The following is a 105,036-nucleotide window of genomic DNA, read 5'->3' as shown; positions in this document are numbered from 1 at the left end:
TAATGGATTATGATATATGTATGAGTACACACACACACACACACACACATATATATATATATATATATATATATATATATATATATATATATATATATATATATATATATATATATATATATTCCAAACGGACCCATGTATCTCGTACATGGTCTGTTCCAGGTGTGTTGTACAAGACCAGATTTATACCGGTATATTCACTTATGGTAAATCATATCTATGCATACATAAGGCTTTTATGCATCTACGTGTGTTGTGAACATAGGCCAGAACAGAATGTGTGTTTCAAAATAACAAAAATGTGCACAGAAATTTTGTTCTCTATCTACATGCATAAAAGGTCAACATGTTTATCTTTTAAACTTAAGACTAATGAAGGCACAATTCCCATCTTACACACGTTTTTCCCTAAATCAACAGATTCAATGTACTATACCCATAAACCACCATAAATCTATTGATTCCTCATAGGTCAAGCATAAAAGAAATTCAGATTTTTATGGATTCCTTAAAAACAATACCTAAATCGTATTTAGGTTTTTTTTTCCCATTCGAGCCAAAAGAAAAACCCGTACCTTGTTGAAGATTTCTCCGACGGTCTTTCCGGCAAATCGAAGGCTGCCGTGGCGGAAACAACGAGCTAGCTGGAGTCGCCCCTTCCCTGCTACCGTGACAGGGAGTGTGGCTATTTATTGCCGCGGCCCTCGGTGGTTGTGGGTGGCCAAAGCTCGCCGGCGACCTCCACCACTCCAATGCACGCCCCCACGAGAGAGAGAGACGAGGGAAGGGAGAAACGAGAAAGATGAGGGAAGAGGGTGAGACCCCCTCTTCCACCTCCCTTTATATTGCCGAAACCCCCCTCTTCCGAGAGGCGCGGGGTTCGGTTACGCCAGCCGAGCCCCCCCTTCCTTTCTGGAAATGGCAGGAATCGTGCCCTAGGCACGATTCTTGCTCCTTCCTCCTTTTAAAACAAGAGCAGCCCGATGTAGGGTTTTAAAAAACCCTATCGGGTTATGGATCCGGGTCGGGTTCGACCCAGGTCCAAGAGCTTCTTACCTTTTAAACTTAAATTCTTTTTTTTTCTTTAACGAGAGGGCCGGGTCCGGGTCTGCGACCTGCGGCTCGGGATCCAAACCTGACCGGACCCTTGCCTTCCACTAGGTCATCCATGGATTGGATCCAATCGTGGATCCCCTAAAAATTCTCATATAATATATATTTTTATATATTTTTAATCAGGTATACGAATATATAGGGTATTTTACCTATATCCAAATGGATCCTATCTGGGTATTGGATCCGAAATGTGGATCCCACGCCCATACATACATTATATACGTAGTTATCTCTTAAATAATTCGCCAAATTGAAAATTTTTGCACTTATGTAATTACATATATGTTTTATGAGATAAATACATATATAAAGACCCCTTTATGGACCCCGGATCTGCGACTTGGATCCCGGGCCCAAATCACATTGTTAAGAAATATATATCATAATATATTTAAATAAAAACCTAAAAATTAAGGTTATTACAACTCATGTATCAATCAAATGCTTCAAGAGTTTGTCCTATAAAGTCAAGCCTGTAGATCACATCTATACGGTCAAAATCTAAAAAAAAAATAGCCCAAACTCATTTAGCATGTTTTAGTTATCATATTTCATTTAGCAAAAAAAAATTGTACTAATGAATGTATGAAACTATTGAGCAGAAAATCTTTGGAATAAGCTGTATCATCTTAATCGGACCACATATTTGTGTTTAATATAGTTTGTTTCCTATGGATGGGAACTTGAATGGTGTTTTTTAATATATATAAATATCAGTTTTTGAGTTATGAAATTTTAGTACATTGTGGGTGGTTGATTTTTGAAGCTCTTAAAATCTCTGCTTACATGCCCCCAATCACATGATTCAAAATCCATTTCCTATCAAACAAACTTGAAGATCACATCTATAGAGTCAGATTTACAAAAAAAAAATCTAAAAAAATATGAAAATAAGGTGATTTCTACTCAACAGTTTCATGCCTTGATTAGTCAATCATTTACCTCCCCCCACCCTATATATATATATATATATATATATATATATATATATATATATATATATATATATATATATATATATATATATATATAGAGAGAGAGAGAGAGAGAGAGAGAGAGAGAGATGTGCAAGTTCCAAACCATTTATCTCCTAGATTATCCCAGTCCCAAACTCTTAAAAAACGTCCTGCATGTGTATAATGTTTTAATTCAAACCTGTAGATGCATTTATCATTGCTTATTCACTAAGAACCATGCTATGGATCGAACCAATTCAACAATAATTCTTGATTTTTAGTTAATCAAGTTTTTTGTATAATATGAATCATCGATTTTTTTTATCAGCTAAAATACATCTAAAGATGAAAATGTTTAAACTAATATATGTTTTCTACTAAAATAAAGCATAGAGACATCTAGGTATTTAGATAAAGTAAAAAAACACGTGTAAATATGTTTTCTAAAGGGATCTAAGACGGTATGAAAAATAAATCGTCTGAAACTTTTATATATATATATATATATGGTCTTGGTGACGGATTCACAGGAAGAGTTCGTCAAACATAAATGCATGTACAAGATTCATTTGTGACTTTACTTTAAGCTGTATCCACACTTCTCTTTCAATGCATCATACGCTTCTCTTACATGTTTAGGAATGAGATCTTCCACTTCAAGCGTCACAAATTCCTTACTTGGAAGCAGAAGGGCACGACTATGCTTTTCATCATCAAAGTCTGACAGCCACAAAGTTCTCTTGTAACTCTCTATTGCTCTCTTCGGATGACACCTTGCCACGCAAACCTGTAAACATCAAGAAAATATTCAATTTGCAATCGACCAAAAAAATCATCCTGGTGGATGTGTTTCAGAAAATAAAGAATTCAATGAGGTTTCTATCAATGCAATGGACTGACCCAATTTTCCTTCCCTAGCTCTGATAGCCAAAAGTGCCAATCATTTGAATCTTCGCCATCTACTTGGACAAGTATATCACGCCAATTTGTGTGATGAAACTCCAATCTGCCAAAGCCATATCCCAGCCCCATACCTATGGCTTTGGTGTATGCTTCCTTTAGACACCAATACCTAAAGAAACATGTTTTAGATTTCAATAACTGGGTCACAGACTCATGGCCAACAAAAACAATCCTGGAGTTTTTACTCTGCTTTTGCCAAGATAACAAGGCATTGTTTCTACTGAAATAATATAGAACCCTTTAACAAAACACTATAGAACTATTGAAGACAATGTCATGGCAAACACAAGCACGAAAATGGGAAAGATGAACAGCCATATCCAAGTGTTCAATTAGTTAATGAGTATTGGTTTCCATCTCATGTTTACATCGCATAATGTCACACGTTACATTCCTTGAAGGATGCAAATAAGATGATCAAATAAATCTATCTTTACCATCTTAATACTTATAGTCATCCGTGACTATGATGTAGTTGAAACTGCAAGGTGTTACATCTTTCCAGAAACAGTAAACCAACCACATTAGTCATCTTTTCAGAAACAGTTGCAAAAACTGTGATGACAATAGCACTTTCTTCACATGTATGAGGTTCACATGTAAGTGGTTGCAGGAGCTCCAGTTCTGGATTGGCTATCATTATAATCAGATATTAATTCCAATAGCTGAACGCCCTTTAGAGAGATCTGGAGAATGCCTGAGCAATAAAAATGACTTATTATAGAGCAAGACAACAAAGTCAAGCTCATTAATGCTTTGTTTGGGAGCTCACAGTTGGAGGTAGCTAGGAAGGCAACCAGCAAATCCACAGAATTTGACATTTCTATGTAACCTGTTTGGAAGCACCTCTAAAAATTCCAATCAAGGAATTAAAATAAATATCATCAGCATTTTGGGTTGAAATATGGATTTTGCAATTACTTCCTTAGATATTGGTTCCCAAACGAATGTTTTCATCACAGCATTTGTGAATACGGGCTTTGGATTATGTTTTGTTCAAAGAATATGGATTTTGACAGAGGGGATATAATTTGAAGACCACGATATAGGGAGAACACAAATAATATTGTGAAAAATAAAATAAAATTACAAATAAAAGAGAAAATGAAGGACTGTAGAACAAGAAAGAATAACAGATTTAAACTCAATTTGCATTCATAAGCATTTGTTCAAACACTTGCAAGGCGAGCAAAATGAAAAACTAAAAACCATAGGTATATAGTCACGTTTGGGCTTATACCCACACTGTAGATGGAGTTCCTAGGATGCAGTTAGGATTTTCTTAGCAAGGTACCCAAAAACACAACCTAAAATAGGGCTTTACAGCAAAACACTTCAAAACAGAGAATAAAACAAGAAAAATGTAATGGAGGCACCAGTTTTGCATTGGAATGTACCAGCAAATAGGCAGTCTTTTTCAAATATACATAAGAGGGAGACGGACCAGCTTTCTAACTTGATGTTGAAAAATGACTCACACTCTTTACAAAAACCACAACAGACGATGGCTCAAAAAGAAAAAATGTTTCTCATAGCTATCCAACACAGGGTGGTTGAATCTTGAGACTATGCTTATTGAAAGGGGGGCCATAGAGTTAAGGGGAATAGGAGAGAGAAAGAGAAAGGGCTAGGGTGTTGAAGAAAGAGAAATAGAAAGTCAGTTCCATAAAGTTGGCAAATTGGTAGGTGGAAGCACGGTCGGAGGGTCGTCGGAAGTGGGCATCGGCATAGCATTTGTAAATTACCACCTCCCTATGGTGGTAGTCAGTTTGTGGAATCGGTGCCGTCAAATGCACTCTAAACTCCATCAAATGACGTTTTTGCACTCTCCCAAACGTGTGCTTCGACGACCTCCAGCTATCAGCTCCCAAACAGAGCCTAAAAGACAATGGGTGGAAAAGAAAGAGAATCCATCAAGAGAGAAAGTATCCAGATCATTTACCACAGATGTAAATGCAACCTGATATCTTGTTTGCTATGAATCTTTTATACTAATATTTGTTTCACACAATTCAATGTGGACTTTCTTCTTCAAAAACAAAAAGCTTTTTAAAGTAACATGAGCAAGCATCAATGCATTAAGATTCAAATATATCTATCATTTTTTATTTAAATCTAAAATTGGCTTCCAACGCACACATCAATAATGAAATTTGATAAAAGAGTAATAAGCATGACCGGTGCTATTCTTATACATCAGTACCTATGGAACTCAGCCAAGATGTTGTTTGTAGTGCCAGCACTCATTATATGATTCCATTCCAAAGTTGTAAAGCATGAAGAAAAGTTCTTGATAAATTCTACAGCATTTTCCTTCTTAGGAACTTCTAGGGAGACTATATCTATACCCACAAGGCACTGTGGATCAGAAGCAATGGCAACATAGTCCCCATGATGAGAGGTATTGAAGTTAAAGTTTGGAAAATCAAACTTTGCTCCATTAGTTTCCTGCAATAAAAACAGATGATGTGCAAACTCTCATATATGTAGGGTGGAAATAGAGTATAGGCAATGAGTAATTCGTTAAAGGGAGCTTGTATGCAAGGATAAGATGGTTGCAATATGCTCCCACAACTGAGATACAGGCAGCACCTCGTTCTTGGTGAGATTGCAATCACGCCCAATATGACAAAAAACTGCCGCCCGCTTGTGGAGTGGCAAGTCACAAACTCTTATCAATAACTGTGAGTGTGTGTGTGTGTGTGTGCACATGTGCACCTATGCATGCCTGAATGCATGTGCAAGTACTTCAACATGTTTGAGTATACAAATGCTGGCATGTGTGTGTATGTACATGTTAAAGGTGGTCTTCTAAGATTGCAATCACGCCCAATATGACAAAAAACGGTCGCCCTCTTGTGGAGTGGCAAGTCACAAACTCTTATCAACAACTGTGTGTGTGTGTGCACATGTGCAACTATGCATGACTGAATGCATGTGCAAGTACTTCAACATGTTTGAGTATACAAATGCTGGCATGTGTGTGTATGTACATGTTAAAGGTGGTCTTTTAAGATTGCAATCACTCTTATCAACAACTCTATGCGTGTGTGCACATGTGCAACTATGCATGTGCAAGTACTTCAACATGTTTGAGTACACAAATGCTGGCATGTGTGTGTATGTACATGTTAAAGGTAGTCTTTTATGATGAAACAAAGGATCAAAGTTAGGCTTCATGGGTCTTGTCCTCAAACTTGTAGGTTCAATCAAGACGTTAAATAATCAAAGTTGACTTTATGTTCCAATCTCTAAAGATACAAACATTGATATAGGCATCTGGCTAGAACATGTGAATCTATATTTAGAAGTATTTTACACGAAATCCAAAATAAATAACTTTATCAAGTGGAAAATTCTACAACTTCCATCGGTAAACCAATTTAATAAGCACCATGAAGCTGAATTGTCTATCAAGGTGCCTCACTTGGAGTTTTCTCAGAGAAGCAGCACATATAATTCCCCTGCCACGTATGGATTTCATTGATGGAATTCCCAGTTTTTCACATGGACGCATGTAAAAGAAAATTCAAAAAACAAGACCCATAATTAAATTCACCAAGCTAACAAAAAATAAAGCACAAAGTTGGAACTTCCACTTTGTAACTTCATAAACCCGACAAAGGCCAAGTGCAAAGAAAAATCTTCGTCCCAATTAAATGGGTGTAACTGAAGAATTTATGTGAATACATTTATATGTCAACACTTTAAATAAAGTGTAGAATGAAGCAATGAAAAACCCATTCGCTGTTATTTCAAACTGAATGATAGAGCCAAGGAATTATTTCTAAATTGATACCTATATACACCAACCCCTAAATACGCAATGATGTTAGAATACATCGCCGTGGTAGGTTCAGGTTTAAGGGCAGCACAACTCCATTTCAGCAGTCCACAATAGCCTACATGATTGTGTGAGAACAAATTTCAACAAAGAGAGGGAAAAGGATCAAATTCAAAACACAAACAACAACTCTTTTAACTCAAACAGACCACATATACATATGCACCAACAATCAAAAGCAAATGAAATATCCAGTAGGGATAGATTTTACAAACATGATAGATCAAGTATGATCCATGTTTGAGAAATTAGAGAGAAATATCAGTCTTGGGAGCAAGTTGAAGACCATTCTTTCTCATTCGAAAAGAAAAAGAAGAAAGAAAATCAACACGTACCAAATATGGTTTTCCTTCTACAGTCCTTTTGATCATTATTCCCTTGAATGGAATTCCCAGGACTTCGTGTACAAGCATGTATTGAAGCATTCGACTGACAAGTGCTCTTTTCTTGTCTTCTGCCTTCACAAACCTACGAGTTTTCAAACGAAGAGAAGAACCCAGATGTTATTAAAAGATTGTTAAGGTCATAGTACTCTCTCTCTCTCTCTCTCTCTCTCTCTCTCTCTCTCTCTCTCTCTCTCTCTCTCTCTCTCTTGCGGAGGAAATCCGTACCTGGCGATGGCGGGACTCTCGTGGGGAGGGAGGAGCGAAACGCAGAAGCGGAGCTGGGCGTCCGATGGGTCCCACCGCGAGACGTCCACAGCCCATCTCTGCAACGCGCGCTCCATGCCGTCCGATCCGGAAGAGCCCCTACAAGAAACCCTGATTCTCTCTCTTATACAAGGTCACTACTCACTAGAATATATTGTGGAAATATGTGAACCGAAGTATGAAGTGGCATTTCCGACACTTTTTCAGTAGGAAACCTGGTTCTAGGTCAAATTTAGACTGGGTCTAGGCAATTCCAGATCCCAACTAAGCCTTTTTCCAAGGTGAACCACATCCAAATCCATAACTGGCCAGGAATAGCTTGTTGAAAACTTGAAACCAAAAGTTGGCAGGTATTGGTTAGATACCAATCATACCAACCCAAATTCACGACACTACATAGCTAGATTTTGGCTTATATGGTACTCTCTCTCTCTCTCTCTCTCTCTCTCTCTCTCTCTCTCTCTCTCTCTCTCTCTGTAGACATACATATTATTAAGAAATTTACATATCTATTTAGGTTTCATACAAGTGAATGTAAGTCTTAGGATTAGATAATGCCATTTTTTAAACAAAATCGCAAATCATATTCTCGAGAAAATATCAGCCAGTAAAATCTCGTACTATTTCAAAAGATCTAGTTTTTTTCAAGAAACTCAGAAAATTATTGGTATTGTAAAAATATAAAATATATGAAAGCATAGATGAATTGGGGGCTCGGGTCAAAAGGAAAGAAATCAACCTCTAAGAGATAGTATTGATCGAACATGAAACCCGGTTGAAAAGAGCGAGCTGGGGGTGAGGGAATCCGGTCCCGGAGATATATATAATGAATCATATTTCACTCTTCTAAAATGGGTCTAAGAGACAGAAGTTGACCTGGCAAGTGCCAATAACTTTGACACCCAAATATTAAGCATGGTCAGAAATCAAGCGTGCCTGTTGAAAGGTTTTTGATGGACAACACCAATACAGAAGAAAACCGTTTATGTCATGAAAATCAAGAATGTTTCATCTGTTATAGAACCACATAAAGATTTGTGATTCACAAAATACACCAAAGCCATTTACATGGCACATACAAATCGGTAACCATAACTGCACTCTTTCTTAATGAATTCAATGAAATAATCCATGTCCAAACAATGGAATTTGTCTGCAATTTTACAGATGGAATCAATGAATGAATTGGACCAAAACCGAAAAGAAAGTTCTAAAATATTTTCTGGGTTGTATATTCATGGCAAGCCCGTGCATGTCTAAAAGACTATATAAGAGCACTTGAGCTCCAATGAATTGGATTTACATGTGTTACTATAAAACTTCAAAAAGGAAAACTTTCAGCCCTGTAGATGCTTCCATGATATTGGCAACAAATTATTGGTAACTTCAGATATTGGCCACATCGAACAGATTGATGCCAAAAGCTTCCAACTTTGACCGATCGAAAAAGAATCTCGTACCTATTGGTACAAACTCAAATCAGCCTCTTTCCAAAATTCCTCAAAACTGGACCTGTAAGAATTCAATGATCATCAAGCATTGACTTCAAATTAGCTCTCTTCTGCATAGGAAACAAAAGATGGCATAAAATTTTAATCATCAGGGTCCATCTCCTCATCCTGCTCCCAAATTCGAGCAATTTCAGGCTTGACACTTTCTTCAGGTTCATGTTGGTCTTCTGGTTCATCATCGATTACTTCTCCCTCGTCTGCTGCTTCTTCCACACCACCAGCCCCACCTGAAACTGTTGACAGATCATGCTGCATCCACGTAGGGCATTCATCTTCTCCACCATATAACAATCTGCCATCTGCATCTCTCGTTCGATTCAAATTTCCATCAAACTTAGAAGATCTGCATAAGCATTCTGGTAGAGGGTGTGCTAGGAAATTTCTTGGCTTTACCAGCAGCGATTCCCTAATCAAGCCATCTTCCCCTACGCTTTGGTTGAGATGTTCTCGCACAGAAAGAGTCCAGTTGCGCTTTGGAGTGTACAGGTGATCCCTCATGCTATCAATTAAGTTGACTATAATCTTTCTGCAGAAAGGTTTGTGAATGAAAACAAAGATAACTACTTAGTTGTGAGTTCTAAGCATTATCAACATAAAGGTGAATTTAAGCCACTTGAGAAAAAAAAAGATGGATGCTATTTGCAATGCTACTTGAGGTTTAGGAGGAAAATTAGTTGGGTTGACTCCTCAGCCAATCATAAGTATGTGTCTGGGTCGTGAAAGTTTTATTTGTCCAGCCTACTACATATTTAAAAGAGAGACTAACTTGGAACTGGGATCTCTTTATTGAGATGAGTCATACAAGTCCCAAGTCAAGGTTTCAGACCACCACAACCGGATACATGGAAATCAAGATTCTATTCCACAAAACTGTAATTAGGAAAACATGGGTGTTTTTTATTGTATTGAACCTCCCTACATGGTAGCAATCCAACTAAAGATTTGGATTCCACTGGGGACAGCTATGATCATGGTAGCTGCAGTAAAGGAGGCACACATATCAACATCTAAGCCCTACCTACCAGGCTACCATCGTGTAACTAAACAAAAATGTATGTGTCACAATTATCATCATTCAAGTTTCTAGCAGTTAAAATCAGTAACAGCCTAACAGGTAATTGTTAAAAATCACTGATTATAGCAAATTGAGAGATGAATAGTAACCTTTCTGGACGATATGTTCTAGCGGATGCCAGTTCATATAGCCGATGACCCATGACAAGGCTTGCAAAATCAGGCCATCTGCTTCCATCATTATCAAATCCAGGAAAAAATGCATCAGCTTCAACAGAGACTATATAATCAAGAGCATTCAAAAGCAACCGATGTGCTTGATTTCTTAGATCTATTGGTGATGGCTCAGGTTCTGTGTCTCTCTCAGTAATCCAACCATACCATCCTTCCAACTCATGCACATATGTCCGTCTTGCTGGAGGTGGAGATAGAGGCCTCGGCCGAGGTCCAGCTTTATTCCATTCTTCCAGCTGTTTCTCTTTGCTGATCTCAGGCACTGGGGGTGGCAAATTTAGAGGAAGAGCTGTTTCTGGACCAAACAGTTCCAACAGTTCTTTCACATTCAGAAGTGACGTCCGATCAACAAGGTTATTGAACATGGTATGAAGTGGAATCAGAACCCGTTGACCACCAAATACCTCTGCACCAGCTATATAAATTATTGTGTCTGAGGGATACCCCATAGCTCGGAGGAGAATACCAACCTGCAGAACATGAACAAATTCCTTTATCTACAAATTATACAACATCCCTTTCTGTACATAACCCCTCACCCCACAACATGAGCATATATATATATATATATATATATATATATATATATATATATATATATATATATATAGAGAGAGAGAGAGAGAGAGAGAGAGTTTTAGCACCAATCTAGTACCATCATATCAAACAAAAAGACCTCATATTTGTTTTAACCGAAGTTCCCCTTTTTTTTATTACTTAGGAGAGGAGGTTCTTTTATTGCCATTCTCTAATACCATTATCTCAAATACAAAGATCTGACACTTGTTTTTAACCAAAGTTCCCTTTTCATGTATTACTTAGCAGAAATAAAAACTGAGATCCCAGAAGTCACAATCATCTACAGTCCTATTGCTCTCCAATTATATACCAAATACCTAAAATATCGCAATAAAGAGGTATCCTACTTTTGCTAAATATGAATTGATAAATGAGTGCATACCTCTGTTTGATCACAGTTCAACCCTTATAGAATTCTGAAAATCATGCACCAAACTATTTACACCTTTTCTAAAACAATCCAGTTCTGAAGATTACAAAGAATTGCACCTTTTGCTGGTAAAATGAATTGAAATCTCGGAGAGAATACTAGAGAAATTTAGAAACAACTGACAAAAATATTGTGTGATTTCCAGCAACAAGTTCTCATGCAACCAAAATCAAGCAAAGGCAAACCACTATATACATCTTTCAGATCCAATAAAGCGCGGGATATTCATCAGAAGAACATAAAGCTGGGGAAAATAAACTCCTTGCTCTGGTAACTTGTCATACGAGTACATCAAAGAAGTTTCTCTTCCTATGGTTCAATATTGGCTAAGCAAATGGTGCACAGGGTTTTAGAGGCGTGAATAAAGGTGATGACATAAGCTAAATTGGGAATGATGGAGACATTCACTGATGGTCAGGGTCGCTAGGCTGGAATAACAATTTTAGCTATAGTGCTTCTATGGTGGTGGCACTTTAAAAATTTTAAGAGGTTATTGCTGGATTTCAATATTGCAAGTGCCCCTGGCTCTCAGCCAGTCCATGATAAGTCATTTTGCAACTGCACAATCTACCAAATGTTTGATGAGACACCCAAGTCAAAGTCCACCCACTTTACAGCAATAAGATGCTAGTGGAACACATTCACCAGTTCACCAGAACACAAAAACAGGGATTCTTTCAATAGATTGAATACACGATCACAGTGGAGAAAGAGAATATTCCATATATAGACTGAAGTCTATATCAAAACGGATCCCCCCTTCCAGGTTATTTGCCTTTTGGTACACCAATCAGAAATTATAACTATACAACCTGAACCAGTAGAATTTTCATCAACAATCTCCAACAAACACACATTCCAAACAAGGATAGTAGTGGAATAAAAGGGATAACAAACCTGGCTTTTCAGTAATATTTGTTATGTGCACGCTGTCCTTTATATGTTAGACAAATGAAATAATTAAATAAAGCACCACCCACTTTGTATTTTTTTCAGGGTTATGTTTTAATTGCATTTTACATATAACTTTTATGAAACTAATCTGAAACAATTCACAACAGGATCCAAGGAATAGACAAAGATGATGCATTAACATGCAAGGGGATCCCATTTCTTGTTGTCATAATGATGTGATAAATCACCTTAATTTAATTGACTGGCTTTCAAATGGGTTTTTGACAATATTTTTTTGCTCGACCAATTACACAAGGTTGTGGAAAGTGCCAAAAACTTTTGGAAATTTCAAGTACAAGTGAAAAACAATAGAGAGAAACAAACTCAACTGTTCATGAATTATAAGTATGTTTGAGTCGTTCTATTGTCATCCTGAAATTGAAAACATGTTCAGAATCCTCAGATTGGAGTAGGAAGCAGTTTGAGTATTCTCGCCAGAAACAAAAGGATGATATCATCAAGGAATTTTTGAACGAACAAGTATCATTTGGATAGGCAATCTTGCTTTTCCAATTGACACAGGTCATCATCTGGTAACAAAGAATCACGCACCAGAATTTAAAGCAGGTTTAAACAAATTTGTTGGACCAAAGAGGTTTCTATGCACTAAGAAAAAATCCAAAATAGGCTGCAAATTTTACCTCTGTAGTACAAATACGTGATAGAACTCACCTCTTCAGGCATGAGGGGACAAGAGCCATTTTTCCTCTGAACTTTTGAATCAACAGTTAGTTCACCAACAACGACCCTATGCTTGATCATCTGAGCCCTTCGATACTGTATGAGCTCAGTGTGGACATCCTAGATTCACACAAAGTCAGGCAAAGAAAACCAGTCAATTATCTGAAATGATGTACAGGAACTTTATAGGCAGTTCCAAAAAATGTCACGCAGCAAGGACTCAGTTAATATTGTGGCACTGACCATATAAATCAGCGTTTGCTTTATGACATGTATAAGTTACACAGAACATAGTAAAATTTGTTAAGATGTATGTATATAATGTATATATACATTATATATATTTATTTATTATTGTAATAGGTAAATACCCATTAGGGTATTATTGTCTTTTCACATATGTAATAGGCTGTGCCCATTAGGGGCACTTTAGTCCTTTTTTCTTTCTTTCTTTTAATTTACTTTTGTCTTTTTTTGGTTTGAGCTAAGGGCATTAAAATCCTTAGCTCATAGAGCCGCTGGGGGTGGTCACAAGGGCTATTGAGCTCCTCTTTGTCTATATAAAAGGGGTAATCCCCCTCTTGTATAACGATGCTTTTCCTAATGCATATTTTGTGCATTTTAGGATTAATAAAGTTATTCTTTTTAAATGTGGAGTGTTCTCTTTCTTTGGCCCTTAGTGGCTCTTGTGTTAATCATTTATGGGTCGTGGTATGCCTCTTGTATGAGGTGTATGATAGCTCTTGTGATTGAATAATCATCTTGGTGTTTAGCTTTTGGTGGTGGTTTTGAGATCCTTTGCTCGAGTATGTGCTTCATGAGGATTCTTGATCCGGTATGTAGTTTAAAACTCTATATGTGTTTAATTTTGATTATTGTTGCCTATCTCATGCATTATGTACATGAAAGTGTTTGTTCATGGATTTTTTAAGAAATTTATTGAAAAATTGGTCAGTGTTCCCTTATAACTATTTTATGATACTCTTTGATTAAATATAAGTGCATATTTGAGCATTGTTGGAATCAATGTTGTGAAAAGCATTGAGGCGTAGCGAGGCGCTCCACCAAAATCTAAGGCGAGGTGTAAGCCTCGAGGCGCTCCACCAAAATCTAAGGCGAGGCGTAAGCCTCGAGGCGTAAAGCGTAAGCCTCAAAAAAAATTGAAAACTTAAAAAAAAAACTATAAAAAATATCTAAAATTATAAATAAATAAAAAATACTTTATTGATGAAGCAACAACCAATAAGAAATAAAAAAATCTCAAATAAATACTGAAAAAATATGAGATTAACATGTAAAAGTAACATTAATGCAACAACTTGATCTACATAAGTATCTAAAAAACCAAAATTCTCTCATAGCATGAGATCTTTTTATTTATGTTGTTTTTCAAACATTAGAAACCAAAATTCTCTTCAATTAATAACCTACCACTATTGGTAAATTGACCCAAATGGGTCTGATTTCTTTGCCTGGATCTGGATACCCAATCCCAAACCAAACCCTATAGGGTCTGGGTATGGTGATAATAAGAAGACCCAATTAAGACTCGGGTATGGACCCGAAGGTCCGATTAATACATGGACCTAGGTATAGTTTGTGAAATTTTATACCAGACCCGAACCCGAGTTCTAATTAAGACCGATAATTTTTCAATGTAAAAATGATAGAAAATATGGTTTTACTGATGAATTGTGGAGCCTGATTCGGAGTTTTTGCCCTTACAGGAAGGGGGGTCCGGGGGATCCCCCTGGCACGGGTCCCGCTGCGCAGTTAGCAAGCGGGGACCGCGGGGGTCCAGGGGGGGGCCACCCCTGCGGGGGGTCCTCCCCGAAAAAAAAATTCTCTGGGGGGTCTCGGTTGTTTCTTGCTTGCGGTTTTCCTAACATTTACCTGGTTTGGTTCATGTAGTTCTTATCGGGTCTGGGTATGACTTTTCTTATGGTGGACTGATTAGACCTGGGTCTGGACCCGGTGCCATACCCAAAAAATTGGTCCAAGTCTGGTTCATCCTGGGTCCAAACCAAACCCGACCCGTTGACACCCCTAGACAAGATTAATAAGAGGGTACATGCAAAAATCCAGTATAGTAGAAGTAAATAATATTTTAATATTTTATTTTATTTGTATTAATGTTTATATTGTTAGTGCATTTTTAAATTGTATCAGATTTGGCTGTTTCTAGCTCTCTTAGGCCTTTTTAAGGATGCAGATCAGGAATTAATATGTTTAGATGATGATAGATTTGCAAGTCCCAATTGAAGTGCTTGCAGAGGGATGATCATGATAACTTTTTTTATTCTTGTCATTTTCTGAATAGTAAGCAGGTTGCTTGTTACTGTCATCAACAATGGTCCATGCAGAGGATCTGAGTCGATAAGGACCACATCCCTTCACTTAAAGTACTTAAGGCTTCTACCAACTGGAGTCACTAGACTAATGAAAAAACACATTTTGGTGTGTGCAGATTATGAGATTTCGTATGGGTGTATGTGTGGTTCAGCTTGCACAGGAAAGTAGAGAGAGAGAGAGGAGGAGATGCACAATTGGCTGGAGCGGCACACACAGGCTCGACCTCCAAACCCTAAGCTTTATAAAAAGAAATAGATATACAATGAGCCTTTTAATATCAGAGATATTACAAGAATGCCAATAATGAAACTGTATTGAGCATATATTTCATTTAACATGCGTATGGATCTGCAGATCCATACGCAAACTATATTTTAACACCCTCCCTCAAGTTGTACGTGATTTTGGAGCATGTACAACTTGCTCTTCAATAGCCAAAATTGATGTCCTATTAACCCCTTGGTAAACAGGTCTGCCACTTGATCTTCTGTTCGAACATGACGTAGTTCTATCTCCTTCATCTCGACTTTCTGCCATATAAAATGTTAATCAATCTCAATGTGCTTCATTCTGCTATGCTGGATAGGATTACATGCAATGTTTATTGCGCTTTGATTGTCACATAGAAGAAATGATCGAATAATTGTCTCCCCAAGATCACTCAATAAGTGTCTAATCCATGTAGCTTCTGTCGTGCCTGCAGCCATCGATCTGTATTCAGCCGCTGTACTCGATCGTGCCACTGCCTTTTGTTTTCTGCTGCTCCAGGACACTAAATTGTATCCAATATATACACAATATCCAGAGACAGATCATCTGGATCCCCTGCCCAATCTGCGTCTGTATAAGTGATGAGTTCATGTCCTCTATGCAGATTATCGTTCTTGCGATAAACAAGTCTGTCTCCTATAGTTCATTTTAAATAGCGTAGAATGCGCTTCACAGCTTCTATATGACCCTCTGTTGGAGCATGCATAAACTGGGATACCTGATTGACAGCATAAACTATATCAGATCTGGTAAAGGTCAAGTACTATAACATCCCCACGAGACTTCTATACGTTGTAGGGTTGACACAAAGATGACCATCTTCAGAGCTCAGCCCTTGATGTAATACACTAAGAGTGTTGACTGGTTTGCAATTCGTCATCCCGGCTCTTTCCAGAAGGTCAAGAGCGTATTTTTGTTGCATGAGTGTCAATGTGTCTTGTTGTCTGTCAACTTCCACACCAAGAAAGTACCTCAACTCCCCTAAATCTTTCATCTTGAAAGTTTTCATTAAAAACTGTTTCACGTCTTGCACATGATTATCTGAGCTCCCAGTGATCACAATGTCATCAATATATATAAGAAGAAGTATAACAATGTATGCCTTTTGGTAAATGAAGAGTGAGTGATCCAGAGAGCATCTTCTAAAACCATAACTCTGAATTTGCATAGAGAAACTTTCAAACCAAGAACGGGACGTCTGTTTCAACCCATACAGAGATTTCCTTAGTTTGCACACCCAGGCAGTAGGATCATTCTCGGCATAACCAGGAGGTTGCTCCATATACACTTCTTCCTTTAAAGTTCCATGCAAAAATGCATTTTTAACATCCATCTGGCTAAGGCTCCATCCTCGATCGACTGCTAGGGATATGATGACACAAATAGTACCCATTTTGACTACCGGACTAAAAGTTTCATCGTAGTCTTCACCATATTGTTGTGTGAATCCTCGAGCAACAAGTCGCGCCTTATATCTGTCAATACTTCCTTCAGGCTTATACTTTGTTTTATAAACCCATTTTGAGCCAACTACATTCTTTCCTTCTGGCCGAGGAACTATTTCCCAAGTCTGGCATTCATGAAGAGCTTCCATTTCTTCATTCATAGCTTCAGTCCAATGACGGGATTGAAGAGCTTGACTAAAACAAGTGGGTTCATCATGTTTTGTGAGCTGAGACATAAACAACTGGAAATCAAGGGAAAAGGTCTCATAACTCACCCATCGTTGAATAGGATGCTTAATGCGTGATGGCCTTTGAGCCGGATCATTGGCGATGCTTTCCACATTCCTCGGCTCTGTATTTTTGTCCCGTCTAGTGTATATTTGTCCAGAGAAGCGTTCTACTGGGGGTGGCTTAACTGGAAATAATTCAACATGCATCTGTGAGTCATTCAACTCCCTACTCAAGTCGAAGGAAGGACAATTTGTCTGACATGTTTCTCCTGTATTAGCAAAAAGATCTGCGCTCAACCATGGATCATATACCTCTAATTCTCGAGATGGCAACGTTGCAGAGTCATTGACCTGAAAATTTTGTTCGTCATAGCATCGATAACCTTTGTATTCATCTGCATAACCAACAAATCTACACTTGACAGCCTTGTCCTGAAACTTATTTCGCAGAGATGAATCAATATGTACATAACATACACAACAAAAAACACGCAGCTCATCGTAAGAGGGATGTTGCCCAAATAAAATATAATAGGGAGATTTCCGATCCAAAAGTGCCATAGGAAGACGATTTATGATATGAACAGATGTGTGAAAAACTTCTGTCCAGAGACTAACGGGCACATTGCTATCATGTAACATGCTCATCGCGCTCTCGGCAATATGCCTGTGTTTCCTCTCCGCAACCCCATTTTGTTGAGGAGTATGAGGGCAAGAAACTTGTTGACTTATTCCTTTTATCCCGAAGAAAGGCAATAAACTCGTTCGATGAATAATCTCCTCCACCATCACATTGTAAATGCATAATATCACAAGCAAACTTTGTTTTGACCATCGAATGGAATTCCCGAAATATTTGAAAAACTTCATGCTTGTGTTTTAAGAAATATATCCAAGTATAACGAGAATAAGAATCAATAAAGACAACATAGTAACGACTGCCAGAAAGAGAAGGAATAGGTGCGGGTCCCCAAACATCAGAACAAATAATCTCAAATGGCTTTGAAGCTCTTTTATTTATAATATGAAAAGGAAGAACATGGCTTTTGCAGAGTTCGCATGAAGAACGTTTATTATTATTATCAAAAAATGAACATAAACTAGACTCTGGAAGGAGACCATCAGATACAAGATTTTCAACGAAACCCCGACTACAATGTCCCAAACGACTATGCCAAATATCTGACTTATTACAATGAGATGAATTAAAAACTTCCAATGAAGGGAAAAACAAAGACTCTGAAGGCAAAAACACTGAAGAATGCTTGGACGACTTCAACTGAAGGACTAGGACTGAAGGCGAAGACACTGAAGGAATCTCCTTGAAGACGTACATGTTTCCTTGTCGCTCCCCCTTAACGAACGTCTCCTTCGTTCGTAGATCCTTAACATAAACAGAAGAGGGAGTAAATTCGACAGAAGAATTCATATCGTCAACAAGTTTAGCTACAGAAACAATGTTCTTTTTAATATTATGAGCAAGAAGGACATTGGACAAGTGAAGTGAGGACTTTGACATAGGGATATGTGCACTGCCAGTATGACTAATGGAGTGATAAGTTTCATCTCCCGTAACTATACTACCTTTTTCAAAATAAGGCAATAAGTGAGATAACTTACCCGCATTACCCGTAACATGTGTGGCGGCACCTGAATCAACATACCATTCGCCTTGTTCATTTTGCTTGATCGTCATTTGTGACAATGCTGATAACAAAAGTTGCACATCTGTGGATGGCACTTTCGTGTCCACAGTAGTAGCTGATTTATTCTCAATTTTGTTTATTTTTCCTCTATTTTATAGATTGAACCAACAATCAGCTTTCACATGTCCTCTTTTGTTACATAAGAAACAAGTGGGCACTCTCCTCTGATTCCATGTATTAAAAGCCCCTGAAATATTAGGTGTAGGCAAGATACCACGTCCTCCCTGCCCAAAACGTCTGCGGCCTCTGCCTCCTTGATGCCCTTCATTCCCTCGTCCAAAACCTACAGAAGTGTCCATGGCCAAAACTGAATGAGGACGAGCTGATTCATTTCCTTCTGCCCTTTGTTTCATAATCATCTCATGCTGGAGAAGTTTCGCTTGAAGGTCGTCAAAAGTGGGCAAGTGAGGAAGGCATGATAAAGTTGTGGTAAACATGTCAAAATCAGGACCCAATCCATTGAGAAGTTGTTGAACATTATCTTTATCTGCAATAGCACTTCCAATAACCGCCAATTGATCAGTAATACTCTTCAAGCGGCCTATGTATTCCATGACTGTCATGGAGTCTTTCTTCAAACTTTGAAATTCAATTTTTAAGTACATAACTCGGGCTTCTGATATCTGAGAGTATGTCTGAGACAGCTTACCCCACAGATCCGCCGCAGTGCAATCATCTGAAAGAGTAACCAACACTTCTTGAGAGAGTGTTGACGTAATATAAGCAACCAAAGACTGATCTTGCTTCCTTCAAGCTGTATACTCTGGATTCTTAATAGAAATGATAATTGTGTCACCCTTCTCTGTAATGAAAAGAGGCGGAAGCACCAATAGAGCAAAAGTCACTCCTTAAGAGTGACTACAAGAGCCAAGAACACAAACACCAAATGTGCACACACAAAACTCACAAATATAGGAAATGACTTAAAGTCATAAGTTGGATTTATTGAAGAAAGGAAGAGAAGGGTGTAAAAACCCATACATTTACAAGGGGGAACCTCCTCTTTAAATAGAGGAGGGAAGCACTAAAGAGGACCCATAAAGGGGGCTCCCTTCTAGTCGTTGGGAGCCCCAACGGTCATAAATATGACTGTTGTGGCCCCAACGACTAGATGGGTGGGGCCCCTTTATGATTCCAAAAAGCAAAAAGAAGAAATAAAAAAGAAAAAAGAAAAAAGAAAAAAGGGAAAAAGAGAAAAAAGTGAAAAATAAAAAGGTACATTTGGGAATTACCAAAATACCCCTATCGGGTTTTTGGTTTATATAAAACAGAAAAAGAAAATATAATTATGTATATATACATATATACATATATATACTTATATATATATACTAATGTATATATATATATATAAGTATATGTATATATATATTTATATATACATAATTTAACACGCCCCCTCAAACTTTACGGGGAGAAGACCGAAAGTTTGCCAAGAAGAAACATGAATCGTGGAGTTGGGAGCGCCTTGGTGAAGAAGTCAGCTAGTTGATACTCTGAAGTGACATATGGCAATGTGATGGTTCCTTTGAGATATTCGTCTCGAACATAATGACAACCCATTTTGATATGCTTGGTCCGCTCATGAAAAGTGTGATTGCTGGCAATGTATATCGCACTCTTGTTATCACAACAGAGCTTGGTGGGAGTGAAAATGTTAACGCCCATGTCACTAAGAAGACTTCTGAGCCACACAATCTCCATAGTTGTCATTGCCATAGCTCGATATTCAGCTTCAGTAGATGATAAGGAGACCTTCTGCTGCTTCTTGCATCTCCACGAGATGAGAGATTCACCTAAAAAAATGCAAAGACCCGTAATTGAGATCCGATCATTGAGATTTCCTCCCCAGTCAGCATCAGTAAAAGCAGTTAATTCAAGAGATGAGGAAGAGGATAAGAAGAGTCCCTTGGAGATGGTATTTTTGATATATCGCACAATTCTCATTACGGCCGCCATATGAACCGTAGTAGGAGCGTGCTGAAATTGGCTCGCTGCATGAACCGCATGAGCTATATCTGGACGTGTGATGGATAGATAGGTGAGGGATCCAATTAATTGGCGGTAGGGGGTTGGATCTTCAAGAGGAACACCATCTTCAAGTCTTAGTTTCGCATTGATAACTTCAGGGGTCTCCACTTTCTTTTCATCAGATATTCCTGACTTGGTACAAATTTCCGCAGCTAACTTCATTTGAGATAAGATGTACCCTCGTGCTGAATAGGCCACTTCAATTCCTAAAAAATATCTCAAATAACCAAGGTCAGACATATCAAAAGTATCTTTTAATATAGACTTAACATCATTTACTCCCTTTTTGTCATTCCCAGTGATGATCATATCATCAACATACAGTAGAAGCATAATAATGGAGTCACCTATTCTTTTGACAAAAAGAGCAGTGTCAGTATAACAAGAAGAAAAACCTAAATTGATTAATACAGTACTAAACCTGTCATACCAAGCTTTAGGAGCTTGCTTAAGTCCATATAAAGCCTTTTTTAATTTTAAAACTTTTCCATTTAAATTCATACCTGGAGGTGGTTCCATATAAACTTCTTCATTTAAATTACCATTCAAGAAAGCATTTTTAACATCAAGTTGAAAGATGGGTCATTTTTTGACAGAAGCTATAGCAATAAGGGCTCGAACACTAGTCATTCGAGCAACCGGGGCAAAAGTTTCATCATAGTCTACCCCATACTCTTGGGCATAACCTTTGGCTACCAACCTAGCCTTATATCTTTCCAATGAACCATCACTCTTAGTTTTTACTTTAAACACCCATCTACATCCAATGGGTTTCTTGCCATTGGGAGGATCAATGACTTCCCAAGTTTGTGCCTTTTTAAGGGCATTAAGTTCAAGCTCCATAGCTTCATTCCAATGATCATATTGTTTAGCATCATTGTAATGTGATGGTTCATGAAATGAGTGAAGAGCAAGAAGACATGATCGATAATTAGGGGAAAAAGAGTCATAAGAAACAAATCTATTTGGAATCTTAGGAATGCGATTTGATCTTCTTTGAGAGGTTTCTTCTATCGACTCATTTTGAGAAAATCTTTCAAGGGTACATGGAGGATTTCTTTCATTCCTTCTAGAGTAGACTTGTATTTGTCTTGAAGCATTCTCTTCTAAGTTTTGATCATTATTTGGATGTTCAACAAGATCTTCAAGAGGTTCATTAAGATCAATATGATCATCTATGATGTTTTCTTGAGGTAACAAGTCAAATAAAAAGGAATAGTCAATATTTTCATTTGGTTGATGCGAAAAACCATTTTCATCTTCGAGGAATGTGACATCTTTTGAGATATAAAGTTTATTATTAAGGATGTCAAAACATCGATATCCTTTTTGTTTTTCGCCATATCCCAAAAAAATACATTCAATAGCTCTAGGAGAAAGTTTATCATTTTTGCGAGTTAAAACAAAGCATTTACATCCAAAAATTCTTAATCTTTTATAATCGGGAGACATATTGTAAAGTTTTTCAAATGGAGAAAGATTTTTCAAAGAGGATGAAGGGATTCTATTGATGAGATATGTTGAAGTTAGAACCGCTTCGGCCCAAAAGGATTTTGGGATATTTTTTGAAATCAATAATGTTCTTGTAGTTTCTATTATGTGCCTATGCTTTCTTTCCGCAAGACCATTTTGTTGCGGAGTGTTGGGACAAGAACGTTGATGACAAATTCCATTTTCTTTTAAGTAAGTTTGAAAATCATTAGACATATATTCACCTCCCGAATCGGACCTAAGAATAGATAGATTTCCCAAAAATTGATTTTTAACCATAGCATGAAATTCTTTAAAGAACGAGAAGACTTCAGATTTGCGACTTAAGAAGTATATCCATGTAAATCTAGTGAAGTCATCAATAAATACCACATAATACGAAAAGCCTCCTTTAGATAAAATAGGGGAAGGTCCCCACACATCGGAATGAACAAGTTCAAATGGCCGAGTGGCAAAATAACTTCTTTGAGGAAACGGAATAGCTTTAGATTTCCCAAAAATGCAATCTTTACAAGTCATGTGATTGTCTTTACAAGTATTGTTCAAAAAAGGGAAAAGAGACATTTTTACAAAATTTGGATGACCAAGTCTCTCATGCCAAATTCCAATACTTTTATCTTTAACAAGATTGCAAGATGACTTAGATGAAAGCGTCAAAAAGTCCATAAAATAAAGATCACCCCTTCTATGGCCTTGCCCAATCAGCTTCCCTGACTGGAGATCCTGCACGATGCAATCTTTAGGTGAGAAAGAGACTTGGCATCCATGGTCGGTGATTTGGGAAACGGAAAAAAGATTTAAATTAATTTTTGGAACAACTCTTACTTTAGGAACAAAGAAATTTTGAGAATTTTTGAAGTCAAGTGTTCCAATACTTTCAATTTTTAAAGACGTTCCATCGGCCATTGAGACATAGGAGGACATAGGTTCGGAAAAAACATTGGAAAGGGAGTTTTTATGAGATGTCATATGGAAAGAAGCACCAGAGTCTAGTATCCACATACCTGGAGGTGATGAAGAGTAGGCGATGGCGGCTCCGGATGTTGAAGGAGAAGACTTGAGAAGGTGTTGGAGAACTTCGGAGATATGATTAAGAGTTTCTTTGATATCTCCTTCTTTGGTACTTTCTTCCTTCTTTGGAGAATTTTCTCCAACCGCGGCAAACTTTCCTTTAAGCTTAGGACAAACCGGTCTAATGTGTCCCGGTTCATTATAATAGTGGCATATGATTCCCTTTCTAGGCCCATTGATATTTTTGTTAAAGTGGGGAGGTCTATATGCTTTAACATTAGAACCGGGCCTATTAACGACCAAAACCTCATCATTCCTAATGCTCAAGCCAAGTCGAGTTTCTTCTTGACATACCTCGGCAAGAGCATCTTCAATAGGTAGGGCTTTGCTTCTATGGAGAAGAGATGCCCTCACTTGTTCAAATTTCGGGCGAAGTCCATGAAGGAATTGAAAAAAGTGCTCCTTTTCAATTTGTTCCCTTCTTAGTTCAATGTCTTGTGGAGCAACCCATTTGGGCTCAAGAAGGGCAAGCTCATCCCAAAGAGGAGTTAGAGAGCTAAAATAGTCCCGGACACTCATATCCATTTGTTTGGTAGAACGAATTTTTTCTTGGCAAAAGAATTGCGAGCAAGATCCTTTTGGGTATACATACCCTTAAGAAAAAACCAAGCCTCATTGGCTCTTCTAAACTTGGCAATATTGGCACAATTTTTAAGATCTACGTTGTTCATAAACCATGCCAAGATTTTGGCATGGTTACTTTCCCAATCCTCGTTTTTGGATTGATGTTCATTAATGGCTTTGATGCGCTCATCGCCATCTAAAGCCTTTTCAACTTCATTTTCAATTTTGGTAAGAACAAGAGAGGGTTCGGGAGTAGTCCCCATAACAAAACCCCAAAGTTTCTTACCTCTTAGATGATTTTCCATAGCGGAGGCCCACATGAGATAGTTGGACCCATTTAGCTTGAAAGAGAGCTCTACTTTAGAGTCACGTTCCATCGGCACCAAATATACTTCCTTTCTTCAAAACTTTGAGAGGCACGCTTTCCAAGATGTCAAAAGAGAAGCCCAATCACCAACCGAGCTCTGGTACCATGTAATGAAAAGAGGCGGAAGCACCAATAGAGCAAAAGTCACTCCTTAAGAGTGACTACAAGAGCCAAGAACACAAACACCAAATGTGCACACACAAAACTCACAAATATAGGAAATGACTTAAAGTCATAAGTTGGATTTATTGAAGAAAGGAAGAGAAGGGTGTAAAAACCCATACATTTACAAGGGGGAACCTCCTCTTTAAATAGAGGAGGGAAGCACTAAAGAGGACCCATAAAGGGGGCTCCCTTCTAGTCGTTGGGAGCCCCAACGGTCATAAATATGACTGTTGGGGCCCCAACGACTAGATGGGTGGGGCCCCTTTATGATTCCAAAAAGCAAAAAGAAGAAATAAAAAAGAAAAAAGAAAAAAGGGAAAAAGAGAAAAAAGTGAAAAATAAAAAGGTACATTTGGGAATTACCAAAATACCCCTATCGGGTTTTTGGTTTATACAAAACAGAAAAAGAAAATATAATTATGTATATATACATATATACGTATATATACTTATATATATATATATATATATATACTAATGTATATATATATATAAGTATATGTATATATATATTTATATATACATAATTTAACATTCTCATCCTTGGTTTCCTGCAAAATAAGTCGTGGTGGTATAGGAACTAAAACATCCAGATGTTCATCGAGATCCTGACTCCGTATAAAAGGAAGGATTTGCCTCTTCTAAGTCAAAAAATTAGAATGAGTAAGTTTTTCTGTAACGAGCTGACTCAAGAAATTTGCAGAGGGACCGGATGACGAGGAGTAATCCATATCAATGGGACAATGAATAAGCAAACAAAACGAACAGAAAGAAACAAATAGGTTTGAGATCACTTAATCAATCAGGAGAACTTCAACAAGGCATGTACCTGTGCTACCAATATCTTGAAATAATCCTTTTTCTTTTGCAGATTCAGAATCGAGATTGTAAACTGTTATAATCTGTCTATAGGCGTTGCACAGAGAACACTAAAATAGCAATAAAGGAAAGGAAAAATTTCTGGAATCAAAGAGATTGTTTGCAATTAAAGAGGAGACTACAATAAAAAAATGAATAAAAATGATGACTACAATAAAAAATGAATCAAACAGGCTGCAATCAGAGAGGAGAACACTTATAAATGATGACTGCAATGTGGCTGCAGTCGTTGATGTTGAGGAAAGAGTGACCGACGTTAAGAGTGGATGAATCAAGAAACGATGACTGACAGTCGTTGATGGTTGCAGTCGTTGATGTGGCTGACAGTCGTTGATGAACGAGAATAAAAAAAAATGAGTAGCAGACGAACCTGTTTAGTTCTGGGACAGTCGTTGATGAACGATAAGATTGGTATCACGTTAAGAATTTGGACAGATGATGAACGAGAACTAGCAGAAAAGAACAAGTTGCATAGAAGGGTTCAGAGAGGAGAATAAAAAGGGGGAAAGACGAGTTGCATAGAAGGGTTCGGAGAGGAGAATAAAAAGGGGAGAAGACGAGCCAAAACTTGTTTCTTCAGATCTCGCTGAACACGCCTCTAATAGGATTCTGCAACCCCAAGCTCTGATACCATATGAGATTTCGTATGGGTGTATGTGTGGTTCAGCTTGCACAGGAAAGTAGAGAGAGAGAGGAGGAGATGCACAATTGGCTGGGGTGGCACGCACAGGCTCGACCTCCAAACCCTAAGCTTTATAAAAAGAAATAGATATACAATGAGCCTTTTAATATCAGAGATATTACAAGAATGCCATTAATGAAACAGTATTGAGCATGTGTTTCATTTAACATGCGTATGGATCTGCATCCAGATCCATACGCAAACTATATTTTAACACAGATACCTAACAAAGAATTAGCCAGAAGAAAAAACAAACAAACTTTGCGTGTACGCTTCACCTTGAGGTGCGCCTCGCCCTGAGGCGTACGCCTCAAGGCATATGAGGCGTGCGCCTCAGGGCTTTTGCGCCTTATGCCTGCGCCTCAAGGCACAAAGCCCCTCTCCTTGAGGCGCGCTTTTAATAACACTGGTTGGAATTATCTTTATTTAAAAAATGTATTGTGTTTTTGTTGTTCTAATCTTGGTCTTAATTAAACTCGTATCAGTATTGTTTCTCAACCTTGTTAAATGTTTAAAAAAAATGATTTGAAATATTTATTTTAATTTTGTATAATGATTTTGTGAGTTGTTCACATTTGGGATCATGAGTGTTTTTGTTTTTGTTTTTTTTTTTGAAAAATTGAGTTTGTATTACATGATTTTGCCTTATTGATATATGATCTCTATGCACTTGTGATTGTCTTATATTTTACATACACATTAATGAATGATTTTGTTTATTCATGTATAAGGTTTTAAACATGTTTTTTTTGTGCATGACTTGTTTTTTTATAAGATTTATTGCACTCATCCTTGAGGAATTTATATGTTTTTGTTTCCTAAGCTCTTGAATTTTGAGTGCATGGTGATATTCTTGATTTACTTATAGGCATCTTGAATATTTATGCATCTTGGGTTTAAACTTTAAAGCATGAAATGCATTCGTATCTTGTATCCACTATGGATGCATGACATTTTTGTATTATTTGTTAACTAATATATGCATGTGTTTATACACGTATAGCATTGATCTATGAGTTTTTGAATGATAACATATTCAGGTGTGCAAATGATCTTTTTCAAGCATATGTTCTCATATAATTTTTTTTTGAAATTTGTGTGATCTATTTTGTATGAGGACATTATTGTCCTAATTTGAGGACGTGTGAATATTATATTTATTGTATTTGTGCTCATAGGCAGCCTATGCTCTTCTTGATTATGATGGTCTTATAGGTATATTATATACATGCTATACTAAATATATCATGTATGCATGTGAACATTTTGGGTGATCACTTGATGATAGCATTTTTGAAATTATGGTATTAAAGCATCTTTTTGCATATAGAACTTCATATGAAGTTGTTGTGCTTCTTGCATGGTCTCAACAATAAAATAATCTTATTTTTTATGTTCTTGAATGTGGATTTGTGAGAATTGATAAAATTAATATTGTATGGTCTTGCCTTAGTGGCATTGTGATTATTTCACTATTGGCTTTCCCTCTCTAATTACCATCTCATTGCATTCCTTATAAGGCTTTACGTCTTTTGCGCTTTTGATGCATATTATTGTGTCTTATATGTGGCCTCATGAGGTTTTTGGTGACTTGTTTGCATCTTGTCATATGATTGACATACTGGATCTTGTTTATAACCTCTTTTTGAAAAGTGTTTTTCGCAAGGTTGTTAAATGTGATGAGGCACAGCGAGGCGTTGAGCCTGCGCTTCGCCTCTGAGGCGTACGCCTCTCACAACATGAGACTATCAAGTATCCGTGGTAAACGAGCCTTGGAAAGCTGAAACCCCGATAATACGTATTCGACTGCATCAGAACGACCTTTGTTTAATGATCAGATTTGGAAAGCTGAAACCCCATCTGCAAATAATCAGATTTTTTTTTTATTTACCTTAGGCGCATCACTGCAACGCCTTAGTACCTTCAGCGTGCGCTTCGCCTCTGAAGCGTACGCTTCAGGTACTGAGGCGTACGCCTCTCACAACATTGGTTTTTCGAGGTTTATTTGTTGCCTTCTTTTGGCTATAGTTTAGTCCATCACTTTTTTTATTCGATGCATCCATTATTTTATTTGGCCTTTTCAAGGTGAGTTATGTGCACATCAGTGTTGTGGAGCCAGAGATGTTTGTTGGGTTATGTATGCACCTCTATATTTTGTCTGTTTAGATTGCCGGTTTATGAGTGCAATATTAGCGCTTGTTTTGGCTCTGGCCGACAGTTATTTGACCGTTAGTTCTATGAGTAAGTTGTATCACTCAATTGCTTATTTGGCACTTGTTGCCATATTGGTCCTTATGAATTAAATCTCATAATATTGCAAAATTTATTTGCCTTGATTTGAATATTATTTTCAAATTTTCTTGCTTATTAACATCAATTTGTTTTTATTACAATACTTTTACTTCTCATGGTTTTCTCCACTCTTTCCTCTTATTTGAGTGATTTTTTATTTTGGACAAGATTTTGTTTATCATTTTTACAACCATGGTTATGGTGAGTTATGTGCACCTATTGTAGCTGATTGTAATGATTGCAGTTTTACAATCACTTGTAAGGTGAGGGATGTACACCTCTTGTGGTTGTAGCTGATTTTTATTGTCAGTTTAGATAGCTGTTATTGTTGGTAGATGGTCACTAGTTTGGTTATTACTAACATTTGTGTATGATCTCTTGTCTGATGCGCTAATACACTTAAATTTTGAGGATGTTGAGTTGGTCAAAAAAGTGATTCCTTGTGGTGAGCAAACTATTGTTGAGGTTTGAAAATATCATTTTTTTGTTATGATTTGTTTTATGTGGGTATTTTAAAATATCTCCATGTATTTTCTAATTTTTTCCGTAGCCCATTTTCCCTAGCATGGAAAATGTTTTTTCTTTGAAATTTTTTCATGCATTATGCATTATTATGTGCATTAAATATGTTGTAATTGCATATTCGATTTATATGTTGAGGATATTTAGATTTGTTCCATGATGGTTATCTTTCATTGTTTTTGTATGAATTTAATTAAGTCTTCCTTTGTTGTGAGCTCCTTTGAGCTCTTACATTTAATATACATGGTGTTGTGTTTAGCTTACTATGATTAATGAATCGTACCTTCATTTAAAATGTTTACCTAAGCCTTTGGGACTTTATTTGTGCACAATTATTTATATCTTCTTGATATTTTATGTATAATATGTGCTTGTCTTTTGGACTTAAATGGTCAAAATTCTACTATGTTCAATATTTATGTTTTCTTGAAAAATATATTGATTTTATGGTTATGATTGTCTCAACTAGATTTCTTAAAAATTATTTTTGATATATATATATATATATATATATATTAATTTTTTAGCTTAATGATTATATATATACATATATATATATTATCTATCTACTTTAATTTGTCTTGTTCTTATTCAAAATATATTTTTTGAAACTATATACAATCTATAGCTATTCTTAACTTTTGTTGTGTTAAAACTCTTTTTCTTTTAAAACTATTTAGTTAGGATATTTTCCTTTGTGTAGTTAGAATTTTTGTTTTTTGTTCTCTCCGCAGGTTCTTAAAGATGAGGTGGGTTGAGAAAGTAATATTTTTGATGCATCATATCATGAAGATGGAGATAGCCAATGAAGGCATTTGGCGACGATCACCAATGAAGACATTCGAAAACTTGTATTTGCAAAATTTTTTTATGCGTCATAAAGATGGAGATTTCCAATGAAGACACTCGAAGACTTGAATCATCTCCTTTGTTTATCTTTTATTTACAAACTTCCGGTTACTCACCATGAGTTTGAGGGAAGTGTTAAGATGTATGTATATATATAATATATATATAATGCATATATACATTATATATTTATTTATCATTGTAATAGGTAAATACCCATTAGGTGTATTTTTGTCTTTTCACATATGTAATTTGTGCCCATTAAGGGCACTTTAGTCTTTTCTTTCTTTCTTTCTTTTAATTTATTTTTGTCTTTTTTTGGTTTGAGCTAAGGGCATTAAAGTCCTTAGCTCATAGAGACGTTGGGGGTGGTCCCAAGGGCTCGTGAGCTCCTCTTTGTCTATATAAAGGGAGTAATCCCCTTCTTGTATAATGATGCTTTTCCTAATGCATATTTTGTGCATTTTAGGATTAATAAAATTATTTTTAAGTGTGGAGTGTTCTCTTTCTTTGGACATTAGTGGCTCTTGTGTTTGAACCCTTTGTGGGTAGTGGTATGCCTCCAGTATGAGGTGTGAAAGCTCTTGTGATTGGGAGCTCTCTCATTTCCTTACAAAATTTTACCCACCAACATAGCACACCAGCTGCTCCACCCTTTTCTTCACAATCCACAGATCCCAACCACCACCACCTCCTCCCCATCCATGAGGAAGAAACATGAAAAACAACATAGGCAGACTAAACATTTAATACATGAAATCACATATATACTGGTGAACATTTCTACCACCAATGCTAATCCTAACCAACTTCCCTCTCTTCGTACTAATGTAGACATATCTGAATAAAGAACTTTAACCCATCTTATAATATAATTGTGTGCATGAGTGCATGAGTGCATGTGTCTGTGCCTATGCATGTGTATCTATGTATGTATGTATGCATAATATGAAGATCAAATTTAATTAACCTGAAAAAGCTCAGCACACCCATGATACGCAAGTGTCTCTCTAGCTAGGCCACTGTGGTAAGCTAGGTAAGGTTGACCTGAAGCTCGTAACCTGAAAAGGAAATGCAAATAACTAAGGTATGCAGCAAATAGAATCACAAAGGTACACTACAATTTTTGGAAGAATCTGCAGAAAGATGATGCCACCCCTTAAGGGATTTTCTCCGACTGTGAAAGACTAGTATTTTGCAAATAAATTTGTGACGGAAAGAATCAAGTACTTTAGCCAGGAAGCTAGGTGTTCACCAAATCCTTAGCAAATGCAAATGCGTAATCTGAAGCTTGTCATTCATAGTCACAGGTAATCCACAAACATTGTGCAGAAAGTTTACAAAATCCAAATAATTTAACTAGTCAAACAGTTTAGGATAGATTAACCTTGCCAAAATTAAATTTCAAGTCAAGACAAAAAAAAGAAAAATCATACCAGAAAATATTTGGCAATAAGTTAAAAAATGACAATTTTCTATAACAGCAAAACATGATGGGATTGTTAAAGTATATACATACATACATATATATATATATATGTATACATATATATATATGTATACATATATATACATATATATATACATATATATATATATATATATTTCTTGATGTAATAAGTAAAACCCAAAATGGGTATTTTAGTCATTTCACCTTATGTAATAGGCTGTCCCATTAGGGGCACAACAGTAAATTATTTTAGGTCTTTTAGGTATTTTCTTTTTTATATGTCCTTTACCCAACAGCTAAAGGGCATTTATGTTCTTTTTGATAGAGTTGTTGGGATCTCCCCAACGGCTCTATTTCTAGACATTGGGGAGGGTCCCAAGGCTCTCTCTTTCCTTTGTATATATAAAGGGGTAGAACCCCTCTTGTATGCTCATGTTTGTTCTCAAGCACTCTCAATAAACTCTTTATAATTTTTATGTTGTCTCTCTTGCCCATAAGTGGCATTGTGGTTGTGATTGTATCTTGACTCATAAGTGGTCTCAATTTGTGTATGTTGTACTTGCCCATAAGAGGCACTTGTTTGTGTTCATCATATTTCATTACAGGGATATGGCTACTGGTGTTACCTCTGCACCAAGCGATGCCCAAGGTCCTGAATCTCTGTCCGGAATTGAAGTGCATGGAATGCCACGCGGCATCTAAGTCTTTGATACTCTGCCATACTTTCTGGAAGCATGGGCTGCAGCAACATATAGTAAAACAGAATCAGCTGGTGAATCACATAACTTTTCCATAGTTAACCAAATAATTTATTCATCCTGTGACAAGCACAGTGATGAGGAAAAGTATCCATATGATCCATGCAACAGAGACTGAACTTTGTAAAGTTCATGCTAGAGAATTCCATATAGGACAATCAGAAGCAGAAAAGATGTAACCAAAGTGACAAACATGACCATGTGGAAGAGAAAAGTGCAGATTTCATGGAACACCCATAATGCTGTAACAAAAAGTGGAAAGAAGACATCTACAACAAGATGGACACCTGCACAGTTCAGCCCATACACTAGCTTGAACCAATAATATATTAATGTGCAGACAAGGTGAGAAAAAACTTCCTAGTGCTGAATAAATTAAGAGATACAAATCATCAGTCCTTTTAATACTTTGAATTTGACATGAGAAAGATAAACCTTCAAGCTAACAACCTGGCCATTGTTTAGTCTTACCCTACTGATATGGTGACTATTCCTTGAACATGCTCAAAATTGAACAAAAATCAACAAAATTGACAAATAAATCCTCCAAAGAAAGAACTCATTTGAAATTTTGAACACATTTTATGAGCTCTCAAATCTAGGTATGATTACTGGAGGAGTTTTATAGGTGCATTTTCAAGTACCATGCCTAGTTTTGCAGAGCAAGAATGTGTGGCAAAAGGTCTAGGATATGCAAACCAATTAAACTTATTTCCAAGGTTATGTTCTGAAACGTTAATAATCCACACAGGAAAAAGCAAAACAACACAAAAATAGCTGCTTCTTAGAGTAAAAACCTATTCATATCGCTTCATCCCTCCTAACTTGCCTACTACTGGCAGATAAAAGGTCATGTCACATTATTCAGTGGTTAATGACCCAGCAAACATTTTCTTTACCTGGAGACATCCTCCGTCGTATATCACAAGCTTGATAACATTCCATTTCTTTAATTTGAGCAAAACCTCATTCACATAGAAACTTAGAGGAGATGAACGTTTTGGTGAAATTGTGGGGAACTTGATTTTTTTCATAGCCTTCTTCAGATTGTCAGGCAAGGCTTTTACCACAATGACATCATTTTTGAGTGCTGCTATGAACTGGTCCTCGTTGTAAATATATGAAAAGCTCTTGAATTTATAACTGAAAAGTATGAAAAATTAGGGCCAACATAGAAGATACAAGAGGCCAAAATAAAGGTGTAATTGGAAAAGATGAAGAATCACATAAAAGTGAGAGAACAGACCTGATCCATTTCGATCGTGTACTTTCTTGTATCTCTGGAATGACAAGTGTAGCATTTAAAAGCCTCGTGACAGCAACAATATCACAAATCTAGAACATTAACAAATTACAAACACTCAAGCTTCAACCATCTCGTGAAAATAAGACTACAGATGGATGCCTTACTGAAGATCTTATTTTCTCAAACCCGCCATAGATTTTAACAAAAATGAAACCATTGCTTTGCTCAGGAGGACCTGCCACAAGCATTTCAAAAATAAGAAAAAAGAGAAGAGGAAAGATGGATCTCACAGAAAGAATTCTCCAGAAGCTGGGTACTACCAAAGAGCATAAACTAATAAATCAACAAGTTTTGCAGATGTCATGAAGAAACAGCCAAAGATTCCCATATTAGTGAATAAAGCTCTTTAATCAAAACATTTGTGGCTATATACAGTACACAACTGCCATAATATCTAGCAGTGACATAGAATGCAAACTCAAAAATCAGCACCAAAGAAATTGTGTTTGGCTAGTTTGGTTCTTTCAAGTATGCTACAGGCCACTAGGTCCTTTTCAGCAGTTATCTTTTGTGTGCAAATAGTACAAATGAAACATTAAATATAAGAGCAATTGCCTTCAAGATCACACAACTGTTACTGAAACTAGAAAATAATAAGCATCCAATACATAGACAGCTTTACTATTTCTAGCGAATAACAAAGCTTTTACTGAAAGATGCCCACATGCAGGATAGGTTCACAGTTGCTGTGTGTTTAGAGCATTGATAAAGGGCCCCACACAAAAAATGAAAACTTATGACCTTAAATTCAGAATGAATGTGATAACCAGATTTACGAGTTTCTCACAACCTTAGCAGTGGACACACACACACACACATCCACGTGACTCGGGTTGAGTGTGGTGGCCGGATATGTAAGAATGCTAACCTGAACAGTTGTGCCCTTCATTATCTTGGCACAGGAAACTCAAATTCAAATACCACTAAACACCATTACCGACACAACATGCCGCATGAATTCAGGAGAGCAAAACAAACACACACATACGCAAACACAGGATGAATTTGGTAGCTAGCTTTGTAAGTTTTTGACTAAAAAGTGTGTTCTGAACAGAGACACACAAAAAAAATCACAATGAATGCAATAGCCAGATTTATGAGTTTCTCGCTATATTAGCAGAGGATGCTCAAGATCTAGAAATTCCAACTATGTGCACCCCCACCCTTGCCGGAACACACACACACATGCACATACCCGTACACACATTCTCTATGAGGTCAGATCTAGAAAAAGTGGCTTGGGTTGTGGCCCTATGGCAACAGAACAGATGGAAAAGGTATTGCAAGTGAATTATTTTGCATCAAATTTTCTCAGCTGCAAAACAAAAAAATTCAACTGCTTTCAAGCCACAACAGTGAATGGACAGATAGCAAGGTGGCACTTGTCTTTGTGGACATTATCTCAATCACCTTGAGGCCATAATTACCACGTTCTTTACTTTCTGCAGTGAAACATGACCAATGACCCAACATGACATTCCAAGTGTACTCGAACTCTTTTGTACATCAAACAATTCTACCCCAGCCTACTGGGGACTGTGGACCATGGCAACCTGCAACTTGCAACCAGCAAAACCTGGTGGCCATCTTCGATATGCCTTTGGTGGAAAACTTAATCAAAATAGAAGAGAACTAAGAAAGGTAGGACTTCAACTAGTAACTCGCAATGAAGTGGCTGTAAATGGTGGGGTGGCGCCTTGAGGCGCAAAAGGCGCGCCTCGCCTTGAGGCACGGGCCCTCTGTGCCTCAAGGCGCAAAAAAAAAATCCAACAAGATTTCTAAGACATGATCAACAAGATTTTTGTAGGTTAATCTCATATATTTTTCAGTTATGCAATCAGTTTCTTAGTATATTACTATATTTTAACTTTTGTTGGTTAATCTCGTATATTTTTCAGTTATTTCAGTTATGTAATTAATTTCTTAATATATTTTAAGTTTTGTTGGTTAATCTCATATATTTTTCAGTTATGTAATCAGTTTTTTAGTTACTTTTATATGTTAATCTCATATTTTTTAGAATAATCTCATATATTTTAACTTTTGTAGGTTAATCTCATATATTTTCCAATTATTTCAGTTATGTAATCAGTTTCTTAGTATATTTTAACTTTTGTTGGTTAATCTCATATATTTTCCAGTTATGTAATCAGTTTTTTAGTTACTTTTATATGTTAATCTCATATCTTTTAGAATAATCTCATATATTTTAACTTTTGTTGGTTAATCTCATATATTTTAACTTTTGTTGGTTAATCTCATATATTTTCCAGTTATATAATTGGTTTCTTAGTATATTTTATCTTTTTTTGGTTAATCTCATATATTTTCCAGTTATGTAATCATTTTTTTAGTTACTTTTATATGTTAATCTCATATTTTTTAGAATAATCTCATATATTTTAACTTTTGTAGGTTAATCTCATATATTTTCCAGTTATTTCAGTTATGTAATCAGTTTCTTAGTATATTTTAACTTTTTTTTGTTAATCTCATATATTTTCCAGTTATGTAATCAGTTTTTAGTTGCTTTTATATGTTAATATCATATTTTTTAGTACTTATTTGAGATTTTCTATTTCTTATTGGTTGTTATTTCATCAATAAAGCATTTCTTTATTTATTTATATTTTTAGATATTTTTTTATAATTTTTTTAAAGTTTCCAAAAAAAATATTTGAGGCTTACGCTTTATGCCTCGCCTCGGTTTTTGGTGGAGCGCCTCGCTACGCCTCAACGCTTTTCACAACACTGGGTGGCACCAACCCTTTTCTCAGCAACCAAAAATTGCTGTAAAAAATATAGGTACTCGAGCTCCCTTTTCTCCAGCCATTTTCCAACCAATAAGGGTGGCTGCACGGTTGCAAATTCCAGCTACCTCCATGTGAACCCAAACTCTTTATTATTTTTTATTAACATGTCAAACTAAATTAAGTATAGATTTTCTATATATGCCCAGAACCATAGCTGCATTTTCATCAAAAACTGGCATGGCAAGTTCATGGAAATATATTAAAGATATTGAAATATGCTGATGATCTCAAAGTATCATAGTTGATGACCTTTAATGTTGTTTAACAAAAATATCAGAATATGACTGGCCTGGACACAGTAACTAGGATATCCACGTAAAGTTTCACACAAACCCAACAGGTTGAGCACAAACACAAGGCATCGTAACAGACAGGTACCACACTAGGTGTTTAAATAGGGGAACTTCTTTTTTCCATTAACTCACCGAACAGTATAAAAATTTCAGGTAGTTATCCACTCTATCCAGTCCCATCCATCATGATGAAAACAGCCAGAATGTTAAGAAGAAGAATAAATTTCAAAGACATGCGTAGGAAGAAGAATTACCTGGATAGCTAACCCTTGGAATCGCATATGGTATGAAAGACTCCAAAGATCTCGGAGTGCCCCATAGCCTTGCATACCGAGGATTCTGTAATGATAAAGATCGTTCACGATATATGCTGACATCAACTCTCTCAACTATTCAATCAGTTAAGCAGCAAGAGAATGCAAGAGGTTTACTTCAATAATACCTGTCTCCCAGTTTTGAGGGTATGATCTCCTGTGAAGAAACTTGATGTGTCACGGTAACGTGCTAGGTCACCACCAGAGAAATTAGCAAGAAGCAGGTGCACTAACAAAGAAAATATCGATAAGGAGAGCCCAAGGAGCGCTGCCCATTTGATCTTGGATCTGAAATTGAATACCATCTCAGCTGGTCAAGAACTACGGACTATTGTTGCAAGCTTTTCCAAGAACACGGCATGCGTACATATCCTCTGCACCATAAAGCAACAACACAAATCTCATTAATCAACTACCCAAATGCAGCAAGAACGATTGCCATAAAATTGAACATACGCATAGCACTCTTTGGGGAAACAAATCAAAGCCAAGAACCACAAATTTCATACAATTGTAGCGAAGAATTTACCACAAATGGAACGATAAGAATCAAAGTACCTTTAATTTGCATTTATTTTAATTTAAAAAAAAATAAAAATAAAAACTTCTCCAATTTATCCAAACGTTTTAAATCGACGTATCAGATCAACTCATAGATCACCAATCTAGACATTAAAAAGAATAAAAAAAAAAACGCCACAGCACCTCTTGTTCACTTCAAATAATTTAATTATAAATAGAAGGTTACCCTCTACATTGCTCTTTCAAAATTAATTGAGAAAATATTCAGTTGATTCAAACTCCCCATCACACTGAGTGAAACTAAGAGTAGACTCATCTCCACACAAATTAGTTACGCCATTTAAATACACCAACTAATCTAAAGAACACCACCTTACCTATATGGAAGAAGTATCAAGAAAATTCATAACCAAGTAAAGAACCAGCAAACTACAAAAATAAATAGGGAGAAAAGCCGGGGGGGAAGCACAGATGGGTAGAGTAGAAAAGCGCCTATTATTATGAAATTCACCAAAAACCCAATACCAAGAAAGAGATGGCAACAAGAAAATTTCGATAAAGAGCGCCAAGAAAAACCATACACATCTCGCGATTCCTTCGGAGAGACGACGACGGAAGCCAAGGCATCTCTACGACAATCGGCCAACAGAAGGAACCGGAGATCGATAGACCAATTTCGAGTGGCTGTCTTCCTTTTCTTTATCTCCCTTTGGTCCAGCGGATCTTTGCCTTTGTAGGTGGCGAAGGAACCCAACGCTCACGCCTTAACTAGTTCATCTGTTCGCCAAGAAACAGGAGAGAGAGAGAGAGAGAGGAGTCGGCAGAATTGGGAGAGAGGTCATCGAGTCGGAGCATGAAGCGTGGGTTATTTATTTTCTAGTACTCATAATCCTACAAATTACGGTCATTTTTAGATAAGTTTATTAAATTTTGGTCCTACCATAGTTTTAACCATGATGTGATTAAAATAAAGTAATGATTAGGTTAAACGAGATTAAAGCATAAGCATGCTTACTGCAGCCGACCTGTATAACGAGCCTCAACTTAGGCTTAGCTCGGCTCGGCTCGGCTCAGCTCAGCTCAGTTCAGCCTGTTCTTTGTTTTGTTTTTTTGGATAATCCAAAAGAAAAACCCTCCATCACCGGCCTCCGGTTGGTAAAACCTCCTACCATCTTCAATCTTGCAGCAAGGGACGCCACCCGTGGGTTTCAAACCTGTGACATCCGGTCAACTTGGTGACATTCACAAGTTGACCCCTACCAGATGAGTTGAGCCCTTGTGGGCCAACTTGTTCTTTCTTGAGAAGTAGGGATATGCATGGCCGGGCTAGCCGGGCCCAAGACTCTTTAGATCTTAGCCCATTCGGCTTTGAGCATGACTCAAACTATTCAGTAATGAGCTGGGTTTATGCCTAATTCCTAATGGGTCCGGGTTTGGAATGCAACACTTAACCCGATCCATTGGTTCAATGGGCAAAATGTTCAGCGAGTTGGTCCCTCGGACTTTTCATCCATTTTGACATTATCCGAGTGAGCTTAGAGAAGGTGACCAAGTTCAGGCTTTCGAGGTTGAAAAATGTTGGCTAAGTCATGGCTCAAGCAAGCTTAGTAAATGAGCTGAGCTCCAACTGGTCCGAGCCAGCTTTGACTTGTTTACTGTCAGTGGACTTGTGAAGAGACTTTTGACCTTTGAAGAAACAATGAAGCCTCCAAACTTAAAAGTTGTGCTCCAAGACCCATCATGTATTGCATTGACTCTTGTAAAAATAGTTGGTAAATTCAGCAACTATGGTGGGCCCCATTAAGCTTTTAGTCAGAAAGTCCATTTGTGGATTAAAATAAAAACAATTAAAAGCAAAATTATTGACAAGAATGTTAAAAAACTGAAAAATAAAATCTAAATAGAAAACAATTTTCTTGATGCTCCAATCAGAAAAGAACGACCACTGAACCAAAGAAAAGTCCAAAATCTACAACCAACGACGATAACAGAAGTTGGATTTATCTTATATGATATGAAAAAGAATCATGAAAAGTGGGACCCGATTACCACGTGAAGGTGCGTGAGATTTCCTATAAAAAAACCTCTCAACATAACTTTGAAGTTGAAAATATGGACTTGATATTTTAACCTTGACTGGATGGACTGCTTGTTTGTTTGTCAGTTTTTTTTATTTATAACCCGAAAAAACTGCATAAAACTCGGAGGCAATTTAATTTAATGTTAACTGGGTTGGATAAGAAGCTTTTGGGTCTAAACTTTTTTAACAAAATATGAGAAATCCTTTTAAGGCGCACTTGGATTTGACGTTTGTTTAAATATCGTAAGAATTACTCTCTCAACCAAATGAGAGAATGATTCTCATGGGCTTCATTCTTTCGCATCAAAACAAACATGAAGAAGTTGAGCACAAGAAAAGTCATTTTCTCATTTGCATGAGAAACAAAAACACAAGGGGCCCTTAGTGTCAAGTAGGTAATTGCAAATTCCCAAACGAGTAAAATGTGTTAGAAAAGTAACGAGAAAAATTCCAATATTTTTAAGAACCATAATTGTCACCTCTATAGATGGCAATTTGATCTATAATGATAGAGTTTATTTTTGACCTTAAAAGAGTTCTGAAGATAAGCGCTGCAACCAACAGGAGGGGGCGCATGGTTGGTAGGAGCTGTCAGTGCATGTCTCCTCTCCTTGGTCATTGCAAGTTCAATCCCAGTGGTACATTGAATAATAACTGGTGGGGTCTACCTAACCTCAGCTTTCTTCTAAAAAAAAGAAGATAAGCCCTGCAAAGATTTCCGTTATGAGAATCTCACCTCCGTTTATGGACCCAATTCGATTTCGTTCAGCATTTGGTAAGCCAATACAACATTCGATTATAATTGTTAGATCATATTTCAGATCACATCGTTTCCCAACCAACATCATGATAGATATCAGAACAAGTATCAATACGGTAATCATGATTAACAGTCGATCAAAACACAAACAAGGAGCAAACATGTTGAATTCCACAATATCAAAATCCAGACACATGCAAATGAACAGACAGATCCATAAAACATAACATAAATAACAAAAACATGTTAATATTATGTAATAGGCTAAGGCGTACGAAAGTACTTCCCTTAAAGAAGATTTGCTCCCACATATGGTGCAAATAGGGTCTGGCGTCCTTCCCCCAGGATACAGTAGCCTCGATGATCCGGATCGGTGCACTCCGACAATAGATCGTCCTTTGAAGACAACCTCTCGGAATCGTTGTTGCAAAAAGTCTTTTTCCGAAAAAACTCAAGAAAGAGAGAGAAAAAAAAAAGAAACCTTTCACGTTCTGTGAATGTCAGTATCTCTGTATAGTAACCCCCCTAACTTCACCCTTTTATAACCACTGAACGGTTACCAAAAGACGTGGAAGGGATCCATTACCCATCCTGAACGGATGTGACAATCCAACGGGTGCGACGATCCAATGGGTACGACGATCCAACGGATCGATCCGTTATCCATTCTGTTTTTTCTCTTTATTTTAATCCAAATAAAAGACAGAAAACCGGGGCAAAAAGAACATTGGACTTTGATTGGATATGGCCCTAAAGGGCCAATTACCCGAACCCAAACTCGCCTCAGCACAGCACGGCGCGGCAGGCGGCTGCGCGCGCGCGCGCGTGTGTGGTAGTCATCCACCCCCTTGTTCTTTGGAACAAGTGTTAGAGTCTTCATATAGGTTATAAAGCCCATAACTTTCTTGAAACTCTTCAATATGAGACTATTCCACATCATCAAGTCTAAACATACTCAAAAAAAGAGTGGTATACATTCTTTTCCATTATTTGAATTTCCTCTTCTCCTTTTCTTACATCCAACATTCCCTAACAAATTCAAAGAATGAAAACAGGAGGAAACCAAGATGCAAGATGGAGTAATCTGCAGCAGGACATATCATGCTTTCAGTAAAGGTATCTTCCGGTTTGAACCACTACCTTAGTTGATTAACTTTACCCCCACAGGAACGAAGTGAACTGAAGTCTTGAACTTGAACCTTTGTTTAGGAGTGTACATTAGCAACAACACGATAAATGTTCTGGTTGTAATCTTTAGGGGTAGCGCGTTAATGGTCATACGCCCGAATCTTGTTTCATGAGTGTCTTCAGGTATAACCCAATTCCTTAAATTGCGGCCACACAGTCACACTCACATAAGTGGGCTTCTCCAGAAATATACTGCTAACATCTTGCCTAAAAGGCTTTGAACCCATTTAGAGTTTTAACTCTTCCTTAACTTACAGCTACAACACCTTTCCAGAGTAATCAGGGGAACAAACACAGATACATAGTATCACATTAAGAAGGTGCTATCAAGTTCAACCTACAGCTTGTTATTACCATATTGAACCTACTTTGTAGGATCTCCACTCAGATAGGTTGGGTTGCTACTGTAGATGAACTACTGATGGGTTTCAGTCACATCCCCTCTCTGAATTTCAAGACTAATGACTTATCCAGTCATTTCGTTAATGGATCGACTGTGTTCTCTTTGGATCCAACATAGTCCATAGCAACTACTAACTGAGATACTAGTTCCCTTACAAATTTTATTTTGACTTGGATATGTCTTCTCTACTTTTAATTATATTTTGTGCTTTTGATTTTTGCAAGTGACCATATTGTCACAATGCACAAATATGGCAGGAATTGGTTTCCTCATTAAAGAAAGTTCCTCTAGAAGTCTCTTTAACCATTCAGCTTCCATTCCTATGACATCTAAAGCACAGAGTTCAGCCTCAAAAGTAGATCATGGCAAGATGGTCTGCTTTACTGATCTTCAGACGACTGCGTTGCCACCCAAGGTAAATACATACATTGTTACACCATAACTCCCAGAGTTCATGGCTATCTAGCTCACATCACCAAATCCCTCAAGAACAGCAGGGAATCTCTTGTAATGCAAACTCAAGAAAATAGTTTCTTTCAGGTATCTAAGTACATTGTTCAATGCCTTCCAATGAGTGCGATTTGGACAACTTGTGTATCTACTTAATTTTGTCACGAAGAACAAAATATCTGGTCTCGTGCAATTTGCAAGATACATCAAACTTCAAATAATCTGAGAATACCTTAATTAAGACACAGGGACACCAGTCGTATTCTTATGGAGAGAAATAGAAGGGTCATATAAAGTTGCTACAGATCTCCCTTGGTTATAACCAAATTTCTCAAGTACGTTCTCAACATAATGAGATTGAGAAATAGTTATACCATCAATTGAACGAGTTAACTTTAAGTCTAAGATCACATTTGCAACACCCATATCCTTTATGTCAAATTTACTACTAAGAAACGACTTAGTCTCATTCACAATTACCATATTGGAACCAAACAATAGAATATCATCTACATACAAATATAAAATAATACATGCATCACTTTTAACTTTGCAATAAACATATTTATCAAATTCATTAACAACAAAGCTAAATGATAAAATAACATTATCAAACTTCTCATGCCATTGTTTAGGGGCTTGTTTTAGTCCATATAATGACTTAACAAGTCTACAAACTTTATTTTCATTACCAGGAGCCACAAAACCCTCAGGTTGATCCATATAGATCTCTTCTTCAAGATCGCCATGCAAAAATGCAATCTTCATGTCCATTTGATGGACTGGGAGATCATAAATGAAAGTGAGTGCAATAAGCACCCTAATTATGGTCATTTGGGTAACTGGAGAATAGGTGTCAAAATAATTTATTCCCTCCTTTTGTTTGAACCCCTTGACAACCAGTCTCGCCTTGTACTTGTCAATTGATCCATCTGGTTTTAACTTTTTCTTAAAGATTTATTTGCACCCAATAGTGGAACTACTACGAGGGAGGTCAACCAGTTCCCAAGTATCATTAGAGGCAATGAAGTTCATTTCACTATTTATGGCTTTTTTCCAATGCCTTGCTTCTGGAGAAGCCATTGCATCTCGAAAAGTAGAATGATCATTCTCGATAAGGTAAGTGATATAATCACTTCCCAAATCCATGGTAATCTGTGGTCTCTTGCACCTTCTTGGTTCAACCACTTCCTCAAACTCAATTAGTCTAGGGTGGGAACAAGATGGCTCAACCCCCACATCTGTCATCCTTTTCACATGTTCAGGAATGAAACCAGAAGTTGAAGGTACATCTAAAGAAAAAAGATTCTGAGGTACACCAACTTTCATGGGAAATACATCATCAAAGATTGTAGCTTCTCGAAGCTCAACAATAGAGTTTACATCTATGTCAGATATCTCAAACTTAATTACTAAGAACTTATAGGCATAGATGTTCTCTACATAACCCAAAAAGACAGCATCTACGATTTTAGGACCCAGGTTCTTCCTATTGTGCTCTGGGACAAGTACCTTTGCAAGACACCCCCACATTTAAAGGTATTTTAAGCTAGATTTTATATTTTTTCAGAGTTCAAAAGGACTACTGTCCTTATGCTTTTGAGGAACTCTATTCAGAATATGACAAGCCGTATTCAGAGCATCCCCCCACATGTAGGTATATAATCCAAAACTCCCTAGTAGATCATTTATCATGTCAGTAAGGGTTCTATTCTTTCTTTCTGTAATCTTATTAGATTGAGGAGAATATGGAGCAGTAAACTCATGAATTATGCCAACAGATTTGCAATATTCATCGAGTTTGTTAGAGGTATATTCTCCCCCTCTATCAGACCTCAATCTTTTAAGTTTTCTACCAGTTTGTGTTTTTGCTTTATTCTTAAAAATAAAAAACTTATCAAAAGCTTCATCTTTTGATTTTATCAGATACACATAACAATATTTAGTGCCATCATCTATAAAAGTGATAAAATACTTTTTCTGATTTATGATTAACACTCCATTAAATTTACAGATATCTGTGTGCATCAGATCTAATATTTCAGAATCTCTAACAATCGTATGGAATAGTTTTCTACATTGTTTTGCTTGCACACAAATTTCACATTTTTTAGTTTTATCTATGGAATGCTCAGGAATTATCTTCAAGTTCATCATGTGTTTCACAGAATTGAAATTCACATGACCTAATCTATTATGCCATAAATCAGATGATTCTATATTATAAGCAACATTAGATAATGAATCAAAAGAAACATCATTCTCTAATTTATCACTGTAAACATTTTCAATATGAAGTTTAAATAAACCATCATCTAAATACCCCTTGCCAATAAAGGTTTCAGAATATAAAATAATAATTTTATTACATTTAAAATTGAATTCATAACCCTCACTAACTAGACATGAACCACTTAAAATGTTCCTTCTAACTACAGGCATATGGTGCACTTTGTGTAAAGATAGAACTCGTCCTGAAGGAAACTTCAGATCCACGCATTCAATCCCTAACACCTTTGCAGTCGTTGAATTGTTCATAGCCACGGATCTACCTGTAGCAGCCTGGTATGAGACAAAGACAAACTTATCAGCACAAACGTGTACATTAGCGTCAGTGTCAACCAGTCACTTAGTTGGCTCATAAATATGATAGATTTGCAGGTTAACAGAAACATACCCAGTACTGGTACCAACAACCTCAGTCACCATATTGACTTGAGATGTTCCATTTGTGGTCCCATGAGCCTTGGCCTTCTTAGAAGGGCATTCCTTAGCCCAGTGCCCAACTTGTCAACAGTTCCAACACGGTTTGTTCTTTGCCTTTTTCTGGATTTTGGCCTTAGGTTTAAATTGTTTTTTCATTGTAGATTTCAGTTTTTGTCCCTTGCCTTTAAAAGATTTGCTCATCATGTTCACCTTAGGTTGTTCAATCGACATCATGGCTATAGCTACCATAAGATCATCCACGGATATCTTCCCTCTACGGTGCTTGAGAGGCATACCAAAGTCTACCCAAGACTTAGGAAATTTTTCCACGATGGTCATAACTTGAAACTTCTCAAGAAGTTTCATATCAGCCTCAGCTAAACTGTGGAGCAACAACAGAAACTCGTGTGCCTGTTTAGTGACAGACTTGCCCTCTACCATCTGATATTTCAGAAACTTGGCAACCGAGTAGTTCTCAAGACCTTGGTCTTCGGTATTTTACTTTTTGTCAAGTTGATCCCATAGAGCTTTAGCAGTGGTAGACGAGGAACAGTATACATCGAACAAGGTATTGGATAGAACCAACAGAATGCAATCATGACATATATTGTCCTTCTCTTTCTACTCAATAGTCGCATTAATCGTGGCAGGATCAGGGTCAGTTTCAGAAACTGAAGGGCAGTCGAGTTCCAGAACAGATAACAGACCTATCGTCGTGAACCAGATTTTCATACGTTGTTGCCAACGCTTGAAATTCTGATCGACAAATTTTTCTGGCATACCGGATATGTCCACTGTTGATATAAAGCCGAATGCAATCGACATGCTTAGAATCTTCTCTAAGACTGTTAGATCATATTTCAGATCACATCGTTTCATAACCAACATCGTGATAGATATCAGAACAAGTATCATTACGATAATCATGATTAACAATCGATCGAAACACAAACAGGGAGAAAACATGTCGAGTTCCGCAATATACCAAAATCCAGACACATGCAAATGAACAGACAGATGCATAGAACATAACATAAACAACAGAAACATGTTAATATTATGTAACAGGCTAAGGCATACGAAAATGCTCCCCTTAGAGAAGATTCGCCCCCACATATGGTGCAAATAGGGTCTGACATCCTTCCTCTAGGATACAATAGCCTCGACGATCCGGATTGGTGCACTCCGACAGTAGATCGTCCTTTGAAAACAACCTCTCAGAACCGCTATTGCAGAAAGTCCCTTTTCGAGAAAACTCAGGAGAGAGAGAGAGAAAGAGAAACCTTTCATGTTCTGTGAATGTCAGTATCTTTGTATGGTAACCCCCCCTAACCTCGCCCTTTTATAACCACTGAACGGTTACCAAAAGACGTGGAAGGGATCCGTTACCCATCCTGAATGGATGTGATGATCTAACGGGTGTGATGATCCAACGGATCGATCCATTATCCTTTCTACTTTTTCTCTTTATTTTAATCCAAATAAAAGACAAAAAATCGGGGCAAAAAAAACATTGGACTCTGATTGGATATGGCCTTAAAGGGCTAATTACCCAAACCCAAACCCGAGCCCGAGCCCGAGCCCGAGCCCGAGCTCGGCTCGACACGGCGCGGCGGGCGGGTGCGCGCGCGCGTGTGTGTGGTAGTCATCCCAACCCCTTGTTCTTTGGAACAAGTGTTAGAGTCTCCATATATGTTATAAAGCCCATAACTTTCTTGAAACTCTTCAATATGGGACTATTCCACATTATCAAGTCCAGACATACTCTAAAAAGGAGTGGTTCTCATTGTTTTCCATTATTTAAATTCCCTCTTCTCCTTTTCTTACATCCAACAATAATTGGATGCTTAATTATATGGTTTAGATTCTTTGCTACCAAATCTGAGAAATACATGTAAATAACGAGATCTGGTATGAGCTTGTCACCATCCGTATTCGAATTCGTTTAGCTAACATCTGATTAGTCCATTATGGTATTGGCCACGTTATATCCCTAGACACAATGTATGTGAGTAAACACCCTAAAAATTATTGTGCTTGTATCTGAAAATTTGAATTTTTTTGTGAGAAAGTATTTTTCTACTAGATTGCATGCACAAACAGCTATGGAAAATATGCCCTCTCTCTCTCTAGCATAAGGACAATATGGAAGCTTCACTACTGCACCATTTGCTCTAATTGGCAATGCCACAACACCTGATACAGGGTTGGATGACTTCATCAACTTCGCAGAGTAATAAGTCTGCATGGAATGGCCTCAAAATGGTTCACAAAGAGATGGTGGCACGAGAGAGGCTCATGAAATTTCATGAATTGCAATTATGATTCAAAACTCCTACTAAGGGTGTGTTTGAATTGCGAACAACACTGAACAATTCACCTGTTAGTTCTCACATTCTAGTGACTAACTATATATAGGATAGTATTTGCTACCCTCATGGGTAAGGAACACCTTAGTTGAAACTCATAAAGGGGTTGTTTTGACCAAATTTGACTTTGCAGCATGGTCATAATAGCAGAAATCTACCCTTGGATTGTATTTTTTACATAAAAATACAAATTTTAATGGTTAAAATTTTGGTACATTGTAGGCCATTGATTTTTTAACCGCCGTAAAATATGACATACACATTGGAAAAACATGATCAAGGTCTGATTTCTGCTAAACCTAACATGTAGATCACATCCAGAAGGTCAGATGTTTAAAAAAATAAATAAATAAAAACTTGGCAAATATTGGTGACACTATAGAGTACGGTATTCCCTAGTTGAATCTCATAGATGCATGCTTTATTTGGCTAATTTGATCCTAGAATAATTTACAAAAAACACTACCTTTTGGCATATTCACAAATATATGCCAAACCTTTCTGAAATTACATTTAATTGACTCACCTTAAGTTTTGTATATCAAACAAGTGCCTAATACTAGGCTTTGTTAAATTAACCATAGTTAAAATGGAGGTTAACCACATAAAAAGTCGGTTTTACCTTGTTAAAACCATTAGTTCATTTGTTTTTTTTACTTTGTTCTTTCATTGATCCTTCAACCCAAATGAGATCTCTGGCTCAGCAAATTCTAGTGATTGATGTACACATTTCAAGCATATTTTGGTCACTCAACCCTAGGCTCTAGCTCAGCTGAATTGAAAGAGTTGTAGGATCATACGTCCATCAAAAACTAAAACAAGATCGATAACATGCTCTCACTAAATGATGAAATCATAAACAGAATAAAACCGAAAGCGGAAGCTATACCTGAATCCATAGTGCTTCGATTGATCGTTGATGGGTATGATCTTCCAGAACCTGTATATTTAGCCATTTTCATTTCTTTAAACCTGATAAGAGAGACTGAATCTCTTCTGATAATAAGGAGTCTGAATAGGGAGGACCTTAATATAAAGTTTGGGGACCATAACTTAATGTATTTAGGACTCTGTCTCAACTCAACCCATTGTAGAGTTTCAGATAGGGCAGGTCTCTCCACATAGTGTTCCATACCATTTGAGATACCACAGGGTCCATCCGGATTAGACCACATGAACCGAGCTTGAGCCTAAGACAAACTTACAATGTGTGGTTTAGCGTATATAGGCCCACATGATTTTCTAACATCTCTCACTTGGGCCACATACGTAACCTTATAATCACACATTATAACCTTATAAGCTAAAAAATATTGTCTTATCAATTGATATCTCTTCCAATCCGGTTCATTGATCATGTCAACATAAAACCAAAGCGGTCTTCATTACAAATAACGTAATTGGACCCATCAACGATCATGTATATTGACATAATCAAGTGACATGGATCAAGTATGGATGTGAAGCATAGAAATTACATTCAATGTGATCAAACATGCCTATTTCCAACTGGTCCTTCTTGAAAACTTAGTGAGATCACAACATAATGAGTACATAATGCAACTAAAACTTTAACTTTATACCAGAGTGGCAAAATAGTACTTTATTATATCATAGAATGTCTAAATACAAACTCACACTAAACTAGCTTATCATAAAATGATAAAACACCCATGTGAGAGTATGCTTGTGAAAGACCTTGGGTGACAAACCTTTAGTAAGCGGATTCACAATCATGAAGTTTGTGTCAATATATTCTATTGATATCTGACCATTATGTACTCTTTCTTTAACAACAAGAAACTTAATGCCAATATGTTTTAACTTCAATGAGCTCCTGTTGTTATTGAAATATAGTACTGCTGAATTATTGTCACAAAATAACTTTAGCGATCTTTCAACATTGTCCAAAATTTGCAGCCCTGTGACAAAATTACGTAGTCATATCTCATGGTTGGATGCCTCATAACAAGCCACGAATTCTGCTACCATGGTAGAAGAAGCAATGAGTGTCTGCTTGGAACTCCTCCAGAAAATAGCTTCACCCAACCAACAAAAAAACATAGCCTAAGGTGGATCTGTGACTGTCTTGGCATCCCACAAAATCAGAATCAAAATACCCAATGATCTCCAACTAATTTGACTTCTTGAATGTGAGCATGTAACCTTTTGTTCTTTGCAAATACCGCATAACCCGTTTGGCTGCTTTCTAATTATTCATACATAGGTTACTAAGATATCTGCCTAGCATCCCAACATTATACGCTAAATTCGAACGTGTACACACCTGAGCATACATGAGACTCCCTACAGAAGATATATAAGGAATCTATTCCATAACCTTAATTTCAGACTGGTGTTTGGAGCACTAAGCGAGACTAAACTTGTCTTCTTTAGTAACAGGAGTATCCCCTAGTTTGCAATCCTTCATGCCATGCCTTTCCAGAATCCTTTCGATATAGCTCTTTTGTGATAATCCAAGAATACTCTGAAAACTGTCTTGATGTATATGGATTCCTTATACAAAAGCGGCATCCTTAAGATCTTTCATTTCAAATTATTTTGTCAAAAATCTCTTGGTTTCGTGCAGTATGCCTATATCATTACTGGCAAACAATACGGCATCCACATACAAAATCAGGAAAATAAATTTACTCTCACTGAACTTATGGTATATGCATTTATCAACCACATTCATCTCAAAACCAAACTAGAGGACAACTTGATAAAATTTATGATACCACAGACGAGAAGCTTGCTTAAGTTCATAGATGGATTTCTTTAGTTTGCAAACCATTTTCTTGGCATCGCCTAAGACAATATTCTGATTGAACCATGTATATTGTTTAATCGATGTCCCCAGTAAGGAATGCAGTTTTAACATTCATCTGGTGCAGCTCTAAGTCATAATGAGCCACAAGTGCCATCATAATTAGGGATGGCAGTGGACCGGGGAAAAGTGGGGGCCCGCTCCACCTCGCCCCATTTGGATCGAGGATGAAGGGTATGAAACGGGGATGAAGGCGGGGACGAAGGTTAAAATCCATCCTCATTCGGGGATGGAGGCGGGGATGGACTTACACTTTTCCCTGCCATGATCCCCGCCCCGTCCCCGCCATGATTCCCTCCCCACCTCGCCCCATCCCCAATCCTTCTAAAGGATGGCAATAGACTACGGGGAAACAGGGCCCTGCCCTGTCTCATTGCCGTTTGAACCGGAGATGGAGGACATGAAACGTTGATAAAGGTGGGGGTGGAGGTTAAAATCCATTCCCGTGCGGGGATGAAGGTTCTAATCTTGAGACAGGGCGGGGGTGGAGACTCTGTCCCCCGCCCCCGCCGCGGTCTATTGCCATCCCTAATCATAATCCTAAAAGAGTCTTTCATAGAAATCAGAGAGAAAGTCTCTATATAGTCAATGCCTTTCCTTTGAGTAAACCCTTTTCCAATGAGACAGATCTTATATCTTTCCACATTACCCTTTGAATCCCTTTTGGTTTTAAATATCCACTTGCAACCAATGGGTTTCACACCTTCAAGTAATGGGATAAGATCCCACATGTCATTGTCACTCATGAATTTAATCTCCTCATGCATTGCTTCAATCCACTTTTGAGAGTTAGAACTTTATGTGGCTTGATGAAGGTTGATTGAATCATCTTTCATTAGGCCAGTATCACCCTCATGTTCCTGTAGAAAGATAATATAATTATACAAATTTGTTATTCTTTTCTCTCTAGTGGATTTCCTTAATGACACTGGTTCTTGAGGTATTTCTTGAGGTTGTTGAGTTTGAACTTCAGAAGTAAAAACTTGATTTTGAATAGGGAGATCTAAAAATTACCTCGATACGAATTTGTGGAAACAATGTCAGGAATGAGAATCTGATCATTGTCATTCACAACTGTAGGAAGAGAAAGAGGCTCTTCTTCAAAAACAATGTCTTTTACTTTATCACTCCCCCCAAACTCAACACCCTCAAAGAAACAAGTGTTTTCTGTTTCAAAAAAAGACTTATTCGTAGGGTCATAAAACTTATATCCCCTGGACCTTTCAGAATACCCCACAAAATAGCAGCTAATCATTCTGGAATCCAGTTTCCTTTCATATGGCTGGTACGGCCTAGCCTCACTTGAACATCCCCAAATATGAAAATATTTTAGACTAGGCTTTCAGCCTGTCCATAATTCATATGAGGTCTTGGTTACTGCTTTAGAGGGTACCATGTTCAAAACATAGGTTGCAGTGTTCAATGCTTCTCCCTAGAAGGACTCTGGTAATGTAGAATAGAAATCATACTCCTTACCATATCCTTAAGAGTCATGTTTCGTCTTTCAACAACATCATTCATGCTAGGGGTGCCTGACATAGTATACTGAGGGACGATCTCACATTCCTCTAGGAATTTAGCTAAAGGCCCTGAACGTTGTCCACATGATCTTTCATATTTGTCATAGTACTCACCACCACGGTCAGATCTAACAGCCTTAATTCTTTTTCCAAGTTAGTTTTCAACTTCAGCCTTATATAATTTGAACACATCCAGGAACTGAGACTTTTCATGAATTAAATATAGGTACTCATAACGAGAATAGTCATTTATGAACATAATAAAATATTGTTGACCATTCCAAGAAGTCGTAAAAAAGGTCCAAAAATATTTGTATGAATTAGTTTTAAGACGTTTGTTCTCCTTTCAGCACTTAATTTCCTTATGTTTATTCGTTTTCCTTTTATACACTCAACACAAACCTGAAGGTCACTGAAATCAAGGGAATCAAGAATTTCATTGGATACAAGCCTTTCAATTCTTTGTTTAGAAATATGGCCTAAACGCTAATACCACAACAAAGCAAAATTCTCATTTGTTAATTTTCATTTTGTACCACAAGAACTTATTTGCAAGGTTTTATTAAAGAGGCAATAGTATCAAGCATATAAAGGTTATCAATTGTAGATAAAGAATCGGTCCCAATAAGATTTGAATCAAGAGACAACTTCAATTCATTATTTCCAAATAAACAAGAATAACCGTATTTGTCCAAAATGGAAATAGAAACAAAATTTTGCATAAAAGACGACACAATAAATATTTTTTTCAAATCTAAACATTTTTCAGTCTTTAATGACAACCTAATGTCCCTATTGCCTCGACTTCAATTGTTTCTTCATCGCTCATATAGATGAATCTTTTAGCATCAATTAGCAGTCGACAACTTAAGCTACCCTATAAACACACACTTATGTGAGTGGTAGCACCAGAATCCATTCACCAAGTGTGTTCGAGCACAGAAGTCAAATTAACTTCAGAACAAACCAAAGTAAGGAGTGTATATTTCTTCTCACGCCAAGCATGATACTTGGTACAATCCTTCTTCCTTTTGCAAAAGAAACAACTAGACTTTGGGTCCTGATGTCTTTTCTGTTTCTTCTGTGATTGAGGGTCAACTAGAGCTTCCTTTGTCCTTTTCTTTTTCTTGGACATGTTCTTAGAGGTTACTACTAGATGAGCACTTTCAGTATTTTCTTGCTTTATCCTATCCTCTTCTTGCACACAGTGTGAAATGAGCTCATTAAGAGTCTATTTTTTTTTTACAGTTATAACTGACCTTAAACTGGTTGTACTGTGAAGGAAGGGATATCAAAACCAAGTGCATGAGTAAGTCCTATACACCTTATACATTTTATACTACAAGTCATTTCTTACACCCCTACGGAAAGAAGGGTCACTTTCTCTTGAAAGCTACAGAGAGAAAATGCTTCCTTATAAGGGAAAGTTTGAACCCATTTTGATGAGAAAGTTGTTTTTTTTTTTCATTTATCATGCAGATCTTATTACATATTTTTTTCATAAAGATATTTGTTTCACCTTCTTATGAGATAGGCCCCTTCTTTCCTACTAAAGGGCATGAATCAAATGACCTGTTGTGTTTCTCATATGACTTCTCGTTCTTTCATCAATACCAAGTAGGGGGGGCGGGGTGCCCTCCACCCCTGCTTCCATTGCCACATGGGCTTTGATTTAACCTCCATCATCGCTTTCATCCCCGTATGGGATTTTATTTTAACCTCCATCCCCGTTTCATGTCCTCCATCCCCACTCCAAACAAGGCGAGGTGGGTCAGGGCCCCATTTCTCCCTGGTCCACTGCCATCTCTAAAGGCATTTTAGTTATTTTACTAACGATGATCAGGGGTGGGGGAAAGCATAAGTCTATCCCCACCTCCATCCCCACATGAGTTTTGATTTTAACCTTCATCCCTGCCTTGGTCCAAACAGGGTGAGGTGGGGTTGAGCCCGTTTTCCCCATGTCCACTCCCATCCCTATTACCAAGTACCAACTTTATCTTTAGAGTCTGGATCTTGTGTTATCCTTTTGCTTGAAAAATGGCTGTTGTGTTATTTGGGTCTATTTTCTTTGACATAAAAAGCTTGATTTTTTATTGGTTGCGGAAAAAACTCAAATTTTGCATCATGGAAATTTGGTATATTATTGGTTTTTAGTTATTCAATAACCTATCTAACTATAAAATAAAATGATCTACAATTCACTTTTACTAAATAAACATTAAAGACCACATATGTAGGGCCTAATTCATAAAGCACTCGGTAGAGTTCCACCAGAGTCTTCACAAAAATTAATATGGTAAATATTGAGATAGTATCATTAGAACCAATAGAACTCTAAAAATATTTGATTTTATGAAAAATAAGACACGATGACATGTAAATTTTCAAAATGTTTAATATATAAATATACGAAAATACTTTTTTAATAATAAAATACAAAACCTTAAAAAAATATTATAGTAGTAAAAATGTTTCATGGCAAATGTTAGAAAAGTTTTAAAATATTAAATCTTGATTTTGTTTACTACCAAAAGTGTTTTGAGAAAGTTTAGTCTCATATCTAATAGAGAAAAGTTTTTCAAGAGGTTTAAATAGAGAGTTTGTTATTTATTCTTTACTTTGGTAAGCCTTGAATCTTTATGTGGATTGCGGACGTTGCTGCGCATCGTGCAACAATGGACGCGTCGTTCGCACGAACGCACGCACGCACGCGCGTGTGTGTGTGCGCAAGGGTGCTTGAGGCGCAATGTGGCGTTTTGATGGTGCACTTTGCACACTCGCAGCGGTACGAGGTGCATATGAGGCAAAAATGTCCATTTTGATTTTTTGGTTTTGAGATATCTGGCCGTTTGAAAGGTTTTAATAACATTTATATTGAGTTTATGGCGCTTTGTGACTGTTGGACGGTTTTGAAGGCCTTTGATTGACAGTCAAAGGTGGGTGACCGTTCAAGGACCTTTTCATTCTATATTTTCAAACCGTCTGGTTTATGGCCATTAATCTCATTTATCTCAAAACGTTTTGGCCTTTCTCACAAGTCTATAAATCTTCTCATTTTCTGTCTTTTGAATTATCAGAATTTCTGACACTCCAGTTTTCTCCATTCTTTCTTCCTAGTTTTGGCTTGTAGAGTTCATGTGTAGGAGAGGTCATCTGTTCTTGTGAAGCTGTGACTCTCTTGAGGTTCAAGCCTAGTTGTATTCTGGGAACTCAGTCGTAACAAAACCCTTTTTCGCATCTTCGGAATTCTCAGAGTGGGGCGATTGAAGTTCTAAAGATAGCGATCTTAAGAACGTGCCTCTAGGCTTGAGATCTCCTTTCTTAAATTCTTTTTCTTACAAGGTTGGAATAACTGGCTGCAGGGTAACAAAAACTTGTATGAAAATTTTAAGTATGTAGGGTGTACTGCTATTGGTGGCTCACAATGGCTCCATCTTTCTAGCTAAGGAAAACTCTAGTTTGTCACTTGATATTGGACCCATGAGAGATGCCCATTGCCACAAGGTCGATGTTGAGTATAGTTCGTGGTGGGGTAGGCGACCTTAAGGGTTTTGCCCAATGTTGTCAATATCAGCCTGAATCACCCGATACATATCATATTGGCAGAAAATCAATATGGAACATACCTAAATTGGCTAATTTTCAAATAAATAAAACATAGATTAAAATAGTAGTTTTGTTATTTTTTTTGTTCTTTCTGGTTTGGATTGTGATCGTTGATCACTATGGTTGAGCTCCAATGGATTTTATTGAGTTGAGCAGCCGGAAACCTATCTTTGTGATGATTTAAAAAATCCAGGTCATGGGATTTTTGTTTCATGTTATGATTACTTTGCTGGTTATGATATGTCGCTGATCTTTTTGTTATGGTCGAAAAAAAGTAATTTTATGTGCTCACTTGTTTGTTTTTATTGTTGACAAAAAGTGGCAAATGGCCATCTTTGAAGACTCTGCTACTCTTACGCTTGTGGTCCATCATCTTTCCGTGTTCTGATTATCGTCATATTGTAATGACACTTGCAGTTATATTGATGTGCGAGTACCTCATGCATTGTGCAATAGTGATAGGTCAAGATGTTGTTGTTGTTGGGTCCTTCTTGTTCTCTCTTCTGCCTAGTAATTGTTTACAGTTCATATTTTTAGATCACCCCATGCAATCTCAAGTGTCTTTAACATGGCAGTGTTGGTTTATCAAATCAGTTTCTTGGTTGTATATTATGAAAGCTGGTGTCAGACATTGTGAAGTACTTTGCTGCTTAAAGAAAGGAGTAAATACTTCACCTAGATTATAAGGAACTGTTTCTATTTCTTTGCATGTTGCATGCTGTCCGGATTTGCTTATGAACTTTGTGTCACATATTCTATCACCTTAATTGTTGTCTTAGAGAAATTTTTTTGTACCATTGTCCTTAGGAGGATGATAAAGATTTAATTTATCAAAAGTAATATTCTGAGAAATTGAATTCTCTTGAGATTATAGCAATGAAAACCTCTGTATCTATTTGAGTATCCAATTGCAACTTGCATAGATGATCAAGCATAGGAAGTTGAATTATTTATGGGATGTTTGCTTTCTGTCAAGTTTTGCTTGGTTCTTACCGAATTCTTTGTTTCTTAGATTTTCATCTGATGTCTAATAATTCTATTCAAGATCTATATTGGGGGCAAAAATTCTATTCGAGATCCATATTTAGAGCAAAAATCCATATTTGGGGCAAAATTTCCATTCAAGATCCATATTCGGGGCAAAAATTCATGATCATATATATAATTTCATAATTGAATCCATATCCAGGTAAAAAACCATAATAAACTTGTTAAAACATGTAAAATGGTGGATGGATCGGGTCATACAATCCAAAATGAAGTAATTCGACCCATTATCCATGACTGTCCAAGTTGTCTACACATCGTTATCAAACACCGGCCATTTAGAACATAGCATTTGAGTACGGTCCAAACAAACGTTGGACTTAGAACATAGCATTTTTGTTCATTTCGTCCAACCCTGGACAAGCCATCAAACATACCATAAAGGATCTGTTTGGATCCATTCTAGATTTTAGATTTTGAATCTTTGTATTTAGATGTTGGATCATTATATCTTATTCATATTGTTAGGATAAGTTTCAATTTTTTTAAAAGTTAACTAAATAAGTTTTTTTTGAAAGTTAACCAAACCAATATGACCTTCCACAAACAACTATGGATGAGGTTCCTTCATAGTGGATTCAAAATTTGTTTCCACTATCTGTTCAATATCTGTTTGACCCGTTTTACTTTGAAGGCATCTCAAGTGACTCTGGTTATTTTGAAAAGAATGTTCCTAGCTTCATTACGCATGTTGGGATAGATCATGTTTGGTTTGTTCGGCAACAACAAGATCCAAATCTATTTTGTGTGCCCATAACCCAAATGATAGAACGAAATTGAAAAAAGTGCAAGCGGGATCCAAACTTGAGGAAAAACCTTCTCCAACCCGAGATGAAGAAGTAAATGATTCATTTGGATCTTAGTGCTTAATTATTGGATCATTATATCTGATCTATATTGTTAGGATAAGTTTTATCTTTTTGAAAGTTAACAGAATAAGTTAATTAATTTGATTATAATTAAGAAACTCTCATATATAAAAAGACTAAAGATCTAGAAAGTTATTCAGAGTTTGAGATGAGATATTTTCATTTTTTTTGTTATTTTTTATTTTTTCCTATATGATATTACAGTTGGCTAGATTTTTTTTGTAAATCGGGCTTTCAAGTTTACTTCAATATATAAGCTCCCAATTTTGATGCACCAATGGGTTCCAAACCTATGCGCTGGAAATAAATTTGTTTTATTTGTTTTTATATTTTTTATCAAGTCCTCTAAAGGTGATCTACACATTTTGGTTTGATGAACCCTTTAGGTAAGGGCTTTTACATGTTTGGGTTGTGTTTTCTTAACGTATGTGTAACTTTTTTTTAAGTGTTGCATACCAAAGTTTTTTTCCCTAAAAAAAGTATGCTTTTATATTGAAAATATGATTTTCTTGTCAATCTCTACCACGGAACGCATCTATTGAAAATATGATTTTGGGAGTGGGAGATAGAGGAGAGATGATATTTGATGAGGGTTTAATTAATACCATCTACCTCACAAGTGTTTGAGAATGGTGTTGAGAGTAGAGGCGGGTGGAAATGGGTCATTTTGACAATTTCACCCACATTTTCCATGTTCTTCTGTACTCCCATCAGCCCTCTCATCTCTAGGGGTGTTAATGGGTTAGGTTTGGTTTGGACTCAAGTAGGACCAAACTCATATTTGATTTGAGATTCTGGTATAGAGTTCAAACTCGGGTCCAATCCGGCTCACCATAATAAAAACCATACTAGGATTATATAAAGGTTACATGAACCAAACTCAGACCAAACCCAATAAAATAATATTTGGACCTCCTTATTTATCACCTTTGCTCTATAAGGTTTGGTATGGGTCTAGTTTGGGTCAAATCCTACCCATCAACACCCGTACTTATCTCCTCTCCAAGTTCCAAAAGATAATCTTCGCCGATTCACATATTTATCCACACGCGCTCTCCACGTCAACAAGAGCTACCCGACGACCAAATCATCCATCTCTTTTCCACAATTCCTTATTTGCCTTAACAAATTAAGATATGACGAGATCACCCCGATGACTGTGATGTTGGGAGTTGGCTCATATTTGGCCGACTCAGTCAGCCAGTTTTTGTTTGACTTCAAAGTTGGCCAACCCACGTTCGGCTCGTAAAGCGCTCAGTCGAACTAGTGAAATAAGCTCGAGCACAAACAGCTAATATTCTGCTTTGCTCTACTTGTGTAAATTCATTATTAAATAATAAATACATGTAAACATAGAGTGAACATGATTTAAGTGTTTGGCTTACAAGCAATATGTTTAGATTTAAATCATATTACTTACAAGTTTGAAATAATTATTTATTTTGTAAATGCGAGGGTTTGAGCTTGGCTTGGTAGGTTTACAGTCTAAATTATATCATTTTTAAAATATGAAAAATATAAATTGTTTTGTTAACGAGGTTGGTCATGATCGGTTTGTTTGGCTTGGGCTTTTCATGAGCTCAAGCTCAGCTCGGGTTGGGTCGATACAAGAAACGAGATTAGACGGTGATAAAGCGTCATCATGGTGGATAGTGATAAGGCTTATCACCTGGTCCCACCCTGACCCGACCCTGAGGGCGAAGGCGCACACCCACAAAGAAATTGACACATATCATTATCTATCCATGAAAGCACAGAATCGTCATGTAGGGAAACCGGAGGACATATGCGTCATTCGTGTCTAACACTTAAACTTTTATGTAATTTCGCGTCCTCCAGAAAGGAGATTCCAACGGCGTCTCTCTCTCTATAACCGGTCTCGCAACCACCTTGCTAGCCGAAAAACCGCCTCATCACGCCGGGATTCCGATGGTCTGCGGTCTCCCGTAGAGGGATCGGGCGTGGCAGAGAGGGATGGGGAACGCGAGCTCCGACGAGGCAGGGGGCGAGAATACCGATCAGGAGCGCGGTGTGAGGACGGACGGCGCCGGAGGGATCCTCCCGGACGGTTTTCCGGTGGATATATCTCCGGATCGTGTCCGGATCGCTCGTCCGGTGTCCCTCGACTCTTTGGGGAATTCTCCGCCGCAGAGTCCCACGAGGTCGCGAGCTCCGATCCTCTTCGCTCCTCCGGTAATCCCGATCTTGGACGCTACGAGAGTTCCTCTTTTTTTTTCTTTCTCGGAGTCTTTCTTTTTCTTTTTAGGTGCTTTTCGTCTGTGGTTTCTGGGACTCCCTGGTTGCTTCTCTCGCTTATTTCCTTTTTCTTTTTCTATCCCTTTCTGTACCTTTTCATTCCTTTATTTTCCTTGATTTTCTGCTCTCTCTCTCTCTCTCTCGCCCTCTCTCGCTGAGCATTGTTTCATTGAATGCACAGCATCGGAATTTTGAAGAGTAATTGTATAATTTTTATGAGCAAGGATGTGAAAAATATCCCAGGAGACCGTTTCAGGTGGAATGAAGAGACTAGACGGTTCCGCTTCTATTCTTGGATTTCTTAGGCAAGTTGCAGTGTCCTCATCTGCAATTTAATTGAAAGGAGCAGTTTCGATTTTTAGATTTATTGGAGAAAAAGTAGTTTTGATGACGACCTACAGGCGCGGTTTCTGATCTTGAAGAACAGAAACTGCACGATAGATTTAAGGTGTCTCTGTCTTTAACTTGTTCTTGAGATTGAGCTCGGTCATGATTTGCACTCTTCATAACTGAGCCTGAAACTCTGAACTGTTGAGCGCCGAGCGCCTTTACTCTGATTAGGTGTTGTTTCGCTTTGAAATTTTAGAAGTGCCTCTAAATTCTGGCGGATACAGTGTGATTTTCACTTGGGTCCAATGTGCAGAGTCTACATTTGAGATCCAACCAGGGCCTTTCTACGCTTTCTAGCACACGAGTTTAGTCTTGTGACAAGTGGCCGTCTTATAGTTGAGATGAAAATTTGTATCGGTTGTTTGAGAATCATGTTCACCACAATGCACTACAGTATAGTTCCTTTGTTTTTTCTGTTTCAATGTGTGTGTGTGTGTGTGTGTGTGTGTGTGTGTTTGTTCGCGCGTGTGTTTTGTAGGGTGCATGTATGAGATGCCAATGCTGAATTTTGAGGTGCATATTTAACTCAGTTTCACAGTAATATGACTCTTGTGAGTTTTCCTACTTCTTGCTTAAGAAAAGAAAATATGCAAGCGGTTGCAACTGTTGTCTTGCTTGCAAATGCGAAATAAGCTTGTCTTATGATAATTTGAGGATTTACAAATATTTAAAGCCAAAGAGGTGACCATAATTACGCGGTTGACGCTCAAAACAAAGGAATTTAGGATCAAGTGGTTATATGATGCAGCTGAAGGTGAGAACATTGATCCTGGAGTGCAATAAGAACTCTGAAGCTTCTTTCTTAGAATCACTTTCCAACACTTAAGGAGAGAGCATCTAAGATAAATTTGGAAATGTGTTATCTATAAGGTTGTGATTGTGTGCAAAACATAAACAGAAAATGAAAGGGAGGATGGAAAGATGTGGTTTTGCTGGTTTCATTATGAGGAAATGTGTTTGTCCAGTAGGCAATCCAGTATCTACTAAGTTTATAACTTATTTTAGAGAAATTTGTTGATTATATCCAACATATATTTTCAAAAAATATGCAATTAGGAAGAGATTGTTTTTATCTGGCACTTGCTGTACATGTTCAGATTTTTGTGCTTTATTTTCCTTTCGGCTTTCTCCATTAACACGCTTCTCATCCATTTTGCACTTCCTATACTCCTTTGTTTCATGAGAATTTGTCACCATTATAAAAGTGGCTAGACGATCTCTCTTTTGTTTTTGTCTTGAAACTAGGTTGAGTGCTGGGAAATGTTGGTTTCCCTCCTTTGTGGGATCCATTGGTTTGATGCACATTCAGTATCCTTGCTGAATTCCAAGCACGATGCCTGATCTTCTTGAGAACGTTTTTCGTATTCGTTGGATAGTGATTTGTAGAAGTCCTCTCAGCTAAATTACGATTCAGCTGTTCAGAGTTTGAGGATCAGCGATTTGTCAATAATGATTTGGCGAAGAGTGCTTTAACCTGAATAGCGATTTACAATACTCGCTGGATAGTGATTTGTGGTATTGTTGCATAGCGATTTATAGTAGTCGTTGGATATCTATTTGTGGTATCGCTGCATAGTGATTTATGGTATCGCTGCATAGCGATTTGTAGTAGTCGCTGGATAGCGATTTGTGGTTTCAGGTGGATAGCGATTTATGCTAATGCGCTTCAGGCGCATTGTAAGTTGTGCAAGATGTTTAATCTTCCACATTAAATGCGGGTCTCGTCCTCTATTTAAGGGATGGATGAGAGAGCAAAATAAGAAGCCGAAGAGAGCGAAAAGGTGTGAGAAACTTTTTTAAGGCTCTGAAAGGGTGTGGAGTGAACAAAAGCAAGAAGTGCTGCTACACTTCTTTCAGGACAACTTCGTCAAGCTGGTTCTTCAGATTATTCGTTCTTTGTTCCTCAGTGAGGTATATCATCTTGTTCATTTCGTTACACCTTGTGTGTTTGTAAGGCTTATGCCTTTTGACCACTTTGTAATCTTTGTTTGAAGAAAGTGGAAGTTGTTGACCTATTGGTCGCCGTTGACGTACCTCAGTTGAGAGAGAACCACGTAAATCTTTGTGTATTGTTTTATTTCCGCTATTGGTTTGTTTTGGTTTTATTTCTTCCACTGTCATTGCTTTATTGTTTCCATCAATTAACACTTGTGGGGAGACCCGGTACGTCTGTTTTAACCCCCAACAATCTGGTATCAGAGCTTTGGTTTCTAGTCTCAGTTCGTCATATATTTGTGTGTGAGTCATGAAGAACAACGTCGATCGTATGATCAGTTTGAATGACACAAACTGGATGACATGAAAAACAAAAATGGAAGACCTTTTGGTTTGTAAAGATCTAGATGGACATATAGAGGGTGATGACAGCAAACCAAAAGAGATGAAAGATGATGAATTGAGAAAGCTAGACCAAAAGGCTGTCGGTTTCATTGGGCAATGGATAGATGATAGTGTCTTTCATCATGTATACACAGAAACTTCGGCGCATGGTCTTTGGACCAAACTGAAAAGTCTTTATGATAGAAAGACGACAGTGAATAAGGTCTTTCTATTTTGAAAGCTTGTGAACCTCAAATACAAAAAGGGCAGCTCTATTGCAGAGTATTTAAATGAGATCAAAAGCATTGTAAATCAGTTGGCTACAATGAAGATCACTTTTGATGATGAGTTGCAAGCCTTGTTACTCCTTAGTTCCTTTCCTGAGAGTTGAGAAACCTTGGTGGTCACAGTCAGTAACTCCGCACCTGATGTAACGATAACAATGAGTCAAGTTACCAGTAGTCTCTTGAATGAAGAGATGAAAAGAAAGTCATCAGGTCCTTCTACCTTTGAGGCACTTGTGATTGAAAACCTGGGGAGAAGCAGGAGGAAGCGGAAAGCTCCGCACTACCGTGGCAAATTCAGAGGCAACTCACACTCGAACTCAAAGAAAGATGTCGAGTGTTATTATTGCCACAAGAAGGGGCATATGAAGCGGGAGTGCAGGAAGCTCAAGTTTAAAGAGCAGAGCAAAGAGAAGAGCTTAAAAGAAAAGCAGAGTGCCACAACCGCAGTCACAGATGGAGAGCTCATGATTATCTGTGATGACACTAGCATCAATCTGATCTGTCAAGAGACTGATTGGGTTATTGACTCTGGAGCTTCATTTCATTTATCTCACGGGTTGATTTCAGGAATGTCCGGATGAAAAATGAAGATGTGTCAAAGATTGTTGGCATTGGCGACATTTGCTTGGAAACAAATGTTGGTTGCAAATTGTTGCTAAAAGATGTGAGGCATGTACCAGACATCCGACTAAATCTGATTTCTGTCGGAAAGTTGGATGATGAGGGCTACAACAATACCTTCAGTGATGGAAGGTGAAAGTTAACCAAGGGTTCCTTGGTAGTAGCAAGAGGAACTAAGACCTGCTCCCTCTACACTTTGTAAGAGAAGACCTGCAAGAATGTTGTGAATGCTGTGGAGACTGACTCGTCCACAAAGATATGGCATAGAAGGCTCGGGCATATGAGCGAAAAGGAACTGCAAGTCCTAGTTAAGAAAGCGCTCCTGGCTGGTGCAACTGGTACATCTTTGGAACCTTGTGTTCATTGCTTCCATGGTAAAAAAAACAAAGTTTCTTTCCATAGAAGCATTACATCTAGAAAATCTCATGTTCTAGATCTTGTACATTCTGATGTTTGTGGACCTTTGAAGGTCAAGACACTTGGTGGTGCATTGTACTTTGTGATTTTCATTGATGATCACTCTAGGAAAGTCTGGGCTTATATACTGAGAACTAAAGACCAAGTTCTAGATGTATTCAAGCATTTTCAGGCCATGACTGAAAGAGAAACTGCCAGACAGTTGAAGTGTGTTCGCTTGGATAATGGTGCAAATACATTGGGTCATTTGATCAATATTGCATTAATCATGATATCAAGCATGAAAGGATTGTGATGATGACACCTCAACAGAATGGGGTTGCTGAGAGAATGAATCGCACCATCCTTGAGAGAGTCAGATGTTTGTTGTCACACTCTAAATTGCCAAGATCTTTCTGGGGTGAGGCAATGAGGACAACGATTGATCTTATCAACTTGTCTCCTTCTATTCCCTTGAAGGGAGATGTTTCAGAGAAAGTTTGTACAGGGAAAAAACCTTCCTATGGACACTTAAGAGTGTTTGACTGCAGAGTTTTTGTTCATGTTTCGAAGGAAGAGAGGTCCAAGCTTGATCCAAAAGTCAAACAATGCATATTCTTTGGCTATGGACATGAAGAATTTGGCTACAGACTCTATGACCCTGTTGATAAAAAGGTGGTCACAAGTCAAGATGTTGTCTTCTTGGAAGATCAGACCATTGAATGCATTGATAAGTCTGAGCCATCAGAGTCCGGTAAAGGTGATCTTGTTGACTTAGATCCCCTTCATGCGTCGGTTGTTCAGGATTTCGTGGATAAGATGTCACCTCCTCACAATGATGCAGAGGAAGGATATGATTAGATAGAAATTGAGGAGGAGCCAACACCCCAAGAGTCACTTCCTCAGACTCCAATAAGGAGGTCTACCAGAGAGAAACAGTCATCCAGGAAATACTCATCGAATGAGTATGTGACGATTACAGATCAAGGTGAGCCAGAAACTTTTGAAGAAGTTTTGGAGGACAAAAACCAAACTGAGTGGGTTAAGGCAATGAAAGAGAAAATGAATTCATTGCATGAGAATCACACATTTGATCTGGTAAAGACATCTAAAGGGAAGAAGGTGTTGAAGAACAAGTGGGTCTTCAAGCAGAAGACTGATGGGATCAACTCTCAACCTAGATACAAGGCACGACTTGTAGTGAAAGGTTTTGCTCAGAAGAAGGGAGTTGATTTTGATGAAATCTTCTCACCAATTGTAAAGATGTCCTTCATCCGAACTGTGCTCGGTATAGCTGCAAGCATGAATTTGGAAGTTGAGCAGCTTGATGTGAAGACTGCATTTCTGCATGGTGACTTGGAAGAAGAAATTTATATAGAGCAACATGAGGGCTTCATTGACAAGGGTAAAGAGATCCTAGTCTGCAAGCTGAAAAAGAGCTTATATGGATTGAAGCAAGCATCAAGGCAGTGATATAAGAAGTTTGATTCCTTTATGATTGAGCATGGATATTCAAGAACCTCCACAGACCATTGTGTGTTTGTGAAGAAATTTTCAGATGGTAATTTTACCATTCTCTTGCTTTATGTGGATGATATGCTGATTGTGGGCCAAGACATCAGCAGGATAAACAAGTTAAAGTTAGAGCTCAGTGAGACCTTTGCCATGAAGGATTTAGATCCAACAAAGCAGATTCTTGGGATGAGAATCGTTCGTGACAGATCACATGGTCTGATCTGGTTATCGCAAGAGAAGTATATCAGAAAGGTTCTTAAGAGGTTCAACATGGATAAAGCAAAGCCTGTTAATTATCCACTTACACAGGCCATTTCAAACTTAGCTCAAGTCAATGTCCTGCAAATGACGAAGGAATTGAGATGCGAAAAATTCCCTATGCTTCGGCAGTAGCTTTGTTGATGTATGCTATGGTCTGTACTCGACCAGACATAGCTCATGTTGTTTGAGTTGTTAGTGGATTTCTGTTAAATCTAGGGAATGAACACTGGGCAGCAGTAAAATGGATTCTGAGGTATCTTCAGGGCACTTTGAAGTTGAGCATGTGTTTTGGAAAGGGTGAACCTATTCTTGATGGGTTCACAGATTCTGATATGGCTGGTGATGTAGACAGTAGAAAGTCTACTTCTGGGTATTTGATTACTTTTATAGGAAGAGCAATTATATGGCAGTCGAAATTACAGAAATGTGTAGCTCTCTCCACTACATAAGTTAAGTTCATCGTCATTACAAAAGCCAGTAAGGAATTGTTGTGGGTGAAGAAATTCTTGCAAGAGTTGGGCTTGAAGCAAGAAGAGTATGTTATTCACTGTGATAGCCAAAGTGCGATTCACTTGAGTAAGAATTCTTCGTTTCATTCAAGATCAAAACATATCGATGTTCGATACCACTGGATTTGAGATGTCTTGAATGAAAAATTGCTGCAACTGAGAAAAGTGCATACTGATGACAATATATCAGATATGTTGACCAAGTCATTGCCCAAGGATAAGCATGAGAAGTGTCGATTCCTAGCAGGAATAGAAGAAGCTTCCACATAAGTCCGGAAGGGGGAGAATTGTTGGGTTTCCCTCCTTTGTGGGATCCATTGGTTCGATACACATTCAGTATCGCTGCTGAATTCCAAGCACGACACCTGATCTTCTTGAGGACATTTTTCGTATTCGCTGGATAGCGATTTGTAGAAGTCCTCTCAACTGAATGACGATTCAGTTGTTCAGAGTTTGAGGATCAACGATTTGTCGATAATGATTTGGCGAAGAGTGCTTTAACCTGAATAGCGATTTGCAGTACTCGCTGGATAGCGATTTATGGTATCGCTGCATAGTGATTTATGGTATCGCTGCATAGCGATTTGTAGTAGTCGCTGCATAGCGATTTGCAGTAGTCGCTGAATAACGATTTGTGGCTTTAGGTGGATAGAGATTTGTGCTAATGCACTTCAGGCACATTGTAAGTTGTGCAAGACGTTTAGTCTTCCACATTAAATGCGGGTCTCGTCATCTATTTAAGGGATGGATGAGAGAGTAAAATAAGAAGCCGAAGAGAGCAAAAATGTGTGAAACTCTTTTAGGATAGCGAAAGGGTGTGGAGTGAACAAAAGCAAGAAGTGTTGCTACACTTCTTTCAGGATAGCTTCGTCAAGCTGGTTATTCAGATCATTCGTTCTTTGTTTTTCAGTGAGGTATATCCCAGGGTTACCGGAAGCGCCTAGCTAAAAGGGGAAGCGCGCTTCGGAAGCGCGAAACGTCGCGCTTCCGAAGCGTGGGGGAAAGCGTCCCCCTTTTTTGGGAAGCGCGCTTCCCTTTAATGGGGGACGCGTTTCCCTTTAATGGGATACACATTTCCCTTTAATGGGAAGCGCGCTTCCCATCACGCTTTCCCCTCGCTTGCCCTGTTTTTTTTTTTTTTTTTTTTTTTTATTTTTTTATTTTTATTTTTTTCGCTTCCCCCTCGCTTCCGAGACGCTTCCTAGGTCGCTTCCGAGACGCTTCCTAGGTTGCTTCCGAGACACTTCCCGAATCGCTCCTAAGTGGTCCCACGCTTCCCCGCTTCCTAAAATTTTGAAAGTGCCTCGCTTCCCGCTCCCGCTTCCTCAACTGGCAACCATGGTATATCCTCATGTTCATTTCGTTACACCTTGTGTGTTTGTAAGGCTTATGCCTTTTGGCCATTCTGTAATCTTTGTTTGAAGAAAGTGGAAGTTGCTGACCTATTGGTCGCCATGGACGTACCTCAGTTGAGAGGGAACCACGTAAATCGTTGTGTGTTGTTTTGTTTCCGCTATTGGTTTGTTTTGGTTTTATTTCTTCAACTGTCATTGCTTTATTGTTTCCATCGATTCACACTTGCAGGGAAACCCGGTACGTCCGTTTTAACCCCCAACAGGAAATATGGTTCAGTTGACATGCTGACTAAATATATTTCTTCGTTAGTTTCTGAACGTGTCTGACTTTGTTTCTTCTTGCTTCCTGCATTTTATTCAGCATACTGACTTGCATCCTAGACTGAGAACTGATGTTAAAACTTTTTCTGTGGGTTGCTTGCCTCAGTGTTTGACTCTCAATTTTTTTTTCGTAAGATGCTGTTTTGCACCTTTTTTTTATTCAGTTAAGAGTTCGTTCCATGTTCGGATACCGTTTCCCCTGAAACTCGTAAGTTTTAGGATCTTGTTCTAATTCCTGATTTGATTGTCTTGGCTGGAAATATGACATGATTCCTACATACAATATGGAAAACAACAGTTGTCAACTGGATTTGCTGCTTCTAACCATATTCCAAAAAGACACTTTTCTGGTATCTACTTGCTTTGCAGTCTGAATCTGTGTGTAAACTTGGACTTGCATAGTTCTGAACAATACAAGTTCCATTGTGCTTAGACAAACCAGCTTCCTTCCAAGGATGATCAATTTGAAGATCTTTCTTGGACATGCTAGATGTGTTTGCAGTCCTACCCAACCTGTTTTCCCCAAATACTGTTTCAGTGTTCTGATCACAACTTATAGACTTTTGTGCCATATATTCTTGTTGTTTCACTGGCCCAGCATACTGGAGCCTTTAGGCACCTAACAACGCATGAGTCATGAACCATGGGCCTCGTGACTATGAATTGGAGCATAGTATGCTGATAGAAAACATTTAAGATAATTAGGCATGCCTGGGACAAGCCTATATGTTCTTGTTTCTGTGTAATAACCAAAAATTCAATTGAATCTCTTGAATGTTTTGAATTAGGAATGTTATACCAGAGAAAGTTCAACAGAAGCTTGCTTGTGTGATCATGCTTGGCTTAATGGTTATATCTTGTGAAAGTTGAACTGAGTGAAGAAACAAAATTGTCTTGTAGGGCAGATTCCATGTTCTTTGATTTCGTGTTTGGTTGCTGTTTCTAGTTTTCCTGTCTTTTCCTTTCAATAGTTTGGTTTGGGAAAAAGAACAAAAAAGCTAGCATCATCAATTAATCATCTGATAAATTTGGCAGGAGCCTATGCCTCCACTACCTACGCATTCAGAACCTTGTCCAACTCCAAATCAGCCATGGATGAATGACATGTATGGATCTATGGACCTTCCTCAAGAGCAAGGAATCGCAGTTCTGATCACCTGGAGCTTTGGTGGCAACGAAGTTTCTGTTCAAGGTTCATGGGACAACTGGACATCACGGTATATAGAATATTTAATTGCAGTTGATGCCACCAGATATCTGAGTTTTTTTTGTTTTCCACTTTATTTTTCTTTTTAATTGAGAATGATTATCCCAGTTCTAGTTATGCATCAGACAAGAGTTGGAATTATATCCTATTTATATGTACAATTTTACAGGAAGACACTAATAACATCGGGCAAGGATCACGTGATTCTGTTGGTTCTTCCTTCCGGGATTTACCACTACAAATTTATTGTAGATGGTGAATGGAGATACATACCTGATCTCCCTTACACACGGGACGAGATGGGCCATGTTAGTAATCTCCTTGAAGTGCAGGTATGCATTAGTTTCTCTGATGACCTAATATGCAATGTCGAAGTTTTAAATACATCAATGAACTCACCAAGGAGACAGTAGTTTCCAAAATACAACTTATAGATTTTGCAGTGAAAAGAATGTGTTTTGAAACTGTGGTTTAGGTGTTTTCTTTTGTCATTGCATTTTAAGGCAGATGCCATCACTATAGTGCCCATTGATGAACTGAAAACTAACAAAAAGCCGCGGTTTTCACAATGGCATTTTCAACTTAGCATTTTCTTTGTAGGGAAGTCTTTAAAAGTAATGGATCCAATCATCAGCAATGTCATGAGCAATTCATGACGACAAATTGCATGGATTCTGCAACACCTGAATGCATGCCCCACTCAAGTGAACATCATTGGATTGGTGTTATGAGCCCACTTGTGAGATTGCTCATTTTGGATCCCAACTCTTTCAAAAACGTGCTCAATGCTGTTAGCTCGAAAGGGAAACTCTTGTGTCACCATGATCTTCATCTATCAAATGAAAATGCCCAACAGTTCTCAATCAATACATATATCCAGCACACAATGGAAAACAAACGGTTTCTATTCGTCTGCATGGAAGAATGAAGGAAACTAACCATTTGAGGTTTTGATCTCTCTCTCTCTCTCTCACACACACACACACACACACACAGACACACACACACACAATAAGCATACATGCACAGTCACATACATATATATTTTTATATATATTCAGAAAAAGCTGCTGCATTTGAGATAAGTTTTTTTTAGAAAGGCATTTAATATAGGTTATTGAACATATGTTAAATACAACGCCTTCATAAAGGTACATGCAACACCTGAAAAAGTACAATGCATCTTTTTTGTTGGATTGAAAGTTTGAAACAAATCCAACAAACTTGATTAGTGAATAAGCGTACTAGGTGATTATACATATAATTATCGGCCTCACATTTTTTTTTATAATCTTGTGATTGTTATGAAGGACTATGTTCCAGAAAGTGTTGGAAATGTGGCGGCGTTTGAGGCTCCGCCCTCACCAGATTCTAGCTACAACAAACCTTTCCCATTTCCGCAAGATTTTTCGAAGGAGCCACCACTAGTACCGCCTCATCTTCATCTCACAGTTCTTGGGATGCAGGACACTCCTGACGAACCTTTGAGACCGCAGCATGTGGTTCTGAACCATCTCTTCATAGAGAAAGGTTGGGCTTCTCAGTCAGTTGCGACGCTTGGTCTGACCCACAGGTTCCAGGAGAAGCATGTCACTGTTGTTCTCTATAAGCCACAAAGAAGGTGAGGAAGACCGACAGTGTACATAGTCTGATCATCTCTTCAGATTTATCATTTTCCTTTCTTTTCTTTCAGCCCCATTTTTTTGTTCGCTATTCTTGTTCAGCAGAGGAATTTCTGTTAAATTGATCAAAGTGCCTTCATAGCATTCAATTTTTTTTGGTAGATTTTGATTGATATGAGCTTTCCTTCGCCTCATGTTGATTAAATTTGCCGTATGATTGGATGGAACTTGAAAACAAAGCCAAAACACCCACATGCAAATTCAGACTATTATTATTATTCTTTTAATAGGAAGTTGGGAAATAACCCTGCCCCAAGGGTGGTTGGCGTAGTGGGGTGGGCCCTTAGCTACTAGACGGGCAGTCAAGGTTGGATTCCCATGTGCGTGACCCCTCTGTGCAAGCCAATGTGTAGTATAGCCCCGGGGGCAGGGGTCCTAGCCTTGAGTTTTATACAGCCCGCACGACAACCTTAGGTATGGCAGGCTGAGCCAGCCTGACCAGGTCTTCGTCTCGGGTGTGGTTTCTTCCAGTTATAAATTAAAAAAAAACTGGGGAATAACTGGAAGACCCTTGGGTTATCATAGTGTGACCTAACCATCCAACTATCTCGTTAAACCCCACAAATAATATGTGCCTAGAAGTTAAAAGTTCTCTTTTGGCTTTCTTCTTAGAAATGTTGTTGATATGTGTTACATAAGGTCATGATTTGGCTTGACCTGCCTACAAGGTCTCCACTATTATGATAGTATTGACTGGTGAACATCACCAAGCTGAAGGGACATCACAAGTTCAAACCCACAGTGTAAGCTGGTGTACTCCCTGGTGGTCATCTGGGACTTAGGGTTTTGACACCAGCGAGCTCGCTAGTGAGTGGGGTTGTTTATCCCGATTACCCCCAAAGGAAAAAAGAGGGTCATGACTTAAGCCGGTTTTAGTGGATGGGATGAATCGGGTGTAATGTTTGCAACCAGGCAGTTCTTGGTCTAGTTTTTGGACATCATGGGTCCATCCTATTGCACACTTTTAGTGTGCCATTGCACTTGACTGCCTTCCATATTTGTTATACAGCCTGTCAGCTGTGGAACCCAGCAGCATATTGAGGGAGGATCAGGTGCAGCGGCACACTAAAGTGTGCAATGTGATTGCACCTGATCCACCATCTTATTGAAACGTGGGAAACTGAGGAGTTGGCTACCCGAGCAGTGTCAGTCAGACCTAATTATGTAACGCCCAACTATCAACCAGTGTGTCACTATGGTCTCAGTGGGCTAGATGGGTTCAAGTAGTTCAACCAACATTAGTCGGGTTCGGATAAAAATCTGGGCCTAGCACACAGGTCCAGTAGACTGGGCTCAAGCATGTCTTTCACCAGCAGCTATAACGCTATGCAGTTTAAAATTCAATTGCCTCAACAAAAATGTTGAAAATCAACCTGACATGTCCCTAGGCAAGCCCCCAGAGTATGGACCTGAACAGACTTCAACCCCACCAGTTGTGGATCAATGTCACAAATCTTGTTCTCGGGAAAATCTCGGCAAGGAAAAAAAAGTTTAAAACAACAATTAAACGTCTGCCATTTTGTTATGAGGAATTCAAAAATTTTGTGCTATATTTAAGAAAATGTAAAGGAAAATAAATTTTTGAAATATGCAAAAATGATCAAGAATCAGAAATTTATTGAGCTTTTGCTCAAGAGTTTACAAGTATACTTCACAGGTTAAGACGGGCGAAAAATATCATGTTACTTTTCAAGATGTTTTAACAATGTCATGGTGTTTGTCATTATGGGTTGGAACTTGATCCGACTCCAATTTATAAAAAAAAAAGTGTTACTGGTTTTGTGGTAGTGCATCCAGTGTATAAAATGGTTCTATTAAGGTATTTTGTCTGACACGGGTCGGTTGAATGATGTAGTCCCAAACTTAAACCTATGAATATTTGCTAGAGTTAAATGGGTATGCTGAACCTTGATCCGACCCGTTTAAGCCTATCTTAGTTGGTGCAGGCTTCCCTCTTACCAGGACGATCCTCTTGGATATATATATATATATATATATATATATATATATATATATATATATATATATATAGAGAGAGAGAGAGAGAGAGAGAGAGAGAGAGAGAGTTTTGAAAAACTTCCAACTGTCATGCAACTGCAGTGGCTTGTGAATGCAATGGACCTAATCTGAGTTATGCTTTTATGGATCTGGATCTGGTTATGGTTTAGGTTTTGGATATATCTCGATATCATAGCGAAGAGTATTGAACTAGATTCAACTCGAAGTCCTGAAATCCAGCTGAGAGCAGATTTCATGGTCAAAATAAGTGGTTGGATGCGCAGAAATTATGTAAATAATTAAGCCTTCAATTTATACCAACAAGTGGATTCGTGGCGCAATGGTAGCGCGTCTGACTCCAGATCAGAAGGTTGCGTGTTCGATTCACGTCGGGTTCAAAACTCCTTTTCCCAAAGTGATCCATCTCTTTTTATTTTTGAACTCGTGTACTTGTTCTTCTCCATTTCGTAAATAGAGGGGGAAAAAATTTATGAAACCACAATTTTCCGGTCAGCGTGGATTTTGAACCCATGAAATTATACTTTCTCCATTTAGTAAATAGAGAGAAAAAGTAAAAATTGCGAAAACAATTTTTGCGGTGAGCGTGGATCGAACACGCGACCTTCAGATCTTCAGTCTGACGCTCTCCCAACTGAGCTATCCCCGCACTTGTGACATATTTCAAAAACAAAGTTTATAATGAATTCTAATTAGTGAAAAACTTTATAATAATAAACATATTTTTGCTGATATTTGTTTATTTTTGAAATTGATATTTTGTGTATGTTGAATTATCAAACTTAACTAGTTTATGAGGGTTTTGATGGAGAATGAAAAGATTATGATGCTTAAAAACCTCATTTGATTGACTTGTCCAATTTCTTTGTTCAACTTTTTAATTGTTTTTGCACAAGTTTCACTCCTATTGGTTTGTATGGGTTGAGTACTAGGTGATTTCAAGAATATAATACAACTTAATTTTATTGATTAAACAGGTTTTTATTAATCTAATGGACCAAAAAGAGACTTGTAATGGGGTTCATTTGGATAGTGGCTTGGGTTTATATCTTTGAATTCGACTTTATACCTTAATGGAAACTTTTTAAGTTTTGACTTCGATCTAAATAGATAAATTGGTCTAGATCTTAACGGGGAACCTTGCTTTATTTTGTTTATTATAATGCTAATAGTAGGTAAAGGCAAAACCACAAATATTGTTATCGAGAAAATTGTTGGCAAAGGGGAAATGACACGATATTTAAAAAAGTGCAGTTTTCATGACAGACTCAGAAAAATATTGGTAAATCATATAAAATTGAGCAAAAAGTTTTAAAATCATTATTTTCTCTGCATAACATAGCCCTCAATTTGGAAATAAAAAAGTGAATTGGATGATTCAAGAAGCAGTATGGTAAGTTATTCATATATAGAAAAGGGGTAGTAGACACTGTCGATCTTTTTTCGTGCTTAAACTTAAAATGGTGAGGCAATAAAACATACATAAATAAACAAAAAATGACCATACTACCTTTGAAAATAATATCTTACAAAATATCTAGTAGATATCACAATATTCCTTGTATACCTGCACATCTGATTTTCGTTGAATTTAGGGACATTTTTTATGATTTTATCCTTAGGTTAAAACGTGAAAGCAACTTTCAACATCTTTGATCCAGTGAAATTCGACTTTCAGCAACAAAACTCATAGTTTCAACAAAAATTAACTTTGACCAGTGAAACTCAATTTCGCTTATACATCAAAATAGCAAAACTCTATTATGAAACCTAATCTTTTTTTTACAACTATTTCATCTCTTCCACTCGACCCCATCATCTCTATCACCATCAACAGTTCTCCACCATTACCATCATTATCACCACTACCACTACCATTACCACCACCACCATCAATTTTGCCAACACCACTGTCATGATTACCACCATCTATCACCACCATCACTACTATTATTGTCATTACCATCATCACCATTTCTACCACCTCCATCCACCATCATCTTCATTGCCGCCATCATCATCACCACCATGGCTAGGTTTTGCTAGTCTTATAACAACTAGGTTTAACAATTGTGTTTTGCTATTTTATGGTGATTGAGTTTCAATAGTAACTAAATTACGTGGGCAAAAGTTGAGTTTAGCTAAAACTTAAAAAAACTGACCTGGATCAATAACGGTAGTGGTGGTGATATTGGTAATTGTGGTCATGACAAGGGTGATGATAGTGGTGATAATGGTGAAGTAGTGACAGTGATGATGATGGTAGTGGCGATAGGGATGATGGGGGTAGAATGCAAAAAAAAATAGTTGTAACAAAAGTTTCACAATTGAGGTTCGTTAGTTTTGTGAGAATTAGGTTTGACTACTGAGTTTTGCTATTTCTATGTATAGGCAAATCTCAGTTGGACTGTTTTAAACTTTAAGTTTTTTTTTAAACTATGAGTTAATCGGATCGTCCAAGGCTACTAATTCCCCAACGCCAAGTTTCGTTCAAACTATGAGTTTCACTGAAACTGTGAGTTTTACTATCCAAAGTATAGTTTCGCTCAAACTATGAGTTTCATTGAATTGTTTTAGTAGAAGATAAAATTGTCAGAAATGCTCTCAATTTCAACAAAAATCGAGCGAGTGATCTTCTGGCTATTTTGTAAAATATCATTATTCTCAAGAGCAGTGCAATTATTTTATGATAAATAAAACCGAGGAGTCTAAGGTAAGTATCGTAGATCACAAGAAACTCTTTTTTTTTATGGCAAGTTGAGTAAGTTGGACGAGGTTTTTGTATCAGGTACATTTTCTTCCTGTTATAGATTAAAAAATACATCAATAATACAATTTATACTTTTTCTCTTGAAGAAAAGGAAAACATTTTATTAATAGAAAAGCGGTTTTATACTAAATATTAATTTCTACATTGCCGATAATTTAGCGATATATCTCATGTTTGTGCCACCAGCGAGCAGCACCGAACACCTGAGCAGTTGAGTCCTGAAGATTTCATGGGGCCTTGTTAAACAAGAGTGACACAGTGATCCTGAGAGAGAGAGAGAGATCATCTGTTGAATCTTTGTTCGATGGCGAACCCCAGGAGGTCAATCGCCCTCCCCTCTGAGTCATCGACCATCATCAACCTCCCGAGCACCCTCAGCAGCAACCCCCAACACCAGTTCTTCCTTCCCCTCTTCTTCAAGAGACCCCATTCCTTCCCTTTCCTCCTCATCTGCTTCCTTCTCCTCACTTGGGTCTCCTTCAAATTCCACAACCATTACCACCACCAGCAGTTCTACGACGATCCGCACGTCCAGCGCCACCACCACCAAGAGGGCGACCCTTCTCGAGCCATGGACGACCACGCCAACGTGAGGAGATACGACCCTTCGTCCGTCCTCCCCGGAGGCTTCGGCGATGACCGCGGGTGGCTGCTCAATCCGGTCTCTTCTGCACTGCAAGCAGGCGTTTCAGGTCTCTCTCTGTGTGTATGTGTGTGTGTGTGTTCAGTTTGGGGCAACAGATAATGGGTATCTTTCTTTTTGTGTTGTGTGTGTGTGTGTTGAATTTGGGGCAACATGATAAATGAGTCTCCCTCTCTCTCTGTTGAATTATGGGCAACATGATAAATGGGTATCTTTCGTTTTGTGCTCTCTCTCTCTCTCTCTCCGTTGAATTTGGGGCAACACGATAAACGGGAACCTTTCTTTTTGTTTTCTTTCATCGTCTCTGACTCTTCGAACAAAATGTGGAAGGAAGCCAAGAAGTGCTTTCCCACACCTGTTTAGGTGGGTCGGAAGCAGCAGGCTCCCTCATGGGTGAGGGGGGCGGTCTCGAGGTTTTACCCTGTTGGGCGCGGCAACCATAGCTCATCAGGAACTTTCGTTGTATCGATTTTCATTGCAAGAAAGAAGAGAAAAGGGAAAGTGCTTGATTTTCATTGTATTCTTTCACCTATCCCCTTCCCCCCAATCACCATCTCTTTCCGTTGAATTTGGGGCAACCCTACGCATGGATGTTTTCGTGTCTTTTTTGTTGCTACGTTTCCTAATTTCTTGATGTTCTTACAAAATAGAGAGTTTCGGTAATTCCCTTTTGAAATTTTCCTTCTGTGGTTTCATGTTGAAATTTACCTGGCCGTAGCCTTTTATGATTTTATCGCATGTAACTTTTTTTGTGCGTATTATATGTATGATTCCTTTGACTTAGGTTTGTGGTCGTGCTGGGTCTTCTTTGTCTTTAGCCACTATTTTGTTTTCTTCCATAGGAGAGTGACGTTTTTCTGATGGTAATGTGAACTTGGTTTTGGTAATTCAAATACAAAAAGAAAATGACCATTACGTTATTAAGAAAGAAGTGAATCACATAATTTTTTTTGCATCTTTTAGTTGATTCTTTTGCTGCATGAGTAATCTGCAGATTCTACTCTATGAAATATAAGTTTCAAGGTTAACGTATTGTGGAAATTTGACTTTTGTTGCGTCTTTTGCCGATGTCAATCCAGTCTTATTGTTTCAGCATATATCGAGCTATACTATTTAAAGGTTATGGAAACAAAATTAGCCAGTGTAATTCCAAGTTTCAACTAGAATCAAATACCTCCATGGTTGCATTACGTTTTAACCATTTTCAAGCATCCCACATTCATCCTACAAATTCCATCCAGTGTCTCCAAGACCGCCTCTTCACTTCATTTTGTTATTCAGAATCATGCATAGACGTGCCAACCTAAGACCAGGTCAGTTTTGTTCATTTCTGTTCTTGTATCTATTTGTTGATATTTGTTCAAGTTGGTAAATCTCTAGATTGATATGCCACTTATTGGTCAAAGGACTGGTGTTTTTATTTCTTCAGCTGATATTTACGTTATTTTGTGATAAATGGAATCAAATAAGGAATGTATACAGAGTCAGACTTCTACGGTATTTCAGTGACTAAGGTACTTAGTGAGAAGACTGTCAGCGATATTGGTGGATGTCTCATACAAAAGATTAGGGTGTTAAAAAGTGTAAAGTTGTTTTTTAGATGAGAACTTGAATAAATCACTCTAATTTTGATTTGTTCAAATGTATGAGTGCTGCTCATGTCATTCAATTTCTGCATTTTTTTTTTGGAAGATCACTGTAGGCAATTTTAAACGGTCCTAATTAGGAGTCTCTTGAGTCTTGGTGATATTTGAATATTTTGAAAAGTTTTGAGTGAAGGTTGAAAAGTATATCTGTAAACAAATCATCTTAGTCTATGTGGAGGGCAGAAGTATATTTCAATGGATTTCTTGAAGCACCTGAGTGACAGTTTTGTATCTTATTAAATCACACTCCTAAATATCCCAAGGAGAAAAAACAGTGAGAGATGAGTTCGACTTGTTTTAGAAAATTGAGTCACCCTAGCGTGCAATGTGGGGGATGTTGATATTGCATGTTTCTGATATGATGTTGGTAGGAGAACTTTATGAATGTGTCCATGCGTGTCACTTGATTACTCATGGTTGAAAATGTTCTTTTGAATTTCCTGAAGGCACATTCAGGTGAGTGTGGTCACGAATTGCATTCCTTCCTTGGAAAGAGTTGATATGTCATGCTATACAGCAGTTCATATGGCAGCAAAGTAGTGCTGAAATCCAAATGCCCCCTCAGTTCATTTTCTATTATTTTCAGTTCCATCTTCATGTTAGCTTTCATGACATGCTGAACTTCAGCAATTAGCTTGTTTTTTTTATTTCATTGTAGCATCATGGCACAAAGATTTGCATATGGTTTTTATTGAGAGAGGAACAAAGATTTGCATATGGTTTTTATTGATTTAGAGAAGGCATACGATAGAGTACCTAGGGACGTTCTCTGGTGGACAATGATGAAGAAAGGTGTTTCTCTCAAGTACATTAGTATAATTAAAGATATGTATGAAGGAGTAGTAACCAATGTCCGCACTTGTGGAGGGGTGACAACCAATTTCCCGATAACGGTTGGGTTACATCAAGGATCTGCTTTAAGCCCTTTCCTATTTGCAATAGTGATGGATGAGCTTACGAGATCAATTCAAGAAAATGTACCGTGGTGTATGTTGTTTGCTGATGATATTGTTTTGATTGATGAGTCTAGAGCTGGGGTTAATGCTAAGTTAGAATTATGGAGACAGACATTGGAAGCTAGAGGTTTTAAGTTGAGTAAGAGTAAGACTGAATATATGGAATGTCGGTTTAGTAAGCAACGAAGTAGTGATGGGAGTGTAGTGAAGCTTGGTGAGCAAGATATACCGGTGAATGATTATTTCAAATATTTGGGATCCATCATTCAAAAGTATGGAGAAATTGATGGAGATGTAAATCATAGGATAAAGGTTGGGTGGATGAAATGGAAAAGTGCTACTGGAGTGCTGTGCGATCGTAGAATGCCATTGCGGTTGAAGGGAAAGTTTTATAGGACGACTATTAGACCCGCTTTACTATATGGTACGGAATGTTGGGCTGCCAAGAGACATCATATTCAAAAAATGAGTGTAGCTGAGATGCGGATGCTTAGATGGATGTGTGGAAATACAATAAAAGATAAGATTCGGAACGAAGAGATACGTAAGAAGGTAGGTGTTGCACCCATTGAAAATAAGATGCGAGAGAATCGTTTACGGTGGTTTGGACATATTCGGCGAAGGCCTAATGATGCTCCAGTTAGAAGGTTGGAGAAATGGGAAAATATATTAGTTAAAAGAGGTCGGGGTAGGCCTAGGAAGACTTGGATGGAGATGATAGGAAAGGATATGAATGCTTTGAACCTCACCGAGGACATGGCGTTGGATAGAAATGATTGGAGGAAAAGGATTCATGTGGAAGACCCTAAATGAATTTCTTTTTTGGTTCATATCGCTGACCCCAATTGTTTTGGGATGAAGGCGTAGTTGTTGTTGTTGTTGTTGTATTGTAGCATCATGGCAGATATTGCCAACATAGGAACTAACTACTAAGTTGCTCATCCACAACAATGTGTTTTCTGGCATTGTAACATGACATAATGGGAAGAGAGTGGTTTAGTTACTTATGGCTGCGTGAACTTCACATCTAAGAAATTGAAGTCATGATTATTTCCCTAGCAAATTTGTGTTGAAGATATTCTCATATTTGTCATTTTGTTATATTCATTCCCTCTGCAAGACTTTTACCTTGAGCTTTCAATGTTTCCAACAACCACCTCTATAATGAGAGGATTTGGACTGCAGTAGCCAGGTGTTGGAAGCATTGGGATGTTGAGACTTTCACTTTCGGCGCATCTAAAGAAATGCTGAAAGAGCAGGAGTATGATTTGCAGAAGTTGGAGGTTGACACCACTAAGGATTGGATATTATAAGTTAAACAATTGTAAAGCAAGAGTCAATGATGTAGAGAAGGGTTTAATAACTTGTGAGTTGTGGCTACATGTTCAACTTGATACCGAAGTAATTGAAGACTGTATAACTATCTTATAACCAAAGATGGGTTAAGGTCAATCTTATTGCTTTCATCACCTCTACATTGCTTCTACTTGATCTTTGAATCTTTCTAACCACCAGCTCTAGTGTGAGTGCCAAATGGATCTTGACTGCAGTAGCCAGGTGAGAGAAGCATTGGGATGTTGGGAATTCCACTTACAAAGGAGGGAGCAGGACTGTTGGAGTATGATTTGCAGAAGTTGAAGGATAATGCTGCAAAAGATTGGACACTACAAGTTAAACAATGTAGAAAGCAGGAATCTATAATGCAGAGAAAGGTTTGTAAAACATATTGTTAAAATATAATAAAATGGGTCTCACACCATCAAAAGTAGGATATAGAGGATCGCAGATGATGGGGGGATTATGCACGTCTTATTTCTCTCTTAATCCATTCAACATGCACATAACTTTGTCTTCATTTTTTGCTGATCTTTTATTACTGTAAATTCATTGGTAGAAGTCATAGAACTTTTTGTTATAGTCTTAGATTGACATTATATATACTAGTAAGGTGGGTCCAAGGATGAACACTAATAAAAAAAGGGTATATACATAACCATACATAAACAAGTGTAATATTGAAACATAGTAATAAGTAAATGAAAAATATAAAGAAATAAATAAAAAGGGCATGTCATTGAATTTCTCATGAGAATAATTTTTATCTTGGAATAAGAAGAGTTTCATACAAATATGCAGTTTCAATATTGTTTACCAAAAAGGATCTAACAAAGAATTACTTCAGTCAAATTTTTTAAAGCCATAGAGTTATAAAAGCAGGAGACCTGCACATAAGACACAGACTGGTGAGAGGGATACCGAAGTTCTGAATTCGATCTGCAGTGAGCAGCCTCTCCTCACAGCCAACGTATAACACCCAACCTGCCCTTGGGTCGTACACTGGGTCCCAAATCATCTTACACCAATGCTCAACTGGGTGCTTCTTTCTGATCTCTTCAAAAATCCTCCTCCTTGAAAGCTTGCCAGCAGGTCTGCCATGCCACAAGAGCTGAAGTGAGAGATCATCAAGGGAGACACTAAGCAATTGGCTTCTGAGAGGAATCAGATTGAGGAGGTCTGAAGAGGATTGATACATCTAGAGCAGGTCTGCTACCGAGCATTGAATCTGTTGGAAGGCCAAGGAATATCCATGATCACCCACCTTGTTAATCAATATCTCACCAAGCCAAGGTTCAGACCAAAACCTGATGCTACATCCATAGTGGACCTACCAAGAAACCAACTGGGCGATGAAACGCCAGCCCCGCATGATCCCTTTCCAACCTACTGACCCTCTTCTGCCTGCAGAATTGGACAAAAGGGATCTAAGCTGAAGGAAAAAAATGTAAATATCATATCTAAAAATTAGAGAAGGAAAAATTATCATCTTAATTTAATTTAATATGCACATTTCATATTTAAAAATTATGGAAGGAAAAAATATGTACAACAAAAATTCTAGAATCTAATAAGAAAAAACATGGAGAACCATATAAACAAAAAGGAACACATAAATGCAACATTTTATATAGACCTCATTTGGGCATTAATCCAAAAAGAAATAATGCTCACAATTTAAAAAATCTTATGCAGAATACAAAGCATACTTTTACCATGGAGAACCATATAAACAAAAAAGAACACACCAATGTACCATTTTATGTAGACCTTCTCATTTGGGCATTAATCCAAAAAGAAATAATGCTCACAATTTTAAAAATCTTATGTAAAAGACAAAGCATACTTTTACCTTTTAAAATATTATATTTCTCGATTGTTTGTGTTAGGGTGTCAAGTACGTGAGATGAAAAATCACAGCGGAACTTCAAACCTCAAGCATGAGCATGGAGAAATCATGACTGAGAACAAGTTTAGAAGAAGAGAGAGAGGGTGGAATTTGCAAATGGGATCTTACTTTATTCTATCAAAATGCTAGATTCATTGTTTGATTTCCTTCACATTGCATGAATATTTATGGTGTGTTTGGATTCATGTGAATTCTCTGGAAAGAGAATTCACAATTCTTAAAATTATAAATTTTGTTGTTTGGATAAATTTTTTTGAGAAAAAGATTCTAAAACTCTAAAATTCCTCTTTTAAAGTTCCCACCTCGTTAGGTGGGAACCCCAATTCTCTATTCCTGAAATATCGAGAGTTCCCCACCCCCTCCCCCCACCCCCACCCTTTCACTCTCCCTCCCTCTCAATAGCCTCTCCCTTCCTCTCTCTCTCTCTCTCTACCGTTCGTGGTGGTGCCAATGCATGGGGCAGTTCTAGTGGTGTGGATCCGGGGGGGCTTAGTCCACTGAAGAACAGTGAAGATGGAGCCATCACCATCTCTGGCAAAGATCCGCCGAATTCTGGCAAAGCGATTTAAGTGAGGAGAGGATGATCGCGATGGGCAATCTGCTGAGGACCCTCGGTCCAGACGGAAGCTCGCCACTCTGGTGTTCATCGAGGAGGCGACTGGCCATCACTCGGCCGAAGGGCGTTCATTGAGGAGAAGACCAACGATTGCTCAGCCGAACCCCTCTCTCTCTCTCTCTGTTGCTTTGGTTTCGGACGAGATCCAACAGAATCTTGTTCATGTTAAAATGTAAATTGTAACATATAAATATATATATATTATTATTATTATTATTATATTTCTATTTTTACCTTTTATTTTATTTTATATTTTTGTAGCTAGTTCAATAGGAACTAGATACTCTTTTTCAGTCAAGTTCCAGTTGGAACTTGACTGAGATATAGCTGTTGGACTCTAGTCCAACGGCTATAATAAGAGCCATTGGACTAGTCCAACGTCTCTTTCTTGGGAGAGCTCTAAATGAGCTCTCCCCACTTGTTCTTTTTGTATAAATAGGGGTGCACCCCTTCTATGTAAAACAACCAAATGCTTCTTAAGCATTCTTGTTATTAATAAAGATATTTTTATTTCATTGTTGTATTTTTCTTTTATACCCTTTTATGGGTTTTAATTGAAGTGTCTTTTTAGACATTCTTGTGGTGGATTCAAGTGTTTGTGTGGAAGGCCACCATTTCATTACAGTTCACCCCCCTCTCTTGCTTTGGTTTCAGACAGGATCTCTTTTTCTCCCATTGATTAACCCCTCTCTCCAAACAAGAGAATTCTTAAGATTAGGAATTCTCTTTCCTCACATTTCTATCAAATGAGAATTCTCTTTCCATGAGAATTCTTCTCTAGTGTATCCAAATACACCATTAATGAAAAGTGGAAATCCCTTGGCCAACCCCATATGTGTTTTTTATCTCCAAAGAGATGTTTTTGGTTAGGGTATGAAACATTGCCGATTTAAGGCCATCATAATATATAGAGATATTTAGAGAGAGAGAGAGAGGCATTTTTGGTTAGAATATGAAAAGTTGCCTATTTAAGGCAGTCATAATATATAGAGATATTGGGGGGAGAGAGAGAGAGAGACGTTTTTGGTTAGAGTATGAAACATTGCCTATTTAAGGTAGTTAATGCTACAGTGCTCTGGGAGTACCTACTCCCACATACTAGAAATCTATGTCACATGGGTGCGGGTGCGGGGGTGCGGCAAAAAAAAAAAAAATATATATATATATATATATATATATATATAATTTTTATGTTTTAAAAGAAAAAATAAATCCCGTGATGTTTCGGAAAACCGTAGCCCTGTAAAACCCAGGATTTAAAAAAAAAATTGGGTCAGACCCGGGACGGGTCTGGAGGCCAAGAAGAACTAGTTCGGGGGTGTAAAACCCAAGGTTTTCGAAAAAAAATTGCTTTTTGGTCGGACCCTGGTCGGGTCTGGATTCGGATCCGAACCGGGCACACCCCACCGTGTGGGCCTATTTAAAGACCGTCAGGGTTAGGTTTTCTCATGCGAGAAAACCCTAACCCCCTTCGACTGCGCGCCCCCTTTCGCTTTGCCGCCGCCGCCACCCTCGTCCCTCTTTGCCCTCTCTCCTCTCCCATCCTACCTCCAGCCTCCGGCTGGCAGCCATTGGAGTCCTCCGACCTCACCCCACGTCCGGCCAACTACCACTGTTGGCGACCCTAGCCGGAGCACCTCCCGACCTCCTGACCCCGATGCCATCTCTCCCTCTCTTTGTGCTCGCTCCCCTCCCCTGTCGTTTTCCCTCTTCGACAGCTCGCCCGACGACCCCTACATCCCTCCCCTTCTCGGTGACCTAGCCCGTCGTCGGGGTTGCGGGTGGGGTTGACGCCGGTAATCGCCGGATGTCTGCGACGAGGGAGAGGTGGCGTCAGGCTCCCTTGAGAGACGTCGGGAGGAGAGCAGGTGAGCGAGAGAGCAGAGCTGTGCGGGAGAGGAGAGCTGCAAAAGAAGATTAGGGCAAGCAAAAACATTTTTTTTACGTCCGAAAATTGGATGAAAATAACCCTGAGTGTGGTCAACGCACCCAGGGTCGTGTTGACCGCACCGGGTGCTGCACGCGCACCCGTGTTGCATCGCGTCGACGCGGGTGCGGCATCTGCTTTGCCGAATCTGTGTGACTTAGCTAGAAATCATGGTCGTAGGTTGTATCTTCTCAATTAAACCAACCTTATAGTTGTACTCAACATAGTTTATTTGATAGCAATCATTCTTTGGATCATGTTTTTTGGACATAAAAATAGGATTTTTTAAGTCATGAAATTTTGATATATTGTGAGCCGTTGATTTTTAAGGGTCTTAAAAGACATACATGTATGCTATAATCACATGATCCAAAACCTATGTCACAGGGACTCGGCCAACTGGGTGCCGCACCCGTGTCGACGCGACGTGATGCAGGTGCGGCACCTAGTGCGGTCGCACCCAGGGTCATTTATGTCCAACTTTTGGACTTTATATATATATATATATATATATATATATATATATATATATATATATATATATATATATATATATATATATATATATATATTTGCCGCACCCCCGCATCCAAGTTTTTTGAAAGTGCCAGATCCCCGCACCCGCACCCGCACCCGCACCCATGTGACATAGTCCAAAACTTGTTTTCTATTAAATAATGCTTATAGATCATATCTATAGGGTCTGATCAACAAAAAAAAGTTTAAGAAATTTGAAAATCTAAAGTTTCTATTAGGTTGGAGTAGGTACTCCGGGAGCACCTTATCATTACCAATATATATATATATATATATATATATATATATATATATATATATATATATAGAGAGAGAGAGAGAGAGAGAGAGAGAGAGAGAGAGAGCTTATCATGTTTTTGCAAAAATTACAACATGCCATGTAAGTAACACTTCTTTTATTTTTGAAAAAACATATAAAAATGCCCAAACAAATTTTAAATGACATTGTCAAACCACATGACAATAATGTCAATTAAAAATAAGTTGTAAAGCATCTAATTTTTTGCACCTATTACCCTTAATTCTGCTTTTATAAGATTTACGATATATATATATGTATATATATATATATATATATATATGTATTCTCTTTCATTATCTTCAACCCTTTAGGCAGCCCTGGTTGTCAGCATGAAATGGGATGATGTTCTGCCCCCACTGACTTAATTCTTTCAGGGAAATAATTTATCTGATCAACTTTGATAGGAAGGATCGGTGTTTGTTAATGAATCATGGGAGAACATAAAAAGTTAAGGTGAATCTCAGTTTTGTCAAGCATATGCAAGAAAGTGAATGATGCGTTCTCATCCTTTTCTTCTTTTTCAAGAGATGGACGAAAGTATAATGAAATCAGGAATATCATTGACCCTCTCTCTGATGTTTTCATCTTCTTTCTTTTTAGAGAACATGTAACAAGAAAATTTTAAGGATCGAAAATTGAGAAAAACAAAGGAGAAATGGAAGAAAGAGTTGATTTAAGAAATAGGATCTGGGAGAAGTATGTTATTTCAAGATTGAAAGATGGTGAGCGAATGAACTAGTGGTCAAAGAAATAATCTAGCCATCTGATCTTGATTGATAGCCTTAATGTCTTGGACTCACAATCTCATCTACATGCTTGTAGACCCATGATAGAAATTTTGAAAAATAACCCTGAATGTCTCATGATCATAGTCACAAATATCGGTATCTCAGCGAGGCTATTTCTTGCGATATTATAGGTTTGGTGATAAATCTCGGGGCTTAAAAAATAAAAAATATATAAAAATTACAAAAATGAGTAAGAAAATGTCATGTTTAGACAATAAAATACATATATAATAAAAGAAATAAGTAAAAAATGCAAAATAAATAAGAAAAACACATTTAAGATGTAGAAAATAAATAAAAACAGTATCAGTAATTGATAATATCATGATATTTTACCTATAATATCATTTTCTGAAAATACAGCGATAATATGATGATATTTTGAAAATATCGCTGATATCTGTAACTGTGCTCATGATTCTGGACTCTTTTCTTAACATACTTATTATTACATTATGATCTACAATAGTAAAGTTAGGCATACCTACTCTTTATTAGAAAAAGGAAATCCAGAATAGTAAACGATATGCAAAGGGATTCACTACTTAAAAGTGTAACTCTATTTGCTAGGGAAGTTAAATTAGTCACAATACTTCACCTTCATTTTTTTCTGTCCACATTCTTCACCATGATTATAAATAGGTTCTCCATGAGAACTTTCTTTGTCAGTGTAATAGATTAGTTCATAAAGAACATTGTATTGGTATTTTCTCCGAACTCAAGTTCTGAAAAGTGCCTTCAATAATCCTTTTTCTTTTTGATTGTTTAAAAAAGGTTATTTTTTGAAGACTATTATTTTATAATATTCCGGATGGTTGATGCCCATACCCTCACTGCCAATTGGTTTATCACAGTATTGTTGTCCAAGACAAGAGATCTGTTCGTTGATCCATCATTCTGTCACTGCATTCAATGATCCTCTTTCTCCCAACTCAAGTTCTGAAAAGTGTCTTCAAGAACAAACTAAGTAATGCAGGCTGAGAATCACATAAGCAATAGAGGTGTTAAATTGCAGGGTGAGATATAAACAACAGTTTTAAATAGTAATTGAAATGGTTGTACTATAAGAAATATCCAAAAGAGGAAAACTTGGACAAGCACACATATGTTCCTTGGACGCAGATGAATGCAGACTGTGACCACCGATAAAGACAGCAATAAATGCTAAAAGATAGTTTACAGAGTTAAAAGCAACTATGGGATGCAAGAAATATTTAACAATGAATTATATAATGATGTTGAATTTTTTCCAGTGGGGGTGAGACTTGTGTTTAACTGTTTAGTTATACACTGCCGGTCCCAAGCCCGGATAAAGGAGGAGGGTTGCGGTAGGCCTGTGACAGCCAGCATAAAAACTTTGTCATATCTTATGAAAATGAACCAATATGAGAATTTCGTTGGGGCGTTCCCTACTGAGCGACGCGCTGTACTCTCTAGGCCCGGAGGCAGTGATAAATGGGCAAGGGTTGCTAGGTCGTCGCCCAGAAGCGACGCGTCACACCGGCGCCCGGGTGTGGTGTCAAATAGGCAAGGGTTCCCTCACTTTGTTGGACGGGTGGGGGTAAAGAAGTTAGTCCAAGACCATAAAATTAGGTTAGCCACTTGGAACATAGGGTCTTTAACTGGTAAGTTGGTAGAGTTAGTAGATGTTATGTGTAGGAGAAAGATTGATATTTTATGTCTTCAAGAGACCAAATGGGTAGGTGAGAAAGCTAAAGTGATAGAACCTTGGGGATATAAGATTTGGTATACAGGAATAAATAGAAAAAGGAATGGAGTAGGGATTGTTATGAGTCGTCAGTTTATAGATAATGTAGTTGAGGTCCGTAGGAAGGGTGATAAAATTTTACTTATTAAATTAGTATTAGGTACGGATATTATTAATATTATTAGTGTTTATGCACCTCAAGTAGGTTTAGATGATTCCATTAAGCATCAATTTTGCGAAGATTTAGATGGAGTAGTACAAGGGATATCTTATGGAGAAAAGCTTTTCATCGGCGGTGACCTTAATGGACATGTAGGCATTAGTAGGGATGGATTTGAGAGTATCCATGGAGGCTATGGTATAGGAGAAAGAAATGAAAGTGGAGAAAGGATTTTAGATTTTTGTTTGTCCTATGATATGATCTTAGCAAACACTTGGTTTAGGAAGAGGGAGTCTCACTTAGTAACATTTAAAAGTGGGGTTAATACGAGTCAGATAGATTTTTTCCTACTTAGAAAGAGAGATAGGGGTTGTTGCATCGATTGTAAGGTTATACCGGGAGAAAGTGTAGCTACACAACATAGAGTCTTAATTTTAGATCTTAGAATTAGACAATGCCGCAAAAGAGATAGACATAGGATAGATCCTAGAATTAAGTGGTGGGCACTGAAAGGAGCTAAACAAGGAATGTTTGTAGAGCAGGTAGTTAAAGAAGTTGATTGGTGTCTCGAGGAGGATTCAGAATCAATGTGGAATAAGATAGCGGGTGGCATGAGGAAAGTGGCTAAGGAGGTATTGGGTGAGTCTAAAGGCGGTGCACCACTAGGTAAGGATACATCATGGTGGAACGAGGATGTCAAATTAGCTATTAAGGTTAAAAGAGAGTGTTATAGAAATCTAAGTAAGAGTCGTGATAATGAGAATTTGGAGAAGTATATGATAGCAAAAAAGGAAGCTAAAAAAGTTGTTCGAAACGCGAGGGCTAAGGTATATAAGGAGGTTTATGACAAGTTGGATACCAAAGAAGGCGAGAAGGATATTTATTGGCTTGCAAAGATGAGAGATAGGAAATCGAAGGATTTGGGTATGGTTAGATGTATCAAAGATGAAACACAAAGGGTTTTAGTCAAAGATGAGGAGATTAAGGAGAGATGGAAAGATTATTTTGATAAGCTTTTTAATGATAGTCATGCTCAAGATCTTGGAGGCTTCTCCATTCCTTTTCATGAGATAAATCGTGACTTCATGCGCAAGATTCAAAAGAAAGAAATTGCAGAAGCTTTGAAGAAAATGAAATCAAGAAGGGCAGTTGGCCCAGATGGTATACCTATCGAGGCTTGAAAATGCTTGGGAGAGAAAGGTTTAGAATGGTTGACAAATCTTTTTAACTTGATTTGGCGAACAAATAAGATGCCTAATGAGTGAAGGAAGAGTACTTTGGTGCCTTTATATAAGAATAAGGGTGATATACAAGATTGCACAAACTATCGTGGTATAAAACTCATGAGTCATACTATGAAACTTTGGGAGAGGGTGATTGAGTCTAGGTTGAGGAAGGTTGTCATGATATCGGAGAATCAGTTTGGTTTTATGCCTGGAAGATCAACTATGGAAGCTATACATCTTCTTAGACAACTTATTGAAAGATATAGAGAGAGGAACAAAGATTTGCATATGGTTTTTATTGATTTAGAGAAGGCTTACGATAGAGTACCTAGGGACGTTCTCTGGTGGACAATGATGAAGAAAGGTGTTTCTCTCAAGTAGATTAGTATAATTAACGATATGTATGAAGGAGTAGTAACCAATGTCCGCACTTGTGGAGGGGTGACAACCAATTTTCCGATAACGGTTGGGTTACATCAAGGATCTGCTTTAAGCCCTTTCCTATTTGCGATAGTGATGGATGAGCTTACGAGATCAATTCAAGAAAATGTACCGTGGTGTATGTTGTTTGCTGATGATATTGTTTTGATTGATGAGTCTAGAGCTGGGGTTAATGCTAAGTTAGAATTATGGAGACAGACATTGGAAGCTAGAGGTTTTAAGTTGAGTAAGAGTAAGACTGAATATATGGAATGTCGGTTTAGTAAGCAACGAAGTAGTGATGGGAGTGTAGTGAAGCTTGGTGAGCAAGAAATACCGGTGAATGATTATTTCAAATATTTGGGATCCATCATTCAAAAGTATGGAGAAATTGATGGAGATGTAAATCATAGGATAAAGGTTGGGTGGATGAAATGGAAAAGTGCAACTGGAGTGCTGTGCGATCGTAGAATGCCATTGCGGTTGAAGGGAAAGTTTTATAGGACGACTATTAGACCCGCTTTACTATATGGTACGGAATGTTGGGCTGCCAAGAGACATCATATTAAAAAAACGAGTGTAGCTGAGATGCAGATGCTTAGATGGATGTGCGGAAATACAATAAAAGATAAGATTCGGAACGAGGAGATACGTAAGAAGGTAGGTGTTGCACCCATTGAAAATAAGATGCGAGAGAATCGTTTACGGTGGTTTGGACATATTCAACGAAGGCCTAATGATGCTCCAGTTAGAAGGTTGGAGAAATGGGAAAATATATTAGTTAAAAGAGGTCGGGGTAGGCCTAGGAAGACTTGGATGGAGATGATAGGAAAGGATATGAATGCTTTGAACCTCACCGAGGACATGGCATTGGATAGAAATGATTGGAGGAAAAGGATTCATGTGGAAGACCCAAAATGAATTTCTTTTTTGGTTCATATCGCTGACCCCAATTGTTTTGGGATGAAGGCGTAGTTGTTGTTGTTGTTGTTGTAGGTGAGACTTGTGTTTGAGCTCTCGAGAGATTCTGGGAAGAAGCGCTTGCAAAGCCTTGATGCGGTCCTGTATTTCCCTTTATACATTTTTCTTGATGAACATCAATGGACATGAGCGCCCAAGGTTATAGAAAACGTGCAATCTGAAAATAAGTGATCCTACAATGCAGTGGCAGAATGATGGATCAACTAACAGATCTCTTGTTTTGGACAACACTGTGATAGACCAATTGGTAGTGAGGTTATGGGCATCAACCATCCGGAATTTCATAAAAGTTCTTTAAAAAGGAACTTTTTTAAGCTTGGCTGTTCTTGTTCAGCATTTTGATGCAAAATTTTGTTCTGCTATATATTTTCCCAACTCCCCTTGATTATTGTACTTCTAGCTTGTAATTTTTTTCAAAGTTTATATTGTTTCCTGATTTTCCTACATAGGAATGTTTGCCTACAGGCGGCGCCCAATCTTGTAAGGCAGTACATGTAGGTCAGATCAGGCCAGGTGGTGTAAGGGGTAATCACAGGCATCATATTTGCAACGAGACCTTTATCATCTGGGGTGCGGCAACAAAGTTTAGGGTAAGCTTTCCCACATTCTATTTAGTGTAATGGGGAATTAATGGCCTCGAGTTCTATGTTTGCGGCAACAAAGTTTAGGGTAAGCTTTCCTTGTTTCATATACAATGTAATGGGGGATTTTTGGCCTTAAGTTGTGTGTCAACTACACTGAGACACGCAGAAAGCAGTGTAGCTTGGCAGTTGTATCATGGTAAACAGTATTTGTAATGAAGTAGTGGTGCAGGGTGCACCCACCAAGAATACTAGTGTAATAGTGCACTGCCACTCCTGGCTGTTGTGCCAAGTATGCACTAAATGGTGCCTACCTTCAGGTTTTTCAGTCTCTACCGGAATGTCAGTCAGGAGGGTAGGTCACTTTCTGTGGCCAGACACACGAGGAAAACATACACGCACATTATATATATATATATATATATAGGGTACAGAATCTGTGCTAAATATGACACGGTGCTAAATGTAACATTTTATTGGATTTTTGGTGTTTTTTCGAAATTCAAACCATACAGATGTGATCTATATGTTTGTTTTTATAGGAATCAGTTCATGGAGCATTTTATTCATATGCATGGATATGTTTTATAAGGTTTCAAAAATCAACGGCATACCAATTTTATAAATTTTTGAGGCTCCAAATACCATTTTTTCATCCAAAATGCATGGTCCAAGTGTCGATTTTAGTAAATCAATCATGTTGTACACATCTATAGGGTTGGAATTGCGAAAAAAACACCGGAAGTCTAATAGCATATTTCATTTAGCACTGTGCCCATTTAGCACAGATGTATTACCCCCCCTCTCTCTCTCTCATATATATATATATATATATATATATATATATATATATAGAGAGAGAGAGAGAGAGAGAGAGAGAGAGAGAGAGAGGCTGAAGATTCCTTTATCACGCTCATCTCTGTTCTTGTTGGCTGAGAGTGGGGTATAGAGGGCTCCACTCATCCGGTAAGGGCAACTTGTGGATGTCACCAAGTTGACAGGACGTCTCAAGCTTGAAACCCCACGGGTGACATCCCTTGCCGCAAGGTTGAAGCTGGGTGTACTCCCTGGTGGGCAGGGGGGACCTCGATTGTTTTACCAGCTGGAGGCTAGCCAATGTGCAGTCGGTAATGGGGAAGGGGAGGGGGTGTTGGGTGGTTTCCTCTGGATTATCCAGAAACAAAAAAAAGCAGCTAAATCCTATATATATAATTCTCTGAATAACTTGAGGGTATTTATTTATTTTGGTTATGCGCAGCTTGAAAATGCACATATTTCTGAAAAAGGTTATGCCGAAGTGACAATTGGTGGGGATGAGATTGGCATTGCCGCAAGCCCAAGTGGAACAGCACACGCACTAGTCAATGTTGATCGAGCACGGACCACCTATTTTCTTGGATGTCAGGATGCCATCTTTAACTACAGTAACTCAAACACAGATTTTAAAGTCTGGAAAGATCTCTTAGTTATATGACTTCAATGTACATGTTTTTCCTTTTTCCTTTTCTTTCTCTTGCTGATCTGCTCACTTCCTTTCGCCTAGTCCACTGATGGTTGGAATTCTGTACTCTCTGTTCCATATTCCGTCTGACTTGGATGAGATGAATAATCATGTTCTCTTGACCACCTATCGATGTAAGGCATGCATATTTCAGAAGCCTTCTTTTTTTTGAAGTTTTGGATAATCAAGGAAAACTACCTCACTCACTCGCCAGCTCATTGGTGTGAAAGCCCTTGGTCTCCCTTGTCCACCTGTGAATACACCTAGCTTCAGCCTTGTGGCGAAGCGTGCACATCCCTTTCAGCTTGGTGGCATTCTAGAGTCGCCCTACCAGATGAGCAGAGCCCTTGTAGGCATATTTTACAAAACCTTGGAGTCGTGGGGTCTATAGCAAAAAGTATGATGCACCAAAAATGTGTCTATGCTGTATCAATTGACAGGCATTCAAATGAAACATTTTATCAGACACGGAGCAAATCCTGTTATTGGACCTGAGTACTTTACAAAGTACTCGGACCACACAAAACACAGAAAATCGCTGATTGTGTAGTGATTTTCTGTGTTTTGTGCAGTGATTTTCTGTTTTTGTATTTTACACAAAATTACTAGAGTGTGGCCCGGACTCAGGCTGATCACCTAACGTCTCAAAACATGTATGAGAAGCTTGAACAAAGGCTGCTTGGCTTAGCTTGACTTGCATAAGTTTGGATAAATCATTAAGAGGAAATATGTATTTGATATGATATTTGTTATATAATAATATGTAAATAAATTAGTTGCTGAATATTGCATGTATACAAGAAGTTAGAAGCTCATTTCTTCGCTTTATCATTATTTGAAGGAAAAAAAGTTTAAATGAATGGGTTCATTAAGGCCTTGTTAAGTCCCTTCAAAAATCATATTTGCAGGTGCTTTATGTTTAATGCAAATATGATGTGTATATCATACAACAACAACAACAACAACTACGCCTTCATCCCAAAACAATTGGGGTCAGCGATATGAACAAAAAAAGAAATTCATTTTGGGTCTTCCACATGAATCCTTTTCCTCCAATCATTTCTATCCAATGCCATGTCCTCGGTGAGGTTCAAAGCATTCATATCCTTTCCTTTCATCTCCATCCAAGTCTTCCTAGGCCTACCCCGACCTCTTTTAACTAATATATTTTTTCATTTCTCCAACCTTCTAACTGGAGCATCATTAGGCCTTCGCCGAATATGTCAAAACCATCGTAAACGATTTTCTCGCATCTTATTTTCAATGGGTGCAACACCTACCTTCTTACATATTTCCTCGTTCTGAATCTTATCTTTTATTGTATTTCCACACATCCATCTAAGCATCCGCATCTCAGCTACACTCATTTTTTGAATATGATGTCTCTTGGCAGTCCAACATTTCGTACCATATAGTAAAACGGGTCTAATAGTCGTCCTATTAAACTTTTCCTTCAACCGCAATGGCATTCTACGATTGCACAACACTCCAGTTGCACTTTTCCATTTCATCCACCAAACCTTTATCCTATGATTTACATCTCCATCAATTTCTTCATACATTTGAATGATGGATCCCAAATATTTGAAATAATTATTCACCGGTATTTCTTGCTCACCAAGCTTCACTACACTCTCATCACTACTTCGTTGCTTACTAAACCGACATTTCATATATTCAGTCTTACTCTTACTCAACTTAAAACCTCTAACTTCCAATGTCTGTCTCCATAATTCTAACTTAGCATTAACCCCAGCTCTAGACTCATCAATCAAAACAATATCATCAGCAAACAACATACACCACGGTACATTTTCTTGAATTGATCTCGTAAGCTCATCCATCACTATCGCAAATAGGAAAGGGCTTAAAGCAGATCCTTGATGTAACCCAACCGTTATCGGAAAATTGGTTGTCACCCCTCCACAAGTGCGGACATTGGTTACTACTCCTTCATACATATCGTTAATTATACTAATCTACTTGAGAGAAACACCTTTCTTCATCATTGTCCACCAGAAAACGTCCCTAGGTACTCTATCGTATGCCTTCTCTAAATCAATAAAAACCATATGCAAATCTTTGTTCCTCTTTCTATATCTTTCAATAAGTTGTCTAAGAAGATGTATAGCTTCCATAGTTGATCTTCCAGGCATAAAACCAAATTGATTCTCCGATATCATGACAACATTCCTCAACCTAGACTCAATCACCTTCTCCCAAAGTTTCATAGTATGACTCATGAGTTTTATACCACGATAGTTTGTGCAATCTTGTATATCACCCTTATTCTTATATAAAGGCACCAAAGTACTCTTCCTCCACTCATTAGGCATCTTATTTGTTCGCCAAATCAAGTTAAAAAGATTTGTCAATCATTTTAAACCTTTCTCTCCCAAGCATTTCCAAGCCTCGATAGGTATACCATTTGGGCCAACTGCCCTTCTTGATTTCATTTCTTCAAAGCCTCTGCAATTTCTTTCTTTTGAATCTTGCGCATGAAGTCACGATTTATCTCATGAAAAGGAATGGAGAAGCCTCCAAGATCTTGAGCATGACTATCATTAAATAGCTTATCAAAATAATCTTTTCATCTCTCCTTAATCTCCTCATCTTTGACTAAAACCCTTTGCGTTTCATCTTTGATACATCTAACCATACCCAAATCCCTTGATTTCCTATCTCTCATCTTTGCAAGCCTATAAATATCCTTCTCGCCTTCTTTGGTATCCAACTTGTCATAAACCTCCTTATATAGCTTAGCCCTCGCGTTTCGAACTACTTTTTTAGCTTCCTTCTTTGCTATCATATACTTCTCCAAATTCTCATTATCATGACTCTTACTTAGATTTCTATAACACTCTCTTTTAACCTTAATAGCTAATTTGACATCCTCGTTCCACCATGATGTATCCTTACCTAGTGGTGCACCACCTTTAGACTCACCCAATACCTCCTTAGCCACTTTTCTCATGCCACCCGCTATCTTATTCCACATTGATTCTGAATCCTCCTCGAGACACCAATCAGCTTCCTTAACTACCTGCTCTACAAACATTCCTTGTTTAGCTCCTTTCAGTGCCCACCACTTAATTCTAGGATCTATCCTATGTCTATCCCTTTTGTGGCATTGTCTAATTCTAAGATCTAAAATTAAGACTCTATGTTGTGTAGCTACACTTTCTCCCGGTATAACCTTACAATCGATGCAACAACCCCTATTTCTCTTTCTAAGTAGGAAAAAATCTATCTGACTCGTATTAACCCCACTTTTAAATGTTACCAGGTGAGACTCCCTCTTCCTAAACCAAGTGTTTGCTAAGATCATATCATAGGACAAACAAAAATCTAAAATCTTTTCTCCACCTTCATTTCTTTCTCCTATACCATAGCCTCCATGGATACTCTCAAATTCATCCCTACTAATGCATACATGTCTATTAAGGTCACCGCCGATGAAAAGCTTTTCTCCATAAGATATCCCTTGTACTACTCCATCTAAATCTTCCCAAAATTGATGCTTAATGGACTCATCTAAACCTACTTGAGGTGCATAAACACTAATAATATTAATAATATCCGTACCTAATACTAATTTAATAAGTAAAATTCTATCACCCTTCCTACGGATCTCAACTACATTATCTATAAACTGACGACTCATAACAATCCATACTCCATTCCTATTCCTATTTATTCCTGTATACCAAATCTTATATCCCCAAGGTTCTATCACTTTTGCTTTCTCACCTACCCATTTGGTCTCTTGTAGACATAAAATATCAATCTTTCTCCTACACATAACATCTACTAACTCTACCAACTTACCAGTTAAAGACCCTATGTTCCAAGTGGCTAACCATAATTTTATGGTCTTGGACTAACTTCTTTACCCCCACCCGTCCAACAAAGTGAGGGAACCCTTGCCTATTTGACACCACACTCGGGCGCCGGTGTGACGCGTCGCTTCTGGGCGACGACCTAGCAACCCTTGCCCATTTATCACTACCTCCGGGCCTAGAGAGTACAGTGCGTCGCTCAGTAGGGAACGCCCCAACGAAATTCTCATATTGGTTCATTTTCATAGGTTATGACTAAGTTTTTATGCTGGCTGTCACAGGCCTACCGCAACCCGCCTCCTTTATCCGGGCTTGGGATATACACAGGCGGAGTTATGATGTGTATATCATAGTTTACTTAATTTAAAATATGTTTTATATTAGGTATTTTTCATGCTCAGATGTGTTTCTAGAGATAAAAAAATCAATGGCTCATATTGCACTTAAGCGATAAAGCTCACTCACAACATGGAGTTCCTTCTTCGTTCTTAACCACCCTTTCGTCCCAAGAAGAGCCTCAAGGCAAGAAAGTAAACTTTGTTAAATACATTTGTACAGTTAGATCTAACATTTGACCCCATCTGATCCACTCAAGCAAGAGTGTGGACTGCCGTATGGTAGTGCGCTTCAAAACCTCTAGATTTTCTCATTTTCCAAAAATAATAATTTTGACCTTTTTTATAATAATTTTGAATGCGAGAATATGTCCAAATATCTTCTTAGCCAATGTTACCTTATGACTCATGTTAGAGTCATTTCTGTCCTGCACGCAGCAAGTGCACTAAAATCCTTGATAAATAAAAAGATATATGAGTGATAAGAAAAGGCTGCATGTACCTGGCTATTCTTTGCGTTGAGGGTAGGTTTTGCTTTAAGGGCTGCTCTTCTTCAGCTTCAGGGATGTACCCCTAAAACAGACGCACCCTTTAAAGTTAAAGGGCAGCATTGCTTAGTGGATGCGAATGATGGCTCATCTGCAGCCTTTTCAAAAAGAAATGCAACAAAAATGAAAACCCCAAACCCTAGATATGTAAAAGCCTGTCCCTAGCCTGCTGCAAAAGTGAGGGCAAATAGCAAAATCTCCTGCAGGGAAGGGGTTGCATTCTATTGTAGATAAAGAATGACTAATATTTGAGCTGACTTTTCAGCAGTCATTATCTAAATAGGCTCACTTTTATTTAATTTTTGGCATCATTTGCTGTTTTAACTTGGTCATTCTTTTGTGACTGTGCCTTCAGAGTATGTTTGATGGTTCGAAAATGACGTCGAGAACATGATTTTTAATAAACATTGGATGCGGCGGGTGGCGTTCCGCGTGTCCGTGCAATTTTCGATCTAACCTCTCTTCTGTTACAAAAGGAACAGGAATAGAGGGAGCAAGTTAAAAAAAAAAAAAAAATTTGATCCACCGGCTGGTGGACCTACTGGAGCACCGAGTCATCGTGCTTCCGCTCGTGGAAGAGCCCCGGCCTCTTCTTTCCCACCATCCGCCGCTTCTTCCTCCGCATGGCCTTCTGACAGAGCCCCGTCGGCAGCCTCACCACAGCTAGCACGACCAGGTTCACGAGCTTGCAGGGGCAGCAGTAGCACACCACTACGCACTTGGCGGCAACCTCTACGAACGGCGAGCACGGCGGAGGCTCCTTCTTCAACAGAGGTTGTCGTCGGTCCACTGGCCAGTGCACGATCAACGGCGTCGTCTGAACGCCGCGATCGACCAACATCCCTAATCATCACCGGTGTCGTTATTGGTCAGGAGAAGGCGAGGGCCGGCTGAAAGTTGGCCATAACGGAAGGGATCATGGGCCGGCCCGACGGTGATAGTTCGGTTCGGGAGGGGGATGGTCGTCCTAGGGGAAGGGGTGGGTGGTGATCATAAGAGGGATGTAGAAACAAATAAGAAAAAGAAGAAGGGTTCCAGTGGGAAGCGACGGGGTCGACGCACAAGCTGCACTACACGAGAAAGAGGGTGCAGGCGGAGGAAGGAAGACGTTCCTGTCGTACCAGACATCAAACAACGGACATTTGGAACATAGCAACTGAGTAGGGTCCAAACAAACGTTGGACTTCTAATTGTTGTTACAGAACGAACAAAACCTATGTTCTGTTCCGTCTTTTTTGTTCATTTCGTCCAACTCTGGACAAACCTTCAAACATACCCTTAAGGTTTAGGGCAAATTTGGTAGTAGAAACAATAGGGTAAATTTCATAGTTACATATATTGCCAACTTTTTGCAAAATTTTGCGATAAAATTGTGATGTATTGTGAAAAAAAATATGTTTTCGAAATATCGCATTTTAATCCAATATTTACATGATAAAACACTTTTTTCCTAATTTATGATATTTATATTTATATTGTATATATGTATATAGACAAATATCTTCCATAGATTCTCTAAAAAGTTTATTTTTTTAAAAAATATAATGAGATTTTCCTTCACTTATTACATCTTCTCGAGAATGAGATTTGTGGCTGGTAAATCTGATGAGGTTGAATTGATTGTGTTTGGTAGGGCTGGGAAATGAGGCAATCGGCTAGTGGCTCAGCTTGTTTTTGGCTCATAAAGAGCTTGTTTGAACTTGTGAAATAGGCTTGGCATGCCGAATACAAGCAACAAGTGTTCAACTCAGCTCAGCTCAGCTCGTACAGACTCGTTAGCTAGTGCTAAATAATATATTTATATCAGAGTGCTGATCTTTCGTGTTTGGCTTGCAAGCAATAAGTTTAAAGTTCAAATCTTATTGCTTACAGCTTTGAACAATGAGTTTATTTTGTAATCAGCCAATTAAGCTTCATTCAATATCTCTACAGTCTAAATTTTGTTGCTTTTGATTTTAAAAATGTTTTTGTTTTGTTTTGTTTAAATAAGCCAACTCGAACTTGATGCCTCATGAGCTTGGCTCGCCACAAGAACAAGCCAAGCTTGAACACCCTTTGTTCAGTTCGTCCGACTCGTTTACCAGCCCTGGTGTTTGATTTGATGCAAATCCTAACTTTGCATATGCCACACGGTGTATTGATGGCAGTAATGTTGGAGTCCATGAACTTGAACTTGGTCAGGCCACCCTGTCGCAAACATACTTTAATTCATATGTTTTATAATTCAAGAAAATCAAACACATTGAAGGAATTCACAGGAAATGAACATTGAAGGACTTGGGAGGAATATACCTACCAGGAAGGTGCTTCCTTTGGCTTTACCGCACATATGCTTATAACTAAAATCGAACATGAGATGCCTAGAGAGCATGAACAATCATGCATTACCCTAACAATGTGAGCAAGCCAATGATGGGATTGGGCTCCTACTTAATCAACATAATCACCCACATTGTGCCTATTTTAAACCTACTATTAACCAATATGATCTCCATTAGTGGTCCATGGTGTTGAATGAAGTTGTCTACAGCCCATCCTTATTTTATTGAGCTAAGGGGTAGTTTAATGCATCAACTTATCCAGAAAAAGTGGGATAAGTTAGTATACTATATTGGGGGTCATAATGCCATGCCTCATCCAGAAAAGTAGGATATTGCACTGTGGATCACATTGAGATATCCCAACTTTAAGTCTCACATTTTGGACAAGTGGGTACATCCCAAGTCTATTATTAGGGGTACTTTTGTAAACTTGATAAAGGGAAAATGGAGAGCTAACCGAGCGACTGTGACTAGTAAAAAAAAAAGCCTGTCCTTGAGTAATAATAGTGTCACGCTTCCGCTTTTTTACTAAATCATCACAATCACAACGTTTATTGAAGCACAGCATTGGCACTGTAAAAGTTAAAAACAAAGCAACAGCCCCAACTTAAACCCAAAGAAAGGTTTTGGAGTTCCTTTTCCATATCAAATTACATTAATGACCCTGAACTTGCCTGGTATGAGCAGCTAGTGCACGTCACTTTGTGTTGGGACGTTGCAAGTTGGATCGAATCCCAAAGTATCGTTGTGTAACTGATAGGGGTTTGCATGACCTATCTTGCCTATCAAAGAAAAAAAACTTAATGGTGTCAAGGTTTGTGTGCGCGCGTGTGTGTGTGTGTGTTTCCCGAAACTTACCTCTTTCCAACTTAAATGCCTTAAACCGGCACACCTGACCAAGTGTGGGGAGCCCTTGTGGGCTTATGGGTTTCAAGGTTTGACTCTGCCTATTGTAGTAGGTGAGGCTCCAAATAGCTGTTCTCACATAATAACAGAACATTAGAGACACCTTTTGTTGCTGGAATGAGCCATAGCTAAACTCACCATTGTAAAACAGTAACTTGATTCATCAATCCTAGCCTCACCTCAAAACCCACATCAAACGGCATCAACGGATAATGGGTATGCTCTTGAAAGGGCATAGGTTCCCAATTGAATTATGGGATGTATGAAAGTATTTCCACTTGCTTTAGGCATCTTTGTACCACAACTTCCCAAATAAGTGACCTACCGGTACAGTTAGTCCCACATCTCACAATGACGGCTATTTTGGTCTTTTTACATTTGCATTTAAAATAATCTGGACCTGGCAAACCGATGTGGTACAAAGGATGTTTGTGGGAATACCTCCCCCATGGAGAAAAAGTTAAAGGTCCTAGTTCTCTCTTATTATTCCCTCCCACTCATGTGGGTCACCCTCCACTTTTACTCCATCCAGCTAGCCCGCCATGACCATCTTTTCACCAAAATGCTATTCAAGAATTAGAAACTAAGGAATATCATTGATTCTCCAACATATGAAGTGATCCAAGAGCTAGAACGAACAGTCTGAGGCAAACAGTTTCTATGGGAAGTGGGCATCTCAAAAAGTAACGAAGGCATGCAAAGGTTTTCGTGAGCCGGACGGAGATGGGGCCTCGAGTGCAAAAGGCAGAAAGACACAAATAAGAAGATCAAGCTAGAGAAAGAAGGGGAAGGGGAAGGAGAAGAGACAATGCCATCCTCTCATGACAGGAAAAAATCAAGCGGCCAACATGTTGTCAAGAACGTTGGGTGCATGTCTGGAATTTTTTATCTTCTCCGTGGCCACACACTTGATCGGAAAAGGCTCACACAAGGTTGGTTCTTCAAAATCTTCTTTGCTCTTCATTGAGATCTACTTGTTCAAACTTTGGAGCATCATTAGCTTTCATTCTTCTAATTGCCTGAGCTCTATACATGATCATCCATTGTCATACTATTGAGGTTCATGAGCTAGAAACTTGATCAATCTTAGACACTTGCTTCAACTATACTGTGGTTATATGGTGTGAATAGGCCAGGTTAAGATGAAACAGAGTAAGAGTAGGCTTAAAACACAACACTAGATTTTTTTTTCCTTGTTTAAATAACGAAGAAAACCACCCGTGCAGGATGGATTCATGATCACACGTACCCCTCAAGAACCCCGAGCAGATCCAGTGATCTGACCAGAGTACATTACAAAATACTCAGTCCATACAAAACACTGAAAATCGCTGTGCTTATAGAGAATTTCTGTGTTTTGTATTTTATACAGAAAATGGCTGCACGCAGTAGCGATTTTCTGTGTTTTGTGTGGCCCGAGTACTTTGTAAAGTACTCTGGCCCGATTACCTAACCACGCCTCGAAAGAACCTCAATCATCTCTTTGCTAAATGCCCCTTGTAGATGTAAAACCTCATGATACTCCATCCCTACCTGCCAGAAATGCGTCTCTCTTGCGGCAAGAAACACACATTTCGGGTATCAAACTCATGACATCCTTCAACTTAAAACTCAAAAATAAGTTGGTTAACTAAATGAAAATGGAATGATGGACCAACACATATCTGAGCTCAAACTAGTCTGGTTTATCTTGCTTGATGGGCTAATTCAAGCTTGACCATAGTGACAAATTAAAGCATAAACTGCAAAATCTCGGCAGCCAAAAACTCGCGGAAAATAATTTTTTTTTGTCATTCGCACATTTTTTTGCAAAATCTCGGCAATAAAAAGTATAAAAAATATTTTTTTATAAAGAAATAAATAATAATAAATAAAAACACATGTTTTTTTATGATAAATATCCGATAATAACATAAATATCGTGTTTAAAACGTGATATTTATTTTCCTGACAAAAAACACGAGAAATTGAAAATATCGCGAGAAATTGCTGTTTTTAACTTCCAGGTAAAATCTCCCGAAATTTGTCACTGTGAGCTCGACATTGCTTGGTCAATTGGGACTATTTACTAATTAAGCACAAACATGGTCCAGTAGGTTTTCCAAACCAGGTCCATGATAAGCTACATTGTGCATTGATACTACACACTTTTACGCTAATTCTTGTTTATCTATTTTCCGCAGCAGGAAAAATCGACCCGAATCAGACCCACACTGTGCAATTCAAAGAACTCGTCACGAACCATTTTACCGGCAATGCCGAGAAGCAAAAGAGGATCAGTTCACATCATCTGAAACCTGAATTGCCGGAGCCGGTTCACCGGCGATTATCGTGCGACAACCCCCGCAGCCCGATGCTGCCGCCAGAGATGAGACATCGGGCCTCGGAGACTCCGGTAACCATGCAGGAGAAGTTGCACCGGAGGCTGAGCCCGGTGGCACGGCTGATGGGGCTTGAGGATCTTCCGGTAGCTGCAGACCGGCGCCTGGACCTGCCGGAAACCGCCTCGGAAAAGCGACAGAGGATCTTGGGGGTGCTGGAGAAGTGTGAGGAGGATCTCCAGGCTCTGAAAAGGATAATTGAAAAGATCCAGGTGGTCGACAAGTGTGGTCGGAAGCCGGCAGTGCCGCCGAAGGTGATGGAAATGGACGCTAAAGGTGGTGCAAGTAGGACGAGGGGAGAGTGTCCTCCGGCGGACCTAACGGTTAGGTCTCCGCTGCATGGAAGGAGATGCATAGAATCCAATGCGGAGCAACCGAGCCCGGTGTCCGTACTAGATGAGTCGGCCTTCTTTTGCCAAGATGACCATACTCCCCCCAAAAAACGGGATAACAATGATAAAGGTACTTGCATTTTCTTCTTGAATGGCCCTTTATCCAGAAAAAGTGGGATAAGTTAGGATATTGCATTATGGAGCACATCACAACACCAAAGCTTATGGACAAATGCTGTATCCCCACGTAATAAATATCCATTATATTTTAAGTACATCAAATTTTATCGTGATATTTTCAAAAGCTGATATTTTTTCACTTTATTATAAGACATGTAAATTCTAAGCAAAGATGAGGTAAAATTGGATCCAACAGTAGTTTTTATAAGTTCTTTAACATATAGTGTCAAAAGTTTAGAACAGCAGTCCATTTTTGTGAGAAATAGAAAATTTTTATATTTATTGCATTTATCAGCAACTATGACCTAAATTAATAAACTTAAAATTTAGAAAAATGTAATTAAAAGAACAAAATTAGATGCATCAAAACATACAAAAACCATTTTCTTAAGATTTTTCATGATAAAAATGCCAATAATGCCGCAAAGCATCAATACTTTCATATTCATAAAATACATTATTTAGTCAATTTAAAAATTGGATGACGAAATATTGCAATATTTTCATGATTTTAAAAAATATCGTGATATGCCACTATGGTTTTCAACCTTTTATTTTGCTTGGACGAAAATGATTAGAGTAACGCGATGTGGGTTTGCCTTGATTCAAGTCACTAGAGTAATGAACCCATTACTGATTTTGGGATCGAATTAGATAGCCGGATCATTTGGTCACACTATCATAACCGAGGGATCTCAGGTTCGAATCCCACGAGGTGCCTTTTGAAAAAAAAAACAAGATTTTTTTTTTTGAGAAAAAGAAAAGAGAAGCTCATTACTGGTTTTGTTGGTTATTTTCATGATGCAGAATTAAACCAAGTTGTCAAGGATATTTTTAGCAACAACATCCCAATGAAAGGGTCAGATAAGTACCAGAGACTGGTGGCAGATGCCTATGCTAAGCCTTGTGAAGCAGCCCCAAAGGAAGCCAATGGCCCTGCAAGGACTCCTTATGTAAAGGCCATTGAGGATGAACTCATTGATGCATTGAAAGATAGTTGTAAGAAGGAAAAACTGGAGTTTGAAAGGATAGGACTGGCTTTGGAAGCTCACATATTTGCTGCATTACTGGAAGAGACAATTAGTGGATTGGGGTATTCTTGTAGGCCTTCTTCCTTGGTATTCTTCAAGTGTAGGAAGAGGCTGTGGTTTTAAACATCTGATCAATACCAAAGCAATCAAAGAGGGTCTTACTGGATCCGGGTCATGGAAGGCTCTCTAGGTCATGATTTGCTTGAGTTGACTCGAGATGCAAACGAGTTGTGCCGAACTGAATCGGGATGCAAGTGGACCCTCCAACGGACCCAGGTTTCTTTGAATTTCACTGTAATGCTTGGTGGTTTTCAAAATAGTAATACAAAATAAAACGGTATCACGGTTGCAAATTGTGTGTTCATAGTCAAAGCTGGATACATACTTCCCGGTGGACAGGGAGAACCTCAAAAGCTTTACCAACCACACAACTGCTAATGTGTGGTTTCAGGTTTGGTGATGAAGGGGTTTTCCTTTGCCTAGCCAAAAATAATAGTGTGCATCCATGTGCTTAATTGTACATATATAATGTGTGATTGTGCACAATGAGCATCTATGTAATTTTGCATAGTATGCATGTGTGTGTGTGTGTGTGTGTGTGTGTGAGAGAGAGAGAGAGAGAGAGAGAGAGAGAGAGTTGGTTCTTGGTTTGCTTGGCCAAGACCTTCCATGTCTTGTTGAAAATTTGTTTGAGACATGGGGGTGCCACTTGTCTGGTAGGAACAGCTAATGCACGTCACATTTTATTGGGACATTGCAAGTTCAAACCCTAATGGTATTGTTGTATAACTGGTAGGAGTCTACCTAACCTAGGGATGGCAGTAGACCGGGGAGAAACGGGGTCCTGCCCCGCCTTGCCCCATTTGGATCGGAGATAGAGGATATGAAACG

General features: G+C 38.1%; 4 protein-coding genes and 2 non-coding genes across 7 annotated transcripts; 3 read left to right on the top strand and 3 right to left on the bottom strand.

Moving 5' to 3' along the window:
• Window positions 1-2,649: 2,649 nt before the first annotated feature.
• Window positions 2,650-7,617, bottom strand: LOC149819672 (uncharacterized). The gene is made up of 8 exons (XM_089983459.1): window positions 7,491-7,617; window positions 7,215-7,347; window positions 5,239-5,483; window positions 4,781-4,913; window positions 3,808-3,883; window positions 3,556-3,668; window positions 2,973-3,128; window positions 2,650-2,859 (listed from the first exon to the last, which is right to left on the bottom strand). Exons 1-8 carry the CDS (start codon window positions 7,604-7,606, stop codon window positions 2,650-2,652), a joined length of 1,182 nt encoding a protein of 393 aa, XP_089839585.1. The 5' UTR covers window positions 7,607-7,617.
• A 991-nt stretch (window positions 7,618-8,608) lies between these two features.
• LOC149819671 (protein EMBRYO SAC DEVELOPMENT ARREST 30-like) lies at window positions 8,609-38,142 on the bottom strand. Of its 2 annotated transcripts, XM_089982298.1 has the most exons (11): window positions 37,886-38,142; window positions 36,911-37,156; window positions 36,723-36,807; window positions 33,467-33,537; window positions 33,303-33,391; window positions 32,956-33,199; window positions 31,925-32,037; window positions 30,819-30,909; window positions 12,924-13,052; window positions 10,205-10,758; window positions 8,609-9,566 (listed from the first exon to the last, which is right to left on the bottom strand). In XM_089982298.1, the coding sequence occupies exons 2-11, from the start codon at window positions 37,085-37,087 to the stop codon at window positions 9,122-9,124; spliced, it is 1,998 nt and encodes a 665-aa protein (XP_089838424.1). In that variant the 5' UTR covers window positions 37,088-37,156; window positions 37,886-38,142; the 3' UTR covers window positions 8,609-9,121. The 2 variants fall into 2 exon arrangements, with proteins under 2 accessions (XP_089838424.1, XP_089838425.1); XM_089982299.1 differs by lacking the exon at window positions 37,886-38,142 and having other exon boundaries at window positions 36,911-37,205.
• A 20,907-nt stretch (window positions 38,143-59,049) lies between these two features.
• LOC149819670 (SNF1-related protein kinase regulatory subunit beta-1-like) lies at window positions 59,050-70,366 on the top strand. The gene is made up of 4 exons (XM_089982461.1): window positions 59,050-59,325; window positions 68,398-68,579; window positions 68,739-68,901; window positions 69,880-70,366. The coding sequence occupies exons 1-4, from the start codon at window positions 59,107-59,109 to the stop codon at window positions 70,192-70,194; spliced, it is 879 nt and encodes a 292-aa protein (XP_089838587.1). The 5' UTR covers window positions 59,050-59,106; the 3' UTR covers window positions 70,195-70,366.
• Window positions 70,367-72,575: 2,209 nt separating this feature from the next.
• TRNAW-CCA (transfer RNA tryptophan (anticodon CCA)) lies at window positions 72,576-72,647 on the top strand. Its single transcript has one exon. It is a non-coding gene; the product is annotated as a tRNA-Trp (tRNA).
• A 196-nt stretch (window positions 72,648-72,843) lies between these two features.
• TRNAF-GAA (transfer RNA phenylalanine (anticodon GAA)) lies at window positions 72,844-72,916 on the bottom strand. Its single transcript has one exon. It is a non-coding gene; the product is annotated as a tRNA-Phe (tRNA).
• A 2,244-nt stretch (window positions 72,917-75,160) lies between these two features.
• Window positions 75,161-92,688, top strand: LOC149819667 (uncharacterized). The gene is made up of 3 exons (XM_089982297.1): window positions 75,161-75,729; window positions 90,656-90,780; window positions 92,030-92,688. The coding sequence occupies exons 1-3, from the start codon at window positions 75,342-75,344 to the stop codon at window positions 92,243-92,245; spliced, it is 729 nt and encodes a 242-aa protein (XP_089838423.1). The 5' UTR covers window positions 75,161-75,341; the 3' UTR covers window positions 92,246-92,688.
• The last annotated feature ends 12,348 nt before the right edge of the window (window positions 92,689-105,036 follow it).

Source organism: Nuphar pumila, chromosome 12 (genome assembly GCF_984573655.1).
Source record: "Nuphar pumila chromosome 12, dmNupPumi1.hap1.1, whole genome shotgun sequence".
NCBI lineage: Eukaryota > Viridiplantae > Streptophyta > Magnoliopsida > Nymphaeales > Nymphaeaceae > Nuphar > Nuphar pumila.
This window is presented reverse-complemented; position numbering and strand designations above follow the sequence as displayed.

Excerpts from the sequence above, each read along its gene's own strand:
- LOC149819672 (XM_089983459.1), bottom strand. The coding sequence starts at position 7,606 with ATGGAGCGCGCGTTGCAGAGATGGGCTGTGGACGTCTCGCGGTGGGAC. Across the intron at positions 5,484-7,214 it reads TAGAAGGAAAACCATATTTG|GAAACTAATGGAGCAAAGTT; the intron begins GTACGTGTTGAT and ends TTTTTATTGCAG. Across the intron at positions 3,884-4,780 it reads ACTACCACCATAGGGAGGTG|AGGTGCTTCCAAACAGGTTA; the intron begins GTAATTTACAAA and ends TGGAATTTTTAG.
- LOC149819671 (XM_089982298.1), bottom strand. The coding sequence starts at position 37,087 with ATGGTATTCAATTTCAGATCCAAGATCAAATGGGCAGCGCTCCTTGGG. Across the intron at positions 33,200-33,302 it reads ACACGATCGAAATGGATCAG|TTATAAATTCAAGAGCTTTT; the intron begins GTCTGTTCTCTC and ends CATACTTTTCAG. Across the intron at positions 10,759-12,923 it reads GTCCCCTCATGCCTGAAGAG|GTTGGTATTCTCCTCCGAGC; the intron begins GTGAGTTCTATC and ends CATGTTCTGCAG.
- LOC149819670 (XM_089982461.1), top strand. The coding sequence starts at position 59,107 with ATGGGGAACGCGAGCTCCGACGAGGCAGGGGGCGAGAATACCGATCAG. Across the intron at positions 59,326-68,397 it reads CGATCCTCTTCGCTCCTCCG|GAGCCTATGCCTCCACTACC; the intron begins GTAATCCCGATC and ends TAAATTTGGCAG. Across the intron at positions 68,902-69,879 it reads GTAATCTCCTTGAAGTGCAG|GACTATGTTCCAGAAAGTGT; the intron begins GTATGCATTAGT and ends ATTGTTATGAAG.
- LOC149819667 (XM_089982297.1), top strand. The coding sequence starts at position 75,342 with ATGGCGAACCCCAGGAGGTCAATCGCCCTCCCCTCTGAGTCATCGACC. Across the intron at positions 75,730-90,655 it reads ACTGCAAGCAGGCGTTTCAG|GCGGCGCCCAATCTTGTAAG; the intron begins GTCTCTCTCTGT and ends GTTTGCCTACAG. Across the intron at positions 90,781-92,029 it reads GTGCGGCAACAAAGTTTAGG|CTTGAAAATGCACATATTTC; the intron begins GTAAGCTTTCCC and ends GGTTATGCGCAG.